Source organism: Pomacea canaliculata, linkage group LG3 (assembly GCF_003073045.1).
Source record: "Pomacea canaliculata isolate SZHN2017 linkage group LG3, ASM307304v1, whole genome shotgun sequence".
Classification (NCBI taxonomy): domain Eukaryota; kingdom Metazoa; phylum Mollusca; class Gastropoda; order Architaenioglossa; family Ampullariidae; genus Pomacea; species Pomacea canaliculata.
Window position 1 is genome coordinate 30,359,142 of NC_037592.1, and position 144,179 is coordinate 30,503,320.

Here is a 144,179-nt window from a genome sequence, read left to right on the forward strand (position 1 = left end):
GAGAAGTTGCAGACATCTGTGGGCAATCTAAGTTTGGGTTTTCTATTTTTTTTGTCTTCAAGTTCCTCTACCACTCACCTTTTTTTTTCTTGATGGGAAGTGAGATAGATAACTGTTGTAAATGACTACGACGTTCAAACCTTATACGTTGTCTGCTGGTATTTAGTAACGTTTTCCGTTCGCGTCGAAATTCCATGGCTTTGTTCTTTTCTTTCTTTTCGTTTTTTTCGCCAGATCGCTGCAAATTCAACATGGGATAGATCAGTGTCTTGAGGCGAGGGTGCATTACAGCCTCATTTGTCCGGCACGTCTTAACTGCTGATATATTGTGATGGCAGTCTTATTGCGTTCCCAGGTTTTGTTTCTGCTACACACGTGCGTGGTACCAGCTATAGTAGCTGAGACAAAACAAGGGTATCAAAGGGAATAACAACCAAATACTATATTGTTAGGCAACTAGCATTTCTTCTTGTTCGTGTATGCTTACGTATGTACGTAACGCGCCATGAGGCCTTTCGTCGGTGGTGGGGAAAACCGCTTTTCCTTCTTTGCTGCATTTTCCTGTCGCCTTTATTACTCCTTCTACCATACTGTCGTTGTTTCTCTCTCTCTGTCTCTTTCTCTTTGTCTCCGTGTCTCTCTATCTTTTTCACTCCCACACGCGTACACACAGTCATCGTACTTTTGCATTGCAGTTTGTGTAGAGAAGCAGTTTGGAAGCATCAGCCCTTAGTCCCAGTCATAATGGCGCTAGTAGGCGGCATAAACTTCGACCCTACCTCACCACTAACAGGCTGTGAACCTTGACGTCTGTCATGTCCAGACTGTGTACGAGCCAGAACGGAGGTAACTTGTCGGCTGCTTAAAATACTGCTTTTATCTGACACTTCCCTGTATTACGCTGCCGTTCTCTGGGTTTTTTGCTCCAAAGTGAGTAAATAAGGGTTCCAAGTCAATAGGCCGCCCCAGCCGTAGGTTAATGTCATCATTATTCTCTTCCTGCTTCCCTCATCACTTCACAACCTCCATCCTCTTCTCCCACCTTCCCTACTCCCACGTTTCTTTGTCATTCACCATCGCGCACGCTCTTTCACACCTGCATACATTATAATAAACCGCAGGCGACCATGTTTACAAAGTCACGGATTACACCCTTGTTCAGATTCTCTGTCTTCGATAGTCGACTTTCCTGCACCTCATGTGCATCTACCCGCTCCCAGTTCCACGGTATTCCTACCGCTGTCATCCCTTTTCGGCTCGAGTCGTTGAAAGGATGGCTGCAAAAGCTTTGCCTGTGTCGGAGTCGCCCACATTCCCTGGACAGCCAATCAGGGCGCTAGGAAAGTTTACTTTTCGAACACAAATCTGTGGACCTTTCAATCCACTTCTTCCCAGATCTTCTGAAAGCTGTGTAATGGAAAGATTAGATACGTCTGCCTGGCCAGAAAAATCAATCCCATGCTTGCGCGCTTTGCTTTCTGCTCATCTCTGGAATCGTTGTCTGAAAGTTTAGAACACGGAGTAGGTAATCGTAGGGTGTGTGCAATGAGTACAGTATGTGGAGTGTTCACCTCAGTCACATAGTTTTTTCCTCTCTCTTTTTTCGCGCGCGCGCACACACACACACAATCATGCGTGCGCACTTTCAAACAAACTGTGCAAATGATACGAGAATAGTGTTGATGGCCGTCTGAGCAGGTGGAGGTGTAAATAACACGTGACGTGTCATCTGCCAGACGGGTCTGGGCCGTCTTCTCGCCTCGGGGCGCCTGGAAGGCGGCCATGCGTTAACAAGAACGATATTCATGCTGACTCCTCTACGGATATAGTTTGTCAACTTCTTATTGCCCGCTGTGACCTCCGCCTCTTCTCTTCAGGAACCCCTACCTCCGGTTCGCCGCAATATACTTCATCTTCTCTGTCTGTCTGTCTCTCTCTCACAAATTTATATCAAAGAAATTTGCATATCACTTTTTTCTTCATCGCTTTCTCTTTTTCTTCTACTTCTCGTTCCTCGCTCTCTCATTCCTGCTCTTGTATCGAAGGAATTTTTATTTCTTTATCCCCGTCTCTCTCACATGAAAGAAATTTACATTCTCTCTCTCTCTCTTAACATACGAAGAAGGCATTTTATCTGTCAAAGCAGGTGGCCTGTCTCTTGTCCTGGTAACAGCTCAGGCCAGACTTCTTGGACCCATTTCCTAATGTTGTCACTTGATGCTGTCTTTCAGCCACAGACATGACATGATTGCTCGTGTCACAGTAATCTACACTATTCCTTTTCCCCATTCCCACTTGTTCATACTTGTGAACGGTGACGATTAAAATCCGAATGCTTGCTCGAAATTTCCCTTTTTGCTGAAGTTGTTAAAGGGAAATTTGAAGTCTGGCACTCAAAATGGATTACGATCCAGACCGTCTGAAGTGGTAATGCAGCTATTTAGGGAAAGAAGATAGAAAAAGGATACCTACGGACATCCATACGCCATTTTCTAATCCATTCTCATATAAAGACCATAATCACATTGTGTCGTGGCCCGTCGTTTTGTGGCTTGTGACTTTACTCGTATACCCGCGCGTGTGCATGTGTGTGAGAGGGAACGAGTCTCCAATTTCTGGGTCGCTGTTTCTCTCTTGCTGCCCTATGCTCCCCGAGGAGTAACAAGGACTAAACTGTCTCTCTCTCTCTCACACACACGAACGTATGCACGCACGCAGACAGCCAGTTCATGGGTGCCTGTCTCCAATGAATTGTAAGAAGTCCCCTGCCATTGTTTTTTAAATTAAAAATTCTTTTGTTTTGAACCTTTGAAATGGGTTCCTTTTGTAGCTGCCATGATGGCGTTTCGAACAAGTATTTTTCCATGAATGGGGTGGAGATAGGTAGTGTACTAGGGACCACTGACTGCACACTTGATATGGTCATTAAATAGTTATTGCCCCTTCGTGCTCTGCAGTCACTACCTAGCCTCCTCCCACCTCCCCACCTTTGCTATCCCATTTCACTGCAAGTTCTAAATATTTAACGCAGCGTTTTGTTAACCTCCCGAAGGGATAATGTTAACAGCAATATACTACAACCGAGTTGATCAAAAGAGCTTTGTAACTGCATTTGACACGATTATTATAAGTTTATGGGGCGCATGCTAGCCTCACGTAATTACGAGGGTTTTACGTCGCCCTTACGTGTCGGAGAGCAGCTGCTAATTTACAGAATCAGATTATTTCATTTCAGCCTCAAACAAGTATTTGATTTTGTGTCTTCGAGGGTAAAAAAAACTAACGCGACTTTGTTTTCCTTTGATCCTGTCTTTGCTCTCTCATCATGTTACGCCACGTCTATGTATCAGCTGCCAGTGTCAGTGAACAGAATAGTTTGATCGAGGAAGGTCGGTGGAATGTACAGTCGGTCCTTGGTATTTGCGGTGGGTAGTAGTGCAGTACCCATGTGAATGTTGAAAATTCGCTAGTTGCTCTGCCCCCAAACCTTAATTCTTGGTATTTTTAACCATTGTAACATACAAAACAGCTTACAAAAAGACACTCCCTCCCTGGGGTGTGGAGAGCGGTGTCCAGTCACTTAATCCCCAGACACTTCATCCCCGACACTTCATCCCCTAGACTTTTAATCCCCAGACACTTCATCCCCAGACACTTAATCCCCGACACTTCATCCCCAACACTCAAGAACAATTTTCATATCATATTGTTGAAGAACATTAAATTTACTAGCTTATGTGAACTTTAACTAATGTTGTAGATGTTCAAATGACGTTGAAGTTAAAAGCGTGATTTGAATTTGAATTATTTGAATTTCAATTAAATTTTTCGCTGACTTCATAATTTTTATAGTTAAGGATTTAGTTTAGGGATGAAGTGTCTGGGGATTAAGTGACTGGGAACCGTGGAGAGCGTTATTTTTTTCGGGAGGAGGTTGCTTTAACAGTTTCTAGTCTATGCATGTCTTCTGCAACTTTTTTTCAGTAGGTTCTAAACTAAACAACAACAACAACAAAACCATTTAACTATCGAGAGGAAACCCGCGAATAATCGAAGCTGCAAAGCGGAAGTCGTGAATGCTAAAGACTTACTCTCTAACCTGGGTGGCTTTGAAACCGAAGCAGATTTTTACCAGGGTCGAATCTGGTCATTTGTCATCGTGAAAGAAAAAGAGAAAGCTGGAGAGAGCTCGGTAGAAGACTGGGCGCGTCTGCTGTCATTGCTTCCCTAACTTTTAACGAGGTTGAACTGTCTGAGCCGGTTGACTTGCCCCACTCTTTCCCCCTTCAGGGTTGCTGAGACTGCTGTTGGGAGAATCTTCTGTGTTGTCTTGTGAACTGGTGTAACTAAGTCTGCAGCTTACTTTCCCTTTCACACACAGCTGCTTGTCTGTCTTAGTCTGTCGGCTCGAAAGACCGCCACTCGGCCATCTTTTTTTCCAGCTAACCGTATATATTTTTTCGTCATCGGTCTGATGAATGTCTCTTGTGTTTCCGTTAATTATTATGTGGAACTGTACAATAACAGTCCATGATTTCTTCTACTGACGTGTTGTAGCCAGGATTTCCATTCTATTTCGCTGCTTGAGGCGCTAGAGTAGCTGCTAGTGAACGAACGAACGAACGAATTTTTATTGACTCAGGCCACGTGGCCTCAACATTCAGGTGATGAGCACAGCTTGTACAATATCATGAGGCCTAACCACTTCGGTATAGTATGTCGTAATATCGTATCATGGACAATGACATAAAATAATACAGAATAATTAAACAATACCACTTTGAACTTTACGACGTTTAAAGCAATAGTACAGGTATCTAGCAAGACAGTTAAAAGCATCATTAAACCGCGAAAATGTAAGTCCAGGTCTCTAAAAGATGGCAATGGAAAAGATGTATTTCATGGCTCTGTAGTATCACGTATTGTACCTATGAGTGCAATTTCCCCCGAATATTCTCCACAGCATTTTTTAGCACGAGAAACAGAGTCAAAGGCTTTCTTCTATGAAGGCTACATATTTAATTTCTTTTTTTGTAGGAGGTCTGTTGTATCATTGCAAAAAATAGTGTGAAGATGTGATCGGTTGTGGAATAGTCTTTCCGAAAACCTGCCTGAATCTCGCCAACAGCGCTTGTTTCTTCGAGCCATTCGGACAACCGCTTATTTAGGATAAATGTATACAATTTGCTGCATATATTTAGGAGAGAAATGCCTCTATAATTATTTGGATCTTCAGTATTCCCTTTCTTATGCAATGGATGAATGATGGCTTCTGACCATGCTTCTGGGAACTGGCCTGACGAGAATAAATAGTTAAACAACTCTACTAAAAAAGGAAGAGTAGTGTCAATACTCTGTTTTTAGCAGTTCAGGTACAATTCCATCAGGACTTGATGCTTTGTTGAGTTTCAGATGCTTAATCGCATCTCTTACTTCACCTGGTGTGATGTCTCTATCAGTGAGTCGCTGTTGTAGAATGTTCTCTGTCATTGTCTGTGTAGTCAGTCTGGGTATCTACGTAGCTATCCTGCTTACCTTTGAAGACTGTCTGGAAGTAATTATACCAATCTTCTATTGGTATATTATTTTTCGCTATTGTTTTAGGTTGGAGAGCTTTAAGGGTTTTCCAAAAGGTGCTCGAGTCGTTCATACTATTTTCTATCCTTCTGAGAGCTTCTAATTTTAAGTGAGCTTGACCAGAGATGTAGAGACAGCCAGCTGAGCATGATTACACCAATGTCACATCGCGTGTCTTGTGGAGGGGGACCTTCCTCATCCGCTTGTACACGAAGGCAGTAAAACAAGTCACAGAACTACATCGCATAGTCCCAAAACTGTGTAAATCGATTGGCCGATTTCAGTGTTGACCTGATTTTCTTAAGGTTGTGCTAAGATTATCCTGGGGATAACTGAGTTTTCACTCTGTTTATAGAGATGGGTGCGTTTTTACCAGTCCTGTCTTAGAAGTACTGTTCCGTGCAAGGACCTACACGAATCTTTCCCACTTTATCACTAGGGCATAAAAGATAAAGCGCACCTTTTAATGTGAAAAAGCATATGAAATAATAATAATTATTTGTAGAGCGCATTTTCTCGTGTGGAGGCGAGCTCAATGCACTGTACTCGAAAGACTTAAAAAAAAAAAACTAACACAAAAAACGACAGTACGCCATGCAACCAAAAAAAAAAAAAAACATAAGCGCCAGCAAACAGATGACACTATGACAATCATCAGTGATGGATGAAGACGAAGAACAGAGGAGGAGTGAAGTAGTGAGCTTGATTGTGAAAAGATGTTTTTTAAAGAGAAGGGTTTTTTTTTAGACCGGGTTTTAAAAGCTTCAACGTAAATACCGTTAAATGAGAAAGAAGCAGGTAATTCCTAGCAGTGGGGACTGAGCACGAGCGTCTGCCGAATTTCTCCCGTCTGATGTGGAGCCGACACAGGTGGAAAGGAGTCAGTACCTCAGTAGGGTATGTCATGATGACAAACGGTATTAGTGAGGGGAAGTTGTAATCAATTTGAGCTCGAATTGGCAGCCACTGAAGCTAGCGGAGGAAAGGTGTAGCATGGTCTGCTTTTCGCATTATTCTGAACCCTTTGAAGTTTGTCCAGTAGGCGATCAGGTAGTTTGACAAGTAGATCATTGTAGTAATCCAGCCGGGATAACACGAAAGCAGACATGACTTTTCTGGATGCAGACGGTGACAAAAAGGATCAGATGTTGATGACCCTGCCAAGCTCAAAGCAGTCACAGACTGCACGGATGTAAGATACGGTCATCTCAGACACAGTAAAAATAGAGGATGTACAGTTTTTGCAAAGGCTATTGGAAGGACCTCAGCTTTTACCTCATTCTGTCTTCTGCAGGCTGTACAGGATAATGTTCTTTTTGCGCACTTCATGTCTGGCACAAAAAAAGACTGTGCAGCATTTTCTGGAGAGGTAGGTCATACAGAACTTAATTTAACCGTCTTTTACTCGTCTCATCCACTATTTTCTTTACTTTTTCTACGCATTTAGCGCACTGAGCACGTAGAGTGAGAGCTCGAGGAGAATCACAGCCCGTGTGTGTGCACTTGGGCGTGTGTGGCTTTATGTGTATTTGTCAGGAAAAATGAGATTGTGTGGGTAACGATGTAACAGTTTTAAAAATGCGACTATTTCTCTTTTATCAGTGTTTTTAATCTCATTTCATGTTTGTGTGTATATATGTATACTTGTATTTATATTTATAATATTATATATTATATGTATTTTTATACGTGTAAAGATTGTATTGTAATAACTCCAGTTGTAACAATAAACAAGTTTAAAGCGAGATCAAAGTTTGTTGTTGTTGAGGGATTGGTGGCGCAATGGCTACAGCATGTGTCACCACACCCATGTTTTGGTGGTTCGTATGTCGGCTTCGAAATACCTCTGTGAGACACCTGTGAATGTCACACCTGTTTACCGGGATCACCGTCCGTGGTTTTCTCCGAGTATTCTGTGAGATAGTAAACGTGTTGTGCTCGCCTTTGTTGGTGGTTTAAAAATAAACTATTATTATTATTAATATTCTGTGAGCAGTAATCTCAGGTTCTCTTCTTGTTCTCACTTTTCTTCAAATCTGTCTATCTGGTGTTGATATCGCTGGCTGGATGCTGGTGAATTCTGTATGTGATTAACAGGAAAAAAAAGTTTGTCATAATTTACATAAACTCAAGATGGTCATTCCGAGGCAATGTGAGTATTTAGAGATGTACTTCTGTGTACCTTTGTGATAGTGACTGTCGCGCTAAAACACGCGAGAAGGCGTTTGAGAGAAAACAGCATTTCCATATTATCCATAAGTTTGTGCTCATTATTATAAGGCTTGATATGATTACATTCTCAACCCATACAAAACGGACACAACAAATAGAACAGCAAATCGGTCAAACTAGTGGTTCATAAAAAAAAAAATGAGCTGACGGTTGTACCAAATAACTTTGTTATTTTAAATGTTAAGTTCCAAATTTATCGGACCTCCATTCTTTTCACTCTCACGTCTGATTGTTATTATTATTATACCCTACCATTATACTGCTTGACTTAATTAAATGTGTAATATATGCTGATTTTTGAAAATTTTCCTTCAGTGTTGAAGGTCAGAGGAGAACTGGTGATGTGAGATGAGAAGAGAAAAAGGAGATACCAACATGTGTTTCAGCGTTTATGGATGGAAGGTGGTGGACATGCAGTCAACACAAAGCCGCTGACGTGCAGTCCTTGACCTTCCTGACCTCAAGATAATATGTTTTGCTGCTTCAGCTTATTTTTACTTTTCCCGCCCCCTCACACCCATTCACTAACTTGATTACCGAAAAGTATTAATCTTGATTTCTGCCGGAAACCTCCGCAGTAGCCTCCCCTACTTTCAGAATGAAGGGTTAGGGTGTATGTTAGTGGGATCGGGTTGGAGAGTAGTAGGGAGACACAGGTCGTGCGCTGCTTCTTTCTAAATGTCTTCCCAATAGTCCGTGTTGACTGTGTGGTCCACAGCACCCGATACTCCCTCACTGACATTGTCCATAGGAGAAGTAACCACAGAAGTTTTAGCACTTGTGTAGCCGAGCCTGAGTTTGATTTAAAGGGATGTGTGGGATTTCTTCTATTTTAAAGTTCTGGAGTCTGTAGGTTTTATCTAACCTCTGGTTCGTAAGCAACATTGGATACGTGGATTTTCTTCATCAGGTTTCCTACCCACCTTCCCCCTCCTGACACATTCTTCTTCCGGCTTGTCACTTTTTTTTATGTTCATTCTGTTCTGTTCAAGATCTCCGATGGATATACAGAGGACGAGGGTGTCTTCGGATTTTAGAGCCAGGCGGGGTACTTTATTTTCGCATCAGACAGTAAATTAGTTTACTTTCTTATCGCTTTGCAGCGGCTTTCTGGATCACTTTAAGACTCGAAACAGCTGGAATCTCGGAAGAATTATCCGAGATATTTCCTCTATCACTGATCCCCCGCAGCCTCAGCAGCGTCTTGAAAGGGTTAACATGATCAGATGTGACAGAGGTTTTCTACGAATGACGTTGCAGCTGGACTTTACTCTCTCACTTATCGACCAGTCTGAAAGAGGAGAAAACATAATATGTGTGTGTGTGTGTTCGCGCGTTTACTTGACTTGTCACGAGACTAGAAAAAAAATAAAAACACACAAACTTTGTACGGATTACATTATTGTGTTCTGAGAGACAACACCATAATCACCGCTGCCTCCAAGACCACCACGACCAATCATCGTAATCATAACTGCATATCTATTATAGTGGAATTATGCATATAATTTTTCATAGACTCCTTGCTGTGTTTTCAGAGAGACTGTCCTTTTTCTTATGTGACCGACATGTGAGGTTCTGATTCTAAAGGCCTCAATGTCTGCAGTACAGAGATAATATTTTCAAGACCTGTAATAATAGCTTCACATGGAACGAGCTAATCACAATCATTAGCGCAGAGTGAAACCTTGAATAGCTGAAAGGCAAACATAGCTACAAGGCCAATTAAGATATACGACACGTAAGAAAAAAAAAGCATATGAAGGAGAGAAGAGAGAACGAGAAGAACGGCATGAATATTATATTTCTTAAGCCTTCAAGTATTGTCACCATTGTGCTTTGTGATATATTTTTACTGCTCCGAGGTCCACCAAGGATGCTTCCATCGTCTGGGTCTTTGTTCGTCTGGAAGAGGCCGCCTGCTGCTGGTTCCTGCAGGCCCGGGAAAGGGGGAGATTACTTCACTATTTCTCCACACCCTCCACCTTTATTCTACCCACCCCGTTCCTCGAAAGCCTTTCACTTTCGTGATTCTTTAGCTCACCGATCTTCATTACAGATGACACTCACGCCAGCGGTGCCGATGAAAGTTGGACCCGTCGATTGCAAAGAGAACAAATCAGAGGTGGCCCCCTTCATTGGTAGCTTCCACCCGGTTTCTCGGTCGAGTTCCGTACAACTCGCCGCAGCTGTGGATCACACGCGCTTCATAACCCGTCGATGCCAGACGTTTCACCTCGGTTTGCCGGAAGTGACCCTCTTGGGTCGCCTTGTCGGCCTTGACACGCAAAATAGCTGTCTCGGGACGCTATGAGTCGTCGCTCGTGAACCTTTTTTTTTTTTTTTTTATTTTTCTCGAGAATTTCATTGGTTGCCAATTGACAGTTTCCATCTATGACCTCTCTCTAACCTTTCGACATGCTGCCGAAAGCATATTTCATCATTTTAACATTTTATTTTCCAACTTGTTTGTCCTCTGGGATAGATTCTGAACGAAGATGAATTTCAGAAACCACTTCTAATCCATTTCTTTCTAAAGACTCATACAGTAATATTCTGTTGTATATTTCATCGTTATAACGTTTTATTTTTTTCGACTTGTTTGTCCTTTGGGACAGATTAGGGATTCGAAGAAGAATCTCAGAATCCACTTCTAATTCATTTCTTTCTATAAACCCATACAGTTACATTTTTTTACATTCCGTAATGTGAAATCTAGTGGTCTTCTGAGAGTAATACAATTCTGTGACTTCATTAAAAATTTGTAGCAATTTTAGTCCATTTTAACAGATATTTCCGCATCATCGTTTAAATTTTATATTACCTAATCAATTAAACATAACATGTTTATTCACATCTTGGTACGGAAAGTGCACAATATGCTTCTCCCTCTCATTCCTGCCCATTCTTCATATTTTGCCAGTCTTCCTATTTCCGTCTTTAAGAATTTGTTGTGTTACTTCATGATCTTTAACAAAACTTTCTTTCTATCTTTCTTCATGAAAATGCTATTTTCTTAACATGTTGTGACTGCCTTAGTGGCTTGAAGCATTATTGTATAAGAAGTGCAGATTCGATTTCTTAGACAAGCATTTTTCGGAAAGGTAGGCACCGTAGGCTTAAGAAACCATACACCATTGACGACGACATCATAAAGCGTCTGGGTCTCATGCATCGTAGTAATTAACTTGACCTTTCCATTTAAACACATTTGAAGTTTTGGATGTTTTATTCGGGATATTCTTACATATTGTAGCCTTCGCTGTGAAGTCGCCTTTAGCAACAAAAGCTTCGGTCTGTGTGCAAGACGGGAACTTCTTGATTATCAATCAGCCCTGGAGGTCTGCACCTGTTTCTAGTGACAAAACCTTTCCAGCCTACAGTTAACCCTAGGTAGCCTCTGCCTGGCTTCATAGACGTCGGCATCCTTACTCCACGAACGGCTCAGTACTGAAGAAAAGTCGGTATTTTCGAGAAATCCGGAGAAATTTTATTTGAAGATATCAAGCATTTTGGCAGCAGTGGATTTTCACTCATAACGTTTGTCCGCCTGCAGTTCGACCCTGTCTGTAATTGTCCATGATAGACACTGACAGAAACCAAAAATAACATCCCGAATGCCGAAGCAATATAGTGTCCATTTATTTGAAGTCTTTGGCTATTTGTGGTTTTACATAGTCTGCAACTTAGTCCAACCCTGTAAACAGACGCCACACCCAGAGACAATTTTACGTGCGAGTCGAGATCTGAACCTGGACAGTCCACGATTACCATTCTTTTTGCGAGGAGCGATTTACCCTTGCTCTGATGGGCTACAATAGAAGACATACAGGAGATCGGAGAACCATCACCAGGATCCAAAGAAGAGACATACAGGAGATCGGGGAACCATTTCTAGGCCCAAAGAAGAAGACGTGGACGATGACAACATGGCTGCACGTTTTCATAAAAAGGAGCGACCAAATATAGCACAAATAACTAATCTTGTCATCTGACATTCATTTTGATCATGCCCAGGAACTAATATCTTCAAACATAGGCCATTGAGCAAGTATTTCTGACCATGTCGCAGACTGCAAGAGTACATAGAAAGAGCAGAAATTACATACAATAAAATACAAGCTATAGATATTACTTTCAGCTGAACAGTAAGAGGCCGGTCATCGAGACGTCTGAAGAAAGTAGCATCTTGCAGATCGAGGGAAGTGTCAGTGAGTGTGTCTGCAATCAGGTCAAACCCATGGAAGAGCCTCTCAGCCACCTCTTATGACCGCCACTGGGCAAATTGAGCTTTAGTGTTTCGACTCCGCTATTCTCTCCTCAAATGATTACGAAGGTTATTCAAAAATATTCTCAAGAACCAGTCACCGTGCGGGACGATGTAAAAAAGGAAACACGAGATGAATGTGACCAGTATACATTTTGTTGATGCATGGCGCATGCACGCATATTCTTACACTTTTCTGACAACAAACTGCTAACAGGTCAAAGATTCACGATAAGGATTCAATGAAAATGATTTTAGTGGAGATAATGTGTGAAGAGGCCATTGGTCAAGGAACCAATACTGCAGTCTTTCTGTCTACTCCATTGCGCCTCTCCTCCCTCTCGCACGCACGTGCGCACGCACACAGATGCAAGGGAACGAAGGAACTTTGTAGTGCCTTTTCCTAAAATAAACTTCGTCACTTGGGATTAATAAAGAACTGTGTTGAGCCGAAACACAGATCGTAGCGCTTAGGTTCCTGGAAAAAAAAAGACCTATGTCATAAAAATGTATTTTTCATTTTACGTTTTCCCTCACAATTGTTTTATGACCTAGTTAAATAACCTCATCCCTCTTGTGGATGAATGAATTATATACTATAAGCACGGACTATCCCCGCGTTCAGTAAACAAACTGCTACTTTGCCGAGGGCTTCTCTGTGGGTTTATACGTTTCTCGAGTGCGTATTTGTCTAGCTGATGTCACAGACACCAGTAACGGAGAGTTTGATGAGTGAGAGAGGTTCAGTGTTAAGCTGCGTGTTCACCACACTGGTAGTTGTCGAGATCACACACACACACTTGTTAGTGGGTTCTCATGCATCTGCACGTTTTGTCTTGTTGCCAATTCACGACAGGAACAAGACGCGGGTGAGACGCCGAGGCAGGGGCGAGAATTAAGGATGAGAGATGAAGTGGAGGGTGGCGACGGGGAGAATGTGAGTGAGGGGCAGGGGCGGTGGTGTACTTAATCAAAACGTTGTGTACTTGACGAATTTACTGACAAAACTAATGATGCTATCATCTGCATGTTGGAATTCGACGATCACAGGCGTCTGTGATGCCAACAGAGGCGCAGGACGCTCAAAGCGAAACCGTTCGTTAGATGAGGTGAAGGTCTTTGTGGTGGACGCTTTGAGAGAAAGACGAGAAGGAGGGCATCAAAACTGTTAAAACAACGCGACTTCTGAAGCGCTCATCCCCCCCCCTCCCAAGTAACGTGGGCATTGTAATCACTGTATGTGTGGCTGGCCAAAGAAAAGAGCATAATTAAGTATGACAGTATCACAAGTGATCCATTCAATGTGGCTCGAGCGCTGATAAATCAAGTCGCCTGTCCGCCTCAAAGAGACCGTCAATGAAATATTCATTACGGGAAGAGGACCGCTTGAGTGGGCGTCTGTGTTAATGTGCGTTCTTTCTTTCCCGCTTGTTTTTGTTTTTCTTTCATTCATTTGTAGTCATCCTTTATTTCAGTCTTGTTCGTTTCATGTTTTCATTCATTCATCCATTCTTCATTCATTGCTTGTTATTTTTATAATTTTTCCCCTTTTTTGTCTTGTTTTGTTTCTCAAATGTTCTTTCTGTCGTTTATTCATTTTATTTATTCCCGTCTATCGTGTATTTATTCATTGTTTATTCACTTCTTTTTCTCTTTTTCATTCTTTGGTCCTTCCTTGTATTTTTGTATTCATTCATTCGTGCATTCATCGACTGATGTTTTTATTTTTTACATACTCTTGTGCGCACGCGCGGACATCTCTGTATGACCAACCATCCCAATCAGCAAAAACGGAGTCGCTGTGTCATAGGGGAGGGAAGTGTATGGTCTTCTGAATGAAAGAAGAAGAAAAATGCGAGAGGAGTAACAGCTGCATCGCCATCATGGGAATCATCGCTACCCTGCAAGTTGCGGCAGATTCCATTTCCGTTTGACATCTTTTTTTATAATGATGGTCACAGTGCTGGCATCTAGAGGCGCGTGTAGACTCACCTTTCATCAAAGTCAATAAACTGTCCTTGCGAGAAAAAATGTTTCTGTCCTCAAGCTCTGGTCTTCTTGTCCACGTATGTTTGTCTTAAAATGTGTTGGGCTTGATTTCTTGTCATCATGCAGGTTTATGGACGCATTCATCAAGAAATTAAAATTTTGTTTTAAGTCTTCAACATGTTCAGGGTATTAACAACAATAAATAAGAACATACACAACTCTAATGAATTCTTTCATCTTTTTATAACAACGAAGCGTAAGAAAAAGTAATTGTTGCCTGAATGCGTGGGTGTTGAGAGGAACTTTGATAGATATCACAATTACTGTGGTCAGAGAGGCTGTAGAATGGTCAAGTGTTAGTCGTGGAGCAGGAGGTGATGGTTACAGACATTTGCAGATGGTTGTGGTAATGAAGGAAAAGATGTGTTTTGAAAATACTTCCTTTTTTCTGTCTTTTACGACTGTCGCTATAACTACTTAGGGATCGAAGGCAACAAGAGCAAATCTGAATTATTCTAACCGATCGTATACTTGTCTTGTTTTAAAACTACATTAATTACCATTAGCTGAGAAAGAACGGGAGACCTTCAACAAAGTTTTCTGCAAAAGTTGTCATTACATACTGAATTGATACCTTCGACCATTCTGTCGGATGTCCAGTCATTTTCGTATAAAAATCACGCTCAGCACTTTTATTTCAGGAGATTCAAAACAAAAGTAAGCATTTTGCTGTATGGAGTTTTTCGGTCTCTTATATCTGCCATTTTCATCATGTCTGCAGTTCTTCGTAGTCTCTCCCATCTTCTTTCCTGTCTTTTGAATTCTGCAGCTAGAACCATCTCTGTGATGTTCCTCAGGTGTGTCTCACTTCTCTAGGCATTTGTTTCTAAGAACTCTTGCATATTTGGCAAATCATGCTTGAATTTCACTTTTAAAAGGGGTAAACTGGAGGTGGGTAGGAAAACACACACACATACGTACATACATACATTCCTGCTCACGTGCTATGCACCATCTGATGTTGGTAAAGTATTAGAGCGCACCAGCAAACATCTGAGGCAGCATCACTGAACTCTGAAAGCTGCAGCAGAGCTCTAATCAAAGGACAAAAGAGCTTTGCCGACCTTCCGTCCCAGGTGGTGAAGACAGTTCAAGAGCACCAGCAGATCCTCCCGCTCGTTTTGTTCGGACATTCTTATCACATGCTCTCGGACGCACCGGAAGTCTCGAAGGCCATACTTGGTGATAGTGGCGTCGTCTGGTGGCTGAGAGAAAAGACCGTATTTGTTGATGATGTCCTGGGCGAAGGACGAGTGTCTAGTAACGCTGTGAAAGAACGAGTGATGTACACAATTAGCTTAACTAATTAGCGACTATTGACAGAAAGGTTTCTTGTTGCCTGTCTGTTTGTCAGAATAAATCGTTTGTGTGTGTGTGTGTGTGTGTGTGTGTGTGTGTGTGTGTGTGTGTGTGTGTGTGTGTGTGTGTGTGTGTTTTATGTATGTACCATAAAAGCTGTACTCTAAAGAAGTGGGTGCATGCTTATATATATATATGATCCAACATTCGCTCATTTTTAAAGACGATTTTAAATTAAAGGTTTGCGTTTATCTTCCTCAGGCGCTGACGACAATGATGAACTATAATATTTTTGTATTACTCCAAAGAGAAATTGCCAGTTTATATTTTTTTAAAAAAAAGCTTATTTTATTTATTTATTTTTTTTACTAGTCAATATTTACTTACTATTTTATTCATTTATTTCGCTTACCTATACTCGCTACTTTCCTACTTGTTGGGTTTTCTAGTGTTGAATAAAACTGAATTTTCTTTACTGGAATCAAAAATAAAACTGCAAAACTTGTTTAGTTGCAAAATAAATTCTTCGACAATATTTTTTTTTTGGTCGTTATCTTTGGTGTCTCTAGGCTTGTAGAAAGATGTCCCCACTTTAGTGACCCTCATTTCTCTGGCACATTTCTGTTTGTTTTCTGGTGTTTAACGACTATCAAATGACCACCTTTTCATTCATTGACGTTTTTATTTAATCTGAACACTTTTAGGAAAAGATTTTGTAAAGGTTATTAGGATCTTTGCGTTTGAATGAAAAAATTAAAACATTAAATATAATGTTTAATATCAAAAATTCTATTGTAATATGACAGTTTCTTGAAACAGAGTGCAAAGTTCTTCAAAGATGGAAAGATTAAAATATCTTCACATTTTTTTACGATGAACTGAGAAACATATTTTGATAACTTTTTTTTTTTTTTTGCAATGCCGAGTTTTTATACTGCTAAGAATATGTTAAATACACAAACGAAGTTTACGTAGTTTCTCTTTACATAGGATTTAAAGAATTATATACTGCATTGTCGCAAGATACATAATAAATTGGAGTTACGCTTCTGGTAAGTTTGTTTTTAGAAACAGGATTGAAAACATCGACTTCTGTAGTCATTTTTGGGATAAAAAAACAAAATGCATGTTCTGTTCTACATATTAGCATCACATTTTTAAGACTGGCATGTGACATTTGCAAGGTTTCGAATGACTGCTTAGAACAGAACGCTTTCTTTTTATCCATTGTTAATCCTAGCGGTCCATTTCAATCTCCGCAAACACTTCGTTGCCTTTCGTTGGAAACCGAAGTTAAGCCAACGGTGTTGTCATCTGAATAATTTAGTTTGCAAGCATGGATAATATTTGTGAAAGACTGGTTTGAAAATACGGAAAACCTTTAATTATTTTCTTTTCTCTTCCAGCTGACGAAACTTTAGACAGAGGACAGGACGGGGACGCGGGTACATTTCAGAAAATGTTATAACCGAAACAACTTGCTGTAAATTTGTATGTTAAAATCTTAACAAGTGACTTTGTTGCTGTAAATTTGTATATCATAACCTGAACGATCAAGCAAATGCATAACTAGTCATGAACAAGCAAATATCTACGTCAAATTACACTGATCAACTTCCCCTGAACATCTAAGCTTATTCTAGAACGAAAAAGAAGTGTTTTCAATAATTTGGCCGACACTCTGTTATGAAATTAAAGATGTTCTGCTCGAATCTTTTCGAGAAACCTATTCAGGGCTTCTGCTAAGGCTAAATTCTTTGGGGTCCCAGGGACCCCTTCTTCAGATTTTTAAGGGGTCCCTCTTCTTCGCCCAAATTTGAAGGGGACCCCATTGACGAAAATTGAAGGGGTCCTCCGAACTTTTAATGCGTACTGTACGCAAGTTTTTGCGTAAGCAGAAGCCCTGGGACCTATGTTTAAAATGCTTACGGTCTTCTTATACCTTAAGGACGTGCGTCATACTTGCATCTTAAACTAAAGCGGCATTCTTGTGGCCCAGAGCATTTTCAGTATACCTGTACTCCAAACACGTTCTACGTATGTACCTGAAATAGGTGCAGCCTACCTGTACCCTAAACACCTGAGACATATGTACCTAAACCAAGTGCAGCCTACCTGTACCCACAGTCACGTAGCTCCTGCATCACACGGCGCAGCTTGCATTTCATGTCTGCCTCCCGCACACCGTCGCGCTCCCCCCTGCCGTGCCGTCGGCACTCGGCGCGTATCCTCTCCGGTAAGTTTCTGACAGTGTACCTGCCACGGATCACAGGTGTGTCACGAGTTACAGATGTGACACGAGTCATTACCACTCAACATAAAGTTTTTGCTCTCTAGGATCGGGTCAGCATGACATGACCTGTAATCCTTTCTGCGAGACGGTGAAGAATTAGAGAACAAATATTTTTTTTTGAAGAATGAAGAAAAAAAGTAAAATCTCCTAAGATGTGCAAATTTCTTTTTGTTTTCTTCTTCTTTTATGATGATCAACGTTAAGTACAGTTTAGAAGTCTTGTTCAGGAAAGATAAGAGATTTTCGTCGAATGAAAAAAAAGGGAAAGGAAGAAGGAATGGGTCTTGAACAAGAACATAAAGAAGAACAAAAATTAGACGAAAGAGACAAGGATAAAGGAGAATATGAAGAAGAACAAGAAGAAGAAGAACATGAACAACAGCAAAAAAAAAATGAAGAAAAGCACGAAGAACAAGGAGAAACGAAGAAGAACAAAAGGAACATGAAAGAAAGAGGAATAATGAGGACCAGAATAAGAACAGACAGCAGAAATACTTATCATTTTCGAAGGCTGGATAGATACATATAGAGACAGGTAAATGAATGCTAGTCTATCAAATATTAACAAGCTGTCAGACATGTTTGCTCTCAACAATGACTGATCTCACCTGCACCAAATGTGTGCGCTTCCTTTTTTCTAAATTATTGCCACACTTACAGATGGATCTCTTCTCTTGCGGAGAAAAGAACATGATGGTGCAAGAATATGATGGATTTGTCAGTGTCCTCACTCATCCTTTCAGCCAAGTTCACTAGAGCCCTTTTCTATGTGATTTGCCGTTTACGCATGCGCCAACCTTGTCCCATTTACTTAGCTGCTCATTCATCTGTACATCCATTAATTAACGCCTTTCGCCCAAATCCCCTTAGCCCCCCTTCAATACTTCCAACTTCAACCATTTTTTTTTTCTCGATGCCCATTAACATAAAAATTACAATCTACTTAAAAATATGCATGGTACCCCCATCAACATGTCAGGGTAGCACGAATGGTAAGAAACAAAGGCAGATGGCGCTATAACAAATTGAGTAAATTAAACTGATTGTAGGAAGAGTCATACGTCATCTTCAAACTGTTTTAATATTATATTCGCTCATTGTTCCACTAATATTCAGTATCATTTCTTCAAAAATCAAAAACACGATGTTGCCACAATACTTGGCCACACAAGTGCAATTATCTTGTTAAAACTGCATAGATTCCCATCCCTTCAGCCATAATTAAGGCCGCTACAGATATTGATTTGACTGGAGGGCCGTCTTCATCTGCAACAACAGCAGGATTTTCAGAAAATGTACACCGCGGACCATTGTTTACCTTCAAACGAAAATGTGAAGCAGTCATGAGAGCAGGAAGACGCCATGCAGATGGTGGGACAAAGCAAGCTTAAGACAAAAGTGGCATACGTCATTCAGAGGCAGCCTAGTGATTGGTTGAATATTTGTGTCACGTGTAGGCGATTGGCTGTCATGTCAGCTGTGAGGTCTTAGAGAGTTTCATGGCGAACACCTTACCCATAGAATCGATGGCGCTGGCTGGCGTTTGCTTTTGTTTCGTCTTCATTAATTAACGGGTTTGCAAGATTTTTCGGAGGTTCGTCGCCGAACACCTGTATGAAACAAAGCGGACTAACGTAGCTCGAAATAAGTAAATCACGATTGCAGATATAAAAGCTTATTGAAACCATTGCAGAAGAACAGATCTTGCAAACATAAAGACTGAAAATCTGTTTTTCAGTAAGGTATTAGCATAAGATATTTAATATTTATAGGAAAAGAAATCAAACTAAAAGTAATTTAGGTATTTTGCTTCCTTTTTGTTGTCTGGGGAAGGAAACATAGCGATAACACAATGCAGAAACATGTTTTTAACATGGAACATCCGTACTCTTACGGAAGACAATCATCTAGTGTCCTATCTTTGTTTTTAATGTTTTTCAGTGCTTGTTGAGTTTCTCTCCTGTAAATACAACCAGTAAAACACAAAGATCTGTGCACATAAACACTCGTGTACATAACTATTAGTCCGTCAGACAGCAGATTTTACACACAAACAAAAACAAAAAAAAAAAAAATTGTTGGTGCTCGTTAAAAGACACTAGTTCTGAAATCTTCCGCTAAAGACATGAAAGCTTTCCAGATGTTTCTAACTTCTCCAAAGTCTCGCTAGATTCACAAATCGTACAGAACTTTTTCACAAGTGACCGGCGGTCTTCAGGACGAACTGCGCAAACGTTCCGCAGAGACCGGATGTCAGCTATTGACTGCGCAAGCGCACTGCAGGTGATTCCACTCGCAAGCCAGAAAGACCGATAGACGCCCAACAATACATAGTACTGAAGGCCAACGTTGACACCAAAGCTCAAAGTATAAACTGCGGGAGGGTACCAACCATCTGTATGATCCGTCGTTCCAGCTGAAAGCCAATCTCTCCTAAGACACAGGGAGGTGGGTTGCTATCGCCAGCATCTTGTGGCTGAGGTTTGGGCGGAGACCTGTCCCTCTTCTCCTGTTGCTGGTTACCATCGCCTGGGCAGTCATCCTCTACCCGGTTTTGGCTGGAGTCCAGCACGTGGGTATAGCGGCGACATGGCGATGAAGATGGAACTCGGCTGTTCTTAACTGGGTATGATAAACATGAAGATTATCCGATAGTCAGATCACAGCATCAGTGTTTACGAAGGGAGTTTGGGGCTGAGGAAGTTTTGGGAAAGTTAAACTAATGCTGCATGTGTGAGTGTGTGCGTGCATGCAGGATGGTGCTCTTCTTAGACAGGATTGTTTATTGCCTGGCGATTTATAACACACCAAACCACCCTTATATTCCCTGACGATCAAACAAATTTTGAAATGAAAGCATCTTTCTCCAGCCTGTGCTAGTTAAGTTTATGGCGATGTAGGGTGATTTTTGGCTCTATTGTAAGAGAAAGCAGTAAATTTCTTCCTCTTTTCAACATTTGAAAGGTTTTATTTCAACAGTACTTATCACATAAGATCGAAAAGTGCAAGACAAAAAAAAAAAAATCCACCTGATAAAGATTCGCCCAGCCTTATGTCTGGGAAACTCCCGCATATTCAGGATAAACAAATCTGATTTATCAAGTAAGCTGAAAGATAGCAGAAACAAAATAAAGCTTATCTTTTGCACCTAAACACTACGAACCCCGTCTCTGCCTCTACGACCCTAAAAACTATGAAACCTTTTGTCTTTTATGTATGTACGTGAGGATCGGTGCATGTGTGCAGGTAAGTAGATAAGTAGGTTCTTATGAACATTGTAGCTCCATACAAATGTTTGGAAAGCAGACGTGGCCTCACCAAGAATAGCGTAGTCAGTCTTACCTTCCTGTGATCTTTCCGAAAAAAGTTTGTAAAGATCTTGTATGGCGTCCTCTACTCTCTTGGACCGTCCTTCTCTGAAAGATCTGCTTCTTCCAATTTCCATTTGGAGGTCACTAACCGACCTCGGCATGGCATCCAACGACGACGTCCTAGCCGAGGTGGACATTGAGGAAGGCGTATATTTGCAGTTGTTGACTCTCTTGTCGGCATCGTCGTGAATCTCGCCAGTCCGGTTTGACGACCGGATGTTGCCACGCCAACCGCCAGACCGTAGCTTCCTGGTGCTGTCCTCATCAGAAGAGGAGTTGCTACAATAGACCGTAGTGAATGCGTTGTTGTTCAAAGGCAGCTGCTTGGCCTGTTCTGTAGGCGATTTAAATCGTCTGCCGAAATGTAGCGAATCACTGGATCTTCTCTCCTTTGAACGCCGATCAGATGACAAGGCGTTGGGGCTCGGACTTCTGTGTCGCCTGAGGTCCATTTGTGAACCGGATTTTAAAATGCCGCTGCTGAAGACTCGGTTTTTGTCCATCGGCTAATCCCTTGGGAATCGACAAAGAAGGACTTCGCCGTTTCTCCGATCCTGGCTGGCATTTAACTTTAGAATAAGTCTGCGAACCCGTGGTCAGCCTTTCGAGGTCCAGGTGCCCTTGATCAGAAGCGTTTTGTTTCTGGTAAAAGATCGTCAGTCAAATGTCTCCTGTTGAGGTAGTTAAGCTTGGGAGTAAAGGAACTGTACCGTCGGAAAATTTCCCGAAGTTCCATGAGTTGCTGCCTGCTTTCTTGTGCTGTTCTCGTTATGTACTTCTCGTGTTCACTGGAGCGAGGGGACATGTGCTCATGGCGCCTGAGTTGCATTTATCTGGTGCCTGCAAGTCGAGCTCATCACTCACCGAAATTCGTCTGGTGTCAATTCGCAGTAGGTGGTGAAAAATCGTGACGTACCACCAGTGGCTTAAAGAAACCATGGCGCGTCTTATCAACTAAACTAGTCCTTGTGGTTGTCGTGCTATTGAAAGGCTTCTTTGGCCGCTGCAGGGACCCACTTCTTCCTCGTGTTTCACCTTCGAGAACCTTGCACCTGGGGCTGCAAGAACGATCATTCCGCGTCATGGGCATGCTTTTTCTGCTTTCGACGGTGTGACCCGCACTCCAGGAAGAACGAAGCCTGGGATTTCGGCTGCTGATGTTGTCGCCTCGAGAACGAGGCGAGGTGGGACTGTTGCCCCTCTTCGCACTCAAGCTGACTGACAAGTTTTCGCTCATAGACGGATCTTTCCTACACGAATTCGCGTGTAACGACAAGTCCTTTCTAGTCAAACTTTTGTTGGGAGCAGCGGGGCTGTGGCAACGAGTCTGACTGACGTCCAAGGTTTTGCTTGAATCTTCACGCTCCTTTTGAAAGTCTGGGTAGAAGAGATTTGAGGAAATCGTCCCAATACATCGCCAGGTCCAGTGTGTGTTCTGGTAGAGTTGTATTGGTGAGATCTCACCTCTGGACTCTTCACGCTGACTTTACACTTTTGACCGCTGGCCGTATCTTTGTCGCGAGAGGACAGCACGCTTCCGTTCTTCCTTTTGTAGGCAACGCCGTCATCATAATCATCACTTTCGCCCACGTAATCATCAAAGTGACCGCCATCGTCCAGGTATTCATCGTCGGAACCACGGCGTTGTTGGACTTGGCTCGGCTTTGAACACCAGGGGAAAGGGTGTGTCGGCGCTGCGCTGGCAGCTGAACTGGCGATTTCGCAAGACTTTGGCAGAAATGGCGCGGCTGGACGTTGTCCGAGTAAGTTGAAATTAGCTCTCGTCCAGATATGTAGATATTTTGCCTCTGAGGACTTGGGAGTTTGAAACTCGAGCGCGGCGGGCTCTTCCTGGCGACAGAAGAAAATTCATTGCTGCTCAGGCGTGGGGGACTCGGCGGTGTGTCAAGTAAATTATCTCCCTGTTTTGGTTGGTGCTTGGTGGTGATGTCGCTTGTGGAATAAGTCCTGTGACTGAAGGGCCATGATCGACGAGACGATAGGCCTATCCCTGGTAAGGAGTCGTCTAGGGTCTTATGTGGGCTGATGTGATCGTTGTTGTTGCTGCAGGAGGGCCCGGAGGAGACAGAATGGAGGGAGGGGCCCAAAGAGGAGGAAATACGGTGAAAGCAGCTAAGAGGAAGGGAGAGAGAACGCTGCTGTCGTCCTCTTGTTTCCGCACGTATTTTCGCCAGAAGTTTGGTGATGCGATTTCCTATTCCTAAAATTTAAAAAAAAAAATAATTGTTTGAGTTCACGAAAACGTAATAAAACATTACCTTGAAATGGAGGAAACCAATTTTAAGAATTAGGTTGTTATCATGAATATGCTACGAGAAATCTTTCAATGACTTTTTGAAGGAACCTTTCTATCAACCTTTCTATCTTCATTCAAGTCGATCGTAACTACGAGGTTGCCGTTTATGGTAACATGAATTTGCTCTTGTCAGTGTTGTATCCATTCCGTATTAGTTCTCGCTGTTTGTTGGTAAGATCTTGCTGTTTTTCGTTTGTTCCCACCATCAGATCAAAGTTCATGCTTCATACCGGCCTTATACCGGTGGAAATGGACGTTTGATATTTTCTACAGAGTTTCTACATGATGTTCTCCAACATATAGGCGACAGGGTTCATTCTAGATGGACACAACCTGTTGTCATAAAGAAGTCTCTCAGCTGGTTGTTGAGTATTACTGTGCTTTAATTTTAGTTTATTTTTAACTTGAGCGAGATGTTTCTTCATGTCGAATTTTTGCATCACAATCCAAAGATACTCGGTGCCAGAGCTGTCAGATGCTATGTTTAAAGTCAACGAAGTTATAAATGGGATCTCGCTGGTGTTAAAGATGTTTTCTATCAGAATGCGAAAAATGATGATCCCTGTGTGTGATAAGTCTTATGCTTTTGTAAATAAATAAATTAATAAATAAATATTAAAGGTAGTTTCTGTCATACCTGGGAACCTTCTAGTCCAGGTTCAAATGAGACTAAGGTTCTGAGAGAGCTCACCGATCGAGGGATAGCGCCTGATGAACTCCTCCTCGTTCAAGGCAAAAATGTGACAGACGACCTCGTCGGGGATCATACTGGGGTCAGAGCTGAGCATCTCGATGCAGACGTACAGACGACCGTTTTCCAGGATCAAGCGGTTGTTGTGCATGACAAGATGCTGCAGGTAGCGTTCGCTGTGGTTGCCGCCCGACGTCTCCACGTTACGCAAAGCACCACTGCCGCTCTCGTCATAACCTGCATAGGCTGTAGCAGAGCAACCGCCATTAGAGTAGATGATGGACACAAATAAATCCACAATGTAAGGTGCAGGGTTTGATGTGTGATGAAACGTGCATCGCGGTTATTTTTTTACCGGAAGTAGTTTCTGTGTACCACCACTGCAGATGCAAGTCTGGGACAAGGCTTAATCTGAATGGGGAAATTTAACGCTTCGATAAGCTGCCTCCTCTGATAAAAAAAAAGAAGAAATATTATACACCGTGTTAGTAATAAAAGGATATTTGAAGTCATTTTGTGTTCGACAGCAGCCTGAGATCTCGCGCGATTCACCCGGTAATCGCAACAAAACAATTTCCGATAGTAGTTGCGACTGCTCTAGTGTCAGGGCTTTTTTGTTATATGCTTACAGCTGGAAAACAATGATAACATTCTGTTTATTACGGATTAATGCTTAATGATTAAGCTAATATCACCCAACAAATACAAACCAGTAGTCTGTTAATTTAGCTTTTGGTACAAGAAGTATGCGTGTGTAATACTTTGATGCTGTACACTTTTCTCAATATCTAGATTTCGGATTTTGTGACCTCGTGGAATAAATAGCTAGGCTGATTTTACTTAGTTAAACAGCAAACTTTCTATTGCTTTCCAACGTCTTTCTATTAATAGCTTTTGCTGTGTCTCATGAAAGAAGTCTTAAATAATAGATCCAGTGATTTTTTTTCGGTATTTTCTTTACGTCAAATAACAACAAACAATTCCAGAAAAAAATGGTTTGTTACTTTTGTGATGTACAGTACTTGTTTTAAATTTCTGACAACCTAAACTATAGGTATTTAAATATTTATGTCTATTTTTCCCATGGATGGCCTACTATTGGAAGTGCTTTACGTATCTTCGTACTGGAAGTGTTTCAAGTGTTAATTATTTAATTAAAAACATCATCTTGCATTCATTCAAGTATCAAGAACATGTATTTACTACTGAGCCATTCTGCCACATGTACCACATGAAAATTTAGAGACTCTTCATTACAAAATCAGAGTACCACAGTTTCCTATTTCTGATAACAGTTTTTTCATGAACATGTGGTGAAGACAGAAGGCGAATGGATCCTGACTATTCCTATTAGTGAGGTGGTACTGCTCATATCTGATTATCGCGATCATCATAGCTCGGAGCCCCCTAAAGGCGATGTCACGTTTCTGAGAATAACACCGGATGTTGAGCCAGTAAACCTGGCCATCGCAAAAACGGCAACGATGGCAATCAGACCACCTCTCAACAGGAAGGCTGCACGACGGCTTGCCTGAAAGAAAAATCTGGCAAGCACGGCCATCTGATTCTCTGCTGCCTTCTTGTTTTCGTGCGTGGCAAATGGGTTGATGCGCCCTGGCCAATATTTTCAGCTAAATGTCAAATCAGATCATGGCGCTTCAAAGCTTATGCAATATCGATGCAGAGTGATATCGAAAGACTGAGAAACGGCGATAGGGAGTTACGCCAATGAAGCTAGTGATGCGATTATCTGCCCTTCATAATGTTTCCCCTTAGAATGAATGGATTTCCAGCTAAGTACTGCTGCTGGACTCGATTCGGTGTTCTGCGAGCTGTGATGAAAGCTTTGCAGAAATCTGAGTTAACAAGGTGACATTGTCCAATGCCTGCTGTTAGGCGACTGACTACAAGGCAAACGGGGACAAATTGCGGAATAATTCTTTAAGTGCAACTTTCTGTAACCCCTTCTCGTTAAATACCTTAAAACGAAGCAGAAGCACAATCTGTGCTGGATACTCATTTTTTAATGTTCTTTTTAGCATTTAAAAGTAACAAATTCTAAGGTTAACGAGATGCATATTTTAAATTGATCCTTCTGTTCTGTCTTTCATGTCACCCCTGACAGTTATTGTGTTCTCGAAAATACTTGCTGTGATTTTGATAAGAGCGCAAACAGTTGACGAATAATGAAGATCCGTAAATTTTGCCCACTGTTACTTTTCATAGCACGTTAATTCCCTTGCTTCCCTAAAAGTCAGAAAAGTTAGAAAAGCATGTGCTTGCCGTTACGAGAGTGTGTGTGTGTGTGTTTGTATGTATAAATATTATCATTTATTTATATTTGATTATTATTTATGTCTACGGCTAAAATGACAGACAGTGGACCTGTACTACTTACTCTAAAATAATGTCATTAACTGCACACTTCAACAATCCATTTTTCATAAGCTAGATACATCGTGACAGATGTTTTGTTATATCGGGGATGGGGGAGAGCCAATTTTTAGTAGCTGTTTTATATTTATCGGTGTCGACCGATTGATAAAGTTGTTTATTAAGCTCTCAAGCAACGAATGTTTCATCGTTGTGTACTTATAAATACGCGACTTATGGTGTAAGCTAATGAAAATTGATAAACACATAAAATATTTTGTCACTAAATAAACTTGATTTTTTAGGCTAGATTTTTGTCGGGGTATTAATATTTTGGCATCCTTAATTGTTGTCACAGTTATTGAATGAGCTAAGAATTTTTTCCCATGAATTAAAGCTGCTTCACTCGTAATGAGTTATTTTGAGTATGATGAAAACGTTTTACATCTTGTTTACGGAGTATAGAGCCGTAGTGAGACACGAATGTTTTCTTGGCTCACTTAAATTTCCATTTGAAACTCTCTCTGTCCCTCTTTCTCTCAGAAGACAGAAATAGCTGACACGCAAAGGGTGGTGCGGGTTGGAAATTAAAAACATTCCACACTATAATTCACTTAAAGATGTCAGCCAGTGGTTTTAGACCGACATAACGATAATGTTCCTGCTTTCCACAAAACAGTCTTTGTGAAACTTTATTTATGGTTTCAAAAACCTCCCCCTCCTCCTCCCATCCGCACGACAAACGTCACGAATGCAAGCACACACACACATGCACATGCAAATAGACACACATGCACAAACACACAGGCACACACACACAGAGTATTGCAGGTGCAAAGGAGACTGCATACACAACAGATTACCTACGCAAACATCCCCACATTCATCATAAGGCATTTAATTTTCAGCAGGAGGTCTGCTCTCTTTACCCATTTTCCTTCAGAATATTAAAGTAACCCTTAAAGGTCTCTCTCGCAGTAACACTCCCTGCCATGTCTAATGCGTTGGAAAGCGCTTCTCTCGGCAGTCACAATACTCAGTGTTTTGTTAATTTGTAAACCGAAATAGAATTCTGAATAGCTTCTGTTTCCCGAGTGTTTGCTGAAGGCATCCTAGACAGCCACTTCAGTTTTGCGTTGCCATTAATTTTTAATTACATCCAGTTGAATATTTTCGATTTTTGAAACATATGTCCAGAAAATTTCTTCAACATCAAAGCGAATCGTGCTATTTCCTCCACAAAGGATGGTGGATGACGATCATACCGGTGCTATTTATGTCTTCCAAATATTTACCATTATAAGAATATACATCGACTATCCTACCTACCGCACCTTCCTTCATCCATTCCAAGACATGTATGTTCATGCACAAAGCCATCTGTACACAAGCAAATGTGTGAGTGAGTGTCTGTCAATGAGAGAGAGAGAGTGAGATAGAGAGACTATGTTTGTTACCCGGATAATTGAGGAAAAACTCCTTGTCCGTCATGGAAAATACATCGTACAAAACGTCTATTCCATTTACTCTTCGATTGCATCGGATGATGTTGAGGCACTCCCACAGACGAAGGTTGTCGACAGTCATCTGTGCATGAAGCCTCTGCAGCTCCGGGAGGTCTCGCGGCGTGAAGTCTAGAGGAAGCGGGACAGGGATGGCCCCGAGATGCGAGGAGCCCTGCCGACCATACAAGCTTTCGCTGACGTTGCTCAAGTCCCGGCTACGAGAAGTGGATTCAGGCGATGTGTAACTCATGGTGTTTGGGAAACACCGTCGAATTTCCCGCCTGCTTTGCTGACTTGTTGTCCTATGTGCTAGGCGTAGTCGGGGAAGGATGCACTGGAGTGTGATCTGTGGTAGATATCCGTGTCATGGCTGGCAGAAATGTTTTGTTGCACAGCAGATTACGCCATTGATGACGTCGTGAGACATTTGACGTCTTGTGACGCAGTCATTGGGAACGTGCGCACGCGAGATAAAAATATCTGCTTTAGCTGCTACACCTCTGACCTTTCTAATGAAAGTCTGAGCAAAGAGAGTTATTCTCTTTGGTGTGAGTAACATTGGTGCAAAAACAGAGAGGATATGAAGCAATAATGCAAAAATAAATACACTATGAAATATTGCACAGCAGAAGAGTGTGTGTATTGTTTGTGTTTGTGTCTATGTGTTGTGTGTGTTCGTTTGTATATGTGTGTGTGAGAGAGAGAGAGAGTGAAAAGCAGAGATGGTAGACAGAGAGAGAGAGCGAGCGATCTGAAAGACAGATAAAGGCTTAACCAAAAGTTATAACATATTTCCAAGGAATACATATTCAATTTTACTTCAATGCGTGCAGAATTGACATATTGCAAAGGAACGTGGATAAGGAATTCGAATGAATGGACTGAGAAAGAAGTATCACGTTGAAGCTTTTAGTTTTAATGTGTAGTATATTTTTAAAAGTGTCTCCTGATTTAACCCTCTGGTAGAAGTCTGAAATAGATATTATCGATGTTTCCAACGTCAAAGATAACGTTGCATGGTATAGATCTTTCAACCACTCGTCCTTGCGTGGCTGGGACAGATAAAGAGAGTGTCTCTTTGTCAACACATCAATCATATAGTACTACCACAAACATGAAAGTAATTTGTTGTCATCGACCCAGAACACGGCAGAAGGTTTTGTTCTTTAATGATTGTGCGTGCGTGGGTGCGCGTCCCTTATATATCTCGATGAGCAACCTGCACTATGAAAGATCAGCTAGCTTTACCTGTTATTTGTTTACCTTAATTTATTTCTTCATCAGCTGGTCCTAAATTGTTAACTGTGCTATGTGTCCTATTGATTCTTTTTATAGCTTGTCGGGTCATTGTAGCTTGCTACATTAAGCTGATCATCCAGTATTCAGTACATACTGTTATTACACTACACAACTGCTGCATGCGGTTCCTCTGGTGTATTTTCTTATTTTATTTTTTTCTTTTTTCTGTCCATGTTTGACCCCTAAACACAAATATATCCCTTAATTAATTTTCACGGCTGTTTCGTATCAACAGAAGCCAGCACTTGGTGGTGGTGGTGATGATGGAAGACACGAATAGTGTCTGGCGATTTTCCTGGAGAAATGGCATTAAGAGAAATTCCTTTTGCCACAACCGGTGGTGAAAGTCGCGGTTGGTGCAATACCAGGTAACGATTTAAAGAGTCTAGACTGTAACTCCGTGTGGAACTTAAAGCCAAATGCTCTTCCTGAGGATTTTTTAAAACCTTCTTTGATAAATCAAGTATCATTTTATTTGCTGGGTTGAGCTGTTATTCAAATCTGCATGTTTTTAATAGTCTGTTGTAACTCTTCACTCCGTACTTTGTTAGATGTTGTAAATGATATTTTCTTGTGATCGGATGACAACGGATAGCATTATCTACATATTATCAAGTTTTCTTTGTCTACCAAACCTCGCCCACCTTGCTTTATGCCGTATCAAAATAATTGTCAACAGCATTGAATATAGTTTATTGGCTAGTCCACCTGCTCGTCTTCCTCGTCTGAAGATTTATGACATTCTACATCCTTACATCCTTTTTCTTCTCTGATTCTCTTTGCGTCTTGTATGTTTGTCTTTTGTTGTTTCTCTTTCCATACTTCGTGTGCTGTCTATGTCTCCTACTTTGTCTCAAACTCTGAGAGCAGACTTCTTTGTGAGCGTGGTAATGTGCTATATTAAATCACTCGTTGGTTGTTTTTGTACATCGTCGTCGTCGTCGTCGTCGTCGTCGTCGTCGTCGTCATCATCATCATCATCATCAAAGGAATTTCGTAAAAATAGTGGTCAGTTTTTACATCACCTAGTGATTGATCTCTCAACATGAGCTAACACCATACTGATGATTTCTGAATCATTGTATTGGATAACGGACGTGTATAGGTGGACTGCTGTCTGCCGAGATCAACGCTTAGACTTATTGAAGATTATTTTGAAACACAGCAAACTGATGAGGAAATTTTGATAGCAAACTCAAAATAAGAAAGAAAGAAAGCGTTCTGTCACAGTAACAGCAGTGGCTGCCCTGAAAGCTTCAAACGTGAACAGTGACAGCGGGTGATCTTGAATAATTTTGCTGTTGTTTGGTCGATTTGAGAAAAACAGCTACAACCACTTCGATTTCTCTTATTATAACAAAAGAACAGGAAAATTCCCCCTTTTCAGATAATTTGCTGTGAATTTATTCAAACGCTATTCCCATACGACTTGCAGCTAAACATCAGGACTACATCTGTGCTGTGTGTGTACTAAGGTTCCTCTGCAATGGTGATGTCGTCCTCACTATTATTTTTATCATCTTTTTTATAATTTATTTTATTAAGTTTTCCCAATCGCATGCATTCAAGCTCGCTCACTGTGTTTATGACAATAATAAACAAAAATAAATAAGCAAAGATCTATACAGCACTCTTATTCACAGAAGTAAAAGTATCCTGCCCCCAGAAATGTACCGCAAGAATCCCAATAATGAAAACTGTACAGAATCTTGGTGGTTCTTCATGCATCATGTTAAAACACGCAGAATTGGGAAATCAACCAAACATTTTTCCAAATCAAACAAATTTTTAAACGCAAAGCTTTATCTAACAAAACATTTAATGGACAATGGACACAAAGAATATACAACGGCCTCCGAAAAGGTGGACTTTTGTTTCTCTTTAAACCCCAGGAGGAGCTATGGATACAGAATCAATTAGCAGTTTACACTTTTTTGTCTTTCGTTTAAAAAGAAAAAGTGACTGCAGTTGTGATCTTGTAAGAGTTCCAAGATCAACATCAATCATTTTACCTTCGCCGATCAAGTTCGATGACGTGCATGTAGAGGATACAATATTAACAACAGTTGATTATTCAAGCGTGAGGGGAGCCTGCTGCTAGCTCTTGTGTTTTACGGTAATGTGGTTATAACTCGGGAGGAGGTACGCCAGTGTTCTCTTTAAAGGGGTGGTGTGTGGGGGGAGGATGAGGGAGGGGGACCTAGCTGACGTTTTGACCGTTAATGTGCAGCGCTGCTAGCATCGTGAAAGCAGGAAGGAGAGAGGCAAGGAAATGCAGGAGTGATAAACAGATGTAATTATCCCAAAATGCACGTCCATAAAAACCAATGTGTGTGTGTGTTTGAGAGAGAGAGGGAGCATGAGAATGTGGATGAAAAATTAAACATTCGTGTACATTCACAATTTTGCACATAATTAGCTTTCTGATCTTCTCTCTCTCTCTCCCACGTAAGATTTTTTTTTATGATGGTTACTCTATTTCCTTGCCTTCTCTGTTTATTGCTATTCTTCCTACTTAATGGTTTAAGATCAGACCATTCCAGTCTCTCATTCTTCTTGATATACAAATTCTGACTAGTAGCTAAAATGAAGAAAATTTTTAAATGATATGCATGCTAGATTGCGTCTGTAAATGTTTTCGGTGGTTGGTAACCCGGGCATTATTTTTCAGATTTTTAAATCCTTTGCATTTGGTCGGGAGATAGTAAAAGTTATTTCTTTTGATTAAATTAAAAGATAAAAGTAAAACTAGTAACATTTAACCAATAATTTAAATGGCAAACATTTTTAATCCGAAGCGACCAAGTTAAAACATTTGAAGCAGGTGTCTGATCTGGAGAAGAACATCTGTGTGATGGAGATGAGAACCCTAGACCCAAGATTCTTTCTGTCTTTGTGACCATCTCCTTGCGACTGCCAGCAGTTTCGGGCATTACTCGGGCATTTTCGAAGTGATTACCTGCTTTTAGTCTTCATTTCATGTTCCTAGGGAAGCAGAAATGCTTCTTAAGGAAACATAGATCATGGCTTTGAGTATTTTATTGTCCATTCATTTGCTTTTGCTTGACACATCCGCGCTGTTTTATATGTTCAAGTCTACGCTAACCCTGAGTAACTCGCTTGTAAAATGCTAGTTTCACTCCATATCTTGGATCGGTTTAGTTTACTCACACTTTACTCTCAAATAATGGAATGTAAATATATTACAACACGAACAATCACATCTGTTTGAGTTATTTTCTGACTCGCTTTGTGAGTAGTACAGCACTGGTACAATTTTTGTCCAAGTCCTTAAAATAATTTTTCCTTTTTAGTAATGAAAAATTTCACTTTGCAAGCGAGCGAGAACAAATCAAGTACAGTTTTTCAAGGAACTTGCCATTAACATTTTTGTGAGTAGTATGTCTGGAAAGTTTGACCACATTCTTTCTAATGGCGTCCAATCCCATTAGAATCTTGAACACTTTTGTGACTGCAAGCTTAATGTAGAGAAACTAGCAATATAAACAAGATTATAAATGACTGACCAAATTATTGGGAAACTCTTAATTTTTGTCTAGAAATCAACCTAACAAGTATGCCTCAGGAGAGGTATATTACGAATTTTTTTGTGAAACAATTGGCGATACTGTAAAGGATGGAGCATACAAGTCATTGCATCCGTAAAAGCAGGCATTGTGCAGTGTTATGTATTATTTATAAAGCTTTTCGACTCCAAATTTCAATCAATTGATGAATTTGTCTAAGAGAAAGTGGCATCTTAGATCATGCTAAAAGAAGAGAGAAGAATAAACTACACGGGAAAACGAAGGAGAAAGTCCAACATCGCAAGCAGGGAAATAATGCACAAATTCCATTAATGGCCAACCTCGCTGGTTACTACAAATAGGAGAAGCATTTGTGAATACACGTTCGGGCTTGATAAGAAAATAGCATGAAGCGAAAGACAGCATCAGTAGGGAACTGGATCCCGAACGATGGTGAGCATGGACAGGGGAAAACCATTTTTAAAAAAAAAATGTAATTTGACGATTTCAGCAGGGGTTGCTTTCATTCAATATAGAGAATTTGTGGCTAACGCACACAAGAAAAGGATTTCATAAATGACCTGACTTGCAAATCAGGCAATATTGCAGACATTCATTATGAATCTCTTAGCAAGAGCAGAGAGAGGAAATGTGTGTTTTCATTGACATATGATGTGTGTACTGTCAAGAGTAAGCCAAAGTCTTCTCTTGGCCAATGAAAAGAAAGTACCTCTTTAGAATTTTTCTAGTGGATTCTAATGCATAGGACTTTTACTCGGAAGAAAGGAAAAAGAATAAAACTTGTTTAAGAATATGCATAACAAAAGCACGAAAAGACAAAAAGCATAGTGACCAACAGAAGATGCTTTTTATCATTCTTTTGAAGTCAGAGTTTTATTCTGCGTTTCTATCCCCTGTTTTTAAAACACTGAAATTAAATCAGTTGGTGTGCTTTGTTCTGCCAAACGTCGGCTTAAAACTGTAACTACGAGCTGTCTTTGGAACCACAAGAATAACATAATTAACAGCCCATAGATCAGCTTTTTTCCTGATGGCATCGAAGAAGCGGTTAACGGTTTCTTTAGAGAAACTTTATTTATGCACAAAGTCTTTGCCGCACATTTACTCTTCCCTGTCTTAAAGAGTGGACTTCGAAACATTTTAATTCCACGCGCATGCACGTGCTGTTTCCTGCTACCACTGTTCCTCCAAAATAATCTGTATCTGATCTCTTTTTCTGGCATTTTAGACCCTTAAATTATCTACCTGGTTGCTAGCTAAAAGCCTGATGAAAACGGGAAAAACACGTTGCAACTGAGAAACGGAGATAAAAAGGTTAAAGGGTAGCAGGTGACGTAGCAAACTCTTTTTTATGTTGTAATGGTTGAAAGCAGGGGGAATCTGTAGTCCTGTGCTGTTTTAACTATTTATTTATGAATTTACGCGAAGAAGTAATTGGCAGAATTGGACATGACGTTAGTTATATCCAGACATCCTATCAATATTCCTCGTGATTTTTGTTGATGATGAGCATTATTTTCTGAAACAATTACTGTCCTGTGAAATCATTTTAATAATCTTTTACGGGATATGTCATGTAAATCAGGTTTAGTAGTTGGTTTAGACAAGTCAAAAATTTTTATATTTTTCATTGTTGTATGTCTGTCCATTGGAAGTAGCTATAGTGAGATCGGAAGGTACGAACTGTAAATTTGATAATTTGTTTTCACCTCACTCCCTAACGACATAAAGCATCAAAGGTTAAGCAAGGTCTTTAGCCATTTTTGATTGTCTAAATTGTACTAAAGTTTTTATAATGATAAGTCGCCAAAAGCTGCCTCATTTCAAGCCTCAAAAAGGACTATTTGAGCGTTTTGTGTACCTTACACTATTAGTAAATCACACTGCAATGAAAGAAAGTAGTTGCCAGTTCAGTCAGCATAGAGACTCATAGAGAAAGCAGAATACTATCTGCAAGTGCTTATCTTCATGAATTTACAAAAGTTGAGTAGAAAAATAACACATACGAACTCTTCCTTTAAACAAGGCGAACTTAACTAATGGCACGTCGACATATTTTCAGTGGGATCACTGTTGTATGAAAAGTTTCCTTACACTCAAAATCATCGGAGTCCCTCGTTAAGTCGTCTGCAAAGTCCTCTTTTTTTACATTTATATTCTTTAATTAATTTTCTCAGTTCTAACTGTTTTGAATCTGGAAGAGTTGACGATTGATCGAATCTGAGCAAAGCCAATTATTCTTCGTCAGTAAGATGCTTTTTCACCATTATCTTGGCTTTTATTTCACTTTCAAACTGTGAAAAAATCTGCCGGAAGCAGCAAGTTGCCTTTCTATTACCCAATCAAGCAGTGCGTGTCTTTTCGTTACCAAGGAAAAATTTAGTATCGGATTCTCCCATTGGATAGCGTCGGGATCAACGACTGGCTTTGTTTACTCCCTAAATTTTTGCAGACAAATCTTCTGATTTGTGAATAACCAAATCAGTCATGACAGAGATTGAACATGGAGATTTCCGCTTCTTTGACAAGGTTTAATTTGATGGGGTTCTGACAGGGATGCAGTACCAACACGGAATTGTTACTATTTTGGTCACCGTCCATGCGGCACTATCGTCGGGAATGATAAGAATTTTATTCTTATTTCTCACTTTCAACTTAACACTTCAGTTAATTTTCTTCTTAATTTAATAACCAGAGAAGCCATTTTCACAGAAAAGGTAAATTGCACCAAATTACCTTTCCAAGCCCCTGCTGTCAAACTGCTCTGTGAGAGTTAAGACATTTTGTGGTGACAAATCACATGTGTCCACTCACCTGTCTTTCTTGCTTCTATTGACATGGTTAGTCGTGCCAAAAACTGCAGTTAGAATCCTTGTGGTGCTGAGGTATATTGGTGAACGTGAGCCTAATGTTTTTTTTAAACTGTTTGACCCCAGAAAAAGACTTAGGTATAAATATGGGTTTTTGTGGTCAGTCTCAATTCAAGAAAATCACCCTTAAAAGATTCATAAAAGTCTCATTAAAACTTATAATTCACTTAATTATGGAGAAGTATTAATATATCCCTTAAAAATTAAGGTTTTTGAAAAACATTAAATATTGGGTACATGTTTTTTTAGATGCTTCCTCACTTTAATATAGTTTCTGAGCAGATCAACAACTGATCAATTATTTGAATGACAAATAGGTGCTCGCAACACGTCTGGAAAAGCCCCATCCAGCTACTGTATATCTTGTCTGTGCCAAGCAACGTAAGACCCTGAAGTTGAGTAAATAAACAGTTGCAAGATTACTCTGGAGACGAGTTATACTTTAAAGTGGAAGACGACTGTTTTCATGGTTGTGGGTAGCCGAGGGGAGCACTACTTTTTAAGCTAAGAAAATACGAAATTCACCTTTCAACATAAAAGACAAAGAAGCGAAAAGAAAACAACGAGAAAGTAAATGGGAGAAAGGATTTAACTGCTATCAAAATAAAATTGAGCATAAGAAGGCGCCTTGGCAGCACCATCGCGAACAAAAGGAAACTTCTTGCATGGATGCCCACGGCCAAGCTATTGCCCGACAGACTTTACAGATCGTTGAGAGTATTTCTGCTTTCGTTGACCTTTTGGAATCGATGGCGCTTTTATGGCATGACCTGACCGTAATTCACATTCTGCAACAAGACAGCACGACTTGAAGTTTATACTTTGAGAACGCGATTCTCGCCTTTCTGATTCTTAGAGAAACTATGGGCACTCAGATGAAATTTTCCTGTAGTTGTGAGATCCCTTTACGCATGCAATGTTATGGCGTTGCGAGTGAACATTTCAGGAGGAGGAGTTTTTTCCCTTAAATCTTTATTAGACAGGTTCTGCATCTTGATAAATGAAGTCACCAGGGCTTACGGGTCCATCTCACTTGAGAATAAAAAAATCGGTCGGTTTCACATGATGGAAAAATTGTCTTTTTTCCCTTAACTAAATAAAGAAAAGAACCGAGACAGTGTGCACAGACAGCAGCATGGGAGCATCTTAACCTTTGTTATTGTGTAGGTTATCTTCCCCTATCGAGTTCTGCCCCCTCAAAAGACTGAAAAGTTGCTTTAGGCCAACGACAGTTCCCGAAGATTGGCTCTGACCGTACATAACGTATCTGCCCCACTTCCCCTACTGATTTTATTCACTTCTGCGCTGTGGGAGAATGTCAAGGGGAGACAACTAGTTGAGTATTGCAGGTTACCTCCCTTTCCAGGCGATGCCTAGAGTATTCGCAGCGGACGTATGAGAAGAACATATTTAGCTGGCGCCATGATGATAAAAAGCTCGTTGTACAAGATTATTTTGTTTAATTAAGACGGTTTTTATTTTGTCTTTTCATACGCATAGTCAGTTGCGATGACATGCAAAGAAAGAAAAATAAAGTCAAAATAAATGTGATTTAACATCTTGTAGACATTTATATGGCTTTCACGATTTAGGCTTACTTTCAGTAAAAATGTGATGTTAGCATGAGATCTGTATTTTGAAATGCATTACTGGAATTAGAGTTGTTTCAAAAACATTTAAAGTACATATGTTATTTGGCATTAAACTTTTGAAACTTTAGTATATTATTATTTTTTTCTTACATGTATTTGAGGCAATGCATTCGTTTATTTTGAACTGTTGTGTTTAGCAGCTTACAATTCCCAATGAAGCTTTTTTCCAGAGAAATCGTGTGCATTAAATATCAAGATCACATCTTGCAAGCTTACCTGTCAGGAAATGTGTCTCAAAGCACCATCGCACATTGAGCTGATAAATTATTACCAGTTTCTCTGTTGAATTTTATCTCATAAGGTCATCAGTAAGTAGTAATAATTAAAATGTTATAAAGCTCATCTTTTGCTTTGGAAATGTGTGTGCGCCTCGTCACAAACCTAGGTAGATGAGGAGAGTGAGCACACGTATGTCTTCACAAGATACATGTCTCAAGCATTTTTAAGAAATCTATTGCTAAAGGCCAGAATGACACATTCGAGAAGTACCACAAAGTCCCATAATAGTGGCAGTACTGACAAATAAGTTAAAACACATTAATAAACATATTAACCCATTTTCCGAAGAACCAAATGTTTAATGTAAAACTATTTGTTTCCAGTTTCGTTATTACTCAGCTTTGTCAAACTTGGTTGAATGTCCGACTTTCTACAAGAAGAGCCGTAACTACTACGTGATTACGCGAAACGTAAATTACTCTAGTACCTTTTCCTTTATCCGTCTTCGGTTCATACCAAGTGAGAAGTCACAACGGCCCGTTGATTCCACAGATTGTTCCTGAATGTGCAAAACCTCCAACATTGTACGAATACGTCTTTAGTGTATCTTCTTGTATTTTAATTTTATGAAGAGGTTTTTTTTGTGACAGGAGAAAGTTATTTTGTCTATAAGCCTTACAATGCTAGTGTCCTGCATGCGCCTAGGGTCGCTCGTACTTGTGTATGTGTATCTGTCGATATTATATATACTGTATATCGTTATATGTGTGTATATGCTTGTGTCTGAATGAGACAGAGTACAGATATAATAGTTACAACAACATATGTATTAAAAAGCAGTCTTGCTGCTGTTGGAATAAAATCGGGGTAAAATGAAACTCTACTACTGGGATTTCTTCATCCTGTCCAGTTGAGCTGATGTTTTCGTCTTAAATTCTCTGACTGAACTGTCTGTTTGTCTGTCTGTATGTGTGACGTTCTACGCAAATATGAATCGGCGATAGAAAGAACAAGAACAGACGGATACGGAGTGAAGTTCAAGAAAGTCCTATCTATCGTTTGTTATGTTGGTCGACTTTTCATTTCCACAGCAGATTGGACAGCATGAAGAAGTCAACAGGTGGCAACTCTCTCTCTCTCTGTAATTGTCCTTTCAGTTAGACAATGAAACAATGAAAATGTGACAATGAAAAGTTTCTTCAATGTGCAGGCTCCCTCTTATAGGACCTAAAGATCCCTTCTAAACAAACAGTTCACCAACATTTTATTCGAAGCAAATGGATGTACTGTTTTATTAGAAAGAGAGAGAGCTTTGAGGTCAAAGTTTATAACTTTTCTCAGGTATGCTTGGAAGGTTTTTCGAGCGTTAGGAGCTGACGATATTATTTTGTTCCCTATGGTAAATAAATTAATAAGGGCTCTTAATTTGATAAAGTTGATAAATTTCGCGGATTAGGTGGCTTTATACATATTAGCAGACGACTGGTGCACTGAGGTCACATTAGTTCACGCTAGTTCACCCTCTATGCGAATCATCTAGGAGCAAATCGCAAAATCATGTTGGGTATGCCATGTGTTATTGTTGCTATTATTATTATTATCATCTGTGCGTTTATATTTTTTAAGCGCTTTGAGCTAGCCCTTGATAGTGGAATAAAATGTTATGTAAATTAAATTTATTATTATTTATTAAAGTCAACTATAGTAATGGAAAATAGGGGGTGATGGGCGGCAAATGACTTTCTTTTAAGTGAAACATTAGACAAAAATACACAGACTGACACAGATACATGTACACACGCCCCTTTAAACACATACACACCCGCACACATGCACACGCATGAGCAAAAAAGGAAATGGCAGTCCAACAAAAAAAAGACTCAGAAGAACAGTTTGTTGTCTTGTGCATCTTTATAAAGATATGTTAACAGCCCCTTCGCAGCTTTCCAGGAAGTCCTCTAACAGTTGTGTCGCTACAAAAGTTGCTGCAATGCTTTTCAATTTTAAAAAAGCAGGCCACATTAGCACTGACAAAGAGAAACTGAGTCTGGCTTTTCCACTGTTAAAATATAGCCAAAAAAAGATCCCGTTCAATTTTACGGAATGTTGGTAAGTGTAACCTGTCTTGACTGGTTCTTAAGGCTGTGAAGCCAACCGTGTGGCCAATCATTAACTTTTCTACGCTCCTCCTTAGCTTTAAGAGCGTTTAGTCTACATGATGTTCATTTAGCATTTGTCTTACAACTAAGAGAGCAGCCATAAAAGCATTTATCGCTTCAAGTAACAGACAGCAGACAAGATTAAAGACCTCGTGGCTGCCACTCACACCTTTCCCTAAGATTAAAAGTCTTTTATGTTCCAGAAGCAACAAATGATCTATTCCGCTCGAGCAGAACAGAAGAAAGTCTTCAGCTGGCCTCAGAGGCTTTAGGCTCTTTGGTTGTCGTATCGGAGGTCACATCCTCGGGAGGGGACAGGTTTACTTCTTTGTCTGAAGCATCTTTGACATCATTGCTGTCGTCTGTCCGCTTACCAATGAACCGATGGGAAAACGATGGCGCTCTCTCGCTAATAGAATCCGAGAGGCGTTTGCCGAGAAATCGGTGGCTGAAAGTAGGAGCCCGTTCGTCAATTCCGTCTGGAAGCCTCTTGCCCAGGAAGCGATGGCTGAAGGTTGGGGCGCGTTCTTCAAAGCCATCGGGAATACGCTTGCCAATGAAACGGTAAGTAAAGGAAGGGGCCCGCTTGCCGATGAACCGGTAGTCGAACTCCGGTCGGGCGCGTTCTTCCAGGCCGTCCGGTATTCTCTTACCCAGGAAGCGGTACTGAAAGGAAGGAGCCCGGATGTCGATATCGTCAGGCAGACGCTTTCCGATGAACTTGTATCCAAACGTCCTGGCGCGTTCCTCAAGGCCGTCTGGGATGCGCTTGCCCAGGAAGCGGTAGTTAAAGGAAGGAACTCTAGTTTCAACATCGAACTCGTCCTCGCCAGCCTGGCCAACGGACTGTTTGGCGGGACTGTCAGCCTCTCTTTTGCCAATGAACCTATGCTGGAAAGAGGGTGCCCGTTCTTCGAAGCCATCTGGAATCCTCTTGCCGATGAACCTATGCTGGAAAGTTGGTTCCCGGTCCTCAGAATCATCTGGCATCCTCTTGCCGATAAACCGGTGCTGGAAAGTTGGTGCCCGTTCTTCGAAACCGTCTGGAATTCTCTTGCCAATGAACCTATGTTGGAATGTCGGTGCCCGTTCCTCTAAACCATCTGGAATCCTCTTGCCGATGAACCTGTGTTGAAAGGATGGTGCCCGTTCGTCAAAACCATATGGAATCCTCTTGCCGATAAACCTGTGCTGGAAAGAGGGTGCTCGCTCTTCAATTCTATTGGGAAACCTTTTGCCGATGAAACGGTGGCTGAAGGAGGGCGCGCGCTTGTCGTATTCATCTGGCAGACTTTCGTCATCAAGCCCATGATCGTAGGTCGTGAATTCTTCATCAGGCATCCTCTTTCCGATGAATCTGTGGGAGAATGTCGGGGCCCGTTCGTCGATTTCATGTACGAAATCTTCAGCGTCTGCCTCGTAATCGTCCGGAAAGCGTTTACCCAGAAAGCGGTAGTTGAAGGAAGGCACCCTCTTGCCTATAAACTTGTGGCTGAAGGAAGTCGAGCGCTTGGACAACCCGTGGAGGTCGTAGGCAGCCGAGTCATCGCTGTCGTCTTCGTACATATTCAGAAGGCCGTCGAGATCATCGGTGGACTCGTCTTCCGAGTCAAGGGACCGCTTGCCTATGAAGTTATGTGTGAAATGAGTGCTCTGGCGTCGCTGGTAGGGAAGTCGGAGAAGCCGTTTGTACAGGAAATGGCTGCCGAAGAAGGGTTTGCTCCTCTTTACTATCGGAGCAGGATGATCTTCTTCAGCTGAAACAGATACACAAAAAGAAAACTTTTTTCTTTCCATAAATATTCAAATGTTTACAAATGTAAAAGTAGAGAGGAAACAACCAAATTATGCAGTGCAAAGCTAGTGGTGTAGTGGTGTTGCTGACCATCAGGCAAACTGACTAAAATAACCACGGATTGAGAAAAGACAACAATTATAAACACTTTAGCGTGCAAAAGAAAATATTGACAGTCGGTAAACTGAATAAAAATATTTATTTCTCAAATTTCAGAATATTGGCATTACAGGTAACGAGCTCTGGCTTTATTGCGACTTTGAAATAATTCTGTCTAGGGAAAGACTACGAGTCATGAGGGACGTTTCCTGTTATGGAAAAGTACTGTCAGCACATATCTTATTAAAGATATCCACAAAACGTCCTAAAGCCAGAATGTTGAAAAGTTTGTCTCTAAATCTTCCTGTCCTCCTGTTTTCAACATCGATAGTACCAAACTGTGTTCTACCACGCAAGAAAGCAATCTATTCACAAAACTAAGGTCTGCGAAGTGTTTTTAAAATTAATCGAAAGGAAACAAAACGAGAAAATTTACGATGAAGCATCGATGTTTGTCAGATTAGAGGGAGCGAACCGACGAGAGAGAGAGATTGTGTGAGGGAAAGAAGGTTGGGTGGGTTTCACAGGGAGACGCAGGTAACTGAAGGAGTTCGCTTGACAGAAAGACGCATTTCCTTCATTAATGACTCTCCATGATGGTTCAGATTCCATTTGGTAGTTTAGTTCACCTGCCTGGTGTCAAACTATTCTTTCGAGCAGTCGTCTCGATTCATTTTCTTTTGAAAGGTTCCCTACTGTCTTGGAAATTAGGTTTTGACCAAAACGAAGCACAGACATTCCCTTTACAGATATGACACACCGCATGTTGTTTACCAAGGGTACAGAATACACCAAGGTTACTTTCTGCCGTGTATTTAATGCCAAGGATCCTAAGTTACTGCTGAGTTTCCTGAAATAATTCTACTTCTTCGATAGCTGCAAATTAAAAAAAAAAAAAACAAAAACAATGAACACTTCATTTAAAAAAAAAATTCTTATAAGCCGCTGGAGGTCAGGGCACTGCCATCTTTTCAGTCATTATCGACGCCGCAAGACTTCTAAATAAATTCTAGCTGCCAAGTGTGATCGATCAATCTTAGTCGATTGTTTTTGCGCCTATGGTCGTCAGCAGCCAATCAACAGCATAGAATGCTTAAGGAGAATGGCTATGTAGGGGGAGTCAAACAAGTCTTTCATGTTCTCCTGCCGCCATCTTTTGTGTCGGACTGGAGTCAGTGGCGAAGGGAGACAATTTTCACGGACGTGCACGGAAGAGTCACGCCATGGGAGGCGGGATGTTTGCTGTCCGCCTATGGCTCGGCGTAAATTTTATTTATTTCAAGTGCTCTCATCGACCTTTTGGAAGGACAGATTGAATGCCCGCCTTATCGACTGGGGTCTGGGGGTCAAAGTCTTACAGACTTGTTCACAGAGCATCGGCCCACTCGCAGTGTTAAGGCTTCATACGCCAGGGAGCTATAAAGACAACATCAATAAAGGTCCAATATAGGACCGGCCTATTTGGAATCTGCATCATCAAAAAAAGAACAGAAATGAATACACTAGTTTTTTTTGTAAGCATCGGCTTCAACACTAGAGCGCATTGAGCGCATCTTTGTGATGCGGATACTAGCGCGCTACAAAACTACAACTACATCCAGGCGACTGCTAAAAAAGGACAATCGCTACCCACAAGTATTTTACAGAAAGTAGCATAATCATGAACTAGAATAAACGCACACACAACATATACGTGGCCGCACACATTGCACACACGTACGCCCAATAACATGATAAATTACACACATAGCTAAAATAATTAGGCATATTTTTAAAGTTCTCTTTCAGTAATTAAGAAAGATTTCGAGGTGCTAAGAGATTAGATAAATTAAGCGTGTGGCTGTGTGGGCTTCCTTGCCTGTAATTCAATCCTCCTGCAATGTGCACATCGACGATAAGGATTCCAATGATTTAAACAGCGTTTTTCGTCCTTCCTGCTATTGTGTGCGAGTAAACAAGGGACACACAAGCGATCAAACAGCCTTGCCAAGGTTTTGTAGCATTTTTTACCAAGCCAAAAATGCTGAAATAATTTTCGGGTTGGGACGTTTTATGTGGCAAGCATGGGATTTGCCTAAAAAGGAGAATTAAGGAGAAAGAAAGTGTTGGCACTGTCCTCTATGCGTTATCATTTATTCTGTTTACATAGCTGTGGCAACACATCTCGAAGTCGTTTTCTCTTTTGTAGTTTAAAAGGGTTATCTGTCTCTAAAAGAGGAGAAAAAAAAAATCCAGAAGAGGAAGAAAGTGGAGAAAAAGTAGTTTTAAATCTCTGTCGTTGACAGTTCTCCTCAATGACAATTATATTTTCTAGCCTGCAACTTTCAAGAAATAAATCGCTGTTTGAATGATAAGACCCACAGGAAAACTGCGATGACACATTTCTCACCGATGTTTACGAGTAAGTTTATTGGCGCAGTAACTCGCGTCTGAGCATCCACGTATTCTAAGCTCAAAACTTCTTTAACGATGATAAAGAATTCCAGTTTGTGTCGGTATCTATAGCTAAAGGGGGGAAAAATCCAAACAAACAAACAAAAAGGTTTCGTCGGCAGAAATATCGCATATTTCCTAAGTGTGGATTGACAAAACTAATAATAAGAACGGTGACAAAGCTAAATATTTTTTCAACGTTCCAAACATTCCGCAGTAGAGCAGGAACATCAATTTTCACATCTGTTGGATTTCCCTCCATCTGATGTAATTATGGCGTGTGTTCTGACACAGTCCCCAGGCCCTGTGGTCGATGCTATCCACAGCCGCTCTCAGGGATGCTGGTGGCCTCCTGCAGTACCTTTGGCCAGGGCTAATTTTAGGCAGGTGTGATTTATAGAGGTATTCGGGTAGGGTGACAAGTTAAGCTGTTTGCACTGTGGTTGAGAGTGGGCCGTGAAGAAGTTGTCGAAATGACCGTGTCGCTCCTGCAAATAGTTGTTAAACATTCATGGCTGAGAGTCCTCCGGACGCTTCTCTTTCTTTGTAGAAGCTTTTTCAGACATAATGGTGGGTTTCCTGTTCATTTTTCACCTTGGCGCCTTGAACGTCAGCAGACGCCATTTTCTTTGCTCTTTAAGAAGGAAATTTCCGTGGAATTTAGAAATAAATCGAATGTCACCTTTGTAAAGCATTGTGACGAAATCCGGGTCAACAACCTTACATTTTCCAGTATGTCACTTATACTAAGTTCCTATCCTTATTTTCGATGAAAGAGATTGGCAACATATAAAATTAGGAGATGAGAAATACGTAACGAATTCTTAATTAGTTTTATTTATTTATTTATTTATTTTGTGTAACTAAGTATCTTCTGTACCATCTTTCATTAGACCACCATATGTACAGCAAGTTTAGCTTTATCAGTGTCAGAAGACACGACAGAAGAAAAAGTTGCTAAAACTTGAAAAAAGATGGAAAAGATGTCAGCTTAAGCGATAGTTTTGCTGATTTATTAATTCTCTTCTGTAATCAGTTCTGAAAATTTACTTGGAACTTCTCGTTGCCACCCAGGCCAGAAGGAAATGGTTGGAAAAGTATGCGTTCTGTGTGTGTAATGATACATTGAAAAGTCTTCACGAGTTGAGAAAGGTGTGATTGGTGTACAGAATGCTTTGGCCTGATATTACAAACCATGTTTTATTCGAATACTTTTGTTTTGAGGGTGGGTGGGTAGTGATGTCGTAGGGAGGGATGGGAATGGTAAAAAGGGAGAGTAGACAGCCGGAATAACGGGAAAAAGCCACCGAAAAGTGTGGTGTATAGATGGAATGTGACATACAAAACTTGTGTGTGTGTGTGAGAGACAGACAGACAGAGAAAGGAAACCTGAATCCAACCCTATACGATTCTCCCTGCATTCACGAAAAACAAGCACTTCAAGACTCGACTTCCAGGTGCCCCATATATCCTTCAGCAAAGCCACTGGCCATCGGTTTTTGCGATCCTAAACCACGTGATCTTGTTTCCTTTTCCCCACTTCGAAAAGACCTGCAATAACTCAATTCTCCTTTTTATGACCTTTGCACCGATGTAACCTGAAAGGTCCATAGACTCCTGGCACCCTAAACTGCCGCTGTTATCCCCCAAGGGACAGAGAAAACAGAGAGGTGGGTACCGCCAAGTCGGCTTGAAGAGGCGAGAAAAAAGACTATTCTGCGGATTTGTTTAACTGGGAATAATGTGAGCGAAACAGATTGCCCGGGCGATTTGCAGAAGGGATCGGACACGGAAGAGGCAGGAGGAGAGCGAAGTCGTATTACGACACTCCCGCACTCGTTCACGGGCAAGGTTTCCGCTGGTGGCGCCACGGGCGGGCGGCTGTGACGTCATCGTTTAACAAAGAGAATCCCCTAACGTCGCGGACACGGGATCTGGGAGTTAATAGCACCTGAGTGCGGACTGCATCCTAATAGATTTATGAGACGGAATGGGGTTGGTGGGATAAAAAAAAAAGTTGGTTCCACAAGAGATAGAAAGCGATGAAAGGAGGGATGGTTGGATACAGAGAGGTATTTTTTGGGCTCTGTATTTCAACTGCGCATGCGCGTGCATAAATTTGTGTGTGCGAGTATGTGCTTGTGTGTTAGCATGAATGGGTTTGTGTGTGCGTGTAAAGATGTGAACTGTGTATGTGTGCGTAGAGGCAGACGTGGAGAGAGAGTGTGTCTGAAACGTAGAAAAGTGAATTAGTTTGATACTGAGGGATAGGCACACGAAAATATCTAAGGAGAGGAAAGAAGCTTTGACAAAAAAAGACTTTCATCGATTTCAGACCAAGAGACGTATTAAAAAGATATATTAAAGAGATTCGAACAAATTGGGAAAGAAAAAAAAGAAGAGATAAAGAGGGTACGACTACGCAGAAAGAGAAAACTAGGATTTTTCTATTAAAAGATTTTTTTGTAACCTTCAATGGAAATCTCATTAATAATACCTAATCTACAAAAATGGGACTGTAGACCATCTGTGGCGTTAACCAATTTTTAGCGTGGCAGCAAGGTAGAGTTGTCATCACAGCCACAATGCAAGGACGAATCCATTAATCTGTCGCGCTGGATGAAGTGTAAACCGAATTAATCACTTCTGACATGGCGACGTGGAGAACAAACTTGATGTAATCCGCCCGACGGAGTAGTTCCCCTTCGCCTCCACCAGTAGTGGACAAAGTAGCCAGCCAGCGCGCATGCGCAGAAGCCTGCGCCGTTATATTTGACTAGTCGTGTGTCGAGAGCAGCATATGGTTCCCGAGGAACCGTCTGCCCGTCCATCAGGACCGACATTAATAGTCCGTTCGTGTTTCGGTAAGTTTCGAGTCCAGCGTCGCGGCAAACAGCAAGCCGCAGAATCGGATTTCTTTTTGTAATTTATTTTTCCGCGTGTGTCGCGTGCAGGCGACTTCTTCGAGACTGGGGTCGTCATACCTGGGCAGGAAAGAGAAGGTCGGTGGAGGACCGAGAGTTGCGCAAACAATGAGGACGTTCTGCGTCCTAGCGTCCACCTTCTTTTGCTGTGATGAAGTTCGTGTCTTGACCCTTTTTAAAACTAAACTTAAGACAAACTTAAGTCATGATGTCCGATTGTGACTAGTGAATAGAAAAACTGCTGAGTTTAGAATATTTCACAGTAAGAATGATAGAGTAAGTTTCGATTCCATTAGTTTTATTTTGTGATTTTCCGTTCTGAGAATTTTATGTTCATTTGTCTTTGTCATGAACAATGTCTACTATTCCCTTATCTCATTCAAGAAGAATTATTTCACTTACATGTTTTCCAGCCTATTCGCTCCCCCATTGTCCAATACTTTTCCCACTTTGTTTTTCATTTCTTACCCACAAATCGCACTGTCAGCGCATCACGACACGACCACACTCAGAGAATGAAAGGTTCCAGATGTAGATCGTATAGTCCGTAAATGGGACTTAAGCAATAATAATGTAGGTCTGATCCACTCTACCAAAAAGTTCGCAAATCAAGGAATACGCTTGCTTCGATGGTTTATGTGAGGGGCAGGTACTTTCGCCACTGATTGCGGCATCTGTAAAGGTTCACAACGACCTAGACTGAACTCTGCCACAAATAATCTGATTTATTGCCTCAATATATCTGTCATTAGCAGCAAATAGGCTTTCAAAACTGAGGCTCCAAGTTTGGTCGGCTGCATCTGTAATTATATGGCCAATATCTTGCTTGACGTAACACAAGTGGCCTGTAGCACATAAATTTATTTTCGGGGTTTTCGCATCACTCTCAATATGACAACAATCTTCTGCATTTGGTAATTTGAGTATTTTACAACCAAAGGTAAATGAGTAGTTTATGACTGAAATGCATCCTTCCAACTACGCAACCGTACGTCCTGACGGCAGCTCAAATATTCAGAAGAAGGAAAAAAATGAACCGAAAGAAAAAAGAAAAAAGAAATATATAAGGAAACATAAAGAAAAAAAAAAGAAGCAAGAATCTAAATAGCAACGTGAGTATAAGTACATGAAATGACATTATTTGAGAAACAGGTCTTTAACAGTATTATTTTAATCATTTGGACCTAGTCCATGGGATTCGTAATGAATATTCTTGCCAAAAGCCATTGGTCTCAACAAGAGGATTAAAAAGTTCATAAATCTGCATTGTATCTATTTAAGGCAACATCAGCCTCGCTCTTCTGTCGAGTCTTGTTCGTAAAGCAGGCCTGTGCATTAACAAATCAGAGGCAGTTTGATCCATTTCCTGTCTTTAACTAAGTACATCTCGCTTTCCTATCACTACTCCCTCTTCTCTTCTCGTCTCTCCGGCTTCCCGTCTTTCGCTCGGCTCTTTCAGCACCAACATCAGGTTAATGACCTGCCCCAGGGCCATCTGGCCACAGTGAGTTGAGGTCAGCCTGCTGTTCATCTGGTAGCGTCCAGGACCTACCTGAGCCAGGGGTCATTGTTCGCTCGGGTGTGGAGAGCTTCGTGTCTCTTAATGACCAGTAGTTTCTTGCACCCAGCATCCTCGCCGGACCTTCCTTTTTCTCTCTTAATTGACCCGCGCTATTAATAGCTCCACCTTCCTACCTTTCTGACTCAAGGACTACGTGAGGGGATGTCCTAAAGCAGACTTTTGTCCGTTCGAAGCGATTTGCAGTAGAAATATCGAGGTATCTCACTAATGACAAGGTGCCTGTCTGCTGGCAAAGATATCCGTGGCTAGATGCACAGACGTGTCCAGGCAGAAGCTGTCTGGCCAACCGCGAAGCACTGAACTTAACAATGTATATTCTATGAGCATCTCAGCTGACTGCTTCAATTAGAGAACCAGTTAGCAAACGAGTTAGCATCTCGTGGCATTCTGTGCATCTGGTCTCGCATCTGATTACCGAACTAGAACACGTCTCTTCACTATTCCCCGCATAGTTTCCCCCTTAAAAGGCCCGTTCACGAAATCTGTAAGTAAAGACAGTGATTAGCCGCTCATGTGAGAAGCTGATACGCATGACTTAATTTCTATTGCAATGCATCGCTTACCTCTATTTATTTGCGGTGTCTGGTCTTACATTTGAGATCGACCAAGACGAAAAAGCACAAAACACAATGTACAAAAAGACTTTTTCAGCTGAGGAACCCTTAATGTCTCCAGCAAAAGCTAGCTAAGGACAGATTTCTGACAGTCTCAGCACGAAGGTAAAGAAAATCGTAGAATAGTTTGCCTCGTTTCCTAGGTTAATCAGAAGCTTTCACCGCCAAATGGAGTTAGAGTGGTTACTTCAGCCTGAAAGCCTCGAGTGGTTAGTGTGCACAAACAGCACGAAGCTCCCCCTGACTCTTTGTCCTCGAGTTCTTCTAAATTAAATGCGAATATCCCCGATATCTGTCTAAACTGTTCAAAACAATAATATGGTCACAAAGGTAGAAATAGAGGGGAAAAAAATAAACCGTGGAAACATCCATGGAAACCAGGGTGGGCATTCCGTACAACTTCTCATCACCAGTGACCAGCAGAGAAGAACTGTTGTACGGCAGCGCCCTCTCCGGGCGACCTTACGGTAATCAAGAGGTGTAACTCTATTTGAGGGCTTAGTCTGTCCCAGCCAGTGGTGTCTAGCCAGTGGCTCCACCGAATCCTGACTGCCATGAGGCTGGAAAGGAAAGAAGCTTTGCGTTTAGGGAAATGGGCGATAAGCCTGAGAGAGCGGCGAGGAAGCACAGAGGCTGAAGAATGGAGGAACGATTGGTGTGTACAATAGCGATTGTAAGTTCTTTGTACTGTGGACGTAAGTGGTTGGTCATCTATGACTGACTGCTGAGCGAGTGCGAGCTTGCACGAGTGAGCTATGAGTGAGTGACAAAAGGTTGACTGACTGTTTTGCACTCAGGTATGAAAAAAAGTTCCGGTAGATTTCTTTTGATGACCAAAAAACAATGTACGACCTCAGTTCATTATGTTTCTCTCCTGTGTCGTGCCGAGACTTGACGTGATCTACAAAGGACTTCCTCCTCCACATTGGACACCCAGCTACCCTTCCAGCCCACCTATAAATTTACCGAGGAAAACAGGGTATCTGTAGAACAGGAAGTGTTAATTAGCTCCCTTGAAAGCTTTCCAAATATGGTATTCATAGCTACGTTTGAAGCTGTTGTGGCCTTCTGCGCCCATTATCAGTTCCAAAATAGTAAAAATGGAGTCTTTACTGCTGCTGTTCTGCCGGCAAATGCAAGAGGAGTTGCCAGACACAATTTCCTGTGCAGAAGAGCTTCATCTTCTATTACAGTTAGTTAATTATTTAACATCGCAGGTTGTGTGGCATTTGTTCTTAAGTTACCTAATCGAGGTGGTTGTGGTACTGCAAGCTGGGGATGGTGGGATAGGAATTATTTTCTCAACACTTCCTCTGCAGCCTGTAAAGGAAGAATCCTTAATTTGGAAAGATGAAAAGTATCCTAACCTGGCCACAAGAGCTAAACATCATGTTTATTGTCTGTAAATACAACAAAAGAAACGTTATGAGAAGAGATGTAAAAAAAAAAATTGATGACTCCTCTTCTGTTCTGTTCTTGTTCCCTTTCTCACACATTTACTCTCCTATTGTGAGTGCAACCTTTATTGGCTGTACATATATTTCTACTCATACACATGGACACACACACGTACATATAAGCACACAAACATGGACGAGTCCTAATAGATTAAAACTGAGATAAACTCAGATTCCTTGAAAGACAAAATCTTCACTGCTCTCTGTTTAAACCATTTTTTTAAACAAAAATAAAATTTGGTTGAGTTATCTCGTCACATATCCTCCATCCCTTCAATCTGCTCGACTCCATCTATAATTTAACAATTTTAAGTTGCAATGACATAATTTACAAAACTTTAATTACTACAAAAACCGGGGATTTTTCCTTCTTTAAAACTGGTAAGGAAATTCAATTCTGGAAGATTTCTGCTCAAGCCTGCCCTAATATGCGGATTATGCCAAAGACATGTCACGTAAAACCAGCCTCTCCTGCCGGAAGCCTAGCAAATGGAATATTGTCTTATCTGATTTGTTCTAAGCTAAGGCGTAGGCAAAGAAGTGCTTTTCATGCTGCTGGAGTTCGTCAAGAGAGCTTTCCTCGGTCCTCCATCTCACGTGTGCCCAGCAGAACGAAGACAACGTGTGGTCGTCGTCGTTGGCGTTTTGCAAAATATGTCCTCGCAAGCTTTCCAGATAAGAAGACTTTGTGTCTGAAGCTTTCTTAATTATTTAGTTGAAGCATCCAGAAAGCGTCGATTTCGATACGCGAGCGCTCGGGGGAAAGAGAATTGAATCCTGTGCATAAATACATTATTAAGATGTTCTGGAAAAGGCACAAAGCTGGAACACTGCGAAGGATGCTCGCGCGGCAAACCGTAATTTTCCCCCTAATGTGGCGGATCACTCTGGTTTTGCGCTACGTTGCAGATTTGTGCCGCGACTGAGGGAGAGTTTTCCATATCGTTTAGTCTTGTCTGCAGGGGGCTTTCGGTGCTGGCCAAGTAAAGTCTGCTTTTAGTGATGCTTCTTAATCCTTCCGCCGCAGTAAGAACTTTAGTTTCCGAGACAACATGGGAAGCAGACAGTCGCATGACACCCCCATCCCAACGCCCTGATTGTAAAAGTTACTAAGTGCGATGTAACAGTAAGACAGGGTTGAATTAGAGGACTTCCGGTGCTTGCTCACAGGGAGGCATTGCGAAGGGTGACTGTGGTGCAATGACTGTTGCGACACTTTATACGCGTAAAGGACAATAATCGGTTTTATTACTGGAAACTAGCTATTTTTTTCAAATAGAGATAAGAAAATATACATTACCAGAGAAAGTAAAAACAGCAACACATTATACAACTGAGAATCCTATGAATTTTCATCGTTCTTTATAGTTGCTCCCTTCCGTAAGGAACAAAGAAACTAAAGGCCGTCAGATTATCACTGTGAGAAACAGGGAACGCGAAGAGACGTATAAAAGTCGTGCGCATAGTAAAGGAATAACATATTCTTTTAAAACTTTTAAATCACAAAAAGACCAAAGTGGAAAATAAGGAAAACCAACAATTGTGGAGCGATGGAGGGGAGACAATGAATGGATGGACGGATGGATGGATCTGGGTTTTCAACGGCACAGTCAACTTCGGTAGCACATATCAGTGCCTGAAAGGTAGATATATATCGTGATATATATATATATCGTGGCAGTTTACTTTTTTCTGTTAAATTTCTGCTATTTTTTCATTGAAATTTTAGGTTGCTTAGTTTGTTCGAAAAATATTAACTTTTTTTAACATTTAGAGAGATATATGACCAAACATTTCGAAAATGAGATAGCTGAGAAGAAATACTTTCTAATTTAACTCATTTTGCCTACATTGTAGTAGGATATGGACATCTGAAGAAATCCACCTTTGCATGTTTAATTCCTATGAGAAAGCTGTAGGAAAAGTTTGTATGTCCATTGTGTAGTAAAGGCAGGACTCTTTTTCTTCAGCAGGGGATTAGAGGGATTAAGAATGATTTTAAATAAAGTTGTTTCTTTTTAAGCGGACCATTGAATTTGCCAAAGCATTCTGAAATAAGCGAAAACCTTTCAGTAAAGGTTTTAATGAGGGTTGAAAGGAAAGTGCATGGAAGGGCATTATCCTGGGGTCTTTGTCCGCTGATGCATCCCATCATATACCTGTATGTCTAGGGATCCACATAAAGGAGATTATTTTTCTGTTTATATACAGACTGGAGAGGTTGTAAATGTTTTAAAAAAATAGGAAAGGGTGGGTTATCCTTTGCGTTGCAATACTTTTAAGTAGAGAATGGGTATTAAATAAAATTAACAATAAAGACTTGTAAGAGAGTATATAATTGGAATATTGGAATGCTTTCAGAATCAAGAACGATTCTTCTGTAAACGAAAAGTAGTTATAAGCCTGCCTTTATGAGAGAGAGACACACACACAGAGACAGAGACAGAGACAGAGATAAAACATAATTAGAAAGAAAAAGGAGAAAATGACGGAAAGAGTGTTCGATATATCTTGCATCACACACCTGTCGTGAGGACCAAGGACACCATCACAAGCAGCAGCCACAGAAGCCAAGTGACGTCTCGTGTGGCAGCCATGTTTGTGCTCGCAACACCACTCAGCTGAAACAGAGAGAAAATCTCAGACATGAATTGTGTGTGTTTATAAATATTTACGCTCTACTTCTTTTTTTCTCTGTCTTCCTACCCAACTCCTCCATTGGGTGCATTCGTGCGTGCATATATTCATTCTCTTTCTATGTGTGTGTGCGCGGTTACATCTTAACACTTTTGGCTTTAAATTTCAGTTTCATTTACATCTGAGTCAATAGTATAACACTTTGTCTTATTTTTCTAATATTTCTTATAGTTCTTTATTCATATATTATCAACATTTCCTTACATTTTTTGCGTGCAAAGATAGGTCTTAAATGAAAAAAATTAAAATTTTATTTTGTAAATCATGCACTAGAAAAATATTTTTATGGAACAGAAATGAAAGTTGGGACAAAGAAGCCGCAGAAAAGGTACACACAATAATCGCACTTTATGCCAAATTTGTGGGCCGCGTAAACCGGAAAAATCACAAAAAACTACTCTTACGACCATCTCGAGACTTCCTGAATCAAACGACCACTCAAGCAATTTTAATGCCCACGTGTAAACACTACTGCCCCATAAAAGTCCTCCAGTTCAGTAGTGTCTGGTTTTTGCTGTCCAGGGCAGGCGATTCATACTTTTAAGCGGAATACAAAAAAGGAAAAAAAAGAAGAGGCTGGATAAGGAGCGGACAAAAATGTTTGATTTCGTGACCATTTCGTTTATTTTGACAAACATATTGAAAGCCGGTCCTCCACACGGCATGTTGCGTGCTCCAGGCTGCAACAAGCAAAGAGGCGGCAAGTTTTTGGACGAGAGAGGCTCCAGGAAGGTGCAAAAGCAAGCTAACAGCATTTGTGTTGCGCACCGACAAGGCATCACTCAATTATGTGCTGGAATCTTGTCCCAGAGCGTCCCCCATTTGCCGCGTTGTATCAGAAATGGGCTTGGAAAAGGAAAATGGAAGCCGAGCTTCAATACACAAATTGCTTAAAAAGATATAAAACGCGTTAGAAGAAGGCTGAGATTTACCTGAAAAGGCAGACTGAGTAGAGGAAGAGAAGTTGATTTTGGAGGACGGAAGGTGAAGAGGTTGGACAGTGCACTGACGAAAGGTTGGGAGATGGGAGCTAACTGAAGTGGTCAATAGATGTGTGTGTGTGCATGCATGTGTGTGTGTGGCCAAGAGAGTGAAGGAATGAGTCAGTTAAGTGAGAGAGTGCACGCGTGAAGAGAAAGTGAATACGTTCACGCGTGTTGTGTAAGACCATCATAGGTCAACAAATATGTTAACAAATATATCCATACATTCTTAAATCGTAAACAAATCGATTTGTGTTGTCGCAGGAAGACGTGTGCTTACAAAACCATCTGTTGCGCAAGTTTTCCTATGTCCTTACTTGCCCGAAGCTCAGCATGAAGACCTCAAACCGGATCCCGTTCTCATCAAGCAAAACACACTGAAATGAAGGCATTAGTGGCACCAGAACACACCACCCGCTTTTTGGCACTCGAACCTCTAGTCGGAATGCGGAAAGTACGGAAATTTAAAAAGACACTCGCCTCTTCCAACCTAATGTGACAGGAGCGGCGTCCGATACAGGTCCAAAAATTACGATGCAAATAAAATCAGCAGGCCATGATGAAGCTTTTAGCACTATATCCAATTCGCTTAAATAACAGATATTTAATGCTTTCGACTAATACACGTGCACACAGGGGATTTCGAATTAGAAGACAAAATCCCGCTTTTTCTTACAACCATACATATTTGCACTCCATCCCGCTCTGGAAAAGAAGGTCCACGTGATTTGATTACATTCTGTGCTCATGAGCAGCTATTTGATGTCGTTTTACAAATAGTGTTGAGGAAGTCGCATCACGTGACTCGAATATAGGACTCCACCTTTTCTTGTGACTCCTCATAAATGGCATACATTAAAATAACTTTCAGAATAATGTTTTTGCTTTCTTAGTCTAACGTTAAAGATTTTTAAACCAATTTCTCAGCAGTAGTCTATTAAGACTGTTTTAGATATTGTTTTTACATATTTTATTTTACTTTTTTTATTTGTATTTCTGTGTATGCAGATGCGTTCATGCAAGCGTAATGTGTGTGTGTGTATGTGCACACGCTACAGAAACGATTTTTTCATCCTAATAAAAGAACAACAATTATTCACGATACTGTTTTTTCCCCATAAAATTCTAGTTTATCAAACTTTTCTTCCTCTTTCTCTCTTGTAATACACGCCTGGACTCTTAATAATAACAATAAAAAAGGATTTTTAATGTATTACTTCTTGGAATTATTAGGAACAAAGCAGTTTAAAGTTTCGAATTACCATTGCAGAGACAAAGTTACGCGATTGACATTCAAAAGATTAAAAACATTGTTAAACATTCCATGCGAATACTGCACAAGATTTTAACAGTATGATTCCAAATTTCTTATTTTATTTTCTCAGGGCAGGGAGTGCAGAGAACAGGAATGGTATTGACAACATGTGGCTGAGGACTAGTTGAATGGTCAGCGCGTGTGCGTGAGTCACCTGGTGATTGCCTGTTAGCCTGTTGGCTGTCAGCTCAGCTGCCTGCTTCCCATCGGTCCTGATGCTAAAGCCTAGCGACATAGGGATAACTTGGTTCCTGCTGTATCTGGTGAAGTCTGTTGGTTTTTTTAACCCCTTGTTCTTTGCCAGCGAGATTCCTGGAAATTGGTTTATCTTCGTTAACCCTTATGTTACAAGGTAGATTTGAGGCCAGTGAAGAGAGTTCGTACTGTCTGGTAACAGTAAATGTACACAGAAAGCTGTCACAGTGTTGTCTGAGTCACAACCCCAAAGAGTTCCTACACAGAGCTGTTTAAGCCTTGATTGTTTGTTTTTTGGTGTTTTATGCCATGCCAGCAACTAAGGCTATATCATGGCAATAAAAGAAGTTTTTACGTTTAAAAGTTTCAGGGTAAATTTCCTCCAGTTACTTAACTTAAAATCAGACCACGATAATAAGTTAACTAGATGTTAAAGAAACAAATATGGTGTAAAATGGGTGTGGAGCCCAAAAAGGCCGCCAACAAACCAGAAATTAAATGAGATATATCAGACTTAGATTTGTTGTAAAAGTCCTATCCTTTTTAAAAAAAAACACAAATAGCTGCCGATGGGATGGACCTAAATAAAACATATAATGAATTTACTGTATAAAATTGTTGACGAATGTTTAAGCCTTGAACACACGGAAGGATGTGCCGAGCATCCTGTCTCCTGTGCCGACATTCTCAAGGTTATTTTCCACACGTGCTTTGGTGAATCACTCAGTAACTGACATCAGCAGGGCTCTGACAGAACGTTAAACAGACCCGGATGTTGCAAATTGTAGTTTGCTTGTGGTCATTATTCTCTTTTAGTATAAGCATATTTAAACGTGTGGGTCGAAAAACATGTTAAGAATTTATTCAAATAACCGCAAAAAACATCATAGAAACGTCGATGCTCGATGTCTAGGTCGAGCCGACCGTAGTCACTCTCGATCTCAATGAAACCAAAAGGATGAAAGTAAAACTTAAGGTTTCATGTCTTGGGAACTTTCAAAATTATTATAATTTGCAGCAAACAGTAAATTCTATCGCTTTTTTCGTTCTTTGCTTTCTGTACGAACAGTCCAGGGATAAGCATGCTACTGGTGATAACACTACAAACAACAGGAAACATTAGATTAAACACTGTACTGGACTACTTGTTACAATTTTCAAAAGAATAAACAAGCAAATTCAAACAGGCGATTTTTCTCGTTAGTTTTACCGGGCGGTGTACTGACATTCCCGTCAAACTCGCTACCAACCAAAAACAGAAAGTCCAACTCGACCAGTTGGTGGTGTTGGTGTGACCTACCCCCTGTGGGCACAATCTACACTCAGCGCAGTCTGTGCAAGATTGTGGCTGATGTATCCCACCCGGCAATGGCCTGTTCTGTCTCATGCCCTCTGGGGTCAAGTGTAGACACGTCCGGGCCAGAACCTCCCGGTTAAGAAACAGTTTCTTTACTGAACCGATAACCTTTCTGAACTCCACTGTAGCTCGTGTCAGGACCAATAATAGTTGAATATGTCCTTTTGTAGTCTGTGAGGGTCATCCATAGTCCAAGTGGGAATATGTGTTTTAGGTATCTATGACAACTAAAATGTAGTGCATGCGTGTTTGTGTATGCGTTCATGCAGGCCTGTGTGTGTGTGTCTTCTATTATGCATGGGAAGCCAGTACTCGGCTTCCTGTGATAGTGTAGATATACTCATTTTTTTCAAGAAGAAAACAAAATTAACATGTTTACATTATCTGTGGAATAGTGAACAATAAATATCATCTCTGTTGAATAAATGAATCCTAACAAACACTAACCTCAAATCGTCTATTTGATTGACACGGTCTTCTGTTTTGAATGACTCTTGGCAGACTTGCGAGAAAAATAAAGCATGGCGGTAGAGAGAGAAAGAAAAAAAAAACTGTATAAATGAAAACAACGGAAGAATAAAAAAACGAATACCGAGGAGCATAAAAATAGTTTGTGTTATCAAAGATAAATACTGAAAAAAGTAGAGACAGGGATGTCCCCTACATTCAGCGACTTATACAAGACGATGCTTTTACCCAGAAGATACAATAGGATCACAAAGTCTTCCATCTACAGTCGGCCGCCATGGACTCAACTAAGATTAAAACAACCCTTCCTTTGATCCTCTGTTCTGGAGCAACCAGAACCCTGTCACAAGCCTGCGATAAGAAATGAAAACATAATCCATCTCCCGAGGCCTGTCCTGCGTAAGCTTAACACACAAACTCAAATATTTATACACAGTCGCATTAATTAATTAATAAAATTCTTTAATGCTTATATCAAGAAGCGGCTAATATAGAATGATGATCACATTAAAAAATATCTTCGAAAAAAATCAAAGCACATGTTCGTATCCCGTTTTCAAAGGTCGAGACAGTAATCATAACAGAAGGAAGGACTGGAGTTCCATAGAAACTGTTATTGAGTCGATCACAAAGCGATATAGATATGCATGTGAGAGAGAGAGAGACGGAGAGAGAACCTAACCTGCATTGCACTTTTTATCATAAAGAAGGTTAGAAAAATAAAGAAAACAACTCAGAAAAGGAGGACTTTGTGGAGGCTGCCTGTTTTATTATTTGGTAGTCAGTGCTGTGATGTGTAGGGACGGCCTCTGCAGCATCGAAGGTTAAGACCATGTTTATGACCTCACCGGCTGGGGCCCGAGTGGAATTCAATCCCATTGTATGGCACAAAAGAAGCCGCGCTCCGTAAGGACTTGGAAGTGCATAATTAAAGTGCGTCGGATTTTATGCAAGCTTTCTGGCTGTTTTATGCAGCTTGGCAGCTACGTTTTGTAGTTTACTGAAACTTTACAGTGCGTGCAAGGCATGCTACAATGGCGATAATCAAGAGGTCGGTGCCAAGCTTAGTGCCTTCACGCACGTTATCTTTTCTTTGTTTTACTTGTCCACCTTTCTTTCTTTTTCCTTCTTTTTCTTTCTTTCTCTTCTATTTCGTTCTTCCTTTACGTTCTTTCTTTGTCAGCCGAATCCTTTTTGAATGGTTATGCACTCTCTCCTCGCCCTGCATTTTCTTTATTTCTGATTTGGTTTTTTTTTTCTCTCTTTTTTCTTTTTTGTGTGTGCATGGATTCTGTCTGTATTTATTATTTCATTCGTTCCTTTCTTGCTTTTTCCCTCTTTGAATTCTTCTTACGTTCATTCGTTTTTCTCTTTGATCCCTAGTTGCTCTCGTCTGTTATCTCTCTTTGCATTGTTATTCCCTTCGATCTATCTTGCTTTTCTGCAATGTAGATTGTCCACGTGAGGGCTAGCATATGTTAGACCCAGGCTTGTCTGTACACGGCCATTTTCCCATCTCGGTCCTTTTTCTTATCTTTTCTGGCGTGCTTCCGCCGTCACGTGACCTGATTGTTCTCCTATCTGTCAGCCAACCGGATGTCACAGTCTAGCCAAGTCTTGCCTACGTTTCTTGGACCTTTCTTTTCTTTACTTACAGGACTCTATTGACGTCTCAGCTTGACCTGTCTATCCCTTAGCTTTAATTGTTGGTGAGAACGCCGTCACAATGGAAGAAAAAGTAACGGAGAGAGAGGTAGTGAGAGAGACAGAGGGAGGGAGAAAAAGGTGGGAGTATCGGAATCGCGGTTAAGTTCTTGACATCAGGACCCCCATCTCTGTCTGATGGTCTTCGGGCTCGCTATCCAGCAGTCAGCGTTGCCGTGACATTTTAATTAGACTTAGGCGCCTAATCTCCTTACAATCGCTTCTGCCAGGGTGGTGGTCCTAATGCCCTGCAGTTACCACTCAGCGGCTGATGGAGGGGTCCGGGGCTCCACAAGGTACTCCAGAGGGCCGGCAAAGAGCCGTGTGTTCGGCTGCTTGCTCCTTTGATCGTGCTTCTAGGTGTGCGACTGTCTACGTTATTTTGAAAGTGAGACCAAGGTGCAAACCTATCACTGTCTGCGTAATGTAGAAAGTGATACAAATTACTCCAAGGAACCTAGCTATTGGGTTAGCTATGGACTACATCGTTGCGTAACTGAAAACAGGTGTATATATAGGAGGTAGGTAATCATTTGCAGGTCCACGTCTTGTCTTTGGTCTCCAGTCATGCTACAGGAAAGCTTTCAATGGGTGCAGGTAGTGAGCGAAGGTAAAGCCAATCCCCGATGCTGTACCTTTGCTAAATAATGGGTGTGTACCTGCCAAGAAGGGTCAATCTACTGTACAAAACTGCATTCCCCATTTCTGTCTCAAAGGAAGCAGGAACGTTTGGAATGCTTGAAATGATTAACACGAATGTGCGGGCTAAGAATATACTTGAACTGTCGTGGCTGTTGACGCTGATTGTAGTGTGGGTGGAATAGGAGTATATGTGGAAGTTTTATTTTCTAAATCTTTTAATGGCCTAATATTGAGTGTACCTGATCGTGCAAGCCGTTTTGAGAATCATGGCTCAATACTTAGGTTCAGTTAAAGTCGTTTCTCGGTCAAACAGAACAAACGCTCGGTGGAAGGCGAAGGGAGACGACTGCAGGAAGTGCCGAGAGTTTTATGTAGCTAAACATGAACTACCCTAACTCGATCTTAATATCTACCTTAGGTACTTGATGTGTAATGGCGTTTGACGCTGACGATTAAACGGAACTAACGGAACCTGGGCAAAAGGTTTTCAGTATCAGTGTTCATGACATTCGGCGCAATCATAAAAAATTGTAAAAACTATTAAAACAGGAAAATCAACTCGGTTATGATAAATAAAATAAACCTGTTTAAATTTTGCAAGATCTGTGTTAGTGAGTGGCAGAAAAAGAAAGAAAAAGTGATGACCGCAAATTACTGCAAAAAAATCCTTCCAAAGAGAGATTTTTTTCTGATATTTTCAATGACGCACAAGAAGACATATCAAAGTAAAGCCAAACAAAAATAAAGAAAGTAAACTGACAAACAAAAGCCGAAAAAGGGAGATAACAACCATCCCTAAATATTGATGAACATTGAGTGGAAAATTCCCGAAGTGAAAGGTAGCACACAGTGTGTCAACATTTTTTAATGCATTTTGAACTTTCTCATTTAGGAATTATTTTTTTTACATACTTGTCCGTAGTCTTGAAAATGTCAATGAATTGTCTGGTAGATCCGCTCTTTATTAATTAAAATAACCTGATAGAAAGCCATCCTCTTTCTCTTTCTCGTGTTACAAGGGCATTTTCACATTCGGTATTCACACAAAACAGAAACTATCGCTGATTTGAAAAGAAAACACGATTCTGTCATGTAGAAGAAAGGACGGTTAAAGCAACACCCTGTTCTCTGTCAACCTCGAGTGGCAGAGCCAGGGAAACAAGAGGACGTTAGCAGACCGGTTAAAAAGATCCCGGAAGCACTTATCCAGGTACAGAGCTTCATTAAGGAAGACGTGCAAAGACAAAAAGGACTGTTACTCAGTCAACCAGCGGAGAAGATTTTGCCGATAATGGCGATTCTGAAATCGACTGTACAGTTTACCAAGCAGCTCGCAGTCAACTGTGTCTCTGGAACTCCTGGACGGTATAAACGCCTTCGTAATCATGTTTGCTCGCCATTCAAGCGATCACACTAGGTCGGCACGTGAAGACCTCACTAGGCCAGATTCCTTGTTCTTTAGACCATATGCTAGCCCATCGTTGCAGAGGATGGTGAAGATGTGAAAAAGGAACTGAAGTTATCTGCCGAAATTGTTTCCATGCATTATCACTGTAATGATGTCAATGTGATGTAATGCGGGAATGTTATTGTGAAGTAACACTGTGATTTTTTGTGAATCATACATAACACTCTAATTTCACTGTGAAATAACACTAATGTTGATGTCTCTCTGAATTAGAATCGGGCTATGGCTATTAAAGAACACATATATCCTGTGAAGAATGGAGGGCAAGTGTGAACATGCAAGAGCTGTAGGAAGGGAGAGTGCGAGAATGGAAGACAGGACAGTGGGAGTGAAAATGAGTGTCATTAGCTACCTGCAATCGTGCAAAATCTGTGAGCTGCTGAGATGTGGGATACTTCTTCACTTCTTAACTGGTCATGAAAAAGCAGGGTTTTCTGCGTCATTACATTGTTTAATGTTAAGAAATAATATTTTTTTTTAATATAGCGAGAAAGGGGAAAGAACTGAGGATTGGGGGGAGCCGGATCTGCATCACGTCCCCTTGCCGTGCAATCGCTGCCATGCCAGCGATCCCTAATTAACAGCAGCACAGTTAGTTGTCCCAGGTCTGCATCAGAAAGCGACATGATCAGCAGCTGCTCATTTTATTCAATGATGTAGCTTACTGTGGAAAAACAATACATTTTTTACTCCTTCTTTGGTCCGCCACTTGAGAACAAGAACAACCTGCTACGACACACTTTCGTGAACTGAGACCAATACAAGCTGATGTCAACATTAAATAGTACATGTTAATGATGTTATTATTGTTTTCATTTGTTTAATTGTAGTCAAATGGCGAAGGCGAAAAAAAAAATCGTTTGGCGCGTTTCCTTGTTTTATCGTGTTTTAAAAATGCTTAATATGATTTGTATGATCGAACAGTTATGAGTTACTTGACAAAATCATTCTGGAGAGAAAAATAATCCTTAAATCTTTTTCTTTCTGCGTTTATCTGTCTGTCTGCCTGCCTGTACTTTTCTTCTTTCCCTCCTTATTCTCATTCTCCGCTCCTTCAACCTTCTGTCCCTCTCTCTTCCATCACGCATCTCGTAAGACGCGACACTGTAATTTTACAGGTCCTCGCAGACTTTTCGCATAAAAGCTAATCCAAAGGTCGACATTAAAAAAAGTTCCTTCTCCTCACAGGAGCCTAACCCACACATTTTTTTTTCTAATTTGGTCTCCTTTCTAGACCCAAACATCCATCACCATCTGTCTGACCAGTCCCAAACACTCCAAGCGGGATATTTTATGGCGCCTGAGTGCGCCCAGTCCACGAAAGTACCGCTTGTGGTAAGCCCTCTTACAAGGCTACAAATCTCTCACGATTCTTTACTTTAACAACACGCAATGTAGGAACTACCAATACACAGTATTCTCCGAACAGGTCACAACTTCACTCTTCACCAGTGGTGACAGGCTAGTATGACTGATTATACTCCGGTTCGATTCCGGTCAATGGAGTTCATTTGAGGGCATTTTTTTTTCCACCCTTAGCTTTTGTCTGCGCACCTTCACAGACATGTGAAGGGTTAGAGTTAAGTGTGAATGCAATAAGAGTTGCTAGGCTGGTGTTAGTGGGATCAAGAGAGAGATGAGGGAACTACATTTAGCGACGATAGTTAAACTACTCGTATTCGCATACTAAAACAACAACAAATTTTCATAGACACTAAAATATTTATGTTATCTCTCGCATCTCTGAAGATATTTTTACACTCCTCACCTCAATTGTCTTTCCTGCTCTCTAATACCCATCACTCAATCCCACTCATGTGACCGCTGCCACAGCTGTTGATAAAACGACACAACCCATTCATAACATATGCTTGTCTGCACAATCCTGCGATGATTGTTTTTTTAAAACAAGTGGAACCCTGAGTGTATGGCGCGCGATAGAGAGTGCACAGGAGCTCCGATTTCAACAAAGCGGATAGGACGAGAGAAAGAGAGAACAAAAGTTGCTTGCAGGGAATATTGACTTGTTAGAATGCACCGTTGAAAGGAGGTGCAATGCCACTGTTTGATATCAGAACAAATTGCGTTTTTAGGCAGCACAAAAGGGACTGGGAATGGGGGGGAGTACTTTTTTTGTATTTTCGGGCTCAAAAGAATCGAATTATCTGACAAAGTGAAAAAATAAACTAATGTCAGCCGTGCAATCTCGCATGACGAGGCACTATATCATATTTTTCGTTTTAACTCTATTCCGCAATCGTCATCGTAGGAATTCCTGTGTGGCTTGAGAGGGCGATATCAAGGTGATCGCCGTGGCCTTTGGGCTTTTTTTTATGAAATCTTGTTTCCTTGACGAGTTCATTAGATGCGTTCATATGTGTATCTATGGAAAGAGGGAGAGAGCTTGCGAGTGAGTGTTTGTGTGTCCAAGTGTGTGTGTTTCTTGTTCCTCTAATGCCTTTGTTCAATTGTGTGGGTAGGTGACAGTGTAGTCTTGAAGGTGCATCTTTGAGCACTTGTAATAGACACTGAGTAAAACATTGAGACCAAATGAAAACAAATAACAACACGACACGCCATTGGCTGGCAGACGGAGGATCAAATTCCCCGACGATGAAGAAAGTCAGAGTTGTTACTCGGTAGGGGTGACATGACACGGGTATAAGCATACCCTTTCCGTCTATAATAATTACTACAACCCTTTCCCCCTTTTCATTTTACCATGGATTGTAAAGGTGGATTGCTGTCTGTCTGCCAAGACCAACGCTTAGCCTCTTGTGAAGTTCTCCGCTGTTAGTCTCGGCGAGCCTAAACAATGAATTGACTAAACCGGAAGTTTTGTAGTATCATGACTCGTTTTAGTAGTTAATCAGAAATGTGAATAAACCAGAAGCTTGTAGAAACCTCTGTTTAACGTTTTAAAAGTTAACTGAAAAAAAATTAGTCTGTCAGCAGTCCAGCAGTACAAGTTCGTGATTTTACGCATGCGCAAGAGACAGCGCCTACTCATCCTACATGTCACTGGAGAGACGCCGAGAGAATTTAACCGGCGCAAAGTATGGTGGTATGTGTGATGTTTACAACTGCCAGGGTACTCTAGGGAAGGCCCGACCGACCAAACGGCGCAATGTCTTGTGGGCAGATCTAATTGTTGACCACACTCCAGCCAACAGTGTCTGTGGAGCATCTAACGGCTCTGATGAGGTTCGCTGCCGAGCTCCCGCGAGACTGAGGCAAGCGACTCGTTAGAGCCTTGGACTCAACTGATGCCAGCTTTCAAACCACAGCATGAAAGGATAATTTTTAAAAATCTAGTTTTCGGCACACTGTTTCGCACTTTGTGTAGAATAATAGCGATTGCTTCCCGTGTGCTGTTGTTTCTGATGTAGAAGAGTTGTGATAGAACCACACGCACATACATCATCACTAACATGTGGAGAGATGGAGGCGGAGAGAGATAAAGATTATACAGATATATAAAACACTTATAACCTAAACTTTGACTGTATCTTGCTTGAAAATCTCAACTTTTCACGCGTGATTGTAATGCACCTAGAAGTGTCCAAACAGATGGACTTCATCTTCCGGTTAGTTAATAATTACAGCATTAATAAAGGTATTAAAGGCATAAAAATACAAGTACTTAGTACGCACACACACACACATATCACAAAATGTGAACAAGGGTGGCTTTAAGGTAGACGGGAAAAGTTTGCCTGTAGTATTTCTCGTTCGAAAATTTAGTGTTTAAAAATTGGCTTTTGATCTACATTTTCAATGTCGTTTCAAACAGACGAACAAGGAACAAAAGTGTAGAAATGTCAAAGTCCTTTTTGTAAAAATATTTTTGTAATATTACTGAAAAGAGTGACACACACACACACACACACACACACACACACACACACACACACACACACACACACCAGACAGAATCGTTTCTCGACAAAGCGCGTTGTGTTTTTGTTTTACTCGAAGTTATATCTCACCGAAAACTGGTGGAAACTCACATTAAACTATTTTTCCATTTACATGTTCCTGCGGCAACTCTTATTCCTCGACAACTTCCTATCCTGTACAAGAAACAGATCATGTTCTCCTGTTAACAGGAGAAACGTTGTCAACAAAAACCAAACAGGAATACAGACGGCTGGAGGATGAAAGTCAGAGAAACATAAATGAAAGGTTAAAAGCAAAAAGTTCTGACATGTGGACGAGGGTTGTGGCAATATAATATAGCGGTATACGATTGTGAGCTTGAAAATTGCTAGAAAGAAACAAACTGCCATCAATGTATGACCTTTTAGCTTGTCTTTAGGTTTTACATTTTCTGACGGTTTATGGCTGCAAATTGAAAATATTATTTTTAAATGACTTTTTGACCTCAGACTAATAGACAATGTCTTTTTATTCTTCCATTGCATGCAGGTTGTTGTATGTTGTTGGAGAAGTGAACGGGATGATAACAAAGGACAAAGCGCTCAGGGCATAATGGGAAGGGTCATGTATCCTGTGAAAACATAAATAAAGAAAAGGTCGTACATGAGCGATGACGACGAAAAAAAAAAAATTAGACAACTCATTTCAACCGCAGGACACATCGTCTGTTAATGATGCTCATAGTATTTAAGAAAGCTCTCAGAGGAAACCAATTGTGAAAAGTCTTGGCAAGAAAGAACAGAGAAAGGAGTGACGGAAGAGACTGTTTTGACGGTAAGTAGTTCATAGTTTATATACACAGCGCGTGCAGACCTAGTATTCCTTTATTGCAGTATATATATATATGTGTGTGTGTGCTTGTTCATGAAGATCCTCGTTGTCGTCATTCAAATTGTCTGAGAAATTTGCCTCCTCGTCGCATTTGTAGGAAGACTAAGATGGGAAAGTGATTCTGGAAAAAAAGAGAATAGAACTAACCACGAATAAATAATTAGAATGTGCTCGACTTTGTTATTCAACATTATCCAATACTACAACTCCTGTCATTGTTCCTTTTTATTATCAAATGACATAGAGCACTGGGCTACATCAAAGCATAAAATTTGATATTTTATTGTAAATTTTAAACCTTAACAATAACGGCAACAGACTCCACAATAAACGTGGATGACCTCATGTCGCCGACACCAACACCGATGTTAGCAACAGGCGAAAATCACGGACGTGATAAATGCGCAAATTTAAAGCACTCTCCTCTTCCTCTCCTCGCCATCTTGGCAGTGATGGTGACAGCTACATGCGTGCCCAACGATTGAATATCTGGCCCAGGCCTATCGTTGCCCTTTTTTGTCCTGAACATCAAACAACACTTCTTGGCGGCTTCCAAAAGCAGGCAGGAAATGAAAATCTTAATCCGATGCCGACAGGAGTCAGACAAGCAAGAATCCTATAGTTAGCTAGAATGCTGTTGTGAAAGGAACTTCAAACAAGTAAATTATTATTTGATAATGTATATTTATTAACATGGGAATTTAGAAAGCTTACCACGACTCTGATCTGTAGGAGTATAAGATAGATGTGTGACCTAGGCAACGCGCTCACTGACCCTTCCTTGTTTCTAGAAATATAGATACTTAATATGTTAAAGTTAACATCCTACAAAAGGAAATTTGGTTTCTTAAGCCTTCATCTGCACTAGCCGTGTCAGGTGAGTACTTCTGTGTTCATAGATATGTATCCGAGTACTAGAGAGGTAAGGAGAGAGAGAGGAAGGCAATTCTCAAACATGAACTTTTTTTTTTTTTTCCATTAACCTACTAAAGCAGAAGAATCATGTGGTTCGTCTTGACAAGTTGATCAGGGAGTTTTGACTGTAAAATTGAATGGCATTAATGAGCTCAGATCATATCATCTTAAGAATTATTCTCTTTAAAAAAATGAGGACTTTTTCCCTAAACGCAATAAAGCCATGTACTCGTAAGGAGATCAACTAGGATGCGCCAACATGTCTTCCATTTCAAGATCGAATTTAATATCACAAAAAGGACAGTTCAGTCATTTTTACCGTCAGTGAAGCTATCATGTTAAAAGACTGGCCTTCGTTCTTTAAAGAAGAAATCCTTCACAATAAAAACTGTACCCCTCTCCCTTGTCGCCATTGGCTTTTCAGCTTTTTAAAACAGACGTGTGAGTTAAGTGGATGACAGCGCATGTGCATTTAGTGTCATTCGTTATTTGGTTGTCAACAAAGTCGGAGAAAGTACTGGGTCAAACAGAGAAAAATAATTTTTGATTGAAACGGTGAAAAAATATTGGATTCAATGTGTAGGGAGTCCAGGATCTTTTACCTGGCTGCACTTCTCGTAGAGACACAGGATGATCAGGTAGCGTGGTGATGACATGCTTATTCTAGTCACTAAAGTGAGGTTCGGAGGTCTTTGAGTTTCGTCAAGGGACACAGGTAAGTAAATGGGACATAGAGGCTCCCATACTCCAGTTTAGTTCTCCATATTTCATAGTTCCTTTGTCATTGCAAGGTCGAAAAACATTAAAAAATCAACCGACCATAGCAACAGAGGATCATTAATCTTTGGTGTCAGATGGTACTGGACCTAACCTGCAATAAGTTTGCCGTTGCAACCACGTGTATGCGAAACAAAAACCTATTGTCTTGTTATTATTTTGCTTCATTTTTTTAAATTTCACAATACGGGTGTTCGATGGCATAGAGATCGATCCTCACATACACAAGTTATGTTAGACCAATGTTACTATAAATCCATCTGTGGAAAAGAAAACTTTTCAGCAGCAGAAAGTTTCCTATACAGGTTTCCTGTTACATTCACAGTGCAAAGTCTTTCTGAAAATGTGAGCCAAGTCATCGCCTTGTTTATGTAGAGGAGCTCTTTTTCCACGGAAATATTTTCAATTAGATATTTGCTTGATTTAGTTGTTTCGTACTTAAGTACATAGTTTCTTTGGTACAAGGTAATCAGGATAGTAGACTTAATATTAGGTGTTTCTCTCTCCCCTAGGTACTCTGTCTCACGAACCTTTCTTCCTCCTTTAAAAAAAACCCTCTTTGATAAACGTTAGAGAGTCGGGAAATGTTTATATTTGAACAAGGGAGAGCAGCCACTTGTTTACCGTACAACTTATAACGGTAGTGTTGGAGTAGTTCATTATTGACAACGAAAGCTCTCTAAGAGACCATGCACGAAAGAGGTCAACAACCAATATTTCAGGATTACCTATATATAAAATGCGAGCACATTATAAAGGCTATTGATAGAGCTGGACTTTATATGTATATAGATATAGACTCTTATTTTAATACAAAAGAGACTCACTATTTTTACCTCTTTCTTTAAGGTGATGTTAGCTGTACTCTTCAATCGAGATGGTGCATTAAAAAAAATAAATAATGAAGGAGTATTGAACCAGATATGTGGAAACACTATCTTGCATCAAGCTTTACCCAATTATTACAGAAAACAGACCTTTTGAAACTTTTGAAAACTCGACCTTTATGTCTTGGTCTCGCGCGGGAAAAGTCGGTCATCTCATGGCATCTCTTTATTCATGTTTCATCAATCGTCTGGCTTGCCGCTCCGAACATTGCAGGTTCTCTATAGATCACAGCACAGGAGGGCATGTACTCGTTACTAAACCACTCGGGAGATCATTTCCTCCACAAATGGTTGTGTAGTTGCATGAACTGGTTTGCATCTGCCTCTTCTCTCGTGTTTGGCTATTTCCAGCCTTATTAACAGTTCGCATTGTGCACTTTGCCTAAAACTATTTCTTCATGACATCTTTATCTGCGATTTGTGCAAACATTTTATGTAGATGGCGGGCATTCATATCTTTATTTAGGGTCTGCACGTAATGTTGATGCCACATCAAACGCCTGTCCTCAAGTTCTTTCTTTCTCCGGCTCTCATTTTGTGCGCATGCGTGCATGTATGCAATAATAGAGCCGTATGCACATCAGGAAATCAAGAGAGAAAACACATCATTACTTCTGTTTCAGGATCGAACTTCCTATCATAAAGAAAGCTCAGAAAATATTATATGTGTGTGTGAGCACGCGCCCAGGGGTTGGGGGTTGGGAGACGGAGGCTTGTTGTTTTATGACCATGGGTATGTTGATATATGCAAACTCTTAAGTGTATTAGCAAATATGGTTTCTCAAAGGTGGACATGCACCAAGGATTGTCTCATAAATGAAGATGTAGGAAGAAAAAGGTGTAAGGAAGTTACATCATTGTAGACGTTTATCATCGGAAATAAACAGCTATGGCACTCATAATTAATTCGCGCTACACCTGGATTAAATATCCGGACTGGAAGCAAAATATCTAAAGACGTGGAAGATGGGACGTGTTTGTTGCTAATATTTCTTCAATCTGCCCCATGTTCCTGAGTGTGTGAGACACTAGAAGTGAACAGCTGAAGGAACACAAGCATGTCTCGCGAGTTTGCTATTCCGAGGGATTTTCACGATAATCTTTACAAAACACGGTTAAGAAAGGTTTCTAATACCAAACTAAATAGCAGGAACCGTGAGACACTTTGAAGGAAATCAAGTTCGCAAGCATGCAGAGAAGGGATGTACTCCCTGCCTCTCCTCTCGTTTTTAGTGTTTAAATATTTATGCCGCCATTAACACCTCTTTACCCCGAGGCTATAGCCAGCAAGAACGATTCCCAGAAAAAGAGGAGAATCTTGGACAGGGAGGTGTTAAGTAGGCCAGCAATGAGAGGCAGTAGGCCAGTAAGATGGCATAAGTAGTATAATATTCCGAACACGACATCGTCTTTAAATTAATTTGTTAATAAGCATATTTGGACTAAACTTTAAGAATCAATTAAAAATAAAAGTCTTTTCTCAACACTGTGAAGATAGATGTGCGTGTCGGAATGTCAGCTTGCATACCAGTTTCATTTCGAAAGTGTGAACTTTTACGAAACAAATTGCCTGTTTCTTGTTTTGTCGAGCAACAGCTTCTGAAGAAGCCAGACATATTGCATACTCAAGGTGTTGAGCTTCTCTCAAAGGGACGCTTGTGGAAAACAATGACAGGGTTAGGGAAGGCCTGGAACACCAGTCAGCGCAGGTCCTACCACGACTGCCATCGGGATTTATGGAACGTTGAAGAACATAAAGAAAGAACGGAGGCATCAAATCAAACCCAGACCGGAAGAAGGAAGGACAGTGCCGACTGTTGAAAACAAACGTGTTTTTAGCCCTCGGAAAAAGATGTAGATGTGCACCAGCTGGGTTAGAAAAGTTGAAAGAAGGTTCTTGTCAAACAAACAGCAGCCACCGCGTTTATACCAAGTAAAACACGTTGTTCACTGCGTCGGATATTCTCTTTAATAATACTTAAGGATTTTATTTTTCAAGAGCATAATGAAAAAAAATCCTTGAACGACTCTTTTGCAGTAACATTCTCGGAGTCATTATTATTTTTCCAGGTCGCCTAGTATACACAACCACTCAACCTCTACCGTGCTTTAACTGTGCTATTGTATATATATATATAGTGTTATTGCGTTATGTCTACTAGACTGTAATCATTTGAGATGTTTTTACAGAAAGTTTTACCCTTATTGCTCTCATGTTTTCAAAGTAAGTATTTTGAATGATGTTTGGCACTTGATCATTGACCATATTATTACCGTTTGATGTGAAAGCTGTAATTTTATTGTTCTTATTAAGAAACAAGCAAGTACAGTATGGGAAAGACATTTACAATGTAGCTAACACCTTTTTGCAGGAAAAGAAATATCGCTTAGAAATGAAGAGTGAGCGACTGAAAGACCATTCTTTATTGCTCGGAGGTGACAACTGCAGAGACACGCAGAAGCTTGGTTGCTGCTCAAGTCCCGTAGCAATATAAAAACGAAATAAATGAACAAGAAGATTAGGGTGAAACCTCAGTGACTGAAAAGGAGGAGAAATAATTGAAAGAGGACAAATAAATGAATTAAAAAATTTCTTGCCATTAAACCTTTGCCTGATGGAGGTCAAAGCTGCTGAAGCTTTCCATTCCGGCAGTGTTGCAGGACAGAGAAGAGATGCCTAATCTGTGGGCATAATCTAAGCAGAAAAACTGAACGCATTCGTTCGAGTTTTGCTTTAAAAACCTAAAACATGGAACGAGGAACGCGGAAGAAGAAAAACGAGGACGTATTACTGAAGTCAAACCCAAGAGAGTATAAAAAATGTAGACAAATGCGAGACAAAATGGTCTTGCGGAGTGCTCAATATGTTTCCAATACCTGATCACGGTGATTGACAGACGTTCAGAGAGAGAGCAGAGGGAGCTAAAAGCAATTTTTTTCTCCTTCCTCTCTCATCAATCTGAATTCTTTCAAATGAGCTCGCTTGGACCTACAAATGGCAGATTGTCGGTTCTGGCGGTGACATTTCGAGGTTAAAAAAGTAACTTTACCATTCATTGCTATGAAATGTTTAACCAGCTGGCTTGAAAAAAGCTGTATAGACAAAGCATTATTTGCGAAAGTTTTACTTGGTTTTAAAACAATGGCAACCTTTTGGCACGCATATGCAAGCGTCCTGCAATCATTTCACTGAAGGTTTTTGAAAGACCTCTAACACGATGCAGATTACACAGGGTGATAATTTATACAGAAACCTCATCTGACTTGTGAAAACAGCATAAAAAGATATGAACAACACTTTCAAAAACTGAAGCTGCCTCTCTCTCATAGTGTACCATTGGCTTTAAAAGAAAAAAAAACAACAAAAATTTAAACCAGAAACGTAAGCCAAGCTAAAATGTAAATTTTAAAACCCATTCAGAAAACTCCACCATAAGACCCAAAGCCAAAATAAAAATACAGACATAAAAGCAAAGCAAAAACTAAAATCGAAACTTAGTTAAGTCCACAAACCACAGATAAACATTTGAAAAAGTCGTGTTTCTTACCCTTTGAGTGATCTCACAGCAAGAATTATTTTTCAGTAGCAATGTATTCGTACGTATGCTCCTACTTTTGTGTGTAAACCTTTTAATCCCTAACTGCGTTTATTCATTCGATCACCGCGGTTATTATTTGAATGCAGAGCCATAGTTGTCGGGAGGTACTCCTTTGTGGTACAGTTAATGAATTTCTTTCCGATTTCCACAAACAAAAAAACAATAACTCAGTCAGATCGATTTCAATTTTGCACTAGGGAATTACTCGGAAGTAGAAGCTGTTGACGACTTTGTCGCGGTCCAGGTACAGCATCAATGACTACTAACAGCATGCCGGGAAGGACTAAGTTCATTGTTGCACTGGTTTGAACCGAGTGGATGCGCGCGCGTTCTCACGTCATCGTCGGAAATAGATTCATGTTACCCTTTAACCTTTGGCGGGGGTTTTGACCACGTTTATAGAGAGAAAAGGTTTCACGAGCATCGTCAGCAATTCCTCTTTGGTTTGGTAATTAAAAATTAAATACAAGTTTTTTCAGATTTCAATGTATCTCATTCTATTTATAGCCATCCCCTCTTCTTTTCTATTTAATGTGAAAGTTAAACATTGCTGAATGTGTTTGTCTTAAATGTTAGGGGTGGGGTGCTTTGTTTAGGTTTCATTAAAAGCATTTGTAAACTGTAATCTGGTGGTTATACAATGGTTAACAGAAGGTAGTTGATTTGAGGCTAGCTAGGGGTTGTAACTGGATAACTTCACTTCAATTCGTCCAAGTGTCTTATATGTTTTGTTATGATGCAGCTGTGAAACAATATCACCTTGCCACCCCCTCTCTCTCTTCCGTCCTTGCACTCCTCCTCTACTAAACGATTTGACAAGATGTGCCTACTCCCTTTTCTCCGCCCGAAGATTCTCTCTGAAAATAAAAAAATATTCCATAGTTGCCATTTTTCCTGTTTTTTCTTTCCAATTGTTTCCGTTCAGCCTCCCAAGTCTCTTGCGCACATCAAAACAAAACACAGCCATCATGACCATTCCACTGGCATGCTGAACTTTTTTGTGATCAGAAACAAGTCTACAAATGCAGTCCAACTTGTAAAAGTTTGGCTTCATGTCGTCTACATCATCCAACTGCAACTCTTTTTGCGTAGGCGCCTATTATGAAACCCACAAACAACCGACGTTCAGACGTTCTAAGTGCAGGCAACGTCTGGTAAGGTCAGTGACGAGGGCGGCAATTCTTTGTCAAGAGTCTGATTACTCGCAACTCTGACGAAAGTTTTATTTACTCGATTTGTAAGTGTTGTTATGAATGCCAAAGTTCTACATAGAGTTAATTCAAACAAATTATAAATTATTTAGTCGTCATCATCATTAAAGGAATTAAAGCAGTACTGAGCTTCCACATCCGTCAGTCTCTCTCCTTCTTTCTCTCTTGCTATTTCTTTCTCTCTTCTCTCCCACACATGTTCTTTACGTCAGGTTAGAGACAAACACTTGTGAGGACCTTCAAACACACACAAGCGTCAGTCGTCGTAAGAAGTTGTTGGAAGGAACAGGTTTGTTTGGAAGAAACTTCAACTAATTGTTGAAATTCAGGTTCTAATCGAGCTCCAAATAACACCGAGGGGAAAAGATTCAGCCATAAGAAATCAATTCTTACAAGATTTTTCTCACATTTTGAGGTTCTCTTACATCCTACTCCGCAGTTGAGACTACACAAGCCGCACTGAATGTAAAACTACATTAGATATTAACAAAATGCTTGCAGAATATTCAGAAAAAGTTCCAAATTTGTCTTGGAGGGTAGTGTTTGGTTGCTAAAACACTTCATGTTTGTAGAACGGAGAGTCCGATAACGATTCCAATTTTTTTCCAGAAGTATACCTCGTTATTCGGAGAACTCAAACGCAGTTGACATTCGCGTGGGAGTGTGATTGAAAGAAAGAAAAGTGTTAAACAAACCTCCCTCTATTGATTATTAGCAAAAGTTACACACCAAAAAACTAGTTTTGTTAAACTTTTTCTCTCAGGGGGATAAATCATTCAATTTTTAGGAAACGTGAAACTATAAACTCGAAAACTCTCTGCTTTCTTTCTCTCCTCCTTACACATCTCTATCCTTCGCCTCTCCCTTCTTCTGCCTTCTCCTTCGTTGGAAGTTGTCGCCTTTTTTAAAAAAAACTTGCTTACGACAAGAAAAGTACATTGAATGGGATGAACCCCATTTATCAACGAATACCTGGAAACGGGTATCTGGCAAATTCAACATTATGGGAGATAACTTGTTGGGCGCCTAACGCCCCTCGAGGCCACGTCTCTCTCCGCAAGTGCAAATTAATCCCGAATGAGATTTCTCCCCGCTGCGGTTTTGTGCAGAAATTGTAAAAAGTTACCTTTTGCTGCTCAGGCTCTTCTGGGAGATATTCTCCTTGTAAGCACACCCTTATTTTTACCTTTTCTAAATTTTCGAAAAAGCTTTTACTTTGATCTATTTCTAACCGATCTTCTTAACTTGACACTTCCTCCGCAGACTGTGTGTGTGTGTGTTTGTTAAGATTTCTTTTATATATTCTATAAAGGAATGCCTTTGTATGTCTTCATGTATGTGTGAATGTTTTGAATAAACTGTTTTCATATCACATTTCAAGTCCTGCTTGCAACAGTCAAGCGGTTCAGTCATGTGACCCGGACACGACCTTCTGGAAAACTGTTCTTTAAGACTTTAAGATGCTTTGGAAGGTGGTCGACTCCATGGTGACTAGAGGAAAATCTGGTTTACAAACACGAAGACGTGGACCGTGGACTGGTCATCGTGTGTAGGACCTGCTGACCATCGCCCAAGACAGAGGTGGGGCTGGTGAGCTGCCTCGTCTGTCCATGTATCTCCCTCCAACGACCGACATCAAGGATAAATGACTGAGTGACTGTGTGACGATCTGTTTGAAAAAGTGGGAGATTTTGCGATTTTGGTCTATAAGGGATTTGAACCCTAAATTTTCAAATCCCAGTACCGGCACTTTATTTAATTGTACAGTATTTACTTACAAAGCTCAGCACAAGTACAACTGACTGTTAACGCCTGTTAGCACTTGGACAAACAGCTTGACAATTCCTCTAGAGATGATTAATGGAGACTGGCGGCCTCCTAACCTGAGTACATCAGGTACTTTACACTGAGGCCTTCACAGAAAATCCTTTCTTTTTTTAGCTTTGTTTCCCAGTATTATGCGCAGGAGCTTTGCGTGCTCAGTATTATTTCCTGGGTCACTTGCATGACAATGCTTCATAAACTAACAAAAACATGGCAATACACCTGAATTATGTTGTCTGCAGCATGCAACAGTAAGCATTGACAATCCGGACAAGGCCATCAATCCAAACATGTCTAACTGTCGTGCTGTGAAGTGTGCAGAACAGAAAGTGCAAGGGACAATGGGAATATTGTTTTTTCACCTCCTGCTGTTCAGAAAAATTATTCTGTGGGCGTTTCTGTGGATTTAAACTTTGCCATAAAAATCGCCTGTGGACGTTCGGTTAGTTTCCCAGAGTGTGGGAGTGAGAGTGTGGGGGAGGGCTTACAACTGCAAGTGAATACTCAGCAAGCCCTCACAGCAGACAAAGTTATACATCAAGTAAGTAATTAACATACAATCAGCAAACACTTGTCCTGAAGGCCGCCATCGCTACCCAGCGACTGGGACTCAATTGCAGGAAGGGTGCTACGGAAATGTCTCATTCGTTCCGTAATGAGTGAGTTATTAGGGGTCATTATAAAAAAAAAAACTGATTCTATTTCTATCTTTTTGCGTGTAGAAGGGTGTATCTCGTGCGCCAGGTTTTGGATAAACTTGCCATTTGACCCGGCATCGTATGGTGATTACGTACCGGTAGGTGTCAGCACTGCTGCATTTACAGTAAACAGTTGCAAGACGGAAGATTCCCTGGAAATTGAACTACTTCACTGGCGGAAGATATTTGAGCACAGACATGTATTATCTCAAATGGCTGCTTCTCGTCATGCATACATATATACATAGATTTCCAATGGGCAGTGCTGGGCAGAAAGTAATATACATCAGACAGTCCTGATACCGGTGGAGATGCGTGCTCGCACACACACAAAACAATAAATAAAGCACATATATAAAGAAGTAGACAAACTGGATTTACCATACATCACATAATAGCACTTAACAATGCAGAGAATATAATATATGACACAGTATATAACCATGAGAGTAATGAATACCGAGATATATGTACAAGACACTCATGTGTGTTCTAATGTTTTGCATGTTTGCTAGCATCCTTACTTTCCCACCCGTTTCCAGTTGAAAAGAAATTCACTCCGCGTCTGGCAAGTCTCACAGCTCTAGAGGGGACCAGAGCGGGTTGAAATGATGACCCTTGCGACGATCGCCGTTAGTTCAAGGGATCTGGTGGGCAAACGATGCTCGCACAGAAAGACTGTGTGTGTGTGGTCTCTGTGTGTGTGTAGTCTGTGTATGGTGTGTGTGTGTGTGTAAGTGCACTACACCCACAGATCAATACAATTTACCGCAACACGTGGTCACAAAGCTCGCTTGAAGGATGCTAGAGGGCGCTGGCAACAGGGGCTCGCGCTGCTGCATCAGTCGCATCATCGGGACAAATATCAAGGGTGGGTAACTCTCGCGGTGTTAAAACAATCTTGCACTGAGTTGATTTTATCATTTTATTTTTTTTAAGCCTTAATTATATCGAAGTATTTTTGTTTGAAGTTTTAGTTTATTTGATTTTGCTAGATACGTTATAGTATTTCATTCTTAGGAAGGCAGTCGAAAATATAAATCGGAACTATTACTTGAAAAGAAAAGCTTGGCTTGTGTTTTCATGTTTCTCATAAAGCCCAAGACTAAGAAAATTAAAATATAAAGCATGTTTTAGATTGAAAATGCATACGACACACAGATAGGTGTCTGTTAATTTTTTTAAAAACTGTAACCAACGATGGGACAGCGTACGACACATCATCTGATATTGTCATCTGAGAGACAAGTAGATGAAATGTGAGTTTGTGACAAAGACCAAACAACATCAGCGGAGGTTGAACAGTATCAGAAGTAGTTTCCGGCAAATAGAAATCCCTGTAATTGTTCCTTTAAGTCATAAAATTTATGGAGTTAGACATTTTACATATCGGTAGGCTCTGTTGCACGGACATTTTATTTTAGTGTTTCTCATGCATGCGTAGGCGCAGAAAGAAAAAAGTGGGGAGGGAAGAGGAAAGTCAGGTGATCTGACATTTGTTCATCCATGTTGCCCAGTGGCAATCCCTGCGCAGTGTTACATTAAGTTAAAAAGACACGTAGTCCGTCTGTTATTGAAAAGTCTCCTTCAGCTAACAAAGCAAGATAGGCAGCAGGCTTTTCCTCCCAACAGGTGCCCATCTCCTTAAACCAGGGGACTTAAGCCCTGTCTTCATTGCCTCCTCTTCCTCTTGAAGACCGTTGCATCCTCCATTAGCAAAGAGCTGCCAGGAAGACTTCTTTAGCGACCTTTCTACCAGAAATGAAATTTATGGTCAAGTGAACACTTTGTATTACTTCTTACCATCTTATCTCCTATCTGGTAATGGGTTAAAAAATTAAAACTTTTCTACTTAGTCCTCTAGACTGAGGTTAGTGATATCTGGAGTTATGCCATTTCATCCTCGCGCTTAACTGTAAGCCGTTCTCTGTGAAAACAGTTTCATAATGGCTGTTCTTTAATGCAGCTGCCATCACCTCTTGCTGTTCTCTAATTTATTCTCCCTCACTGTTTTTGCGAGGACACTTCTGGCTCCTTCCATGATCACTTAGTGTGATTGTCAGTAGAAATCGCAATCAAGTTTCACAGCCGATGCTGTGTGTGCACCAGATAATTTGAAATATTTCATCAAATCTGCCTTTCATTCTTTTCCTTGAACTTTAATTCTCTTTCTCCATCTATCTGTGTTTCTGTGTGTCTTTGTATGTCCGCCTAAATGTGTGTATGGCTGTCTGAGAAAGGTGTCTTTCGTTATCTTTTTGTGTGCGTGCGTGCATATCTGCCTCTGCATCAGGATCTTGATTGGTATAAAGAGTGATGAATAAGAAAGGGATAGAGAAAAAAGCAGAGTGTTGTGCATACACCTGAGGATAGAAGGAAAGAAACCCGCTAACGAGTTTTCGCGCTCGTGAATGTAATTTTTTAATCTTGTTTATACAAATTTTATGATTTATTGTCAATGTTAACTATCCTCTAAATGCTATAAATGTTTCAGCTGTTGAAAAATATTTTGGTGCTTAAAATATTATTTTTATTGTTTTGTTTCAGAATAAGCTTTAAAAAAAATTCGAGTTCTCCTTTCTTCCATTCTTAATCTTCACATCCCGCTGTCCCCCCTTCTCATCTCCTCCCAATGAAAAACATCTCGAGGGACAGCTTGCAAGAGCGTGCTCGTTGCAGTGGTTGAATAAATCCGCACCTAGCAACAGCTGCAAGCTGGTCTGGCAACTGAGAGCTGATGTGTCAAGCTGGCCGTCTGCTGATAGGCGACCTTTGCAGACCCCGCAAACTGCAACCAATGAAGTCAATTTACTGAGAACAAACACCGCTGTTACTCCGTGGCAAGCCTGGCTTCTTTTCAATGGTGCAACATTTGCACTGCTGATCTCCATGTATTCTTTATTCCCCTCCAAATTTACAAGGATGTATATTTGACATTTATGCATCATTGTAATTTTCTTGGGAAGGGAGGGACTCGACTGACTTGATGTCCCGCTGTTGGCCAATGTCCCAAACGTGATCCGAAAAGTGAAAAAGTTGCAACAGCGTTTTCTAAACTACTGGCTCTCTAAGCTTCAATGCAATAAATTAATCTGGAATAAAATTCAATTAAAAAAAATAGTTTGATATTTCTTCAATGCACTGGGAATTACCTGGAGTTTTTCCCCTTTTGTATATATTCTTTCGTAAGACAATATTGCCTGTGCCTCTATGGGTTACATTTTCTTACAAGCACTGTTGGTGGTCGAAGGTGGTTTAAATAGAATCTTGCAAGAGTTATACTCCTTGAAGCATTCTTCAAATTTCTCTTTACCTTAACGGCAAGAAGACCGTGAAAGTTTGTTCAATTTATGTCTTTTTCAATAGTGTAGATTGTCCTTTAGCCATGATTTTTTTTTTATTTATTCAGCATGAAGATCAGCACCACCAATCTGTTATCGTTATGGGCTTCCGTAATCGAATGATTCAGATTTCTATTTTGAAGTCTTTTTTTTTCTTTTTTGTTGCTATCGGTCATGACAATGTGAATTGGTGCTTTACCTCCTCCTAGCACTCAAAACCTTTCTGTCTCTTTCTGTCTTCACACCCTCATACATCCATTTTCCTTTTTTTTGCGACAAAACCAGGTTTGTGCGAGGTAACTTGAAGATAGAGATGTTACCGCCTGGTGTAAATTTTTGGAATATTTGACGGCTGTTACATTGACAAAAGATTCAATATATCGTTTTCTTTAAGGTGGACCCGCACAGCAGTGTAGTTTGCAGACGACCGCAGGTCAAAGTAATGTTGCCAGGGATGTCATCTGCAACGAGATTTCTGACTTGATCAATGAAAATTGCTGCGAAAATCACCTCAGACTACCGGCACTTTTTTCTCCAGCCTCAACGTCCGAAAGATGCGATGTAATCGTGTTACCGGCCCTTCCTCCGACTGAGCAGCTATTCTTAAGCTTCTTGCGGTAAAGAGGCGCGACTGAGCCTCCTGCCTCCCGCAAAAATTGTTGGCAGTTAAACAGGTCTCCGTTTTGTAATGTCGTTACACACCGGGTCGGAGCTGCACCCTCAGAACTCCCAACGAGATGAGTAAGGGCTCTGATGCTTTCCTCCCACACTCTGTGCGTGTGTGTGTTTATATTTTTCCTTTCGACTGATTTCTTTCAATGTAGCATTTATCTTTCGTCACTAAAACCAACGTATTAATAGATGATATTAATTGTCGTTTACCTGAAGACCACAATCCTACAAGAAAAAAGTTAGGTGGTGGTGGTAGTGGTGGTGGAGGTGACGTCTGATTTTATCCAGTCGTCAGCAGGTTTCGGTCTGTCTATCTCTGTCACCACCAATACCCCTGACACAATGTTTTTGCTACATTTGTCGTTGTGATGTTGTTTATGTTGTTATACTGCTTCATGCAGGTTTTATCAACCACATTACTCTTGCTTTTCGTCTACTTCTGCTGCTGTTGGTATTTCTTGGGGTGCGTTCTTTCTTTTCCTCGACAATGATTACGTAGGTATTCTTTTGTGTGGAAAATGGTGTTTGCGATCTCACATTAGTCGTGTCTGTCAGTTTGACTTGCGCAGAGCTGGTTACAATCATTGTTACTGTTACCCGGACTCCATGGCCGCCATGTTAAAAATGTATGGTGGCCTGGGCTAGCTATTAGTTCCGACAATACCGCACATTTAGGTGATGCTGCAGTTGTCGCTGCTGATACGAGATTGAAGCTATGAAATATTCATGCACATTACCAGCACTCCAGCTTTTCAACGAAGTCTGTGAACTATGACCTGCCTCGTCGAGTGTAAAAAAAAATTTTTTTCAAAGTTTTTTTCTAAATCCGCTAAAACACTGATAAATGTCATGTATGAACTGCCGGGCCATTTCCATGTACAGGTAATAATCAGCTTTATAACAACAGCGGACTGGTAATCAAGTTATTTATAGTCCGCTTCACAGGGAGGAGAGAAAATGTCTTGACGGCACTCTGTCATCATTGACAAGGAAGAAAGATCCCCCGAAAAAGATTCGTTGATTACCTCCTCTTGAGTTGCATCTGATCACACAAGATCGGTTCAAACCCATGCATTACGTGTATTAAGGTGTTAAATATAGAAACACTCTATCCTCGGCGTCAATTGAATCTGATGCCACCGTTGATGACCGCGTCGTCAATCGAGCGCACGACGCCGAGTGTCTAAAACCTGGAAGCCGATGTTCGTGTACCAATACCTTAACTGCTTTACCTTTGATGCCTATTGTTGTGGTTCAGAAAACCCAACCTTTATTTGCTTGTCTGCCCCCTTGCACCCTCGGACCCTGCCCTCCACCCGTTTCTCATCAATATTACACAAATGTCCGCAAGATTTCTACTCTAAAATATGACTTCAAATGTCAGAAATGTCCGTGAGCGAAATACATATCATGTGGTTTGTTTGCCTTAGAATATTCCTAAACTTTTCATCAACAATAAATTACAGATTTTGCACCCTTTCACATTAGGTGACATTTGTTTACATAGAGCAGTAGTTCTCTCCAACACTATCACAATGGTCAGACGTTGTTTGACACATTTTTTTTTTTTTTGATTCTCTCGCTCGGGAAGGATTGTGGTGGCATGTAAAGAGTGCATCATTATTTCTATCTGAATACACCAGCACGATGTATGTTTTGTGAAAAGCCCTAGAGCAAAAGGATTTTTTTTCATTCTCTGCTTCCCACTACATTCCGCCACCTCCAACCATTTCGATTACGCATCTAACAGCAACAACGACTATCCATCACCCGGGGCCCAGGGGCAAAGCATATTACACGTTGGTAATCGTGTATCAATGCTGTCTGTGGTCCTGAAGTTGTCTGAAACATTGGAAACTTCTGACATATAAAATGTCGCGCATGTCACTCTGTTTATTCTTCAGTCACGGGTCCCTCGAGAACAGACGGGAGCGGATTTTTAATTCACGGATTTTTATAAAGAATTCCTGCTCTAGTTGTGATGTGTCAACCTAATTATGAAAGCACATGAAAGAAAATAGAGTTGGCAATGAAAGATAATAATTCTGGTACCAATTGTAGAAGCTACAAATATTCTGAAATGATTTATTTCATTATATTCTTATTCCCCTCCCCCGATGGAAATTGAGCTGAGTACACCTATGAGAATAAATATATAGATGTCTTTGTTTATCTTTTTCCTGATGGTAATAACAATTCTTCTTTTAAAGAGAATTGATTGATATAAAAAGTAATCACTTTAATTTAAATCTTAATTGTAAGCGTTATAATATTGTGAAATTACGTCTATAAGCTTTACCATAAGTTTGGCGTTTTTCAGTTATCCACCCGTTATTCAATGCACAACCAAAGCAAACTGCAGAAATGTCAGCATCTATAAAATCCCAGAACGAATAAGTTCACAACTTCCCCTCTACACACACCAATTTATGACATATGTTCAACACCTCTACAGTTTGGTCAAGTTAGGGACTGAAGTTTGAATTGCTTTCCTACGTCACACGTCCTAACGGCTAATCCAAGCCCTTGTCATGTCGAGCCGCTTTTTGACGCAAAGTCAGCCTCCCTTTCCCCCATCTTGGAAACACACGATAGATCATTATCAATTATGTGGTTTAATAAAAATATTTCAGCCTGCCAAAACTGATAACAGTGATAAAACCCCAACAAGTGCATTATCAGGCCTAATGCAATGGTTGCGCACAGGAGAACTATTCCCAGACATGCACGCGTCTGTGCAAAGGCGCGTGCTTTGGAGGAGTGGAAGAGAAAGTTGGAGGCGGAATGGCCAAGAGGACGGCGTGGGCATGAGTATGGCGCAAGTCGCGATTTCCTGCCTCCTCAGCTTCGAGAGTTCGCGAGAAAGAACGTTGAACAAAAAAAGAAAGCTGGTCAAGTGGAAAACATCGGATTAGAGGCTGAAATTCATTCATCCTGACAGACCATCTGGCGTGACAAGTTCACATCGACAGACCCTTTCACCTGTAGGCGGCAAACAGCGCGTGCCGAGGTGTGGAAGGTTGCGAGAGGGTTGGGGAGGGACACGAGACGTTCTCGGTGACCTGCAAGCAGCACGTGCAGGACAAGAGCGGGAGGGAAGTGGGTTTGGAATAAAGGAAGGGGGGTAAACAGATGACTTAGCGCCAAGACCGGGAGCGAAGAGTGGCGACATGCCTTCGCCTGCAGACGTGAAGACAATCCTCCCACCATCGAAACGAAGTGATGGATCACAATCAATTTGGTTTAAGGTGAAATATTGCGGACTGCCCAGCTCGATGGCTGTGGCAAGACCAACAACCGCGCTATCAGCTGTACCGCCAGAGCCGTACACACAAAACATGGAAAATACTGGCATGGAACGGTGGCAAGCCAGGCAAACACTAACTTTGGGTGTCTCAAGTCCTCATTAAGCTACGATAGGTTTTTCAAAAGAGTTTGTGAAGAATGATCATTTTAGTATACATATATAGATTTTAATTAATTGAATTGTCTACGTTCTCTACATTTTTGTGTTCTCTACTGTAACATCCATAACATGCTCACAAACGCATCAGATATTCTTGAAATCTCCTTCCTCCACCCCCTTCCAGAAAAAAATTAATACTTTATTGTTCTAAAAGGGGGTTATCTGAATTATCCCCAAAAACAATATAATAAATTGTTCAAAACAAAGTACTGTAAACTGCTCAACAAGTTTAATTTGTTGCGTTCGAGATTTGTCTAAAGTACTCTAAACTTTTCAAATAAATTCTCTCAATTCATCTAGAAGCTTCGTGGGCAGCGTTCTGGAGACTTCTGTCCACAATCATTAGGTCGGGCCTGTTGCCAGTCTCTTACGTGCGCCCATCAAGACCGGCCGTACTGCCAGACACCCAGTGTCTAATAACATTTATACATAACCTCTCATATTTCACCTCTAGTGTCAACAATCACGAAAGATAATTCTATTCAGTCTCCTTTCTGCAGTCTGATGGTGTGTTTGGGGCACATGGCACATAAAAGGTCTTTTCATGTAGAAAATGGACATTTATGAAATGGAATTAAAAAAAACGATCTGTTTTTTGGTTTTTTTTTCTTGCTCGTTTATATATATATATGACTGAATGTGTGTAGATAGGTGAGTTTGTTTGAATCACATATATTATTCCATGCGTGTATGTGTGTGCATTCACGATGAAGAGACTGTGTATGTCCGATCTTGTGGTCTCTTTTTATAATTATTAAACTGTAATTAAAGTTCTCTTTCTCTTGAAACTCCATACCCATGCCTCTATTATACCGAGGACACTGCTTGTGACCATGTTTCAGCAGAGCAAGGCATTTTGGGGAAAAAGTGACAAAAGCTAAAAATCAAATGCAGAATTAAAAATGTATTACACTTTTGCTTGGTTTTTGTGTCGTAAAGAAGATTACATGGGCAGGAGATGAGCAACAAGGCTAGGAGCTAATTCTCTTTTACAGGCAAAATAACCGCTGACAGGAAATATTGGGAGCCAGCGGACATACTTCCACGGGTTGCATTTTGCATGGCATTATGCACCACAGAACATTAATGTGCATGTGCTAAAGAATATATTGTCGTAAAATGCAACTAATGTTTACCGATATTGTAGCACAGGAAAGACACCCTAAATAGGTATAAATTACCATCTATCTACATGTTAAGTAAACATATGTATATAGATGAATACACATATACTGAAAAAAAAACCACAGAAATAATCTAGATATTGAGGTTGGAAGGCAGTCAGGCAAACAAGCAGACAGACACACGCATACAAATACACTAAAGAGAACGACTACTTTTATTTGTTCATAGTTCATTTTGAACTTTGAACTTTTTCCCCGCATCGCTATTAGTTATTCTGTATCAGTGCATGTCTTCTGCTAATAAAACGTTTCTGTCCGCCATATTGCAATGCCATTAACCTTTTACCCTGTTGGCTGCACATCTTTTGGGCTTTTGGCCTCCATGTGAACTGTACGCTGCTTAAAAATTGAAGTTTAAAACTGTCTTTAACAGTCGTTATTTGTTCTCATCGTTTTGTGATCGTAATAAAAGCACAACTCGCGTCAGCCATATTGGTTACTAGAGGTTACACTGCTTTTATGGAACTTTTCAAAATAGTAACAAAATATAACAGTATGTATATGATACTACACATGCATAGATCTACTTATGACCTACATGAAATAATTAACAAGAGTTTTTAAAATACCTTCGCAAAGTTCATGTATTTGACAATTTTTCTTTATTCCGGTGAATAAACAAATACTACCTAAATAAACTCTTTTGTACAATAAACACCTGTACATTTTATTCAGTACTTACATAACCAAAACGTATAGACACTGTAAAGAAGAAGACAAGATTGTTGTGATGCAAAACATAACTACCGGGAAGGTCAAAGGTCAAATTTCGTCTCTACATCAGCAAAAGTTCCCGGAAAAAGAAATCCAACCTAAAATATCAGATTATTAACGACTCTCTAATATCCAAGAAACTGCTTATTCACTGTAGCTCGACTTTAAAGGGAAGTCGTAATAATGATGTTGCTAGTAAAAGTCTGAGAAGAACCTTGCCAGCGAAAGGTTATTAAGTATGAAAGAATGTTAAAAGAAATGGCAAAACATTGATCAGGAAAGCTCATTAGGACTTGGACATTTTCTGAAAGTCTTGTTTGCTCAGTCTTCTATGAACTTAATCTTTTTCTTTTGGAAAATATAAGCGTGCGTTCATTCACATGCTGATTTCATTGCTGTCATTTTAGCTCTTTGTATGTATGGCAGAGAGGCTCATTGCAATATGAGTAATTTTAAATCAATTTTTTTTTCAGTACAACTCAAATTCCGAGGATTCTGTTACCCACAGTAACAATGTAGCAAACAAACAAACAAACAAAAAAAGCATAGGACAAACATTTTCAGAGAGCAAGAGTAAAATGAAGGGATTAAGCCAAAACAAGGTAGAAGAAACTTGGAAAAGCTTTTGGTGAAGGATTGAATAAGAAGCAGAAAGCACCAAACAACAGCTGGACAAAAAAAATTCTCCGCGAAGGGATGTAATCTAAGAATTTATATTTTTCTGGAAAGTTTTAACAGAGCAAAGAATGGTCCAGCACGCTTAAGAAGCAATCAATAGGTGTCAGAACTACACCAGATAAGGTCAAATATTTTCTGCAACATCCTCTGATTTCTCTGGAAACCGCAAGTTAATACACTTAAAACAACAGGTGCCATGGACATCGACAGCTATTCCCAAAAGATGTGGACAGTTTGAGTATTGGCATCCTCCCATGTCTGGTCCACAAATAGTTAAGAACATCAGTTCGTAAGGCAAAATCGTTGTCATGGTAACATCTCGTTATTGCTTACGTGGAAGGTCTCTCATTGATTGCATTTTTTGCATACAAAAGAGCTACTATATGTACAGCATCATTTTTATATGTAAGTCAAATCCCCTGGAAGACAATCGCAATAAATAAGAATAATTTATATTATCATTTTCTTTACAGACTAATGGCAAGGATAGGTTCTATGAACATGTCGATAATTTTCAGCCACGGTTCATGATTAACTCGGGTCAGCTATTAATTTATATATGACCAGTCTTGATGAAGAGAGAAAAAGAAGGTAATGAGTTCATTTTTCTGTATTTGTAACAAATGGAAAAGATACCAACAGCAATACGTTCGATGCATTGGTATCAAGCATTGGAAGAAAATACCAACGGCAGTAAGTTTGACGAAGTGACAGCTAAAGCATCTCAGAATCACAAATCAGTCGAAATGCTCTTAAAAACCACAGTATGGTAACTCATTGGATATCACTGATGTGTCTAGACAACTGTCCCACACACTCTGCATCTCTTGTGTATCTCACCTGTTTCTGGCATCTCCCACTAATGACGAGATTTGAACTGGAGGGCAGAGTCACTGGACTTGCACAAAAGACCTCAGTATAGAATAAAGACCTTTAAGTTAAATTGCTTCCTTAACTTAATGGCCGTCATGTGGAAAAAAAAAATGAAGGGGAAATTTTTAGCTCCCTTTAATCATCTTACTTTTAAGCTTCTGCAACTATTGACTACTCATAAGCAAGAAATCTTTCTAGAACGTACTCCAATAAGCTTAAGCTGCTTGTAATGTCCAAGCTCAGAGTTCTTTGGCAAGTATTAACTTCTAGATGTATCAATAGAGCTTGCTTTGCTCGGCCTTTAAACAAACTCGTTCAAGTACAAACTTAATACCTCTGACGTTTCTAACAGAAATCAATACATTTTATGTGCTTGTTGTATCTGACACAAGCAAAAGGAGAAGGAGAGGTCTACGTTTCTTAATTAATGCATTATTGATCACTGCTTTGACTCCTTGATGGATGGATAGAGGAAGAGATAAACAAGACAAGGATAATGATGATGAAATGTTATAATAACTATATTATATTAATAAGACAGCAGTTAAAAAAGAGGACTGTCGTCAAGGTTGGGCTGAGTCAGTTGTTGTTGTGATGATGATGATGATGATGATGATGATGATGATGATGATGATGATGATGATGATGATGATGATGATAAAAACCTTGTATGTTAGAAAAGGTATTGCAAAAATGCCTTTCATGAAAGAGAGTTAAAACATTCCTTATTTCATGCAATGTATTGAACCAAAAATCAAACAGTTTCTTATGAAAGCCTTTTTTGGGTGTTGTTCTCTGCATTTCCAGCGAAACTCTCTACCAGGAAAAGCGAACCTCACAATATTTCTCATCCTCTCTAGGGGGTTAAGGAAACAGTGGAAATGGAAAATACCATTGCGACCCGCTGTGTCAAATAATGTCAAGTTAACTTGCGCCCGCAGGTCCCGTGGGTCGGCTTATGAATTCTGAAAAGCCTTTGATGTGAGCATGCAGACCAATTACTGCAGTTGACTTATACCCTACCCGTGGACTCTGGCCACAACATAGAATGACGTGGATCATACAGTCTGCTTTCCTCAACACATAAGCCTGCTAGTGGCCGTTGTTGACAGACGGATTGCGATTGCGCGCACCCCGGGGAAATATTGAAGGAGAGATCGTAACTTCTTTGGCCTCGGCGAGTTGTTCTGGACACCTTTTTTATTTTTTTTTCTCTCCACCAGCTGGCCAGGCCCTCTGGTTCTCAGTCCATCGCTAGGTACAGTTGTATGCTTCCTCGGGAGCCAAGGCTTTTGTTTAAAATTCGCTGTTTATAAAGCATGAAGAGTTGTGTCATTAGCAAATAGCTCGCAGAGAGGATGCAGTGGATATGCTTGGAGGCGGATTGTCGATAGACAGCCAAGTGGAAGGAGCCGGGTGTCAAAGGCCTTGGGGAATGCCCCTGCTTGTGGGCGTAAACGCATGCGTGCAAGCACGGGGGAGATGGAAGAGGTGGAGGAGTGGGTATAAACAAGAGAGATGCTCATGTATCGTATGACAAGCATCTAGCTACACCAGGACATGTCGTTTGATATTACTGTATCATTCCTTTCTCAAAGACTACTTGATCTCTGTTTGTGAATGTTCGTGCGTGCGTGTAATATCAGCAGTAATGTGAAGACCCAGATATTAATGACATCATTATTATGTCCTCTTGCGATTTCCTAATAAACTTTTCTCTTGCTTTAGCAAGTTAAGAATTTTACCAAGAAGACGTTCGTTTTTTTAAACAAAGCAAACCGTCTGATCCTCAAAGATTTCATTACTGTCGAGAAGTTTCCCAAACAATGTCTCGACATCGAGAGGGTAGAGAAAATCTTTGCCTGCTTATCGACATTTAGCTAATTCTCGATGAAGCCAATTTTTTGTCGCAGCCAAAATATTCTTTGAACATGCGTCGAATCAAACTGTCTGAGTAAGGCTTTAAAAAGACATCTTTAATATGGAAGTTTGACACAAGTCATTGAGCTGCTCAGAATCCACAGACTCATTCCAGTTCTTAAGACAATGTTTGCAATAAGAGAAGTTTCCACTTCTCAAAAGAAATATCTACAAGTCATAATACAAACTGTGTATATTCAGAGAACTGCTTTAAGATAAAAAAAATTGTTTATGCAGGACCAAAAATCGAAGACAGGGGAAATACTTTTCTTCACCATCTGCGGGCAAGACCAGCAACTACATTTTCACCACTCAATATTCACCACCATGTAGCCATACCCTTACCCTTTGACGTCCAAGTTAATTCGATGTTGTCCTCTGCCGCAAAAATCGCCATTTCTTTTAATCTATTACACTGATTCCATCTTCCCACTTCTCTTACCCCATCTTTTATACCCAAATTTCAAAAGCTTTATGTTCCATCTGGGAACAGGATACGATTTCTTTCTTGAAAAGGCGAACTGCTTGGAGAACCTGAAGATAACGCAGAGAGTTTCCCAGCGCTTCGTCTGAACTTGCAGAAATAGAAAAGGCGTTTGGCCAGGGCCGCGTGTGTAGGGAGCTAAGGTTTGCTCCAGGGAGACACTTCTGTCAAGATTTCATACATTTTCACCACGCTCTGTGCAGATTTATCACAGCAGCCAATAATGAGACATACTTTTTCCTCCCTTCTCGCCCCTCCGCGGGCATAGGATGGTGGAGGACCAAGTCATCCACGGCAAAAGGCTGAGGTAGTGTATCCTTGAGGGAAGACGTGGATGTTTTCTTAACCTCGGTATCAAACCTCAGGGCTTTATTAACGCGAAAATGTTTGCTTTTATTTGTATTCTAACCCATTATGTGCCTTTCAAAAGTTTTTCTGCTAAAGGCTATTTTATATTTATTTCGGATAACATTTAACCTCCGTAACATGTAACACTTTCCTCTTTTTCTGTAAAATAGCAGAATTATCTATAATTTGACGACGTATGGCTTCATCTGCTGCCCTTTTCAACTTCCGTCTCGCAAGACAAATGCAAAGCATCAGTATGCACTTGTAATCGACAAGTTGCTGGACGAAACCAAGAGCTGTCATCGCGAACTTATTAACAATCACGCTTCATACAACATTGTTCGTTACACGAGGACTGCATAATGTGGAAATAAAAAGCCCACTAGGGATCTCAACAGCCAAACGCCATTATCTACATTACACAGATTCCAGTATTAGTTTGCCGGGAAACTTTGTGGTAAGTTGCAAGAGAAGAAGAAAGAAAAACACTTGGGAAGCTGGCAGTAAAGTGAGCGAGAAACTAGAGTGGGGCGATAGTACCCTTTGATCCGCTAGCTCGCCCACGAAGGGGCCGGGTGGACACTCGCTGGTAATGGGGTTAGTGGCTGGGAGGCGAGGGCTGCGAGGACCTACGTGACAGTGGCTGGGGCCGAGCCTCCAGGATACAATTTAAATCATTGCCCAGCCTCCTCGCGGCTTTAGCCAACACTGCAGCAAGAGATGCTGGATCAGCAGACTTTGGTCGGCATTTTTTTAGCATCACGAAGACTAGACCGTACTTCTGAAAAAAAGTAGAAGATAGTTTACAGGCGACTGGACCATAAAAGCAGATTTCCTGCTTTAACCGATTGATTGTTTGACTGTTACTTTGACAACTCTTGGCTTCGACCATCAACCTGTGAATAATGAATTGCGCGCGTGCGTGCGTGTGTTTGCGATGGCGTGCATGCGTGATTAAATCCCCAAAGACATGAAGGCGAACCGTGGATGATTTAACAGATAGGTATTTCAGCGACAGAGTGTTTGACAACACGGTATTTATCCATCAATCAAGCATGCCTGTATGTAAACGATGACCTTACAACATTTTTACCATGCCATCCATAAATTCCTCTCCAGAACATACTGAATATACGAGCGAGCCGAACCACAACCTCTTGAGATTGGCTGTACAGATTATTTGAATTAGCGGTCGGTCCGGTGAGACGTCACTTGGCCCCAGAAGAACATTCTAGTCCTTCAGTAATGACCAAGACGCCTTCTGTTTTGTAATCTCCCTTCCGTCCAGTTCAAGCCCCCGACGACCGCGTAGGTGAAAGTGTATAACGGGAGTCATAATGCAAAGGTCAACGATTGCACGTGTGTCCATAGTCTGACGAGCAAATGTCATGTGTCAAAGCAAAAGGAAATGTCATTCGAACTTTCCACATCACTGCGCACGTGTGATGCAAATGACAGGGTCATGAAAAGGTACTGCATTACGAAACCGTATGTATTAATTCTCATTCACTAACCTAAAAAAAGTACAGAAAAGGGAGAAGACTAAAAGATAAAATCATATCATACATAATAATGTATTTTGTGGAAGAGGTAAAATGCAGTAAGGCTTAGAGAAAATATGTATGACAAGGTAAATGATTATACAGACAGAATGTAGGAGGAGCTGTAGGACAATGCAGAAAAAACTGATAAAAACACTAGAACCTATATAGACTATCTGAATATTCCAGCTAAATAAGTTTAGAGTGCAGATAAAATTTGCCTTGACAGTATAATGTTTCACTTACATCCTATGTTTCTAGCTGGTTTATAAGAAAGACCCAAAGTAAATCGTCAGGCAGCAAAAAACTTTCAGTTGTATGGTATACGGACATATCTAGTGATGATCTAATGATGATTTTACAAAGCTTGCGATTTGAGTAACATTTATCCAGGCACACGTTTAAAATTATTTGATTTAAGAATTAACGGATAATCAAACGTTCCTTTTCTATGGGCAGATGGAAGAAAATTGCTAACAATATAAAAAAAATCATATATATATATACACAGTTTTTCATCCACTGCTGCTAACAGTCTTAGGGTCACTAACCTTAGAGAATCACACTCCCACACGATTGTGATCTGTTCCTTTAACATCAGAAAGTGTTCTATGTACTAAGTCTGAAACTTATATTATAGTCTCCCTCATACCTGGACTTTTTGTGCGAACACTTTAAAAAATGGGGAGTGGGGTGCACAGGAATGTATCATGGTGAAACCTTCCGACTTCCTGTTTCTCGGTAACTATTTCGCACTTAGTCTTTCGCTGAGCTTCCAGGAGGCCTTTATTCAGTTTCTGCATCAATCATCATTTTCCTTTTACGAACCTCCATCGGCATTGTCTGGCAGTGATTACGCCTTGGCAGTAGCAGCCATTTGCAAGCATTAGTCGACTGGTGCCTCCACAGGCGAAGATGAATCCAGTCCTCAGTCACAACACGCGATCATCGTCAAAAACCTCTTTTAATAAACCCAGCATTGCATGTTTAGTTCTTTGTTACCTGATGCCAGTCTACCTGATACATTTCCCCCTCTTGTCTAGAGTAGTCAGGGCTAAACACCCCTTGTCACTGGTTTGCTTGGCGACGGTCTCGAAGGTCAAATAAAAATTATACTAAAATATAATTAGTGAGAATAAAAATAAGGATAAATTCTAAACAGATGTCTTACTTTCGCAGTCCGATATCGCCGCAAATAACTGACGATGACAATGATCAACTTTATTTGTCCCAGTGGACAAGTTGAACATGGGAAGATGGCCTAGTTACAAAGTAAAAGTTGCAAGGTGACAGACAGAATCGTTTTTTATGTAAATAAATCCCAGTTGACAGCAATACAACAGCAAAAGATGCTGAAGACCACCAAAAATAAAGGAAATTATTTTCTAGTTCAGTCACTGTTGTCTTTACATCTACTTTTTTGTTGAAAATAGAGCTTCAAGGAAAGTTGTATGATTAGGTCTAACAATCGCTTTTACAAATATTTTGATTTATATCTGATTACTGTCTTTTTCCCAGCATGTCGTTTGCCTCAAGTTTACGTACTTTCAATATTTACTTACTGTCAAAGTTTACTTTTATAGGAAGGGTTGCCATTAGTCACCAAAATTAGCTGAACGTTCAGGTCGAATTCTTTAAGTTCTTTATTTTCTTAAAAAAATGCTCGATCTTTAAAACTGGAAAGCGAATTCGCGGAAAGTCCAGAGTAAAACGGAGACATAGTTTTGTTTCTTCACAAGTTTCCTTTGTGCCGGTGTTATTGGCTCAAAAGTCTCCCCCCTACTACCCCTGCTTTAGAAATCCACCTGTATACTGCGCATGCGTCATATTTAAACATAATTTCATCGAGCGTGGTTTTATTTGAGGTAAGACACTTTTATCAAAGTCTGTCTCTAAATATTCTCATTGCTGTACATCACGAATACAGTTTCTCTGAACACCAAGTGTGCTTTTAATATGAAGCATGCGCCGTTCTGCAACTAAAGAACCTTCTGATTTGCAATAAACAGTCAAAAAAAAAAAACCCCATAAAACAAAGCTTTTAGAACATTCCATAATATCAGAACTGATGTTGTTAACATTATATTTAAATAATATGCCGCATGCGCATTATAGAGGCGGATTTTTGAGGCAGGGGAATTGTGAGGACATGACACCGGTTGTGTAACGATTGGCGTGTGCCTGTCTGATGTACTCGGCTTACAACTACAAAGAAAATAATATGGTGAGTTTCGCTGGAAGATCACTTGTGTTGACAGATTCCAGCGTCCATCGATTTTCTCCTAACCATCACCGGAAATTGGCCAGGTGTAAACACCAAGGTGCTCACTTCAGGCCGCTCTGCCGTCAAGAGTTGTGATGCGCCTTGGCCATGATGTTAACTTAAGGAAGACAGGGAGTAGACCAGTGTCAAAGGAGAAACAGTAGAAAAAGACAAAATGACTTTTAGTAAATGGCTTTTAATACAGCCTGGTCATCTTGTCTTGGAGTCCTTTAATTAAGAGACAGCTTCCTTCAGCATCCTAATCTTTTGCTAGACACCGCTCTTGGAAAATTTGTCTAGAAACAGAGACAAATTTGGGATACTGTATTTCTACCCAAAGGATTGTGTAGATTATCCCAAGTAATATACCTCAAATGCCTCATCACTAATATCATTGTTTTCGCGGTTCTTTCAAGAAGCTTATTACAAGGCATTGTGGGGTCGCTAAGAAATGATTTTTTTCGTGGTATCAAGATTGCATCGATTCATGACAGCTAGATTTTGGGCAAGTTTTCGACGAAAATGGGATTGCGAAATTATTTTTTCTACTTATTTTGAAATTTTCTCTAATCCAATTATCGGCCTTTCGTGTCTCTCATCACGCACCATCGCCTAATAGACAGTCTGATGATCCAAGTCTTTGGGACAGATCATGGTTCTCTTACCAGAGGATGGAATTCCGCGAAGACTTCAGCTCGCATTGAACAGATCGCGGAGTCGACGGTGTTAGCTATTTTGATAAATAAGACTCAAAGCATCCTTGATGTCTAATACTCAAGTAAATTGAAAATGCACGTGCTCAATTTCAGAATGAGGCTTACTGTGAATTACATGGAAATCTAGGTACTACAATGATGTCGGCCAAGCCAAGATCGACATTAAAAAATAAAAATATTGAATACTTTTGTTTAGCTTGGGTAGGTGCCTCATCTGGTCAATATAGAAAATCGTTACTGTCAGGGAGTTCGTTAATCAGCTCACATACACAAAATATAATTTAAAAAAATTTATAAATATACGTTCCTCAAGCACATGCGTTAAATATACGTAGACACCTCAACAAGCTGATTGCTCCCTGAAAATTTAAGAATGTTTTTTTTTTATCTTTGAGGATTCAGCAACACGAGCTTTGACAACAAGAACTGAAGTCAACCAGAGAACATTTTAATGAAGTTCCGAAAATTCGCACTAAAAATGTGGCAAAGACATGTTATGCTTGGTCTGCTCGCTTCTCTTCCTTCGATTGGCGTTGACATCAAACAATTCACTGAAGTGGCATCATGGGTACAGTTCGTTGCCTGCGGAAGCGGGGTACATTTCTTTCTCTTGTGACGAGCTTGCCTTCTTCTCCAGAGAATGGTACAATGCATCAAGGAAAATGAGGAAACGCTTTCAAAGTTTGTAGCTTTTATTATGCGAAGAAATATTTCGGTATTTGAGAAACGCGAAGGGTATTTGCGGGTGTGTTCCTCTGTGGGCTCATTCGTGACTACTTGCATATTTGAAGATTTTCGCAGAAATCGCAGGGGAACAGACGCCTATGAATGTGGTAAGTGGGTACCGGCTTAATGGTATCAACGGGAGGTTGAGGCTTTAACGGCTGTGAGAAGAAAAGAGAGAAGCTGCAATAAATGATAGACCAAAAGTCATGAAGAGAGACAGAAAAAGTGGCAAGATAGAAAGACTAAAAAAGGACATCCTGAGAGGTAAGTAATAAAGCAGGCAGACTATAGTAAAAGTCTTGATGTCTTGGACAAGTGAGAGAATTTGAGAATACAGGGAAGAGGAAGAGTAGAGAGAGAGAGAGAGAGAAGGAGTGAAGTGATGAATAAAAACATAATCAATTAGCACGACATACCATTGGCTATCAGATTACATGTTCCTGCAACTCTGGAGATTAAAGGAAGTAGGCGGTGACCAATTTTTTAAACCTGGGATTTAGTTATTATTAGTCGTTTCATTGCTGCGCAATGAGGATGTAAAATAAGACGCTCTTGACAATCCTCGTGATTCCTCCATGTAATCGATATTTAAACGCATGTGTCTTTAAGAAGATGCCAGCTAAAAGGTGAAAAAAGATATCAGTCCATTACCATACTGACATCTGTGATGTAAAACTTCGCGTAAAATGTCTAAAAACATGAAAGGCACGTCCGGAACCGTAAGGAGTTACATGCCCATATAACTAGGGTTACATGCCCTGGAGAGCAATCGAACCCCATATTTCTCCTGAATGGTGAAGACTTTTTATTTTATGTTGGGTAAAGGAGGTTATTGTGACTAGACATGAAATGAATTTCATTGTATGACGCTCCTACCTTCCCTCTCTCCCGCTCTGTAAGTATCTAATCAAGCTAAAACCAACAAGGTTTGCTACATTAGTGGAGAAGGATGCAGAGCGTAGCTAAAACGAAATGTGTTGGTTAATAATGCACGGGGAGGGGCTGGATTGTGCCCTGGGACCACGCGGACTTGTTAGGGGAATACTTTAAAAGCCCACTTGAGACAAATATATATTAAGCTTAGAGTTACTGGCGATGGTTCCGGGAACAAAGCGCCGTAACTATACTGTTAGCAAAGATTGTTATTGATAGTATTAACAAATAATATTATTTCAAAAAGCACGGATGAACTGACATATATTCTAACTTGTTTACTGAAGAGCACAGTGAGACCAGGAAAGAGAGAGAAAGAGAGATGTTAATGTCATTGCCCAGCTAGAGAACATTCATGAAGTCTGGATTTCTTCAAGAAAAAATTGTGATTATGAAAAGCTTCGAACTCCTCGGTGCAACAGACTTTTACACAAATTGCTGTAATTATTAGCTTATAATAAGCAATGTCCACTATTTTGAAGAAAAAAAAGCTTTGAACTCAGGTTTGCTTTTTAGACCACGTTTTTGCTCTACCATCCACTAGCAGACCACACCCAGTCTTCTTTATCCATCCCCTGGCTGTTATTTTTTTCATGGAGGAATAAGCACTCTAGCAATAAAATGTGCAATAAATAATTAGAAACAGCAGATGTTGTTATCGTACAACAGCTAGCAGCAGTGTAAGTCTTCCTTGTTACAATATAGAACAAAAATAAATTAAACGATTTTTTTGAAATGTCAAAGCAAGTTGAATCCCAGATTTTTTTTCTGCTGGCTGTGACATGCCATGGCCAGAGAAACCTTTGACGTATGGACCAAGACCAAGCAAAGAAATAATTGCAATGGCGGTGGGGAAACACAGAAGAAACACGCAGAGAAGCACAGAATGATACACAGTTTGTAATTCATTATTGACCGCTGTTGTCTGGTTTTCATTTCATTGCCCTAACATCACGCTTTCCGTCTTCTCGGTTGTGTGTGACAAGAGGGACTGTGGGAATTGGACGAGGGCAGGACGTACTGCAACTGGACACAACCTTTACTCTCTCACGTACTGTGTATTTGAGTGTTGAAATCGGAGGCTTGTTTTGAAAAGTATGGTAATTCGAGGTACATGTTTTTCCAGCTTGTTAACGATTGGAATTCAGAAGTTTCCTTGATAAATTATCAGAAACTGGGAATTCTGTCAACTAAATGAATTCGAAACAACCTTAGGGATTCGTGAATTTGTACTCCAGTGCTGAATAGAAACCATTGTGAAGTAGAGGCATTTAAAGCAAATATTTAATGTTAATCTTAACTTGAAATTAGTAATTTAGCACTAAAACCAAGAATAAGCTATTTATCTGTTTATTTAACTTAATCAATTTGTTAGTCTCCCTTTCAATGTATTAGACCACAGTTGTAAGAATTCAGAGGTAATTCTCATTAAATTAATTATCGGAAGCTAAATAATATCACAAGAAACCAATTACAGATGTTATACAGAAGAAACGTTGGAAAACAAGATCGTAAATTTCACATTATATGTTCCTCTTATCTACAAAACGTGACTTACTAATGGAACAATTATATTTTCGCATTACAGAGACAGCGATCAGGCACATGGCAATAAAAATAAAACAGCAGGATGAATTAAAAGAAACAAACCCCTATCATCTGGACAATGGTTCTCTGAAACTGAGACTATAACCATAAAATACTAAGGAAAGAAAGCAAAGAAACAGATAATTTTATATCTTTATAAAAAAAGAAAGACGAAGAACAAAATGTGGATGTAGAAGAGGTGATAAAAGAAAGAGAAAATATTAGGAAGGCAGTATATGCAAGTCAAATATTAATATCATTTATTGAAGTTTATTAACACAGCTTGAATAAACAAATTGTAATATTTGCTGTTTTCTGAGACCTATCCTTAATGCTTACGTGTCTGGAGCTTTCAGTCTGAGGGCAAAGACCTCGGGGAAAAAAAAGAGATAAATGGACAGATCCTTACTTCTCTTCAAAGACGTTTATCAGTTTGTTACACTGACAGATGTTTGATCCTTATTTACTGAAAAAGTAATCGCCTCTTCTCCACCTTTTTTTTCAGCTGCTTGAAACCACGTGATCAGGGTACTCAACATCATATAATGAATGAAAGCAAAGGCCTTTTATCGGTGATTTTCTGAGATGAAAGTACAGTATAGGATGCTTACTTTCAAGACGGCGTTCACTATATCAAACGATTTGTTTCCTGGTGTGTATTGTCCTCTTCAACGTTCTTTCCGTGGGATCAATAAAAGTAAATCAGCCGCCACCTACAGTACATTCATTGCGTAGACGGGAGTAGGCTCCCCTGCCGCTACACTAGAGGAACCCTGACGGCGGGAGGAAGGTCATTAGCCTCATCTGTGAGGACAGCAGCTGCGCATTAACGACTGCAGCGTAAACAGAGATTAAGTGCTAATCAAGAGAAAATACGGAATTTATCTGCCCAATCATCTGCCCGTTTATCTGCACCTTACATCGGGGCAAGGACACTCTTTCATTGCTTTACGACGAGAAAGATTTCAAAGACAATAGTAAGCTAAGATGAGCTTTGAGACAATGGATTGTTATTGGTATCTCCCGTATATCTCTCTTTCTTTGATTTGATTTGGTTTTTTTTTTCTTTCATTTCTTTCTTTGTTTGTTTCATTGTTTTTTTTTCTTTGTTTCTTTCTTTGTTTTGCTTTTTTTCTTTTTTGTTTGTTTGTTTCCTTTCTTTTATTTCTTTCTTTTTTTTTTTTGGTTTCTGGCTGTTTTTTCTTTTCTCTTTTTTCTCTTCTTTCTTTCTTAATATTCAGACTTTTACTATAATATGTTAGTCGATGTTCCTTTGTGCACAAATATCGGTTTGATTTTCGAAATTCCAGAGCATCACACAAGGGCGGAAAATGTCCTGGCCTTTTATTCCTTACTAATCCTACAGCTGTTTGTTGCGTTATAGTATTGTAAGATATTCAAGAATCGGTCGCAGCGTGAAACTGGATCGGCAGTTCGTGAGTTGATTTGGATATTGAGGATATTGCGTGCCACCCCGCGCCAATTTAAATGCTCGTTTACCCGTAAATCAACATCCGACAGCGCTGTAGATGGAGGCCAAGAAACCACTAAACGCACAGGACATGAAATCACTAACGTGACATGCGCGGGACCACGTGACGTCAGTGGTAAGCGATGAGTGTTAGTAACTGCTCGGTGATTCGGCCATTTTGCTTCCTGCAGGAAAAAATATTAGTTGCTTTTTTTGTTTTGTTTGAACCCTGTCGGAACCATTGTTGCCATTTGCCTCCTAGACGTTAACCTCACATTTCGAAAGGGATGTTAGTAAATTCACGCCTACAGCAGCACCAGCACAACGAAAATAATAATACTTAAATAATGAAAACAATATTAACACAATGGTAGCGCAATGCGATGCTAAAATATTGTGCGGAAAAACGGTTTTAGTTGAGAGCTCCATTTTGTATCTGTGGTGAGCTTATAATAACTCTTTTAATGTGTGTGTGTGTGTGTAATTACTGTCACTACGACAAACATTTCTTGCTATTACTGATAAGGCTTTTTGCAATGTCTCAGTAGTAGCCAGCCTCATACTAACTGTTTATTGCCATCAACTGTTACCTTGGTAGTGTGAAGGAACATGAACTTGAAGCGGCAGTTTTCATTTCTGTCCCCAGAATTCCCTGTCTTTCATACACGTCCATTCCCTGTCTTTCATACACGGCCATTCCCTGTCTCTCATACACCTCCATCCCCTGACTGTCATATATGTCCATTCCTTGGCTATCATACATGCCAATTTGAACCACATGAAGCAACTCAGACACTAAACCCTTATCTATCGACATTTATCCAACTAACTAATTCTAGAAATAAGATGTGAAATAGTAAGAAGAAGAAAGTAAATCGTAAATTACACGCCATGTTGCATCTGCAGCGAGACAGGTAATCGCGTGGTCACGACAATTATTTTATAACTGTATCGCCTACTTCCTTTTTACCTGGATGTCAAGGCCCCACTGAGGACCCTTTCCCCTCTGCTGGTATAATACCACAACCATCGTTTTTTTCTTTTAATGCTGTTAGCTTTTTTCCAGTTTTTGTTCAGTAAAGATTTTTCTCTTTCTTCTGCAGTCCGCAGAATCAAAGTCTACCGGACAAAATTGATTTCAGGGCATCGATATAAGTTCTCGTCTTGGACAATATTACATTCATCTGAACAGCAGATTACAGAATTGAAAATGGACAGAAAGCTAATAAAATTTTGGGTGGTAAAGGAAGGCAGAAGAAGAGTTTTTTGTTAATCAATTTTACATACCTTGACGGTCTTTAAAAACTTTAGTCTTAAAAATAGAAACCTAATTTATGGAACAAAGCAGCAGACATTATTTCAACATATGTTCCGAATGTAATCGTAATTATTTCTGAGGTTCCCAGAATTATAAGACTTTTGAATTATATAGATAAGGCGTCTATTTTTCACAAAAATCGTTCATAAAAATGATAGCAACAACAACAATAACAATAATTCAATAAGTATATTTCTCCTGTGAAGACGAGATCAATGAAACTTTAATATCCTTAGCGAATAAATTTTTTTTTTTGGTTTTTTGCATTTTTTGGGATCAGTTAGCTTTTTGCATTTTTAAAGAAATATATCGACAATCCGCTTGTGCATGGTATTAACATTTCTACTCAGATAAATGTAAAGTTAAAATGATTTTATAGGTTACTCGCTTCTTAAAATTGTAGAATAAATACATTCTTGTTTATAACACTTTGTTTCCAGTATAACTGTATATGGAAATCAGAGAATGCAATTAAAGTGTCCGAGATATTGCCTGTGACAACTACAAGGCACGTTTCCTAACACAAGATGCTCCAAAAAATGTGATCATTGAACCTCAGCCAGTCTCCATCATCTCTCACACAAAATGTCTCATTCTTTAGTGAACTGTTCACAACAAGCAAACAAACTTCTTATCAGCCAGGACTCGATTGTGGAAGTATCGAACTGTAAAGTTAAAACAAACTGCCTTGATGGACAAATTGTTTCAGCTGTGAAGTTTGTTCTCTGCCTGCCGAGATATTGTACCTCAGTGTGCAGCATAACACAGAAGAGAAAAAAAATGTAAGTTAACAAGATAAAACTTGTTTTATTGAAACTTGGTGTGTGTGTGTGTGTAGAACTGAAGAGAAAAAAGAAGAATGGTGTTTTAAGACAAATAGAAAGGACTTACCTTGGACTTGGAACTATCTTGAAGCGAGCTGACCGCTGGCCACAACTTCTAGGAGGCGAGGGCTGGCGTGCCTTTATACCAACAGGCGCTCGCCACTCGGGTGTCGCCGTCAGTCAGCCGGGGCTGCACACGAGATGGAGACAGAGTCAGGCGGCGGCTGTGTGCGCGACGCATCAGTGCCAGCCCGCGATGTGCGGGTAGAACAAAAACAAGAAAAAAAAAACACTTTCTATTCCAGACAATACAGAGAAGGACAGGTGGGGGAGGGGAAGGGGAGGGGGAGAGAGAGAGGGAGAGAAAGAAAGCTGGGTGGGTACGGTACCCGTTTCAGGCTATGTTGTGGCCTGGGTGTTTGCGCCAAGCTGCCTACTCTGCCTGCGAGAGTCAAAGTGAGAGGAAAAGCAGAAACCGCCCACCTTATACTCGGTTGACCACCGCTCACTCACCGCAAGAGGGCGGGCATGTCTTTGGTCTGCGCTGACGTCTGTGGCGAGAAGAGAAGAGTGAGAGAGAATGGGAGAGGCATACACAAAGAGAAAAAAAGGCATATACGAACATAGAAAATGAGAGAGAGTGGGAGAAATACACACACATACACAAAGAGATAGTAAGGGGGGGGGGAGAGAAAGAGAAAGAAATCAGTAAGGCAGACTAAAAAAAAAAATCAGTAGCACATTGAAAGGCCACATACATGATCTGAACTATGTACACGAAGACCTAAACCAGAAACACTTAGAGATCTGGGCATACAAAAAGACAGATGAACAGATCTTGAAAAAGACGAAAGTAGAAGGAGGAGGAAAGGGGATGAGTGGCCTTCTGCTGGCAGCATTTATTTTAAGGTTAGTTGGGCCCGGAGGTACCACATCCGCCACCTACATCCCTGAGTGTTAATTCGTGTACTCGTGTACTAGCAGGCAGGTCCACCCCAATTTCCGAAATCATTTAGTAGCTCTCGGCAAGATATTCTTTCTAAGTTTAGATCGGTCCTTAATCTCGTTTCTCTCTCTGTTCCCGTACACCCTTTTTCCTTCCTTCCTTCCTTCATTCATTCATTCATTCACTCATTTATCCATCTTTCGTTATTTAACTTGGTTATTCTATTTAGATAAATTTTATTTTGATTATTTGGTTTTCCTTCTTTCTCTCTATCTTTCTTTCTCTGTGGTTCTTTCTTGATTGTCTGTCACATTCTTTTTTTCTCCCACTGTTGTTTTTGTAATTTATCCTATTTGAATAAATTCAGGCAAATTTAATTTTATTTTGATTATTTGAATTTCCTTCTTTGTCTGTCTTGTTCTTTTTCCATCGTTTCTTCTGTCATGTTCCTCTTCTTATCTCTCTCTCTCTCTCTCTCGCTTATATGTCTGTCTCTATTATTTCACTTATTCTGTAGCTCACGCTGTACATTGGGGCAGAGCAAAGAACAGTTGCACACAAGGAGCAATAGACGAGTACAAGAACACGGACGCATGAACAAAACACAGACAGGCTCCACACACACACTAATACTACTGAATGTTTTTCTGGTTCAGTTAGGGACTGATGATCAAATGATCAACAGTTGTGAAGGTTTGTAGTCTGACTATTCTAGAAACTGCCCAGCATTCAAAAACTAAGAACTGAAAATAAATTACCATTGAGTCTGTTGTGTCGAGATATTTCTTTAAAATGTTGAGTTCTAATTACATCAACATTTTTTTTTTATTTAAAGCTGTCAAGAATGCAAGGTTTCTGGGTACTGAAAAACAAAATTCTTCTAAGATATGGTTAACAAAATTACCAGCGTCCTTGAAACAGCATGTGTGATAAACAGGCTTAAAAATGTGAGGAAAACTGCTATCTATAGCTTTGACTGGAATTTGCTCTGGCAGGAGCGAGGGAAACAGTGCGGAGGAAACGGCGCTTGAGAGGGTAGGTGGCTGGAGGGACAGCTAGTCATCGCCTTGTGAAATCCATATATCGGATAAGATCGAAAGCCCCTTGAGAGCCTATAAATCAATACCCCAAAAATGTAGGAAATCACTAAAACCTTGCCCACCGACAATATTTGGAAGTAGAAAGAACTTCCAGTCACCGAGAACTCTTTGGTTTGTCTAATGAAACTTTGCACAGCTAGAAAACTTTCAGTGTTTTTGATGAGTAAAAGAAATTAATAGTTAGAAAGTAATAAATCAACATTGAGACTGACGGGAGGTGGTAGCCGAGAGGTACAGAAAGAAGTCTGACGAGGGTCGTCACAGAGTGTGCAGTTCAATCTCGTTTAGATGAGCACAGACACGTGATGGATAATGAATTGAGTCTTTATTCAATAAACCTGAATTTAGGCCACTCATATCAGTGCCTAGTGTATAATTTGATTGGTTAGTGGCATAGTAATAAGCTGGAACATCACAATCAGATCAATGTATGCATCTGAATTCAAAACTTGATCATGTTTACTGAATGTTTTGTGGATAACAATTCTCAGATGTTGTCTTTGAAAGAAACGAGTTTTTAAATATCTGTTTTGTTTTTGTTGTGCCTGCGGTACGGCTTATAAGGAGAAACAAATGCCGGAAGCTGTTATTATTTTGCACCTAAATCATTAACCTCTTTGAAGAACTGTAAGAAATGCTTCTTTTTTGTTATTTTGAGCTGAAAACCCTTATTGCTTTAGGTCTTAGGGCGTTTTCAGATGATGCATAAAAAAGCAGAGAGAGAGAGAGAAAACAAAAAATCAAAGAGATAGCAAGCTCAGAGAAGAGCGCAGAAGGGAGATAAAATCTGAACAGGGGGAAAACAATGGATAAATAAAGATATGTGATAGTGACAGAAAAAATACATATATACTGTAGTCTCCCTTCCACTTAATGACACAAAAATAGTTTGTATGGTTTACTCTTCACTTTATTTACATTCAAAGAAATTTTTTAAAATAATAACCTGTCCTGTAAAAAAAAATATATTTTCAACAGCTATGTAATTTGCATTGGAAAAATTGGATTTTAGAATATTGTCTTCTGACTATGGAGCACAAGCATAATAAACTTACACACCCACTCCCCCACACGCAAATTCAAATTCCCACGTACTTCTAAATTCTTGTGTGTGTGCGTGTGTGTTTTGTCAGAATGTTTGTGTGTATGTTTGTGTGTGTGTGTGTTTTCACCTACACAAACATCCCTTCTTCCCCCCCCCTCTCTCTCTCTCTCTCAAACGATTCTGGCACAGAGGGGCGTGCACACGCATGCAGCCACGCACTCACAGAGGGGAAAGCTGACGTCAGACGTATTAATCATGTGCTATGAAAGACAGGCACAAACAGCGTTGAGTTCCCTCGACAGCATAAGAAAACTACACAGTGACCATCTCTAGAGAACATGCTTATTGATAACCCCCTGCATCATTATCAATCGCGCTACGTCACAACCTCGCTGTTGTCGTCGCCTACTCCACGCTACCCCCACACCCGCTCAGTCTTCGGTGCGTTTGCATTCTGAATTTGCAAGTAATCGGTTTTTGTCACTTTTCAGACTTCCGTGTAAAATAAATATCCATAAACACAAAAACCACATGTTTGTATGTACTCGTCAACTTTTTTTTTTTTTTTCATTCATGTCATTATGTCCCAACTGTTTTCTCTCTCTCTCTCTCTCTCTCTCTCTCTCTCTCTCTCTCTCTCTCTCTCTTCAAAGTGTTAAGTTTCTTTCATATCCAGAAATGTTTGGTTTCGTGCGGAGAAAAAAATTATTTATATCTATATCACGCCATTCACAATATTTTCAGACAGGTATTAAAATTTTGTATTTTTTTTTTCTTTTTTTAAAGTGAGATTTCCTGCCGATCTAGAAGAGGGTGGAGCTGGGACTATTCATTGTACCCTGTAACAGGTACTACTCTCAGAGAGAAACATTAGTGTCCAGGACGAGATCCCAATGCTCGAAACATGGTCCTCGTTGTTTCTATGACGAGAGTCTGACCGCTGCGCCATCGGAGAGTCCTTGCATCCCTCTCAGCCGGCGGAAGGAAGTAGTTCCGTGGAATCTGTATTGTTCTTATAATAAATTACAACGGACGTCAAGCACATGGGGTGTTAATTGTAGCAATCAAAGTTCGGCATCCTTTGACAATATCGTCGTTATAAAACAGCAGACATGCGAGGAATAAGTTGACTTAAATAGTCTGTTCCACAATTATTTACTGCGACGGTTGGATAATCTTGCTCGACATGATTCGACTGAATATGGTAATAATTCTGTTATAAGAACCCATTGAGCAGGCTCAAGTAATTTTAATGATCAGTAAAAAGTAAGATAGTGAGAATATTATCAATTAGCATGTTTTCTAGAGTATCTCGCAAATAATATTAATTATGGGCTTACTTGTGTTTATCTCTCCCAGTTAGGTTTGTCTTTTATTTGTTGTTTCAATGTGAAACGATTGCAGATTTTTGCTTAATTAGTTGCATTAATATATTATTCTAATTATAATTAATATTCATGCTATGTTTATCCATACCAACCACTTGAAGTTTCTGTGATATTGTGTGTAAGAAAAGGTGAACAGTTTCAAGTAGGCTATTTTTCTAATTTAACCCCACTAACATGAACGCCAACTGGTTGAACTTATTTGTTTTACATCCAGAAAAAATGAGCCAATCAAAAGAAAGTAGTAGACGGACACACAAACAGATGAGCTGAGAAAGCTTTAACTGTCTGACCTAGTCAACCTTACATCCTGAAGAACATTGTCAGCATCGCATCTACGACAAACTTTGCACACTGACCCTCCTCACCACCACTTCTACAACCACAACTACACCGAGAGGCATGAGCACTTTTAAACCAACCCAGGTTACGGGTCTTGCTGTTAGTTGGTCTAATTTTGAGTCCAAATTCTTGTTTTGCCCTCACGACTTCAGATTCCCCGCACACATCGGAAGTCAGTGAAGTGCATTAAAACAATTTTCCGTGGCTATCTGAAGGCGGGCCAGGCGACCGCTCCATCACAGGCAGCAGAGACTAAGCTATTCGCGCCACTTCGGGCTCCATCATGCGATGAAAGGGAGAGTTTTCACACCAGTGTCATGATTACACGCTGGCTGATTGCCACACGCTGTGTATCGAGCTGTTGGAGTGAAATAGACTTTGGCCAGCGTTTCGCGCCTCAGATCCTCAGGGAACAGCATCTGGGTTTGCGGAGGAAAGACCTGACCAAAAATCATTTTTCATGCACTTTGTTGGCATATTGAAAGAAATTATGTGTGGCGGATTTTTTAAAAAAAAAGGGGGAAACAGTATTGTGCCGGGTATTTACTGTGTGCTTTAATTTCTTGCCCTTTACTGCTTTGAATTCTGTAACATTTTCTCCTAATATCAAAACATCTGATCGTGACCTAAAATTAAATAATACATTTAAATGTAGGGTAAAGCAATCAATGCGACTGGTAGGAATCGATTACATTTTGTTAGACAATCGGAATTCAAGTCACAGAAAGATTCAAATTTCTCCCCCGATCAAAAAAAAGTATAACGAGTGCTTCGGCTACAAGAGATTAAATGATGACTTTCAATCTTTTTAAACAAAGGATTTCATTCATAAAAATTGAATATTTAAATACTTTTAATGTTTCAAATAAATACACACAACTTACGTCTGAGCTTTTGAGGGAAATTAAGAATGAAATTTCCGAGAGAGAGCATCAGACTAAAAATGTCCATGCTACTTCTAAACCATCTGATGTCTCGTATTTAGGCGCCAGCTCGGATGAAGTTCGTAACCTGCGCGCGCATGCACAAAATAGCCTCCCAGTAGAAGCAGCGTGTGTGGAGTGCCTGCAGGATGAATTGCTGCTGTTCACATTTCAAAATATGCGATAAGGTTCCATGCCCCTGAGAACAGACTTGCTGTGGAAACTGATAATGATAGGCACTTCCTTCCTTCGGAAGATGGGAATCGAGGGCTGTGAAGGTGGGGGAGCTTAGACGAAGAAACGGAAGAGGGAAGGCGTATGATTACCCCTCCCCTTATGTTGCTGGCTGCATAGCCAGTCGTTGAAGATAGGTGTTACTAGATGTGCGTCAGATTAATAATTGAGCAAATGTTGCGTGTGATGGAAAGGAGAGAAGGATGTAGGAGGGGAAGGTTAACGAGATGGTCCTCGCACTTTTCTAGGTCTTTTTCTGGCTGTGCCGGCTGCTGTCGTCTCCATCTCCCACACAGAACAGCAGACAGCCATTTACGGTCCGTCTCGACTTTCTGCTGCCACAGCTTCCATTAATGAGATCTTGGTCAAGGGCGGCAATTACTCTCCAGGATGTCTTTATAGAGAGCCATTTAACCAATTTTTTAAACGTATCAAGATGAGTTTTGACGTCTCTTGCCCTCTGATCCGGCCACTTAAATGCCAAATCTCATACTGAATACATTGACAAGCAGGTCATGAGCTGTTTGACGATTTTTGCAGGCACCTGTGGATAAAGGGGAGGTGGGGAATCGGTGTTTTACGCCGAGCCAGCAACTAAGGTTACATCACGGCAAAGCAGCCAACCCTCAAACAAATTGAACAGCGTGCCTGAGACGAGAACTGAATCCAGAACAGTTAACTTTCACTGTATTGGTGACATGTGCTAACCGATGCACCACCGGACCCCTCTGTGTGTATTAGGGAAAGTAAAGACGACAATTGTAAAGCTCATTAAGCTCGCATGCGTGTGATAAAATGCGCTAAATAAATCCAATCCTCCTCCCCCTCCTCCTCCTCCTCCTCCTCCTCCTCCTCATCATCATCATCATCATCATCATTTCATCATCATTTTTCATCATTTTCATCATTTTCATCATTATTTTGGAGAAGTTGCATTGTGAGTTTCAACTGGAAGCAACAGGAAGTACAGATGTGAGCATGGGTGAGCGGAAGGACAGACCACACAGATCGACAGAACGTTCGCTTTTTTCCTCGGACATAAACCATCAGTAATCCAAAAAGAGGTCAGCACCAAGCGGAGCCTCATGGCTGGAAGCCTGGACTGTCTGTGGACATTGTACACAAGCGGTGCGTTGATACAGCAGCCGCAGAGAAGCCCTAGCGCCTTGCCGACAGCAAATGAAGCGCTTAGCTGGCTTACTCACCAGCGCCCTCTGCGCGCCGCTAAAGCCAGAGTTTGTGGCAACAGCAGTTGGCGACCGCGAAATGCTGCTAGCCAGACGAGCCACTGTAGGGACAGTTCTTGACTATCGCAGAGCCTCACCGAGAAAAGGGACTCTGCTTGGGGGAAAGGTTTCTTGGGGATCTTTTGTAGACCTCTCCTCTTCGTTCCTCGCGACATTATCAGTTCCATAACCGCGTTCCCTCTCTTACCTCACACTTGACTAAAAACACTTGATTGATAAATGCGATACTTAAGGTGTAATATACGCCACTACAACAGCAAAACTGACGACGACGACGACGACGACGACGATGATGATGAGGAGGAGGAGGAGGAGGAGGACGTCGATGACGACGACGACGACGACGATGATGATAATGATGATGATTAGAAGCCATCATCATTACCGAGCACAACATAAAATAATTATAGCACTCGTCAGAGATCGATCACGAATTTTGACGCTGGCCATTAATCCCAGAGTTGTCTTCCCTAAACAGGACCTGCTTTGTCCAGGTGGCTAACCTTTCCAGAAAAGCAGCGAAGAATAGAAAGTTTGGTTTAAAAAATAAGCATCTAACGCCTACACGACTGAGCTATACTCACCCTTTTATGACGACTCGAATAGGACAGCCGGTTGAGTACAGCGCTGGAGGCTGGAGACGCTAACAGGTTCGATAACCGTCTGGCACGGCGCAGTTCCACCGATGGCCTCAGCTGCTGAATAAGTTCTGGACAGGTAGAGAAGGTAAGGCAGCGAAAAAGAAAAGATCGCCATCGCTCTGGTAAAGCTGGCTCCAAGTCACGTGATGACCTCTTATAAGTCTTCTGCTATTGTCTCCCCAGTGGTTGTTTTTTTTAACATTTTACTAAATTTAGATAAATTCTAATTGGATTGATCTGTTTCTTTCTTTGGTTATTTCTCTATTTCTTTTTATCTTTCTTTCTGTTTCTTATACCTTTTCATTTCTTCCTTCCTTTCTTTTATTTTCTGCTCCTGCTCTCGTGGTTTTCTTTTTAGCATTTTATTTGTTATCTCCCTTTTTCGCTAATCTTCTTTTCCTTCTTCTTTCCTTTTTTTGAATATTCTTTTTCTTCATATCTTCTATATTTTTTCTTTTTGTTTTTCTCTGCTTCTCTCCTTTGTTCGCTATTTCTTTCTTTTTTATTTTGCTTCTATTTCATTTGTATTTCTAGTTTTTTGTATTTTTGTTTGTTGTTTTCCTTTTTTTTCTTGTTTGTGTATTGGATTCTTTTTTCTATTTCTTTGTTGTTAAGTTTCATGATTTCTTTCTGTTTCTTTTTCTGTTTTATCGTTTTATTTTTTTTCCATTACAGATTTGTTTCTTTCTCTTTCATGCATTTTCTGTTGATTTCGTTCTCTTGTTTTTATTGTGTTTGCACGTTCTTTATTTTTGTGTCTTTTTTAACTTTGATTATTTTCTTATGTTAACTTTTGCGAACGATGTGTGATGCGCTGCTTTAAAAATTATATGTTTTGGCAATTTGAGTTATTATTGTACTTCTGATACTCTGTACTTGGGGTTGTGCGGTGGTGTGAGCTGCGGATGAGGGGGTGAGTGCCCATCAAACAAACACTACAGCAATTTAGTACCGCTGCACACGGAAACGAACAGGTTCAGGCTGACGTGCATATCAATGAAGCGTGAAGGCAGCTTTATCTCCCTTGCGATGTTACCCCGTGTTTGTCAATCGTTCCGTGAAGCTATTACCTCCTTTACCTACACCCGACCTTGGCCTGCACTATTCCCTCTCTCCTTACACAACAATAAAATGTTCATAAATGTGACAGTGAGAGCACGTCCTACAGGAGCTGGTGTGTATTGAAAAGAAGACACGAAGCATCATGTCGCCCACCTTCCGGCCATATTTCCACAGAGCGATTCTGCCAACAGCATCGGCCGCTTGATTAGCAGAATAATGGAAATGTCCCTGACGCCTGCTGCAGTCACGGACACCGTGTAACACGATGAACCTCAAATGTTTTCGTCGACGATCGAACAGGTCTCTGTCAAAAAAAAAAATGTTACTACCTGGCAAACATTGCTAGATTTTATTATGATCTGTTGAACGATTCTACTCCGCGACCCCTGGCGGTATATAAATAAAAGCAGGAGGACCCATTCTTTGTGGAACCTTTGCAAACCTCCAGCTTTTATAAGCAGTGATGCTTTTTCTCCCCGGTTGAAATTGTCTCCATTGTGCACTGTACTGAACTTCCATTAGAGCAGGTCGCCGTGATAAAGACAGGACCGAGGTGTACGAAAAAGGGAAAGGAAACAGCTATTGCACGCGGCTCACGGAGGATGGTCAGAATGGATTCCTAATAGATAGCTTGCATACAACCGCTGAACCCACTTCACGTTATCAGTCTACAGAGGAATTAACAATGCTTTTTTCCTTTTGTGTGTAGCATCATTAGCAGCTAGTATATCGAGGACAAACCTCACATGACAAAAGTCGGTTGGGGTTCAGTTAATGTCCGATCTGCAAAAAAACTTGGATAATTTTAAAGACAGATTTGGTGCAATATTTTAATGACTAGATAAATATAAATATAAGATGACATTTCCAAAAATATCGATGAATACCTCGCTTAAATTCTCGATGTTGTTTGTGTTGTTGATTTTTCTGCGTGGGGTGATGTTTGTTTGCGTGTGACAACGAGAGGCAGTGTTTCTCTAAATTTGGGGGAATAGTATCTGGCACTGAGCTTCTTTCCCCAATCCTTTTGGGGAAAAATGGCCTCCACCAGACCTTAACCTAACTTGAAGGACAGATCTCTCTTGTCTTCTAATGAGTTACTAGATCGGTTTCCCTTTCCAAAGCAATTTTCAATATGGAAATTCCGCGTATTGTCCAGAGCATATTTGAAATGAGAGTCGAGTCGGTAGAGTATATAATTTCGTAGATTATTCTTTGTTCGTTATGTTTAAGTGCGTGTCCGAGATATTTTGTGTGTGAAAGTGTGGGTGGGGAGGAGGCAATAATAGCAGTGGGAATTCGGTTGTCTGTTGGTACCGTCGGTACATCGAGGTGTATATCTGTAACACTAAGATAGGTGAAGTGCTTCAATTACATGTATCGTTCATAAACATGCTTAGGTTGCCTGATTTTGTCTCCAAATAACTTCGGCTATGGAGTTTTCATTTCTTCCCCCCGGACACACGATAGTGCATGTTTTCGATAATTTTTGTCGCACACGCTGTGGCTCAAAGTTTCTCAATATTCATTTCGATGATGAGAGGAGGAGAAGGAGGAGATGGATGGATGATGAGGGAGATGATGAGGAGGAGGATGTGCAAAACTGGTGACAATAAAGATTTATTTTGAACGCCTTTGTCCTGCACAGAATGTAGCTAGGCTGCTTCATCTGCTCAGCATATAACGGATACAACACTCCAAGGCCGCTACATGACACAACTTCAAACAACTTTAATCCGTCAGCCAACCAACACACAACCGCTTTCATGCCACACAGACAGCCAGCCAGCCAGCCAGTCAGGCCTGGTTGCAAACGGTTTTCTGTGAATGTTGTTTTGCACTTCGCGTCAGGGACTTCGCAGCTCGGGTCCCACCACCTTCTCTTCGCAAACTCTCGAGCCTTTCAGCGCCGCACACGTTTGGATGGACGTCGCGCATGAGCACCGAGTCCATGGAGACACACGCATGCGCATTGTGCGTCCCTGGATGCCTGCGTCGCTCTGTGATGAGGCATCTGTTGCGGCGCCGGGGCGCGCGAGTCGCATCTGATGCCACCCCGGGTCCACGCGGCTTAGCGGAACGTGCAGACGCCAAAGAGAAAGCTCGCGCGCGGTTGCGCTGGCGGTGTCCATCAGGAGATTGCGTAAACGTCCACCTCACAGGCTGTCAGATTCGGAGCAGGGGTTGGAACCGCGGTGGCCAATAATTTGAAGTTTGCCGCCGTCAAGCAAACTCTTTTAGAGATGATTGAACACACACACCAAAGCGGCTCAACAGGACTGGCTATGAAAACATTTTCTAGGGAGGGTAGCGGGGGGCCAACTGCAAAATGTCCGACTGAAGAGCACATTCTGCATGTCAAGGCAGTGGAGATAGTTCCACGGCAATGTGATGATATAATCTAAATTATCTGTCAAATGATATTAAACGAGTGAAATTACTACTTCTCCACAACATTAAGTGCTTCTGCTGTTATAATAGTTGATTAGTTTCAATGTTTAATTAGCATTAAAATATTATTAGCAATAAATTGAGGGTGTGATATTATAAAATCTTTCTTATGGATTTCGTTCAAAAATAAGACAAGAGGAAAAATTTATTTTGAATACATCATTGCTCACACAGGTGTCACTAAGATTGACGACAACTATTACCTGAGAGAATAAACATTCATGCAGCTACAGAGGAGTGCTGCTCAACATGGTCTCTTACAAGAATTTCTGATGTTTGGATGAAACATTGCAAGTATTCTAATCTTGACATGTTTTTACCATCTCGCATGGCGAGTATCTCCAAAAGGCTCCATCCTGCGGTTATTTGCATGAAAATCTAAATATTACAAAATCTTTTTAGTTGGATCGAGGCTTCGGCAACATATTTTATATTTCACGAAGTCTTTTCGAGATCGGTTATTTAGATGAGTGGGTAGCGTGGTTTGAAATACGTGTAGAGAACGAGTATGTTTTTCGACATATAAAACAAGACAAAAATGCCAAACACGAAAGAAATCCCTTAAGATCAAAAGTCAGATTTGAATGGAGTCAAGATTAAAATCAGAAAACCGAATTGAAATTTTCTTCAACCTAGAGATAATCCTCCTAGCTGAGAAGAAAATGTACAAATTTAATTTCCCTGAGGCGGGTATTAATTTCACTGGTAGAAAAATCGTTTGAAATCATAGTTTGGATTTCACGATAACAGACTTCAAAGAATTAATCTCCTAATAAAAGTGAAGGATTTTCCAAACTCTGTTGGCCCCGCATGCCAACACTGCAAACCCAATTGTTCAAGAACAGAACTTTGTTTATTTCCGTCCATCATTTTCTCTGTCGTTCGCCTTCTGTTTACCTTGCTTTGTCTCACCTATTCAAAAGTTAGAGTTTTATAGCTTACACCTAACAAATGTTCTAGCAGTCGTAGTATTTCTTGCACCAAACTTTAAAAAGTATGGGAAAGACAAAGTATCTGGTCCAAACTGTGGTCAAAGGACTTGGTTACAATGCGGCTTACTTCTCCATCCTGACAGTATTGCTCTAAATCTTCAAAACATTTCTCCCGAGCCGGTGCATGCCTACAAAACACATCAGTCAGAAAAAAAGTTTCCAAGACCCTTTTCTGTCCAAAAATCCTTCATTTTCTAGATTTACGTGCTACTTAACCACACTTGTAAGAACTCTGATAATTAGATAAGAGAAACATACAAGACAACAAAGAGTCGTGCCAAGGAGCACGCAACTCTTTTTTTGCAGACCTTCTTCCGCTTTTTACAATTTTCTTCTCAAGATGTGTTTACGTGTCGAGGAGTTTTATCTCAGAATCTGGGTTCTCGGTTTATAGTTCTATTTCTAAAGACAGTCTGAAATAAGAGGAAAACACTTCTTTTTACCAAAATGTGAATGATTGATCTCCGTCTATTCTAGAAATGTGTGCTATAAAAACTCGCCATGCGCGTAAAGGTATCAAATATTTTAAAATAATCAATGTACATAGATAAGATAATAATATTTCTGCATATGTAGAGTAACATCATATATATTTTATTTTTATCTGTACTTGACTGGTGTTTGAATCAGAGGGATATAAAATTATTATTATCAGTCATGGTGGGAAATAATGTCTTGTTCACAGTTCAGTAGAGTGATTTAAATAATACTATGACCATTTAACGAAGTTATAGCTGCATAAAAGCCAAGCCCAGGCGCATTGTGCAGACTTGGATCCCAAAAGGAACTCTAGAGAGTCTTTCCTATTGAATCAGGAACACTCCGAGGTGCATGCACATGTTTAGTCCCTTCCTGTGAAATATGTCAGAGTTCTGCCATCAACCCTTGGGACTAAGGACAGACAGGCTTAAGGTCGAGAAGACTACACAAAACGATTATAAATTGAAGACCTTATTTCGTTTGACATAAAAATAAAATAAAAGAAACAAAAATGAACAGACAGATATATTTGTTCCGACAAGTCTTCTTGACATTCCTGCCTTAACCTGAACGTTGCCAAAATAACAAAGTAATTGTCCTTTCCGTTTCGACGCATCAGTAAACATCGAAAATCACCATGGAAACTTTACGACAGTACTAATCACCACCCCCACCCATTTCCCCAAAATATAACAACTGGAGAGAAACAAGCGAAGACAGATGCTGTTGTTTTCTTGCGTCCATTGCCCATTCTGGTGTCACGGAAAGGAACCTTGCACCATTAGCCGCCAGAAGTTTATTACAAAGTCTGGGAGTCGAGTGATGGCATTATGCTGTCTCTTTGTTGAGGTTTATGGCTTCTTAAATATTCGTTTACGTGCCTAATTTGCGGGCGGTAACTAGAACCCTTGGTCTCATTAGCCTGCTTGCTTCGATTCACGTACCTGCAATCACCAGACACGGTAATCTCAATGAGGACTGAACCTTGCTTTCCAAAGGTCAACTGAAAAAACTTGTTTTACAATGTGCACATTACGCACCGGATTGAGCAACGCCTCAAATGAAGAACGAATAGGAAGAATATGAACACGAATTAAGAGGCTCTCCGACATTTTTTTTTTCTCGTTTTGATGTAGCTTTCGAACTTCGTATCCCCGTTGTGTCGATACAGAGTCTGGTTCTTAGAACATCGTGTTAGGGTGTATCTGAATTTCTCAGCTGCCAAGGACGGTGGATTCTGAGTAAACCTCAGAGTGGATGGAATGTGGAAGCGAACTCAAAGAAAGGACAAAACATTTCGTTTACTCTTTGACAAACAGGGCAAACGTGACTGATTAAAGTGACACCGAATTCTATAGGGACGGAAAAGATTAGAAAAAGCTTTAACCGATGAACTTAAAATCTAAGATTAAACAGATGAAAACTTATTGGCTTCATTGGCTGATAACAGTTTTTAATCCGTGGACAAAAATCGAATTAATTAGCTAGTACTAAAATAAGAAAATGGAAAAGATTGTGACAGCTTTTCAATACGGAAATAGCTAGCAAACACATAATGAAAATAGATGAACATTTCTCCTGTCGTCTACTCATTCCAGTGTATCATTTAATTTACAAGAATATTTACAAGGACATGAGTAACTGTTGGAAGAAATACAAGATATATCATACAGGTAAAGGAAGTTTTATATAGACGTCAACACAGAACTATATATTTTACACATACACACCTACAAAAATACAACTTTCTTGATAGAGCATCCGGAAAAGTTGTGGACAGCAAGTTCTTAAACATGTTTCTTTTCCTGGAAGAAGTCAGTAAACAACTATCAATGCCACAGAAGCCTCTACCCACACCTATCAAAACAAAACTCGTGCATCCATATAAGTTCTCTGCCATGTTATCTTCTGACATCTTCCGAGTTGAAGTTCGTTCATCTGGTTTTGAATATATGTTAACAACCTGTCCACACAATAACAACTGCAATGGCTGCAAAAGAAGATTACTTCACCAAATCAAGCAATAAAACCTTTCTAAATGAGACCTGGTTAAAATTTCATCCGGGATGAAGTGCGGTAAAGCTTTGGTTACAAAGACAATAAAGATGGGGAACGGCGATTGAGCAGTTCCGATGATTTCAGTAATGTTACGGTTGATGTGTGATATCTTTCTCCTCTTCAACATCATTTTACGTGTAAATAATCCATACAGCATATTGTTGGCACTCTTGGGACAAGCTGTTCGAATCTGTTAAAACATAAAATATTTAAAAGAAAAATGAGCGTTAAAACGTAATTACCACGAGAAAAGTAATGGTAAAATTTTTTGGATTTTAATCAAACATTCTGTAATTTTCGTCCTCAGATGAAATGTCACAGTAAAAAGTTTATTCGCTGCTGGCACACAGAATGCCTTGCTATAAAAGAATGAATTCAGTTTCGGGTCTGGATTCTCTAAACACGAGCGGACCGGTGGAGCAACGGTTAGCGCCTGTCACGTGAAGGTTGGCTGTCCTGGGTTCAGCTCTCCCCTCGGGCACGTTGTTTTTTTTCTGCATGTGGCATCTGTTTACAGAGTCGGCTGCCTTGACATGATTTAACCTTAGTTGCTGAAATGAGGCGGGAATAATGGTCACAAAGTCTCCACCCCACCAGGTGCTGCTAGAATGCTGTCTGGACGAGCTGACACCGGAAGCTGGAGGCGCACTTCAATCTTCAAACGAAGGGAAGACCCACATCACGACTCCTTCCTTGAAGAATGACGAGCAGAAAGTGGAATTTCCACTAGCCCCAAGCTGACCACCAAAGCTGCTCCACGAAGCATGGATCCTGCTGCATTTTGCGAAGTCTGCCCTGCAGAACACCAATTAAGAAGGTAGCTATAGGGAAAAAAAAACATAATAACTCGGTAGTCATTTGAATGCAAATTGTCTTTGAAAGATCTTGGTCGCAGGATTTCGGGCGGTGGATGTGGAGGGAATGGGGTACAACCTGTCTCAAAGCAATGGTTAGAATTCATGTTAACTTTTCTTTCTGAAGGACGTCTTTACGAACAGTAAACAAAAGATCCAGCAATCTATGCATATATGTCAAAGATGGAGTTCACAAAATGAACAGAAACAAGTGTCCATCGATACTTAGTTTAATTCAAAATCTTCCTTTGAATGTACATACCTCACATCGCGTTAGAAAACATTTATTAGTAATACAATTAGTATACAATTCTAGACATTCATTTAGAAACTGGCAAAATGCAAACATATTTGAAAGAAAGAACTATGAATATATGAAAAAAAACAAATAAGAAAGTAAATAAAGTGTTTAAAAAAACTGATAATGCCGATGCAGAAATTTTGTAGTTCCGGACTATTACTTCAAAACATGTTAAACTTGTGTGTGCTTAAAGGAAAAGCCTGATATTGTACTTGCGAGAAACTATGAAACTTCGTTACATCTGGATCTTGAGAAGGACGAGCCAGCCATGTTATCTTTATTCTTACACCTACTTACCAGACAGTCTTTGTATACTCCATGTTGACAATACTGTCTGCCTCGAAGCACAACTTCTGTCGTCAAAACAACAAATATTTTTTTTTCTTATTTCTAGCAAAAGTTTAAATCTTTTAATATCCCAGTAAATACTGCCTTAACTGAATTTTAGTTTTAATTTGCTGATCGGGGTAGGGTAAGTTTATTACCAGTTCATTTTAAAAGTTCTAATATTTCAGGTAGCAAAACACTTATCACTAAATTATTGTCAGAACGGTCGAGTCATAATTATGTCACTAGAGCAAGGTTTAAATCCCTATCAAAATATTATTTCAGTAGTTATGTACAAGAATGCCTATTTTGTGAAATTAAGAAGCACATAACCAAAGCCATACTTTGCTTATTTATTAAACCCACGTGCACAACCTTTAAAAGGTCACCTTTCTCAAATTTCTCTAGTATCTCGGGCGTAACCCAAATCCCGATGCCATCAAAGCATGAAGTCACAAAATCAACAATAAAATGATATAACGAGAAGTTAATAAAATATCTATCCATAAAAGAAATATGTTCGTGAAACTGTAGTCTCCAGGGTTGTCCAGGTATTTCCAGACTGATGAAATCCCTCCGCGACATTGCGCTAAAAGCTCTTCATAATATACTATAACACCCTGAAATGTTCCGCGACTTCACGTGAAGTGTCATCCCTTCTTACTTACCTCAAAAAGTCTACCTCTGGTCTCTTTGTGGAATTCAAAACGTGTGTATAGTATAAATTCATGGGCCTGAGCTCGATTGCTCAAGAGATTTCGTTTCGTAATAAAGTGGGCACATGAGGTGCTTAACCTTCTCGACCTGCTGGATGCTGTACGGCTTCTGACCTCAACTTGAACTGGATGTTGCATGAAAACCTCGTTTATTGCATAATGTTCATGTTTCTTCTATTCTGGTGTGTTAATAACTTAACCCTTTTTTCCAATTGCTCCTATTAATTGCTTTGCATCATTACGTTTCAATATTATTTCTGGCGGTCTAAAAATTTCAATGAAAATTTATAGTTTTAAACATTACACCGTCATCTATCAAGCAGGTCCTTCTTATTGAAAGTAAAGCTGTGTCCAGTTTTATGAAAATTTCGATTGGGTGTTAGCGATACCCTACTTCCGGTTCAATAGTGCACCCTCGAAGTTCAGGTTCGCATATTGCGCTCCATCTCTAGCCATGCCACTGACCAGGGCAACTAGTTACACTAGAGGTAGCTTGACATAATAGCCAATGTAAAAAAATGAAACAATAGATTAAATATTGATCTCTCCTGTATAACTATACTGGTTATCTTTCACTAATGAAATGGTGCGACTGGTGCAATTTGATTATAACCTCATTTACTTGAAACATCAGCATATCCCATTCACTACGAGACTATTCAATAGATGCTGATACTGATAGAGAAAACTCATTACTTCCCCTCTTCAGTTCCCCCTACCCATCTGCATCCACACCAGTTCTCAGTGGGGTCACTAAGGTCGTCCCATGGCAGTGTGTTGGTCACCAGTTGGCGAGAACCACTGATGCTGGCTCGTATCTCGTTCCGGGATATATTATTTTTCTCTTCATGCAACTCGTATTTGCTTTTTTGGACTAGCTCACCTTAGTTACTAACCCGGGTAGCATATTGATAACTTAAACTGTATTCATAAAGCAATATTGCGAAACCCGAATCTCAGGTCCACCTCGATTTCTGATTCAACTCAAGATTTGTCTTTTTCTTTAAATGGATGCATCATTAAGCAAATAGCCAATTATTATTTTTCTTGCAGTTGCCTGATTCGTGCACTTTTCAAACTCTCCTCATTAAGGGTCTATAATGTGCTCTCTGAAGTGGCATGTGAATGTATCACATTTGACTTGAGTGTCACAAAGCTTCAGTGTCAGACATTTTGTTTTCTTGCTAACAGTTATCAAGATCAGATCACTTTCAAAATAATTAGGAATTAAATCTTAATTAACATTCGCAACAGACGTGCTGGCTTGGGGTTGGTTACTTCTCTATCGTACTGATGATAGCCTAGTCCCAGAGGAACTTTGATGATAATGCAGCCCCTGCCTCATTAAAATGAATAGAAACTAAAATGTCTACCCACGAAAGGTATGCATCCTAATAATTTTTAATTTTATTATATCATAATTTACATAATAATAGTTTAAGTAATATAATTTGTCTTCGTTTTTAAGCCATATTTTCACACTTAAAGCATATCAACTACAAATACCATTTGTTTCCATGAACGTGCGCTCTAAATGTCATGGACACGTTTTACCTTAATTCAGTCTGAAACTGATATTATCAATATAGTTTTCCTCACTTTGAAACTGCGGAGTATTTTTCCCAGTCCAGGAATAAAGTTTTAAAAGTAGTGGGTCGGACTGTAGCTGTGAATATATCCATCGCTGGATACAAGACCTTCCTGCCCACCCCCCGTTCATCTCCTCCGCCCCAGGCGTACACGATCAGAAATGTAAATTTTCCTTAACACCAAGTTAACCAGTTGGTGTTAGGGAATGTCCCTCTGATCGTGCGAGTGCACGGGGGCAAACAAGGCGAAGTCCACAAGCTAATTTGATACCTACAGCACGAATGCATTGCCACGAGGGTGATGAACACACTACAAGCATACGCATGGCGCCACCTTGTTTTAGCCACGTGGTGTGGACGGGGAGGTAGAGGGCTGGGAGGGAGAAGGACAATAGTCAGAGCGATTCCAGAAATAATGTATTTACGCACAGTTCTTGGGAACTTGACTCCAGGCCCTGTTGCTCTCCTGAACCAAATCCAATACGATAATTTCAATTGAGAGGCACAAAGAATGATCCCGCGCCACTCTCTTCCTTTGTCCAATCTTAACTCCGATGGAGGGGAAGGTGCTGTTGTTTCTAGAGATAGGGCTGCTGGGGAAATACAAATGCCATACCCGCCTGGCTGGGTCACGTGGTGACTGCGTCATCTCCAGGGCTGGTCTATTCACGACTGTGGTCAACTTTGTGCTATACAACCTATTTTTTTCAGCTATCACTGTACTTTATAAAGTTTATTACTAACATCTCCCGGAGAGAATCTCAGAAAATCCTTTGCGAAGCCAAACAGTTCCTTGGAGCGACGGCTTGTGCAGCCATCTTGATCCTGTCAAGCTTCACTAGTCATTTTGTGGGGAGGCCTTCGCCCGGAGGAAATCGAGAGGGGGTCAAAAGAATCTGACTGGGATTTTGAAAACAGGCGACTCGCCTCTTAACGCTAGACAAATGAAATTCGCGAACTGAGAACTGAGGATTTTATTAAGGTATATCGTGACTGGGGTTTCTGAAACATGTGACATCAGACCAACAAGCTCACACGTACATAGAGTATTGTATATTAAAGCCGTAGTATATTGTAACGGGAAAAATGTAAAAAAAAAACAAAAAACAACAACAACAACAACAACAAACAAAAAAAAACCACAAAAACATACACAACACACACTGTCGGAGCTGCAAATTTTACTGATAGCACATCACTAACTATGGGTTAGAAACATTAATTAAACTTTAAGCCAAACGTTGAGAGCAAAAAAATAAAAAATGATTTCTGACTTAAGAGTTCTATTATTATTTGCTTATCTCTTCTACGCAATCCTGATGTTTTGAACACCTTCTACTCACAGTAATGTCTCTGCAAAAACAAAATATTAAATTCTTAATGTCGCCAGGTGAACAACACTGGATGTCAAATGGTTGTTTATCATTTTAAAATAGCATAAACGCACTTTTTCAGGCATTCTTCAAATTAGAGGTTTATCCTATTGGAAAACTAACAAAAATATATATAATCCTGCCGCTGTTTGTATCTCTGTCATCTATAATAATGTATTTTCAAAAGGCCAAACACTAGATTTATTTCTACAATTGCGGAGGCAATGTAATTATATTCTGACAAGAAATATGTATGAAAAAGAAAAACAAAAGCGTCAACAGTGAGCTCATGGTGGTGCTGCTGGTAATAAATTTGATGACAGCGATTAAATGGCGACTGAGAGGATGATAAAGCATCTAGAAACACTTTTTCTACTTTTATATATTGTGTAATAATTCCACATTCATTTCTAACTTGTTTTCACCGTAACTTATAAACTGTCAACTTCGTCTCTGATCCCATTTATTTATTACTGTCCTCTGAGACTGTGTCTATTCCATCTAGTTATTATATCTATGTTTTTATTTTTTATTTATTTGTACAAAAGTGCTTGAAGCCCGCCTTTGATGGTAGGGAAAAGCGCAATATCAATATAATTTTATTATTGATATTATTATTATTACTACATTATTTGCAGTAATTATTGTTTCCACCGAATGTGGTTTGATTACCTCAAACTATAATGAGCTGAATGATATTATTTTTATTATCTCAACATGATTAGACAGTTTTTTTAACAATCTTTCATTGAGTTGAATTTTGTTTAATATTGACCTTAAATTCCTAACTTCTGTGACATGTCTCATAAACAATGTGATCTAATAAAAATGATAAGGATAATAAATCCTTTGATGTTAGCATCTCTAGTGTTTTTAAGCAAGATTCAAAATGTTTTATAGTAACGGATGGTTTCTCGTAATTTTTTTTTTTTTCTCGCCAAAGTCCGTGTGCCACCCACGATTGTAATTAATTTGTTTCTACAAATGTCCAAGTCCTTTTCGGTACTTTGATAAATAAAATAATAGCATTCTTTGTGTAAATTTTTTCATGCTTAGCCATTTTCTTTTGCTTCAGGAATGGCTGAGACACGGATTATCTTATATCTTGATGCAGCAGCAAGCCAGTGGTCTTTTGTACTTAGGAATGAACGAAGAATGGATCGATAGAACAAACAAACGAGTAACCAAGGAAGAAATGGAAGAAAAAGAGTAAAGAAATGAAAAAAGAAGGAAAGAAATAGTTCAAGCTATTCACGACTGCAAACATCATTACTCAACCTGTTGTACAAGACACGACACATCAGCAACAACAACAACGATGTGCGTTACAGTCTGATCGGGAATGCTGATTCATCGAGCTTTTTATTACTCACACACAAAATATTCGACAAAAAAAAAAACAAACACATAAAATATTTTTTAAGTTGTTACATGACATATTAAACTCACCGTGTTTGAGATTTTTCGTAAATATTTTATCTATCAGTCTGGCATGAGCCTACATGTGTGCGAACAGACGGAGAGACGAAGCTGACAGACGACAGACAGACAAACAGACAGACAGACAGACAGACAGACAGACAGACAGACAGACAGACAGACAGACAGACAGACAGACAGACAGACAGACAGACAGACAGACAGACAGACACATATGTAAATGCAACCACACGATAAAACTGAAACTAGAGAAACGATAAAACTTTCCACTAATATCCAAGCAAACACATTTAAAATTATATTTTCAGGGAAATTTCATACTAGTCGGAACTGGTACACAAATTGAGAATTAGTGGCTCTAACCCAAAATTGTTTAGGCAAATGCTCAGCTCCCTTTTTGGAGGAACTGTCTACATGGAAACTGCATCATTTCCCTCTCACAGGCGGACCTGCTTTTGCCAGAAATCGACCTCCGCTCGTGCGCCCGGCTTAATTGATTTACATGTTTGGAAAGGAAAGAGCTTAATGTTTGTGGGAGGAGAACTGGCGATTTGCAGTGAGACGCGGGGTGAACATAGAGAAGAAACTGCTGGAGGAAAACGAAGATGAGATCCGTTACATGAATCAAAACTTCCTGCCAAACAAACACGAATGTGGGTCAAACTTAGTTAAAGGCCCTCGTGTGGCTTCCGTAAGTACCTCCATATAATATTGGATTTATCTGTTGGGGAGTGTTTGACATCACCCATTCCCCCAACCACAGCTTTCCCCCGGAACCTACATCCCTGTCTCATCAACATTTTTTCTTTATTGTCCACATTGTCCATTTAGGTTTTTGTTCTCTATTTCTGGCTTTCCTTTCTCTTTAGTGGCAGTAGAATTTATTTATGTTCCACCTTTCCGTTTTTCTCATTCTCACAGCGATGTCTAAAGCAGGCAACACTCATGGTAATGCTAGTATTAATGTGAACATCATAGTTATTGTTATTCTTACTCTCCTAATCGAAGTCGATAAAGTCTGCATCATCATAGAGGAATGGCATTCTTCTGTTGATCGACTATAACTAATCCAGATTTCCTTTTTCGCGGTCTTGTAATCAACTTTTTTTGGTTTTATATTTATAACGATGTCTATACCTCCGTGATATTTTATTGAATGAGGACCGAGTCTTTCTACGGGTATTCGTGCACGCAAGCACACCACTTACTATTACAGCTACCAACATTCCTACTTCACACATGCACGGATGGCTGTGTTAGAGAGACAGAGTTCAAAAGAAACAAAAAATAATGTTCACTATCATACTTAATCTTACTAGTACCTTATTAAACTGATCCAGAAAAGAGCGAGCTTGAAAGATGCTCTACTCCCGTGGTACAAATGTTACGCATGCGCGAGATCCTCGTCCATGAAGTTCCCCCCTCCTTTCCAATTTATGATGTCCAAATCGCGTGCCAGCCTGAATAGAAAGACAGATATCCTGATTTTACACAGGGAACCAGGCGAGAGCCCGAAATCACAGCCCAGCTGACAGAGGCAGAGGACGGCCATAACAATACCACAACAATAACTCTCGGCCATAACCCGATACAGCAACTGCAGGCACGGAGTCGTGGTCGTCTGCAACCTCGGGATCCAGCCCGCCAAATCGCGTGATGTCTCGCAGAAACCAGCACTGGTTAAAAGGGTCCGACCTTCTAAAAGCATATCATGCAACAAACTACAAGAAAAAAATCTTCGCTAAAGTTATGCGTTTGTTTAGCCAGAGTGGATGCAGGAAGACAGTTTCTCTCGCGTTTGTCGTCTTACATGAGGATCATCCACAACTGCTCTCTGGGTCTGGTATCCATTGATTCTCTGTAGGTTTCTTTCGGATGCAGAGCTCTGTTTCTCTTTTTCCCGCCTTAGCTAGCGGAAGAGCGATTCAAGTTACTTAATCATAAGTCATATTTTTTTTTAATATGATCGAAAATATCCGGAAACAACAAATAATTTTGGATGCAAGAAAATAGATATGGAACTTCAATGATAAAAACATCATTTCTCATTTTATATTAGATTATAATAAATAAATGAGCCACCCCTTAGTCCAAATCTTGTGATACCAAATAAAAATTCAATCGTCGTCGTCATCATCATCATCATCATCATCATCATCATCATCATCATCATCATCATCATCTATGAAAGTAGCATAAAGGAAATGTACTTTAAGCAGTCTTGTAATTAATACAAATATTTGGTAGCGTTCAGTTGTTGTTCTGTGTGTTTCATTGTCACCAGACAAAGACTCCAGCATGGAAAGAAAACAACACTGAAGAAATCGTGCGAGAACAAAAGGCTGTTTAATCTCTATCATAAAAACACGATCTAGAAAAACTTAATCTAGATATGTCGATATTTTAGGCTTTTTGCAACGACCTTCTGCTTTCTTGCTCTTTATTTTTTTTGTTTCAATTTTGTGGATGTTTTTCTGTCTATATTTTTTTTTTTTTTTTGTTGCTGTTCGTTTGTTTTTCTGGTCGAGAAAATTGCTTTGTCTTGTGGGAGACATTGAAGTACATGCGAAAAGTTTTCCTTGTTTCCTTCAGTTTTTCGCTCACTCACTCACAAGCAGACAATTCATTAAGTTCATTTCAGTTTCTTGATGTCGTTTGGTAGGACAGGACGGTTGAAGAAGCTGACAAAGCTTCTGCTGGGCGGCGGCAAGCAGGTCGACCATCGGAAGGTCAACTTACTCTTCTATATTTAAAGTTTGTCGAATTACGCTCATAGGTGAACCTCATCCACCTCACCCCTCTCTACACCCCCAGGGATGATATACAGAGTGATGTGCCAGTTCACTTGGGCAAATCAGGCAAGATTATGCAAAATCTTTGAGGTTTTGGGTGTTATACTTTTCTTTGCCAATTCGCTGGTTGCCAAACCCCGCATATATTTTGTTACTTATTCTTCGTCCATTAATTTAATTTGATATTTTTTTTACAGTATGTTTAAATCGGGTCTCAAGCAGTGCACACATATTGATCAGTCCAGCTTTCTATTTATTTATGCATCCATGTACGCGATTGCGAGCACATAATGGTAATAGTCTCAAGAAATAGAGTGGGTGGCTTGGGGAGGACGTATGAAGACAGTAAGAGAGACATACAGGAAGGCAGAGATAGGTAGATGACAGTAAAGAAGAAAAATGGACAAGCAGTAGATGGAGGGAAGAAATAAAAAGTATTTCTGGCGTCCTCTTCTGATCCCCTGCGTTATGCCGTGCTGACATCTCATAAAACCTCCGCTAAGTATTTACGGCGGAACAAAAATATGGCGGCCAGGGCATGGGTTGGAGGACATTACACAGCTCCTTGCGATATGTCACAAAGTTGTCTCTTCTCGCTACGGAAACGTTTGTCCATAGCGAGCTGCTAAAGTTTTGTTTCATTTTTAATTTTTATTTTTACATTAAAGATTGTTAGTGTATTCAGTGTCTTAGTTGTGTCCGATCTTCTGGGATGAGTTCACAAAAAAATAAATAAATAAATAAATTAAAACGTATGGTAAAAAAGAATTATGTTCAAGGTTTGAAGAGAGAACAGTATTATATTATAAACAAAATATTAAATAATCGTCTTTGTAAAAAAGCAGAAAACAATTGAAAGCAATAGAATTAGCAGAAGATAAAAAAATCATTTTGAATGTTAAAAATGTCTTGCTTGGCCTCTCTGGATGCTAAGCAATCGTGAGAGACTCCTCCACTTGACTGTTCTCATCGTATGTCACAGCCTCCGTTTTATTGCAGGCTGTTCAGACATTAGCCTTGTCCCGAGACTCTGCAACATCCTCGCCTTTTTCATTACTTCAGTGAAGTAGCCGAAGGTTTGCCTTAGACCTCCACAGTACATAGCATATGCAGCAACAACAAAACTTTTTCACAACCGTCCTCAGACACAGACTCTCTTCCTTCTCTCTCTCTCTCTCTGTCTCTCTGTATCCTGTCTCTCTCTCTTACCCTTTATTCCTCTCTTTTCTGTGCACAGAAATGGCAGAAGAACCCACACAAACGCTCAGAACATGGCTAAATTGTATATAGTTGTCCTCCTAGCGGCTTCGGCAGCAAGCATGGGGGACACTTCAACCGGATATGGGCAAAGCTGAGTGCTTTTCTAACCCACGCATCAGCCTATATTGCCGCAGTGCATGACCGGAAATTGCGAGTGAAGTAAATCGCATTACCTCCCTGGCGGAAGTGGTAGATGATGAATGGGAGAGGTTACTTTAGGGTGGTTCTGCAGAAGAGATTTCATTCCAGAACAGTCTAAAGACTGCCGTTCTAGTCATCAGGGGAAACCGTTTTATGGTCGGGAAAATACGAGGACTAACAGAAAAGTGCTAGCTTTTTACTCAAAAAAGAAAAAAATTCGATTTTATTACACAGTGTTACATAGTCTATAACGGTCAGAGCTTCAGCGAAATCTCTAGATGACGCAACCGCTTTCATGGGAGACATCAGTATCAAAGAGAGGCAAAGAAGAGCAATGTCACTGGATTCTCAAGAAGTGCAGTTGCACAAACATGCAGCGGGACGATATTTGCACTAAAATATTAGCAGGACGCGCTACACGAGACCTTTTCTTTTCTTCCGCTTTTCTTCCAGTCCTTATTCTTTTCGGTCAAGCGTCGTCTTTCCGTCCTCCATTTTTGTTCTTTCACGTTTTCTTTTCCTTTAGTTTCTAATTTTGGATTTATTTGAAACTTCTTTCCATTTTTTTTTTTGCATTCAATTTTTTACTTCTTTTATTCATTTGTTCGCTTGTCTTTTTTTATTTGTTTGTTTTGTTTATTTGTTCTTTTTTGTTTCCTTTGTTTGTTTGTTTGTTTTTTCTTTTTGGTTTTTTTCTTTTTTTTTGGGGGGGGGGTCTCTTTCGTTTAGTCCCATCTCTTTTTTTCTCTTTATTTTCCGTATCTGTTTTCCTTCTCTCTTCCTTCCTGTCTGTTTTCTTATATTTTTAATTGCTGTTGCCTTTTCAATATAATCACGTCATAACACACGGAAAAGAGAGATTCTTTAACTGAAAACTGAAAACTTTTTTCGGAAAAAAGTTGTGTTGCTGGATGGGGGAATTGACACTATAACTTATGCAAAACAAAGTCATTACTAGCAGTACAAAGAGTATTGAACTGTACACATCAAGACAAAGCATTTCATAGAAAGGAAGTGCTGATCGTAATGCTCACTCTTTGGCATGGCAGAAGTTTTACTATTTCTAGGAGGAGTTTAAAAAATTACAATCATGACCACACATCCCTACAATATTCAGTTTTTGACGATAAAGTCGTTTTTACGCTATTCAAAAAAGACAAGCAAATTCAATTTTTTTCTAATCACACTAAATGTAGCCAGCATATTGATTTTCTGAATTGCCTTATTGCAGTATTAATATCGCTTCTTATCATGATATCCGGTATAAGCAATTTAAGAAAAATTCAAAACGAAAAAGTACATGAAAAGTTCACATTTTTTAAAAAATAAAACTTTTGTAAAACTAATTACTTCACAAAAAGTTTTGAAAATGGTGAACTCTGTTCTCACAAGATTTTCAGCCGAAAGCAGTGAGGGTCGAGCCTTGTGTTGAGTTTTGTACTTTTTAAAACTTTGGGTCTGTTACTGTCTTTTCCTGTCTTGTAATCTGCTGAAAAGCTGCCAGTGTGTGGATGTGCTATGTTTATCTTGCTGTTTTAATACTAGGCTGAATTGTGTTTGTGTATTAGGGTGTTAGCAAGAAGGAAAAGAGAGTGCGGTGTGGTGACAGTGCATGTGGTAAACAAAAACCTCTAATTAAACAGGCGGACACCAACAAAGTGAATGAGGACAGACAAAGAAAGCAGCAAGTAATTAACTCTCTGACATGGTCGTACATCGGCAGAACGCAAACCTGAGATTGGAATAAAAAAAAGTAGGACTATTTTTGTGCTGATGTATTGTTTAATTAAAGGATTTAAGGAAACGAATGGAAATGAAAGCGATAAAAAATACCTTTGATGACTGTTGTGTACACATGTTCCTAACTTTTTATTTGCAGCGAAGAACCAAATAAAACAGAACACAAATCAGCTCATATATAACTTTTTTCAATCCAGTCACGCCAATTATCGATGGCTCTCCCTACCGAACCCCACCAATGTCCCCCTCCCCGAGTTTTCCCACCTGCTCTCGGAATTCTATCACTTTCCTTCTCTTTCTCTCACTCTGACACGCACACTCTCTCACTCTTTCTTTCTTTAATACACGTACACTTTTCTCTCTCTCTCTCTCTCTCTCTGAGATCAGAGTTTTCTAGCACTCTTGTTCTCCATGTCTCACACTCTTTCTTTCAATCTCTCAAATATTCTTTCTCTTTCCCTCACTCTAATTTAAGTGTCTTTCTCATGACAGACATGTACGTTGAAATATTCGAGGAAGCAAATAATGCACAACTGAAAGCTCTAATTACCTACTTTTCACAACGAGCACAATATAAAGTGTCGTAAGACAGAAAAAAGTGAGGGATTACAATCAATACACACTATGGAATTGCCGAAAAAAGCTCAGAACACTAAAGTATACATGAAAATGAAGAAAAGTTCTAAGGTTTCCCCAAGAATGAAAATGGCTATTTTAGAATTTTGATCTTGCCCTCAATTAAGTTTTCAATAAACAATACCCCTTATAGATTTTTCATCTGACCGAAAGGGATTTAATTCGGTCAGTCATCCAAGAAAACACGTCTACAGTCTTAATTGTAAAAGCCTAGTCATTCATTCTGAGACAACAGGGATAGAGAGGAACCTATACAATGACTACGCTAGACACATCAGCACCCCTTTGCTGGGAGGACTATACTTTTTATTACAAGAACGCTTAAAAACAGTTTTGAACATACAAGGAGTATGTAAGAAAAGAATGGATAGGTAAAGAGTCGTATTGCCTCATATCTGTAACCGCACAATCTGCAAATGAAGTGTACTGTAATCACTGCATCGATTGTCTGTCGAGGTCTATAAACATGTCCACTACTGCACCGAAAACTGCGGGATCCATTTTCTTTTCTACACAAAGCAACCTAACCCTGACATATTGCCGTGGGCATCAGAGAGATTTTCCTTCCGTGCTGATCTGTAGAAGGCGCTGTACGCTCTTTGGCACTATGACAAGCTCCTGCCGGAAGTCGTAGACTAATCTGTGGGAAAAGATTCTGGTTTTGCTCAGTTCGTTCTAAAGAGTAAATACATTGCAAAACATACAGAACTTTGTTATATGACTTAATGACAAAAGACTAACAGCGGCAACTGGGTACGATAGCGTAAATACAAAAATTAAAATAATGTAATTAAATACATTTTATTAGACAAACGTAGTCTATTTCCTAAGTCTTCAATTTCGGTTCATTCACACCTGGATTTGTTGGTTGCATCATTATTCAAACTCAAATACAGCCAGCCCTATTATTCTAAACGTCTCTTGCACCCATAACACTTTCACCATCGACTCGTAGACAATCAGCATAAATGTGACTCTTGGCAATAATCACGTTCAGGCACTGAAGAGAGTGGTGGGGAGGTTGGTATACTAGCGCGAGAGGGAAGAATTGATGATGGATGTCAGACATCAATCTAGGGGAAGTAACTCCCGTAGCAACATCGCTAGACAGCCAAGGTCGTAAGAGGTACTTGCTTCCCTTTGATTGTTATCATGCGTCTGTTGTGTTTCAGTGAAAGCTTGCTTGTAAATTTTTTAAAATTCAGCTTGTCTTATATTTAGGAAGTTAATATTGATCGCAAAAACATCTCCCCTGAACTAAGATAAAATACAACTAGTATTTGACTGACATCAACAAACTTTTATTTTTCATTAAACTTTAATTTTAAGAGAAATAATGATTCGTTGACAAGCGCTCGACTGACAACAGTCGATCGACTTCGTATACCCCAACTCCTCAACATTCAATATTTCTTCCCATCCTCTCTTTCTGCCACCATGGCATCGCGCACCGTCATGTAACTCACGTGTAACAGTTTTATCTTTGCATTCTAAAAGGATGTGTCAAAATCAAAACCAATCTGAATATCGCATGTTTATTTACGTATCCCACGAAACCCCTGTCATTAAGCTGAGTCTAGTGAATCAAGCTCCTTTTAACTTTTTTGCTACTTTGTGTGCTTGAGTTACAATACTATGTAAATTTTTGTTCCATAAACAATGAGTTTAAAGATTTAGTGTTTAAAGATTAAAAACAAAATCCGTTGTCAATAAGCGCGCCAGCTGCAAGAATGTCAGCCAATGAAATTTCTAGAGATCAGACTGAGGCTCAGCCCGTGAGCCAATCCGTGCACGCCGTGGCAATAATCGCGCGGTTCTTCGAAGGCCTTCCATCGTTCCATTGTGGTAGCACAACTTTTGCGATCACTGGGTGAAAATGTTCGTGCAAAAGAGAGGTGAGTACACCGAAAACCCTTTTTTCTATAGTCTCTACTTTTATATTTTTGGCATAGCAGGTTTTAAGCGTCAGCAAAAGTTCGTTATTTGTCGTTTTTTTAAGTGACCAGATCGGTAAGGTTACCGCCAAAACATCACGATAGGTGCTCAGACTGTTTGCAAATTCTGTCAGTGATCTTTCAGAAAACTGCAGAAAGAATTAAAAAAAAATGCAAGTGCTAGTTTAATTTTAGATCTGTTTTCTGAAAATGGTAAATCAGGTGTACTAGATACATTAAGAGCTTTTCACGTCTGGTGCTTACAGCCAGAGGCGGCGTTAGGGGGTGGCAAATGGGGCGGCCGCCCCAGGCCCCGCTCTCGAAGGGGCCCCGCACTTCAGCCCCGAGGTCATCTTTATGACTTAAGCTGTGTTAAACAAGTTGTGACCAAAAAAAATTGACGTTCAGAAAACGATTCTAAGCTCTAATTAAGCAAATTATTGAAGCCATGTCTTCACGTTAAACCCGACAATAATAACAAGCAGTTTATTCAGTTGTCGTCAACATATTATTGCGCTTTAAGAAAAAGCCGCTACTGTCACAAACGGTGGGAAAGGTTACAAACAATTAAAACACTAAATTCGTGCGTTATTTCGCGAAATGGATCCAGCCTAACTGTATATAAATCAGTGCTTCCGACATCATATCAATAGGGATGTTGATACACATACTCCATTACCCCGGCCCCGCGCGGATGGTCGGCCCCAGGCCCCGCGTGTTCTTAACGGTTCCTAACGCCGCCTCTGCTTACAGCTAGGAAACGGGATCACCCCATCCCTCTCCTCCGCTTTCTACACTGGCTTCCCATCCGTTCTTGCATCCAGTACAAACTGTCCGTGCTGTGTTTTAATTTCTTTGCTGGCATCTGCCCTGATTATTTCTCTGAACTGCTTTACCCTTACGTCCCAGCTAGAGCACTTAGCTCCTCATCTGATAATCGTCTCCTTCCTCTTTCTGTCACCAAAACAACAACATAATTATGGCCACGGGTTTTTAGTTATTGTGCAGCCAAACGATGGAACATTTCATATCGGACACCTACCCACTATTAAATCCTTTAAATGTGCATTGAGAATGCACCTCTTCCGTAAACATTACTCCTAACACCCTTTCCCATAATGCTAGTTCTTTCTCATCATTTGTTCCCAAATACCCAAGACATTTTTGAAGTAGACAACTTATCAAAGTATATTAAAATTAATAACATCTCTTTTCATTTGCAATCCGGCATAATTTAAATGGGACATCAAAAACGGAACTTTATCTTGCTTTGATTCTATTTCAGGTGGCCGTACTGAATCGGTTCATTTTGATAAAATCACTTCAAGAATTGAAAAACTCTGCTATGGTCTTCACAAAACTTTTGTTGATCCAGTGAGTAATTCTGCTGGCATAAATCTTGGGGTTTGATCATTCTTGGTTTGCTTTGTAAACAGTCATAGATGTCTAACATGAAAAAAATTGTTGTTTTCAGTCTCACTTTTGTGATTTATATTTTTTAAGCCCTAGAATTGGCAGATTTTTTTATATCTTTCCTTGGAGCATTTTTTGCTCTCTGGATATTAACCATAACATCAGGAGAGTATTTAAAGACAAGTTTTATTGCTTCATTATTATTATGAAATCCCATCTTTCTAATATAAATTTTTGTTCTAATGATATCAAGCTGCATATTCTTACAGTTAGTTGTTTTTTTTAATTTTTTAACTAATGACAGACCCATTTAACAGGCAGCAATCACCTTGAAAGTCATAAGTGGCTTGTATCCTGGCGTCACCACTGTAGAACTAGACAACCTAGCAGCAGAAACAGCTGCAACAATGACTACCAAGCACCCTGACTATGCTATTCTTGCTGCAAGAATAGCAGTTTCCAACCTTCACAAAGAGACAAAAAAAGCCTTCAGTGGTAAATACATATGAACTAATTGAACTATTTTGAGATTTTCATTTACTGCCTCAAAGTGTCTGTTTTATATAATTTTTTATCTTTAAATATAAGTATCCTTATTCACAATTTGTGCCACAATGCTACATAATTAGAAACATGGAACTGAGTAGTAGGGTTTATCATTGGCAGTTGATTAGTCACTACCACTGCTAAGGTAAATGATAATTTAATCATGTTTTGAAATTTTTTAGATGTAATGACGGACTTGTACAACTGGATCAATCCAAAGACTGGCAAGCATTCACCCATGATTTCCAAGGAAACTCATGAAATAATCATGCAGCATGCTGAGGTACAAGATTTTTGTGGAAGTTTTAAAAAACTTTTTTAAAATATACTTAACCTATCCCAGGATATTCAAATGTTTCATTGACTAGAAATGCAAGTTACTCATACAAGGAAACTAGAAGTATGACTGATATAAAGATAAAAATGCCAAGTCATTTCTCGATGTGGTTGCTTCCCTTAGACTGTATAGCAACTTTAGAACATAGTGATTTAAAATTAAGTTTGTTGTGTATTTTACAGGTTCTTAATTCCGCTATTGTCTATGACCGTGACTATGGTTACAATTATTTTGGATTCAAGGTGAGAAATGTTCTATATACATCAGTTGTACCTTTTTTGGGAAGTTGGCTAAAGTTTCTGAAACATCAAATAAGATTCACAAAGATAAACTTAGTTTATATTACATTTTTATATAATGCATTTACAAACAAATTGTTTGCTGCACATGCAAACATACTGAAAGTGAGTGAATGCCTAATGCTGACAAGTTTGTTTTTGCAGACACTAGAGCGGTCATACCTGCTGAAGATTAATGGGAAAGGTAACAAACGGATTTTTTGATTTAGGTTTCAAAATACATTTAAATATTTACACAAAGTTTTGTGAAACGATTATTAAATGAAAAAAACATGTATAATGAATAGGCCATCAATTTGAATAGATAGAATGCTACCAAATATCTGTACTACTTACAGATCATAACTACAGTAACCTATAAACTGTTTGCATTCTGTACTAATAGATGTGATAGTCATGTTACTTATAGAATGCAACATCATGGACTTTTTTCATGAGGATTCTTTCAAAAGTATGTAATGTCTGAAGTCTAATCATTGAGTGGTATGTGTTAATGAAGAACTGATCTGTTATTCACTAAGTACTTCATAATTAGAATTTCTGTTTAGGCAGATAAGCACACAGCATAAAACAATGTAACAGTGAATTACCATATTTTTTTTTTTCCTCTCCCTTCTAGTGGCAGAAAGGCCACAGCACATGTTGATGAGAGTGGCCGTTGGAATCCATGGCAATGACATTGACAGTGCCATTGAGGTGAGTTTCTTTACCAGCTAACAATCATCTTTGATAAATTGGATTTTTCCAGTTTAGCCTAAACTCTCTTGACTTATTCAAGTTCTGTATTAGGCAAAAGTGACAAGCGGGCAAGGGTGGAATTTTACACCAAGCCAGCAACTAAGGCGATATCACGGAAAGGCAGCCAGCTCTGTAAACGAATCCCACATACAAAGAACAGCACATGCCTAAGACAAGAGCTGAACCCAGGACCGCCAACCTTCACGGTAGTCGTGACAGGCTCTAACCGGACCTCCCCTGTCCTTAAAGAATCTTTTTGTAAATGTAGAACAAAAATTGCTGTAATTTGTGCACTTAAAAGTTAAAAGAGGTTATATTGCAGAGAAGGTGTTGTCTGCTTGTTAGAAGGAATTAAGCATGACCAATGTTTGTGTTTTTATATGCATAGATTCTCATCTATTTGTCCTAGTATTAGTACTGTGATCTTAAATAGTTGGACAGTAGGCATAGAAGTTTGTACATTTCATTTTAATGCCCTAACTTTTTCAGACCTACAATCTCATGTCTGGAAAGTGGTTCACACATGCCTCTCCAACTCTTTTTAATGCTGGTACTTGTAGACCACAGCTGTCCAGGTAAAAATAATTTTTAAAAAATGAACTTCTATTATACATTTATTGTTTATTTTGATAACTCTGATGACTGATTCCACTATTAAAGAACATTAATTTATTGTATTTTCTGGTTCATTGGTGTTAATGAGATGGATTTAAATGTGCGTGCTTCTCCACTTTGATTGCAGCTGTTTTTTGTTGGCTATGGCATCAGACAGCATTGAAGGTATATATGACACTCTTAAGCAGTGCGCACTTATCTCCAAAAATGCTGGTGGTGTTGGCCTCAGTGTTCACAACATTCGAGCGACAGGCAGTCACATAGCTGGCGTGAGTAAACTTCCGTTAAAATTACTAGAAATTCACTCAGAGCAGGGTGTCTTAAAGCCTTAACATCAGGCTTACATCTGTAACATTGCTTACTTTGCTGATATTTTGTGCAACCTATTTCTAATAGTGGATTATAATATTTGCGGTCACAAATTTTTTTAACAAAAATTTGAATCCCTTTTATTTCTTTAGTAACTTTGCTAATGGCTTATCTCATCATTTTTCTAAAATTTTCTTTACCTAATGAGAAGGAATATCTTATGTGCAGACAAATGGAACATCAAATGGCCTGATTCCTATGCTGCGTGTGTATAACACTACAGCTCATTATGTTGACCAAGGAGGGAACAAGGTGAATATTAGCTTTGCCTACTATCTGTTATTTAGCTTACTAGGGCAAAATAAGTAAGATTGATATCATAAAGGTAACAAGTTATGGATATTAAATGAAACTGTACTTAAATATAATTTGTTTTGAAACAGTCTATAGAGTATTATCAGAGACTAAGGGAAGAAAGCACTTTTTAGTTTAGTTTAAACAATCTTAATGCAACTGTTCTACATCATGCTGATTATGTCATACCAACCTGTGGCTTTTGCTTATTTTTATAGGTGTCAGAAAATAAATGGCAGTTTTTGCTGTTCATTGGAATTAATTACCTCATCTGAATTTGTATAGAGACCTGGAGCATTTGCCATCTATCTGGAACCTTGGCATGCAGACATCTTTGAATTCTTGGACTTGAAAAAGAACACAGGTAAAGAGGAGATCAGAGCCAGAGACCTCTTCTATGCACTGTGGATACCTGACCTGTTCATGAAGCGTGTTGAGCAGAATGGAGACTGGACCTTGATGTGTCCCAGTGAATGCCCAGGCCTTTCTGACACATGGGGCAACGAATTTGAGACGCTTTATGAAAAGTAATTATTAATGGCATACTTAAGCACTCAAATTGGTTCCTCTCTCGATTGATTTATGGTGTTTGCTTTTTTTCAGTTTGGTAGGATAATTGCAAAATACATTTTGTAAATGATAGTGCAGCCTGAATTTCTTTAGTTGTGTATGTAGGAAAATGATTTTGCATATTTGCACCTGTGTCGGATTGAGATCAGCAGATATGTAAACTTCTTTCTGAGTTATTCACAACTGAATTTTCCTGCACAGGTATGAGCAGAAGGGAATGGGGAGAAAGACAGTGAAAGCACAAGCTCTCTGGTATGCCATCATAGAATCACAGACTGAGACAGGCACACCCTATATGCTGTACAAAGACAGCTGTAACCGAAAGTCCAACCAGCAGAACCTGGGCACCATCAAATGCAGTAATCTGTGTACAGAGATTGTAGAATACACCAGTGCAGATGAGGTTTGTGCAGTTTATAGAACTTGTATTAACTGATGGGAGATTTAGCAAAGAATGCATCTGTTGACAATTCACATTGTTTCTTGGTTTTAGCAAAGCATCATTTCCCTTCTCTTTCACAGGTAGCAGTGTGCAATCTGGCGTCAGTTGCACTAAACATGTTTGTAAAACCAGACCACACATTTGACTTTGTCAAGTTCCATGAGGTGCTGAAGGTGATGGTGCACAACCTAAACAAGATAATTGATATCAACTATTACCCTCTTGAAGAGGTAAGCTCCCACTATAACCATGTTTTAAAGGGATTTGTTCATGGGTCTTTATGAATTAATAGTAATAGCTGCAGGCTTACTTGACCCAGGGTTTCCTTGAAACCTAAAATAAAGATTATGATGTGAAATGTTATGTACAAACTTGTTGCTATGTTCTGACTTATTTGATGCACAGGCAAAACGCTCCAACTTGCGACACCGCCCCATAGGGCTTGGTGTTCAGGGTCTGGCAGATGCTTTCATTCTGATGCGCTACCCCTATGACAGTCCTGAGGCACAACAGCTCAACAAGGAAATATTTGAAAACATGTATTATGCAGCCCTTGATGCAAGCTGTGAGCTTGCAGAAAAATTTGGTCCGTATGAAACATATGCAGGCTCACCAGTCAGTAAAGGAGTAAGTGCATATAATACACATTACTGTGTACTCTCTGTGGTTTTAAAGAATATTACTGTTCACAATTTTTACAGGAACAAAAGTTTGTTGCTACATTTATTCAAAATATTTTCCCAAAAGCATAATAGATTGAAAACTTAATCAGTGATAATCATCTATGAAATTAGCAGTTTGCTTAAAGATGAAACAGCACTTGATTATTTTTAAAATTCCAAAAGTCGAATTATCTAAAAATTTATTTTTTTGGTCTTGAATGGCTACCATTAAGTGTGTGGTGCTTTAATGTATATCCAAGTCTCTATTTGTGATAGATTCTGCAGTTTGACATGTGGGATGTGAAGCCATCCACAAGCTTAGACTGGGATGCCCTCAGAGCCAGAATTGCCAAGTGAGTTGAAAAGCCATTTAAGAGTGAGCTGTTTCTATCTGAACCATTAACACTGTAACAACGTTAACTGTTAGTACTTTAACATGGAGCTCATCAAAAAAAATAATCATAATCTGAAAAATCCGCAAACAAACCACATCACTGTGTAAGCCACAGGGTTAAAAGCTGTGGGGAAGTCGCGGCTTTTAACAGTCTGAAGAAAAGTCTGGAGTTACAGTGATGCGGCATCACTTCACTTATGACATCTTCAAAGGAATATATTTAAATAATTCTTGCTAATAATCTCATAAAGGCTTTCAATTCTTTGACAGATATGGTGTACGCAACAGCCTGCTAATGGCTCCCATGCCCACAGCTTCAACTGCTCAGATCCTTGGCAACAACGAGTCCATTGAAGTGTACACTTCAAACATATACACTCGTCGTGTCTTGTCTGGAGAGTTTCAGGTAAGCCTTGAGTTTGACAATCTAAAGTATCGCAGTTTTTGTTACATCAGTTATGACTGATCTAAATGAAAAGTTTCTTATTAGCAATCATTCGTTGAAACCAGAGTTTGTTACTTTTGATCATTGAATAGTTGAATGCATTAGATTATGCAGAATATTTGTGCTTGTGTTTTTTGAGTCCCTTGTTCTTAGAAAGGAAAAAACAAGCATTTTAATAACCAGATTTCTTTGTAACAGATTGTCAACCACCACTTGCTGAAAGATTTGACAGAGCTTGGGCTGTGGAATGATGAGATGAAAAACCAGCTCATTGCACAAGGTGGATCCATCCAGGTGAGATCTTGACTTGCTTCATTATTCTAGTTCCCTTGAGCTGTCCTTTGCAAACATCTTGCTTACTGAGACAAAACTTGCACTGCTAAGCTGCTTTTCCATAAATGCACTGTTTTCTTCAATGTCAATGAGCTGCACCTATCTGGTTGCATCATGTGGAATATCCAGTCAATGTTCTTACAATGTTGAGCCATAAAAGTACTTTTGCGGGTTTTTTTAAATTCTGCTTTAAAATAGATGAATGAAAGTAACATATTTTTGTTTTCAGAACATAGAAAGTATTCCTGATGAACTGAAGCAGCTGTACAAGACAGTGTGGGAAGTTTCTCAGAAAACCGTCATCAAAATGGCAGCTGACCGTGGAGCTTTCATTGACCAGAGTCAGTCTCTGAACATCCACATAGCTGAGCCCAACTATGGCAAATTATCCAGCATGCATTTTTATGCTTGGAAAATGGTAAGACCAGCCTGTGGCAGTAAATTAAAGGCTGTTTTTTTTTTTTTATTTTTCTCTGCCAGAAAGAAACGATTGCAAGAATGTGTCATGACACAGAGCACGAAGCTACTTTTTCCTAACTTTGTCTTTTATCAATGTACTTTTTTCATGTTCTTTGCACTTAATACACCAGCTATATGCTTTATAAATTTGTAGTGTACAGCAAAGTAATTTCAAATCCCCCTTCCCTGCCCTCCCCTTATTGTTTTGACAGGGCCTGAAGACTGGCATGTACTATTTGCGCACAAAGCCAGCTGCCCAGGCCATTCAGTTCACTGTAGACAAGACCAAGCTTCGATCATCTGTGCTGTCTCCTGCCAGTGCTGGAAATCGTGTGGTCAATGGGGATGCCAATATTCCAACAGAGCAGGAAAAAAACATGGTGGCAATGGTGTGCTCATTGAAGAATAGAGATGAGTGTCTCATGTGTGGATCATAGATATAAGAAGTTAAATCCAGGGATGTGCGTTCGTGGAACAGGCAGATTTCTTCTCAGAAAAGATCTTACACTACGTGTCATGTGTCATGTAGACCTTAATATTTAATGTTAGTGCTGCCTTTCCACAGATTGCAAGATGTACATAAAATCATGCTGGACAAGTCCACAAACTGATGACACTACTCCTGCCTTACTTGACCTCAACACTTTCTCACTTTTTTTTTTTTTTTTTTTTTTTTTTTTTTTGTAGGTTGGTGTTGATTTTTTTGGTCCAACGGGCTTTCCTATGTCATCAAATGTCATTTTTCAGTACAGTTTTGAATTAAAACGCTATGTATAAAATGCTGCTATAATAAATAAAGGTTGCTGTATCCTTTAGCTGCTTTTATCTTATCTCTTTCCTTTCTATGGAAAATAGATACAAGTTAGCACATATGTTAGTAACTGTAATGATGTGACTGTCGGAGACTACATCTAGCATTTTTGTTCTGTGATTAATATTTACATCTGAATTGTTTATACGTGAATCTCATTGTAGTACAATAGAAGTCATAATTATGAAGAGGACAAAATAAGTCCGCATAGTTCTGTCAAGAATGAATAGTTCTGTCAAGAATGATTAAAGCTTGAGAATAAAGAATATATCTCAAAAGTGTTAAAAGTGGTTGTAAATGTTTGCTTTTGTTAATGTATGTAATATTTGTTTTCTTTGTATGTCATTAGTCATTTTGAAAAAAAAGACGTGTTGGCAATTTTATTAGTCTCAAAATCAATTCACATTGCTTGTCTCCTTTCGCTGCTTGATTGCTCTATACCAGACCTGGGCAAAGGCCGGCCCGTCTGCCAGTATATATACTATATATACGGTACTGGGTAAAACTGAGTTAACTATATTAGTCCGGCCCTCTAAAACCATCTCAATTTCTCATGCGGCCCCATGGGAAAATTAATTGCCCACCCCTGATCTATACTAACATGGAAGATGCTATCGACATTCCTTTATAATCTTGATCTACAACAAATGACTCAGCCATCAAAATTTTTACGTCTTTCCATTTGGTTTAACTGTTTAACTGACTGGGGATGCTAAAACACAAAACCTTTCTATTTACCCAACAATCTCTCTGCAATTTTCAAATGGTAAATTAAAAAATGTTTGGCAAGGTATCATTGGTGAGAATGGTGTCCCTTAGACGAGGTCCGAAGTTTTTTTTTTTTTTTTTTTTTTTCTCGTTATATCTACATACACTATATATTTAATGGTCCTCAGCATTGTAATGGACTGTTTACTTGCCTAGGTCCTTTTGTTTTTCTTCTACTTCTTCGCCCAGTCTTCTTTATGGCCATGACAGTTTCTGTGTCTTCATACGATGTTCCTTACACCACCAGTCAAATGTTTTTACATTTTAGTGTAATTTATTAATACCAAAGGAAGCATGCTCTCAGCGCACGAGACCTAGACAGCATAAGAAAAACGGAAGGATAAATAACAGTAGTAAAATGTAAATTTCTGGCGAAATGTGATTATAAAAATACTAGCAATCTCCTGACTATTTTTGCGTGCTTGAGTTTTGATAATTTGCTGTTTTTATTAAATGATTATGATAAGGAGATTTAAAATGTGGCTCATGAACATCTTGGTGTAAGAAAAGAATCTTCAGAACAACCCCGGCGTTTCATTAAAATATTTAGAGTGCTTCATTCATTGCAAAGCCCCGTAGGGTGAACAACATGGCTGGGATATGGCGCTATACCAGCTAACATTATTATAAACGAGACTGAAGGTGAGAGACACACAGAAAAAAGACTTTCTGTAGGGAAAGGGGAACTTGCTTAACTAAGAGTGAGAAGAGAACAATTACTCTCCAAGGCCCAGTTGATCTCACGGCGAAGTGCACGGTCAGTCATATGGAAGTCCCGGCAGCTGTATTTCCTAGAGATCGATCCACCAGTGGCGCAGGAAGATGCTCGGCTTTGGGAGGGGGAGAGGGAGCGGGGAAGAAGGGCAAACTATGCTGACAGTGAACGACAAAGCAACACAACATTTCTGAGGTGGCGGCCGTCCCCTCCTCCCACCCTGGTTCCTACGCCACTGTCCACGAGATGGAGGGGAGGGACTGGTAGAGAACGGAAGAGTGAGGCTGGGTGGTGGTGGTGCGACTGAGGATAGAAAATGCTCAGATTGCTGAGAAGTCGGCTCTCTGAAACCCCAACCCCCAGATCGCCGTAGCGACATGGCCAAAAATGAACCAAAACGGGAATAGTCTTGATTTTTGCAAGACATCGAGATGAAGTGTTGGCTTTTGCGGCGACACGTTATTTATTTATTCATGAAATGTGATTCAGAGGTCCATATTAACGAAAGTCCTGCTTCTAAGGATCATCTGACTGAAATGCTGTCATTGCAAATAAATCTTCGGACAAGGATGAAGAAAGCCCGATTTCGACCGATTTGTCTATATCCTACATGGCCAGTTTGCAGGAGGGTTTGACAACCAGACATACATTAGGACACAAGTATTTGTCGGAGTTTCAATAAATCATTCTTAAAATCAGTGGAACCACGAATTCTCTCATCTGGTGCAGATGTATGTAAAAAAAACTGCACGGTGACTGAGGAGGTTTGCTGTGCATGGAAACATTCGCTGGACAAGGTCTGCTGGGAAGTGTCGAGAATTGGCACCCCCTGTGGAAAATGCTGGAACAAGCCCAAACTGATATGCAGTCCAGCACAGTATTAAATTTAGTTGCAGCTATCCATGCTTGTGTCTATCAGTGGCAGGTCGTCATGGAGACAGGAGATCATAACCAAAATCGTTTGCAAGCTTTTCTTTAAAACTGGTGAAATCTATATTGTAAAACTCGTGCTTCCAACAATCCGATGGGTCTGGCTCTGGAGCGGGTCGAAGAGTATTGCTATCACTTCTTGACTTACTGCGAAATGTGCAGATGGCATGACAAGTCGAAATCTCCTGCTGCTTTCGTATCCTAACTCGTGAATCGTGCACTTTACGTCCACATGCTGAAAAGATAATCAACAAAACACCAACCTGAATGAAGCGAGTCAAGTGAACCTTCGTTTCCAAGAAAAGAATGAATGTAATTCTCTTTCCTTGCTAATTCAGGAGAGGTTCAGGAACCAAAGAAAACTTCCAGAGAAGTAACAACGATAGCTAGATTGGTCAAGAACAAGTGCCAGATCCAGCTGTTGATGAGCATGAGTGGTGAGTTTGATGCTGGACTGACAGTTAGGTCAGAAGAAAATACAGCAAGACAGGATCACGGCACCATCATGGCTGATACAACCTGCGGTTTGCTAGAACAATAGTCTGTGAGGCAGACCTCCAAAGGTTCCAGCAGAAGCGATGACGTCCGGTCACTTTGTGCTCTGCTTCCTGATCCTGTCTGTGTGCCTGGTAGCTATGACAACGGCCCAGGGCAATTTGAAAACTAAGAAAAGGTAAGTGAGATTAATGTGAAGGATATCGCCATGTCTATAAATTCATCGGGTGATGACATTATTCTTGCCTTCTTTGTTAAAAAAAAAAATCAAACAACTGAACAACTATTTGCTTTTATTAGTCCTTGCGATTTTGCATTCCCGTGTGTCCATAAGTTCTGTCCAAGTAGTGATTAACCCAGTCTAAGACAGTTCCAAAACGTGACATGATTTATACTTAAAGTGGTATACTTATATCTTTAAAGATATCTTACTGGCGATACAGAAACAAAAATCTACTGGTTTCATTCTTCGTGTGGATGGTTATGACCTCAGATTTAATTGTAGTGACAAGCATTTCCTGCCAAGCTGTATGAAAGCCAATCTAGTGATTTCATCATGGACGTAGATAGGTGGACCGATGTCTGTCTGCCGAGACTCACTCTTGACCTCTTGCGAAGTTCTCCGCTGTCAGTCATGGCGAACCAGAAGACGACCTGACTTCCGGAAGAGCAGCGCGAAGATGTAATTTAACGAGACTTTTGATATCAATAATATAACTACCATAAGTGCATTGCTTTGTTACACTATTAACCAAACATTTGCCTATTTAGAATGCAAACGTATTTGCTTTACTAGTCTGAAATATATTTTATAAATAATAAATAATATGAAATGCACATAAACACGAAGATCCACAATCACTGAAGTGTTCGCATTTATGCTTCACCTTGGTCTCTCGCTTATATAAAATCCTCTCGTATTTTCTATTTTGATTTAAAAACTCTGATACTGGTTTACAGCATAAGAAGCATCTTAAATCATCTCTGTGTTGGCGAAGGGGTGTGTAAACTGAAAACACTGGTGTTGATCTTGGTCTATTCATATGCAACGATTTTTTAAACAATAAGAATATTTAATCAATACTTCTCGAGTAATTTAATCATTTACAGAATGATGTGATTGTTAATAACTAAATTTGTTTTTTATGGGCATATCTTCCGCTATGTAAAAGCTTTCTAAGCCTTATAGTCGCGAATTAAAACATGAACAGGAAAGAGGAGAGTAAGAGGTAAAAAAGCGAGCCATCAATACGATCAGTACTTTTTTATGCACTCTTCTTCAAAGTGCATTAAACAAATCTTAGCCCTCAATGGATTGAAACTCTTGTTTGAACTGCTATA

At 40.0% G+C, this 144,179-nt stretch overlaps 4 protein-coding genes across 6 annotated transcripts in view; 2 read left to right on the forward strand and 2 right to left on the reverse strand.

Moving 5' to 3' along the window:
• Positions 1–14,733: 14,733 nt before the first annotated feature.
• On the reverse strand, positions 14,734–28,378 carry LOC112560556. Of its 3 annotated transcripts, none has more exons than XM_025232475.1 (7): positions 27,927–28,378; positions 24,097–24,342; positions 21,060–23,309; positions 20,110–20,339; positions 19,233–19,327; positions 17,540–17,680; positions 14,734–15,391 (listed from the first exon to the last, which is right to left on the reverse strand). In XM_025232475.1, the coding sequence occupies exons 3-7, from the start codon at positions 21,589–21,591 to the stop codon at positions 15,160–15,162; spliced, it is 1,230 nt and encodes a 409-aa protein (XP_025088260.1). In that variant the 5' UTR covers positions 21,592–23,309; positions 24,097–24,342; positions 27,927–28,378; the 3' UTR covers positions 14,734–15,159. The 3 variants fall into 3 exon arrangements, with proteins under 3 accessions (XP_025088260.1, XP_025088261.1, XP_025088259.1); XM_025232476.1 differs by having other exon boundaries at positions 15,196–15,330; XM_025232474.1 differs by lacking the exons at positions 14,734–15,391; positions 17,540–17,680; positions 19,233–19,327; positions 20,110–20,339 and having other exon boundaries at positions 21,596–23,309.
• An 11,077-nt stretch (positions 28,379–39,455) lies between these two features.
• Positions 39,456–101,694, reverse strand: LOC112560361 (enterin neuropeptides-like). Its single transcript, XM_025232183.1, has 4 exons — positions 101,584–101,694; positions 101,262–101,384; positions 53,150–53,246; positions 39,456–41,478 (listed from the first exon to the last, which is right to left on the reverse strand). The coding sequence occupies exons 3-4, from the start codon at positions 53,220–53,222 to the stop codon at positions 39,971–39,973; spliced, it is 1,581 nt and encodes a 526-aa protein (XP_025087968.1). The 5' UTR covers positions 53,223–53,246; positions 101,262–101,384; positions 101,584–101,694; the 3' UTR covers positions 39,456–39,970.
• A 29,338-nt stretch (positions 101,695–131,032) lies between these two features.
• LOC112560420 (ribonucleoside-diphosphate reductase large subunit-like) lies at positions 131,033–140,217 on the forward strand. Its single transcript, XM_025232278.1, has 19 exons — positions 131,033–131,164; positions 132,489–132,577; positions 132,934–133,111; positions 133,345–133,445; positions 133,682–133,741; positions 133,943–133,982; positions 134,418–134,494; positions 135,026–135,111; positions 135,279–135,420; positions 135,689–135,772; positions 136,100–136,341; positions 136,586–136,787; positions 136,907–137,056; positions 137,232–137,453; positions 137,765–137,841; positions 138,153–138,288; positions 138,526–138,621; positions 138,890–139,078; positions 139,332–140,217. Exons 1-19 carry the CDS (start codon positions 131,146–131,148, stop codon positions 139,554–139,556), a joined length of 2,415 nt encoding a protein of 804 aa, XP_025088063.1. The 5' UTR covers positions 131,033–131,145; the 3' UTR covers positions 139,557–140,217.
• An 866-nt stretch (positions 140,218–141,083) lies between these two features.
• LOC112560817 (glycine receptor subunit alpha-2-like) overlaps positions 141,084–144,179 on the forward strand; it is a 15,133-nt gene continuing 12,037 nt past the window's right edge. The window contains exon 1 of the mRNA XM_025232880.1: positions 141,084–143,016. Coding sequence (XP_025088665.1) covers positions 142,922–143,016 — 95 coding nt within the window. The 5' untranslated portion in view covers positions 141,084–142,921. The remainder of the gene's footprint in view (positions 143,017–144,179) is intronic.

Coding starts and splice junctions, on each gene's coding strand:
- LOC112560556 (XM_025232474.1), bottom strand. CDS start 28,224: ATGAGTTACACATCGCCTGAATCCACTTCTCGTAGCCGGGACTTGAGC. Junction 24,343..27,926: donor GTTTTTCCTCAATTATCCGG/GTAACAAACATA, acceptor GCTCTGCTACAG/CCTATGCAGGTTATGACGAG. Junction 23,310..24,096: donor CAGGCGCTATCCCTCGATCG/GTGAGCTCTCTC, acceptor TTTAAATTTTAG/GAATAGGAAATCGCATCACC.
- LOC112560361 (XM_025232183.1), bottom strand. CDS start 53,222: ATGGCTGCCACACGAGACGTCACTTGGCTTCTGTGGCTGCTGCTTGTG. Junction 41,479..53,149: donor GTCCTTGGTCCTCACGACAG/GTGTGTGATGCA, acceptor TATCTGTTTCAG/CTGAAGAAGATCATCCTGCT.
- LOC112560420 (XM_025232278.1), top strand. Junction 133,112..133,344: donor GACAAAAAAAGCCTTCAGTG/GTAAATACATAT, acceptor GAAATTTTTTAG/ATGTAATGACGGACTTGTAC. Junction 133,983..134,417: donor GCTGAAGATTAATGGGAAAG/GTAACAAACGGA, acceptor TCTCCCTTCTAG/TGGCAGAAAGGCCACAGCAC.